This window comes from Phalacrocorax carbo, chromosome 6, assembly GCF_963921805.1.
Source record: "Phalacrocorax carbo chromosome 6, bPhaCar2.1, whole genome shotgun sequence".
NCBI classification, from domain to species: domain Eukaryota; kingdom Metazoa; phylum Chordata; class Aves; order Suliformes; family Phalacrocoracidae; genus Phalacrocorax; species Phalacrocorax carbo.
The window spans coordinates 24,368,348-24,512,526 of record NC_087518.1 but is presented as its reverse complement, the minus strand read 5'-3'; the positions used below and the strand labels follow the sequence as shown (position 1 = coordinate 24,512,526).

General features: G+C 43.0%; 1 protein-coding gene across 6 annotated transcripts; it reads right to left on the bottom strand.

Moving 5' to 3' along the window:
* Nucleotides 1-49,265: 49,265 nt before the first annotated feature.
* On the bottom strand, nt 49,266-142,359 carry PHF2 (PHD finger protein 2). Of its 6 annotated transcripts, none has more exons than XM_064454283.1 (23): nt 142,255-142,359; nt 141,671-141,863; nt 96,895-96,980; nt 91,027-91,141; nt 87,902-88,062; nt 85,486-85,627; nt 82,480-82,666; nt 81,734-81,896; nt 80,292-80,379; nt 79,581-79,687; nt 78,284-78,375; nt 76,943-77,032; nt 75,295-75,666; nt 74,251-74,370; nt 72,770-72,888; nt 71,980-72,158; nt 71,680-71,753; nt 69,806-69,963; nt 57,128-57,405; nt 55,298-55,372; nt 54,267-54,376; nt 52,791-53,052; nt 49,266-50,231 (listed from the first exon to the last, which is right to left on the bottom strand). In XM_064454283.1, exons 2-23 carry the CDS (start codon nt 141,766-141,768, stop codon nt 50,143-50,145), a joined length of 3,165 nt encoding a protein of 1,054 aa, XP_064310353.1. In that variant the 5' UTR covers nt 141,769-141,863; nt 142,255-142,359; the 3' UTR covers nt 49,266-50,142. The 6 variants fall into 6 exon arrangements, with proteins under 6 accessions (XP_064310353.1, XP_064310351.1, XP_064310352.1 ...); XM_064454281.1 differs by having other exon boundaries at nt 55,298-55,393; nt 142,255-142,358; XM_064454282.1 differs by lacking the exon at nt 142,255-142,359 and adding an exon at nt 142,003-142,233 and having other exon boundaries at nt 55,298-55,393.
* Between the last annotated feature and the right edge of the window lie 1,820 nt (nt 142,360-144,179).

Here is a 144,179-nt window from a genome sequence, read left to right as displayed (position 1 = left end):
CCAATTTAGTAAGAAAAATTAGGAGGACAGTGTTGACTTATTTTTGTGATAGCATACGAGATACTTCCACTCAAGCCTTGTTATAGCTTTGTCTTCAAATCTCTGAAGTCAGGATGATTGAACTGAACTGCCCCACTTTCTATACAGGGAATTCACATTTTCAACACACAGCTGGTTGTATTAAGAAAAGTATGTGGGTGTTTTGTACTCTCATGAAAATGATGAACGGCTTTTCACCTTCACAGGAAGGAAATGTATTGCCTTTGTGGGATCACAGTCCTACAGCAAATTGCCAATGAGCTGTGAAGGTGAATACTTGTCCCCTGAGCTTGCAGACAGTACAGAGGCTGCTCTTTACCCATTCTGGGTGCTGCAATGTTTTACATTGATATAGTCAGTGAAGCTCAGCATTTTGGGACCAAAATGAACAAAGATACATATTCACCTAATAGGCACTTCCTCTTCTTGCGCCTCACCCCTCTTTCTTGTTAGTAAAATATTTGTGTGCTACTGTTTCTTGAACCCAGAAAACTGGATATACCCACAGAAAAGAAACCACTTTTTTCTCTGCTACGTTCTAAAATACTCATTATTCAAGCCTTAAAAATAAGTTTAAAATATGCATTTATTTCTTCTAAGTAGGCACCTTTCTCATGATCTTACTGTGTACTTGGACATCTAGAGGGGAGATTCAAGCCAACACAGGGCAGCAGAAAATTTCCTGGTAAACATGAAACCTTTTTGGACAGTTTCCTTGATTTTGGTCCATCAAAGGAGGCAGGTAGCACACAGCACTATTAACAGCGGTTGTGGGGGGAAGGACACCTGGACCCCAGGCAACCCATCCCCTTCTTTGCTGGTCCCTGTGTGAGCAATGCTTGCAGTAATTATTGCACATCTCCTTTGCTGGCGGCCTTGGGAAGAGCAGCAAGGTTTTCTTGTACTTGTAGAGTGCTGTCAAAGGTCCCTTGGCAGCGTTTCACCAATGAGCCCTGGGATATGGGTGTTTCTTCAGACTGTACTGTGAGACCGCTCACAGCTAATGCAGCTAATGTATTTGCGTTTCCCAGCTATGTTTTATTAGCATGCCAGATAGACAATTGCCAGCAGAATATAAAATGCAACCATGGCCAAATGAGCCTGTAAGTAATTTTGATGACAGCTTCCATCCCTGTAATGGGTGCAGCCCTCTTTATGCAGCTGTTGACAAGCATTATGAGAAGTGTAGAAACAACATGACTTCTGTATCTTTTCATGTTCTATGAGTTAAATTCTTCATTCTCCCTCTCCCCTTCCACATGATATGTATGAAGATATCCTTCCCTGAAATAAATATTTGCATGAAGGCAAAAGATGTTAATGAATTCCTAGTTAATGAGTTTCAAGTGAAATGTTATGGGGTTTTCTCTATACAGTAGTGCCTCAACTATGTGCATGTATCCTGAGGAATACTCTCTTCTGAAAAAGTACATGTAAAAAGAAATTTGTGTTCCCCTGTGTTCCCCTAAGCCTTGTATCTCTGTGATTTATGTCAGAAGATATGAAATTCAAACCTCAAATAGAAGAGCACGACGTACTTTCTTTTGAGAATCATCTCAACTGAAATAATTATTTCAATTATTAGAGATGGAGACTAGCCCAAAAAGGGACTCTGGAGTCTGGATTCAGCTCTGGTGTATGACTGGTTTGCTCCTCTGCAGCATCCCAGATGATCCTCTTGTTCCTGCTGTTCACTGTGGTAACTGTGAAGGAGCATCTCTGCTCTCCTCCTGCCCCTCAGAGATTCAGCTGTCTGCCTGGTGATCCCATAAGCATCTCAGACAAACACCACACACCACTTACATAGAATATCAGTGTGTTTAATGCCCACCATACCTCAGCTAGGGACTTTGGGTACTACCATAATGCTGACTCCAGTGTTACTGTTGTAACTGGATCATATTCTGGTGCTGGAGTCCACATGTCAAGCTCTGTCCTATGACAGAGACGAGGGAAGGACTTTGCTTCCCTTAGCAGGGGAAGCACCAGAGTCTCCACGACTGTTTGTAGATTCCTGGTTAAGCAGTACGTAACTCTCCCTGACCCTGTGACACTGTTCTGCCTGTGGAAAATAATATGCTTTTTATGAGACTCCTCCGTGAGAGAAATTAAATAATAAAACTGGATAAATAACAATCAAACAAAAGCTCTGTCACTTAAATGAACAATATAAAATGGACCCTTTAAGGTGATGAAAATTTTTACTGGAAAATCTACATATCCAACTGACATATTGCATCTTCAAATTCGTCTGATTATTTTGACTGATACTTTGTTTTCTCTCTACATCTCCAGATCTTCTTTAGAGTGACACTTAAATACATCAAAATGATGTAAGACCTACTTCATCACCACATTATCCCTTCCCTTTGACCAGAGCTGGAGCCTTTACTGCTAATTCATTCGTCTGCTGCAGGAGAGGAAGAGTCCCCTTAAGCTTCCTTATCTTTCCTTTCAAGTTGTCCTGAGACTAATCTAGACTTCCCAAAGGCCCTTTTTGTATATATGTACTCTATCTGGCTCTGTGATGTTCATGGGTTGTGAGCTGTTGAACAATGTAATTAGCAGACTCTGTTAACAGTGACTTGAAGATGTTAATCATCTTTACAGGATTGATCACTAACATTGGGAACAGAAAGGTGGCTTCTCCTAAATCACAAAATGCCTGTTTCCTTTAACTGTAGATAAAGTCAGGCATTTTCATCTGTGTTTTGAACAGCAAGAAGTTCAATCTTTGAGAGGCTGTTAGCTATGGCATGAGGTAGACTTCGATGACCTAAACTAGATTGCTCTTCTTCCCTCTTCCTTTTCATGCCTGATTTCTTTCTGTATCAAGGTCAGAAGCCTTTGCTTTCTTTATCAAACTATATTCTGTATTGCTGGCAGGCAAGAAATTCAGTATGATGTGATCGCTTTTGACTACCCTGGAATTTGAACTGATATGTGGGAGTGTGGGAACTAGTGTGTCCTAAATCCAAGCAAGGTCTGTACCGCTTTGACTCTCAAGAACTGGGGAGCAAATACTGGTACATTTTGAACAGGGGTGGAGACCACATTGATTTTCTAGTTTTCATTAGCAAGCATGGGAAACAAAATAAATGGTAACAGGGTGTTAATCAGTACCTCCTTGAGCACAGTCCTAGTGTTCAGGCAGAGTTGTTCAACTGATGCTGCTGCCCATTTCATGTGCCATCCAAAGCAGCTTGTGTAACTGTAGCCTGGGACACCCGGGCCAGACTCATGCTTTGGTTTTGCTTTGTAGGTGTTTACTGAGGGCCAGTCGTAAGGGCAGGAGGAGTGACACTTCAGTAGCTTTGGTTAGTGCTTGTGAGCCTTTCCCCAGTGGGTTTATGTGGAAGAAAGACTGAGAAATCTGTAAAAGGATGATGCAGGGTGTAAAAGGATGAGGCATAAGTTTCTAGTGCCATTCTTGTCAGGCCTCTATATGCTGCCTAGAAGGGCACAGGGGTCCCGGTCTGTGCCTCCCTGGGGCAGCTCTGTAGCTGTATCAGGCTTCCTCTGGGTTAGTGGAAATTAAGAGCCTGTCACCTGTGGGTGACTGATGTGTGTCCTGAAGGAACATCACCTGCAAAACACCCAAGTATAACAAGCAGGGCTTCTTCTGCCACTGTGTCTATTTTTCTCCTGTTACTGTAGCCTTTGGAAAAGAAAGAGACTAGGAAATGTTATATAAAAGAACTGACTCTTGAACCAAGGTGCTACAGGCAAATCTAGCTTGACTCAGGGGATGCTGGTTTGACTGATTCATGATGTGTTCTGCCTCTGTGGACTATGTAAAGCCCAGATCAGAGAGAAGGAGGGAGAAACATTTTATTTTAATTGCCTAGTTACACCTTTCTCCCCAGCCCAAGAAAGTCCTCTTAAATCTGTACATCATGAGAAAACTGGAGGAGAAAACAGAATTTTCACCTGCCTTTCTCCAAAACCACACAATGCATCTGCAAAACTCTTCTTCCACCTATGCACCATGACAACTGTAAGCTTGGGACTCTGTGCTGCACAGCTCCAAATTTGAATAAGGGCATCGTGTCTGCATATGTGAAGTGTATTTAAAAACTATTGTTAGTAGGATCAGATTAGCAGTAATTTAATTTTAATGGGGATGTTTATGCTGAAACATCTACAAGTACAAAAAGCCACAAATCATATCTGCCTTTAGTTAATTCTCTTGATAAATCAGTTTCTCAGACTGCACCAAATTACCTTAATGAGGAAAAAGCCATGTTTATATCAACAACATTTAGCCAAATGTGGAATGTTTATAGCAATAATTCAACAATGTCCTTCAAGGAGCACAAACAACAATGATGAATGTTCAGGTTGTGCTGCTCTTTCTGTTCTCTTCCCTCCCATCAAATAAATAATATGTTTGATTTAAAAATAAATTAAGACATTTTGGGTAAGCAGTAGTATTGCTGAAGGGGAAATGGGCTAAATTATAGCACTAAATTATTTGCTTAGGTAGGTGAAGGTCCCACCTAGTTTGAAACAGGCTCTGCACAGACTCTGTATAAATCAGACTCACCCTGAAGTTTGGCTTTATGTTAGGGACAATTTGGTTAGTTTGTTACTTTAAAAACAAAGTAAACTTTGGGTAAAGCTTTATGGGTCTGAGGAATTCCCTCTCTCTTCCAGCACCACTTAAATGACCCCTTCCCCACTAGATACACCTGCTGGCACCAGGCAGCAGGCACTCCCCGTGAGTTTCCTGCACAGGCTCCTTGTAGTTATATGGGATCCACAGAAATGACTGGAAGATTTAACCTGAGTTTTAGTATGTGCAACTGCCTTCATCCTCCAGGTCCTCAGTGCTGTTGCCTTTCCTAGAAAGGCTTAAAGTGTACGTTGTATGCAGCCTGCAATGGCAGCACCCAGGCAAGTCAGTGGCTGCCAGATGAGATGGGCACAAGGAGGTGGGCACCATGTGATGAAACACAACAGCTTTGCTGCCATGCTGTTGCTGGTGAAGTGCTGGTGTTTCTGGCTTATCCAAGTGCTGAATATGCTTTCAAGAGTGCATCAGGGCTGTTGGTCAAGATGTAACAGTTCTGATGCTGAGCACAATGTTTTGCCCCCCTCCAGGCACAGATTTTCCTGAATTCAGTGACAACTCAGATTAGGGACAGAGCAGCAGGAAGATGCATATAAAGAAGATGAAGAAATCGGTGTGGAAAAGAGACTTGTTCAGCTTCTGGTTTTTGCGAGAAGAACCGAGTCCTTCCTGACAGTGTAAGGCTGGGGCCACAGGGTTAACCCTTACAGAGATTTTAACTGTTTTTTTTCATCTCTCATTTCTTCTTTTTAATTACAGCAAAGAAGCTATCCATGGATCTGTTCACGGTTAGGGCTAAGCAAGGTGTTCTCAACAGTTTTTTCTAATGAATTTTGTGGTTTTCTCTGAATTTTTGAAATTGCTTTTTCCAACATAACCGTTGGAAGCTTAATTTCTTTCAGCTTTTAATTTGTGACCATGCTTTACAAAGGGCTCAGAGTATTTTTCTTTAACTGGAAATCAGATATTTGGGGTTTATAGACAAGCTGTGGTTGGTTGTTTTTTTTTTCCCTTTGTTTGAGTTAGTGTCCTGCTGAAAAGACCTTGTAAGTATTTTCCTATATTTAAGAATTCAGTTTTTTCTTTCTGCAAATCTTTTCCCAGAATTCACTTTCAGGACAATCCTTGCCCATCATGGAGCTTACCCCAAGAGTTTCTGGAGGGTGCCAATACAAAAAGAATACAAATATATATTAGATTAATTAGGTAAAAAAAAAAAAGAATGGATGCATCAAATAAACATCTTTCATTCAGCCTTGTTGATCATATCAAATAACACTGATTGTCAGAATGAAAATGGGACTCCTTCAGCTCTCCTTTCTGTCCTTTTAGTTGTACACCACAGTAGATTTGGCTTACCTTTGCACATATTTATGTGTAGATGTGAAGAAAAGTTGTATTAATCCTAGTGAACCGTAGGTGTTTCATAGTTAAAAAGTCCATGTTTGAATCTTTTACATTCTTGTTGCAATATTATAAGATGTACAGGGAAAAATGCCCTTGTAAGAGCAGCGCTCACCACTGATGAGAATGATCTTTTTCCTTTCATTGCTATTTGCTGTCCCCTTCACTTTCCAAAGCAACTCAAATCATTCCTGGGGGAAAAAAAGGGGGCTTTTTTATCTAATAAATAAAAATTTAATATAAATAACACTTTGCAATTATGAGTCTTTAAATTCCAAATTTTTTAGGCTAATCACTTTCAGAAACAAAAAAGAGATTGAGTTTATATCGCCTGCAGTTGTTATTGGAAAGGTATGCCTAGAGATTGCTAAATGAAGTCAGTCCCAGTGCAATTATGATCACTCAAGCATGCTTTCAATGCATCGTGCCAAATTAGGTAGATTTGAGCAATTTGACTTCCTGTAACAAATCTCTAGGGCACTTTTGAGAAAGTACAGACTGTTTACAAACACTCTCAGGTTTCATGAGTAACTCAGCGCAACAGGAGTCCTAGCAGCACAAGCACACACCTGTCAAACTGTGACAGCACGGACTTCTTATGCCACATGTGCTGGAGAAAGACCTCACTCTCTAGGTTTTGTTATCCCTTATTTGCAATTTAAAAACTGAAATGCCACTAAAATTTTAATTACCTTGGACTCAGTCTTTTGAAAACCAAAATGCTACAATCTGTTAAATGTAAATATTGTCAGCTTTCTGTATTACATTTTTTCTTTGAATTATTTTTTGTTGCCAGAGTTGAACTTTTTTCCTCCCTATAGCACAAAAAAGCAGACACTGTGTATCTGGACTATATAGGATGGAGGTGTAACAGTTCTAAAAACTGCTGTTGCCCTGTTCCTGATCCAATATAGATGGTCAGTACTTCTGAAAGCACAAGTTTCAGCAGATCCTTAGCTGACAGCAGAGGTCTCAAAACCGGAGCAGCCATTTTAAGACATATATTTCCCACTGAAAACAGAGCAAACTTCCTAAAAAGATAAAACTGAATCTTGCAGAATGTACTAAAGTTGCTCTAATATCATGATTACCAGCTTTGTAGAGTACTGTTCTTCCTGAGACAGGGATCGAGTTGCTGTAATGCAGCTAGTGAACAGCACATTTTTCTCCTGTTCAGTTACAACAACATAATGATAATAACTGTAATTTTTTAACAGTAATGACAATAGTTTCTGTTTCAGGACCTTGGGCCCAATTCTGTACCTGTGCCCAAGTAGCGCTTACTCCAGCAGTAAGTGTTCATGGGCCTGAAGGCTTGAAGGAACAGGGTTACTCTCTACGTAGGCATGTGTTGAAATGCTTGGCTATGTCATGGCCAATATGCCCAGCACCTTGAAGGAGTGAGTTCTAAAGAGGTGTTAAAGTGTTTACTCTTCCCCTAAGCATTTTAATTTCAAAAAACTAAGTCTTTTTATTAATCACGTTCTTCAGCACAGCACTACTGCAGCCCCATCAGTGTAACCACACTGAGCTTCTGATACTCTCCTGTTCATAACCATGTTGCAGTAAAATCCTTTAGGTGATAGTTTTATATAAATAAAATCAAAAGGCACTGCTTTGAAAAGTGCTCCTTTTGGGAGGAGGGAAAAGAGAGTGAGCGGGTGGATTAAGAGCAACCAAAGAGAGTGAAATATTTTTAAGCCTTTCCAAACTGCTGCACACACTTTCACTCACACAGGTCCATTGTGGGAGCAGAATCCCATTAGACTTTAGAGCTTTGCAATAGTTGCTTTTCTGCAGATACCTGTAAAAAATAAACATCAGTCCTGTGTGTAATGTTACAGGCTGGAAGTGGCACCACTCTGCAGTGTGCTGACATTTTACTGCAACACCAAATCCCCAGTTAGGCTGGTAACTTCTGCACCTCTCCTGCAGTTTTCATGACATACATAGGGAAAAGGAGGGGTGAGAGACTTGCCACAGTTATCCCATCATGGGAACTCATTGTTCATCAGCTTATAATACCTCTCACTTATAAATGAGAACTAAAATCTCACTGGAATGCCCTGGCAGCTGTTTTTTGCCTCAGTTCTGTTTAACAGCTGGAACAGCTTGGGCTGGTGGAGAAAATGGGGTCTCCCCATTTCAGTACTTTTCTGTCTTGTCCTTTCTTGCATCAATCTCCTTTTCTGCAATTTGTTTGTGTCATTGGGTTCTGTGCATTCCAGTTTTCTCTCAGCTGTGTCCATCCTTCCCATGGGATATGTAGCCCCTGCTCTGGGGTCTGAGATTTTGCTGCTGTTGGGGTGTGTGCTTTGGGCCAGCTTTTCTCTTTCCACTTCAAGGAAGACAATCAGTTGTTCCGCAAGAAAATGTAAACTAAATAAAATATCTTTGGCCTCCAGTCTGGGATGCTGCACTACAGATGTGCAGCATGTCAAGGTGTCATCGTGGACTCAGGAGGTTGAATGAATGGAGCTGAAGAAATGCTGAAGAAATGCATGGACCCCCGAAAAGGATTAGTATCCCATTTTCCAGACTGATACTGTGCTTATAGTATCAGAAAGACATATTTTTCAAATGGTCTAGTTTAAAGGTTATGGTTGGTTGGGGTTCGTCATGGGTTTTTGGACTCTGAAGCTGTAACATAACCTGCCTCCCCTTCTGTAACCTACCTAAATAGTGTGCAGTATCTTTGCCCTGTGGGCACAGGCATCTGAGTTTTCATTGAGCTACCACATTACTTAAAAGTTTCTCCCACCTAACAAGTGTGTGGTCCTGAGCGAGCTGTGCTAGAGGCCTGGCACCCCTGAGTATATTGATCAATTAAAAGCTAATTATACTATCAAAGGTTTTTCGTTCTGAAAGATAGCTGAGGCTGATTTAACAGCTGACATTTTAGAGTTGCAGACCAAAACAAGCTACTTTGAGCTAACTTCGAGGTGGGGCTAGTAAAGTATTGCCAAAACAGCACATTTCCCACCAACTTCAGTGGAGAATCCGAACTTCAGAGTATTTGCCTGAACATGGGGGAGAATAGCCAGACCCAGGTTATTTGTGAGTGTAGTAGCAGCCATATCCCCCTGTTGCACATCCACTGGCTGAAATGTGTTTGTTGTATATTAGCATGGGTGCTGGTTGGTACCAGGACTGAATGGCAGTGTGGGTTCTCCTCCCACAGCTAAGAAGGGGAGCTGTGGTGCTGGTGCATGTGCAGCACAGGGACCTGTCCTGGCACTCAGGGACAGCCTCAGCCTCCATGTTTTGGCTGGCAAGAAGGGCTGTGCGCAGTCTGGCCTTTGAGACCAAACTGGATATGCCATGGGTTATAATCTGAGGTTGAACAGCAGTGGATTGTTAAAATTTTGCTCACCATAGTTTAAGCTTTGCAGTAAATCGGCAATAAAGAACAAACTTTATAGAAGTCTTAAATAAATGTGATTACAGCTCCTGCGCTATGCAAAATGGTGATGAAGAAACCTAAGAGAAAGGGACCATAAACCAAGGGGTATACCAAGGTGATTTTTCACACTTCTGGGATAATTCACTACATTGCAAACTACACCAGAGCAGGTGGGCAGGACTGTCTTGTTCTTGTTTGGAGTGCAAGAATACTTTATTGTTTATTGTTAATTTTTTATGTTTGTGAATTTAGTTATTATAAAGAAGAAAATACAACTTAGCATGTTATGAAAAGGTATTTATTGTATAGTGCATAAACTAGATACAGTAATGTATTACAAGATAATTGCTATACATTGGATTGGGGCTTTTGCATCTACTATGTCATTGATCACTTGCACTGTTTGTTCCTGTGATAAGAAACATTATGTTTTAGCAAAAATGCAGTAAGTTTTCTGCAAGAGCTGGCAATACATCATTATTTTTTCCTTTTCTTTTTTTAATATTTGAGGATTTTATAAGAGCCACCACTTGAAGAGTAGCCTGACTGTCCTTAATAATGATCACAGTGTCACTGTGATTGTCTGTCCTACTGGTAGCTTGCAGCTTTTCCCCCCACATCTTGTATCTCTCTGGGGCTCCTAAGCTTCAGCTCAAGTTTAGTATGCTGTATATGGTAAATAAGCACTAACAGATAACGCCTTGAGTTATTTCTAACTTTGAATATTTTTCTGAGAAATACAAAGGTCAAGTGGAATGAAATTGTTTTTAAAAACAAACAGGCCAACAAAGAATTAATTGCAGGTTTGAAATAACATAATGGCATCAGAAAATAGCAAACTGGATTTGTAGCTTGAAATTTTATTTCAAATGATTTATGTTCATCATATTTCTGCTTGTAAACAAAGATTAGAGAATAAAGTTAATACATCTCCCAGTAAGGGATAAAAAGGTACATGTACATTGTTAATGTTTTAAAGGTTCTAGTTAAAGCTGTAGCTGTCACTAACAAGCAGACACATTTTTTGTAATGAAAGACGAGTAGAAAATACTTTCCTGTGAATTAATGAGCTAATTTTTGGATTACACTCACAGCTGTTACTACATGGGCTGGCTTTGGTCATTATAATATGTTCTGATAGTCCCCCTAGTAACAAGCAAAGCAGTCTCACAAGCTAGGAACTGTTCAAAGCTTTTGATTACACACTGGTCCTTGAAGCTCCCAGTCACCCACTCTGTATGATGCATGCTCTCCGTCTGCTAGAGCATCCACATGACAGAAGATTGTGAGAAGGCCTGCTTGAGCAATGCTTTCAAGATGTCAGTAATCAGCTAACAGCAGACATTAAGAGCAACTATTACAGCCCTTGCCATCCAGGTTTGGGGATTTCTGTGTTCCTTCAGGAATGATCAAACTCAATCTCAGTAATATAGAGCACAGACGGTCCAAAAGAGATCCAGGCTTGTCATGTGTCACACTGTTTTCTCACACCAAAAATATTTTTTTTTCCTTCAACTTCTATGTTTTGTCTGCTGAAGCATTTGAAATATAGCATGTGCACCGAACGGCTGCGCCAGTGAGCCTAACCTTGCTGCCTTTGCGCAGGCAAGGCTTTAAATGGGAATCATCTCCAAGAAACACTGACCTGTCATTACATTAACTTCAGAAACAGTCAGAATTCATCTTTCTGTTCCAAACTTTACTTCTATGAGCCCTCAGGTCCCCCTCATGCCTTGTGCATTATACACTTTCCATTAACAGATGCCACATGTTAACAGCTTTAATAGAACTTATTAGGTTTAATGGGACCATGGTAGGGAAGTAGTAAGCAGAATGATGGATAGTTGCAATTCATTCATTAAGAAAGCTTACTTTAAAAGCCTTTGTCGGTGCTTTACCTGTGTTTAAAGCGTCTCTAAAGTGATCAATTAGCCAAAAACTTTTAAACAAAATTTAAACCTCAGAGCTGACTTGCAGCCTAACAGAAAGGATGAAAGATAAACGACTTTTGTAGCGCCCCAGCATTTAAACTAATATATATGTGGAGGGTAATTGCATCAGTTTATAGGCTTTCATTTAGATAAAAAGGATATCAGAGCTCAACATGTAATGAAGTTATGTGAGAAATAACCACAATTTGCTGTACTGCACACTAATGAAATTCTGTCTGTTTAAAATGGTTTGTTCGTGAGACGGTTGTTTTCACAAACTGATAATATAAGCAAAGGAAAATACTTTATCATCTGTTTTTTTTCTTGTTCACTCCAAATGCTGTGTATGCTGCAGTGAACTTTGTAGTAAAATACTTTGGGCTTATACATCTCATAAATAAAGTGGCTAGTAATCTGCCTTGTAACCAACTTTATTCACTGTGAAATTATAGGGAAATGGATCTTGTTACTGTATCTGAATGTAAAGCACCATACATTTTTTTTTTGAACCCTACAAAATGGTTATCAAAATGGTTATCAAATTGAACATTTTCTTTGTATTTCAGATTTTTAAAATGGTGTTTTTAAAACATTTGCCTGGGTTCCTTCTGGTGTTATTTGGAGGTGTTATCAAAGATGTGTAAATGTGCAATAATTCAGCTGCCTGTTATCTAGTCAACTTAAAAAGTCATGAGCTACTTTCATTACAGGCTGTAACCCAAGCAGCAAAGCAAAACACGTAAACATGGGGCCGTAATACTGTGCCCCATCGCCAGTAGACAGGTTCTGTAAGAAGACTGCTCACTGCAGGAGGGGTTGGACTAGATGACCTCTAAAGGTCCCTTCCAACCCAAAGCAGTCTATGACTATATGATTCTATGATTACTTCAGGGAGGGTTCATGACCCCTGATCTTTGTTCATCTTTTTTGATTTTTAGCTAAGTTGTTTTGGGCAAACATGTATCCATGTTTCCATGCACTGCATGCTTCTTTCATTCTTGCTTTAGAGAGAGGCGATGCTAGTGCAAATTTAGGCAATACATGATTTTGCATTGGATGATGGTTATATTGTATAGGCCATTTTACGGAAACAGTACCTTTCATTAGACCACCAAAACTAAAAATTACCTTAGCTTGTGTTCATTCATCCAATTCAGCCTTCTACTAAAATTTTGGGGACTTTCAGAGGAAGAGTTTTGAACTGAGTCACATTCCAGTTATGTGGTTTCAGTACACTGACAGCAAAAGCTTTGTTGCATAAGAGTTTAAGACTAATTCCTCAGATATCTTCTTGAAAATAATTTTTATCTCTTATTTATCTGAAAAGGTGCAATTGTTACTCTGGGTAAGAATGATTATGTTATTTAAATCACAGAATATGAGTAAGGGTTTATTTATATCCAGGCAGTTCCTTAAATGGGAAACAATGCACTGCTGTTTGTTCTAATGCATTATTAATTTGTCTGCTGGATTTCTGTTCTTCTAGTGTATGAACCTATTGTCAAGAAACAGCAGAATTCTGTATACATTTAAATATATACAGATTCCCAAAGTTTGAAATTATATGATTTGTGCTCTTTGCAATATATTTACCTAGAAAGGTTTGACTTCTCTGGTTCTCAGTGTGTTCCCAGTTTTAAACTCAGTTTTGGTTTTGACATAAGAAGAACAAGTGACGGAAGGTCACATATTGAGCCTCTGACTCAGCTTGAATGGAGAACAAAGATCTTTCTCTCTGCCTGCCTTTTGCTCAACATTCTGCAGAGCAGCTCAAGTGCCCGTAGAGGAGAGGGTGCTTGTGCAGGTCACCTTCATGGAGATCAGCAGAACAACTCATGCTTATAACAGGTCACCAGCAACAGCAAGCCTGAATCAGAGAATAGTGCTCCAACCCCAGGTGTCTTTTGCAGTGGAAAGTAGCAATAACTTCTCTGTTCATAGATTTTCTGTTTACAACAGCCAGTCAGTTGCAGGTGGAACATAGGCATGACATTCATTTTCCTTTGATTTTTAAGATGTGCAAAGGTGCCAGTGGCTCTCTGTGGACAGACAGTACAGGAGCATATGAAGTGAGTAATGGAGACATGATGGTCTTTGTGACCTCCCTATGTAGAAAAGGCCATATATTAATGGTTAGAAAAAGCAGTGGGAGCTTCTACGGGTTTTGTAGAGTGAATTTTAGTGTGTGTATCCTCACGAGTATGGTGCAGGGAGAAGGGAAGGCCTGTTCACAGGACTAGTCTGCTGTCTGTAGACTAGATCTGAAGAGCTGCTCATGTGGTTCTAAGAAAAACTAAGTCCTGGTGACTGAATTGAATATAGTAACTGCTTTTTTATTTGTTTTGAATGGGAGACCAGCATGCTGGGACAGCTCTTCAGCTCTGGAAGTGCAACTTCCATTCAAATGACTGCAAATGTACAGATCTGAGTAAGTTTGGGCTCTGAGTATTTATTTTTTAGCTACATTTCAGCCAGAAATGTGTAGTAAAATCATACTACTTTCTCAAAGGAAGCCATATTGTTTCTATGCCATATCTGCAAACAATTAGTAAAAAATGGTACTTATTTGACCTGTAATCGTCTTGATCTTCCTAAGCTAGAAAATTCCTAAACCTTGAGCCAATATTGTTACAGTTAGTTTATTTTTTGATAACACAGGCATTCTGTATAACAACATTGCTCTGGATGCGGAGCATCCTTTAATCAAGTGCAGGGCTGGAAACAAATCATAGATGTATCAGTCTCATAAGTGATAGGAAGTCATCAACACTGATTTGCTCCACAGAAAGCACATAGTCAATGTAAAGTGTCTCTTTTTTTCTTTTAGAAACTACCATATGGGTTTAGAAACCCATACCAGCGGTTGGAGGAGCTTGCCTTTGCCCTGCCACTTCCTTTCTCCCCTTCTTTCCCTCTCTGAACGGGAGCAGATTTCCATAGTGCCTGATTAAGGTAAAATTTACATTTGTTTCTAGAATTACTAGAAACAGAGATGGTCCTTTAGGAAATACACATATGGACAAGACAGATATGTGTTAATTTTTGGTGCAGACCATGAAGTAAATTTGACATAACTCTAAAACAAAGCACAATCAGTGGACCAGTTAGTTGCTTCTCCAGTATTTTGCCTTCCCTAAAATTTGTTCTAACCTCCCAGCCAGTGAGGAAATTTAGGTAGATGCTGTTTCTTGACTATGGTACTGATGATGTTCATTTCTCAGCTAACAGCTTTGCTTTGCCTAAAGCTGTTAAACCTTACAAGACCGATGACCTATTCTCCTGAAGAAAATGGGATCCTCACATACCTCGGATCCTAACCATCTGAGCCAAAAAATGGCTGCCATGTGAATGAGGTCCACCTTTTGCAGTCACTAACAGCGATGTAAGCTGGTTGAAATGATTTTTCCTTTTCTTCTTTTAAAACAACAGTATTTCAAATTTATGCATAGTATTGTTGATGTAAATTGTACCAAAATTGTACCAAAAGCATGTCAATACATGCAATACTGTCCTCTAATGATAACTCATGGTGTGTGATATGTTTGGCATTTACTGGGAATGGCTTCCCTGAATTCATCAACACCACATCTCCAGGCTTCGCAGCGAGGGGTGCAGGAGCTGTGATGATAACTTTCAGGGAAGAAGAGGAAACCAAGACCTGAATGAATGCAGCATTGCTTCTGCAGGACTCAGCTGTGACAATGCTACTGACAGATTCTCAGCTTCTCATAGGGAACCTGTTTCTCAGCAGCTGCTGGAGCCAGCAGAGATGTTGAGTGTGTCTGCACTTTTGCTCTGTTCTTCCTTTTCTTTTTGACATGAGTTTCTCAGCTCTTTTGGGTGGACACATCCAGCCATTTTTTTCAGGAAGGATTGGCCCTGTGGTGCCTGGGAGCTGTGCTTGATAGGACCGTGCTGAGCTGGGGCAGACATGTGGGTTTAAGGACCCCAGCTCATCACTGACCTAGCCAGGGGAAGGTAGCTTCTGGTTCAAGCTGTGTCTGAAATGGTCTTCAGCTTTGTCAGAAGTGCTGAGGCTGTGGCTGAACAGAGCTACCCACTCAGCCAGCAAAGGCTTTTTTGTGTGTGAGTTGGTGTGTGAGCTATCCTGCTGAGTTTTGGCAGAACTATCCAAGACATAAAATGAAACATTTACTGAGGAATGGTGGGGGGGGGGGGGTTGGTCAAAGGCCTTAGGGTTAAAACAATTCAGTAAACAAATGCTAAAATAAAAGAACCACAAACTGAGTGTTCATCTTCCTTTCCTGAAGCCTGTTATCAAATCTGCTATTGCAACCAATATAGCATGCTGGAAATCCTTAAATGTTGGATACAAACACTGACAGTCCAAACAACCATCATCAACCCTAACATTTGCAGCCTTTGGGATATGCACAGCATTCCTGCTCATCCTGAACTTCGTTAGCATGGAGAAGGTGGGATCCACACGTGGCTATTACAGGTGGCACAGTACTGTACTGACATGGAACTTGCTAATTTGGTTTTTACAGACCTGGAAATTCCTTCTGATGAATTAAGTCTTGGGATTACATGGTGGGTCTAGGACATACCTCCACAGATAAGTTCTCAAATAACTGACAACACACACTATTTTATATTTATACTTGTTCAGAAACTTATATTCTTTAGCTTTCACAGCAGTGTCTAAAAAAATTATTCTCTACTAAAATCCCTCATAAATTCTTATAGCACATTTATGCTCCAAATCTGTATTTAATTTAGGTTTAATAAGACATTTATAGTATAGCATATTCACTAAATACTAAAAGATTATTAAAACCTGTGGAGGATTAAGAACTTCATAACTCATCCTGGAGATACCTACATCAGCTATTAACTTGCTTATAGATATACCACCGCTGCTGAGCTGGACTGAGACCCTTAAGCCAACACCTCCCCCAAAAGAGGGGCCCTGCACGCTGCACATAATTTCCTTTCCCAACCAGAAGAGCCAATGCAACGGCCAGCTTCCACAGAAGCAATGTGAATTTTACCACTCAGTTGCAGAGAGCCAAGATTTCATCCCCCAGGTTTCCTCATTTTTCAAGGCACATTGCAAGATTGTTTTAGTTTTAAAGGAAACAGCCCAGACCAGTGCTATAATACTGATATGATTGTGATTGATAATTGTTTAAGAAACACATTCTGTGTTTTGTACCCCTGTAAGGTGTAGAGGACAGGCAGAGCAGGGCAGAAATATCAGGGATCATGTGGACCTCTGGACTGTAGAACGGTCTCTGTGGTGAGAGCTTGCTGGGAAGCTTCCACCACCTCTCAGGAGATTACATATAACATTACATATATTTATAAATTAAGATAATACTGGAAATCTGTTAAGTGATGTAGGATACACCTGTAGCTGTTTCAACCAATGACCCATTCTGCTCTTTGTTTCTCCTCATGCTTGGTGAGCAACTGTCGGACTTGCTTTGCTTCTGCTGGAGGGTGCTCAAGGGTCTGGAATGGCCCTTGGTATACTAAGACAAGCAAAATTATTACAGGTAAATTATGTGGATCTGCCATGCCAAGCATGGATACAGGGTCTTCTGTCCCTTCAGGCAAGCAGGACAACTACAAGGCAGTGCTGGAATTCCCCAGGGAGGATGGGTGATGGGGAGGAGGACCAGGAGCACCCTGCTGACATGTGGCCATGTTTCTCCTTGATAACAGGAGGATACATGTGGCCTGGCCATTCAGCAGGGGGATTTAATAATTTTTATAGTCCTTGACTGAAATATTTATGATATAGCCAGGCTGAGCTGCTTCTCCCAACTGAGGGTCAGGAGGTGTGATCAAGGCTGGAATACGCATATTTGGTGTTAAAACTTCATTTTTTTCAGGGTTTGTGTTGAAATGTAAGAATATTTTCCTAAGCTGGAGTAGGTTTCTTCAACCCACAAGTATTGCCTAATAGAAAAATGAAGCGGACAGTACATTTTTGTCTATGTATTTTGCACATTAGCTGCACTCCTCTTTTAACCAATTGGCAATACAATAGTCAAAACATGAGAAGTATTAGACAAAATAGCAGAGGGAAAACTTAAATTTCCCTGTCAAAATATCTGTTTATGCAAGCCTGACAACACCTCCTGGAGTGTGTCATGAAAATAGGGGTTATTTCTCTGGGTGCTGATGAGGGGACGCTGCATCGGTTGATCAGATCTGTCCAGACACACCAAACTCTGCCCCATAGCCTGATAACACCAGGTTATTTAATCTGCAGGATACCTGCTAACAAGTCCGCAACAGGAAGCCAATGAAGTATAGATGAGCGATAGCATCATCTCACACTGTTCATAAAATAAAAATGATTTTTTTTCTTATGTGACCTAGGCACTAAGTAGCATTTTCCTAGCCAAGCTGGAAGAGAAGTCTTTGTTTAACAACTGGGAAAAGTGCTTAAATCACTCATAAAATACCACCCAGGTTTGACAAGTTTATCTAGTAGTACCATTGATATCCTCAGCAATAGTGTTTCTGAAGTGAAAAAAAGAGCATTTCATATGAGGATGGATATATAATTCTCATGCTCTTTGTCCTGAACTCTTAACCACACCTGTGTTACTATAGCCTCTGTTTTGCCTGGGAGTGCAGGTTGTGTTGAATGGGCCAGACACATATTTACAAGGTTGTAGCTTGGCTGGGATTAACAACAGACCAGGGGGATGGGCTGTGCTCAAAAACATGCAGAGAGCAGGTCTGTGATTGTGCAGGCAGTGTGGTGGGGACAGGGATCTGGGAAGCCGGGGGTCACAGCCTTTGGGCAAAATGATCAACTCTGTGGGGTATGCAACCAGAACAAGTGTCTTTGGCCCATCTAGCCCCTCCATAAAGCTGCTCAAGTGTCTGCTACTTGTTATGATCCAGGGAAGTTGACACCATCTAACAAACACTGCATAGGTGGCAAACAATGAGGTTTGCCTCCTAGCTCAGCCATGGGCTACCCTGATGAGCTAAGCTGGGCACTTATCTGTCCTGTCCTTTCCTGATACGTCTGTAATAATGCACTTAATTTTTATGGTTTTATGAGGATATTGTGGTGTAAAGGATTGTTTTTGAAGCTATAAACAACCAGAAGCCAAAAGCCAGGCAGTGCCATATTGGAACAGGTTCAGCACATCCGTGTGCAGGAACCTCACAGCATTTGGTCCTTGCTGAACTGAACACTTAATTTTTAAAAGCTAAATAGACAATTAAAATACTAGTGTTGGCAGATATGCATCTACTGGTAACAAAGGGGGTACCAGAGAACAGAATTTGGGGTGAAAGCCTGGGAAGGAAGGTTGATGACTCAGTGCTGCTGCTGCTGGGCTGAAGCAGAGCTGCTGTCACAGGTTTTTGGTTCCCCTGCCTGCTTTGTAGAATTTTGTCTGCAGTGAATTATGATTCACAGTTGCACCCATAAAGAAATTGTAAGTCTGTTTTCATTTCAAACCATTGGAAATGCCCTGATCAGCTGTAACTAAAGCCTGAGGTCCCTTCCCAGGGTAGTGCATGTGAGTAATTCAATCGATTCATCGCAATGATCTTGGGTGAAGAGCTAATATTAAAGAAATTATTTTCATTATCAACTCTTTCTAGTCCATTAGGATTTATTCAGGCATTCAACTTTAATTACTGTCTATGGTTTCTGAAATTTCATTCTTGGATTTTCTGTCAACTGTTCTTGAACCCCTGGACAGGGGAAGAAAGGCTACGAAGAGGCATCCTTTACCCTGTCGAGTTTTTTCTTCTTTAAAGAGAGAATTACCATTGTGTAATATGCTCAAACCAGGAAGTCTGGAGGCTCGGGACAAGCCAGTTCAGCCAGTTAACAACAGATTACTTTCATTGCTTCAGCATGTCAGTGATTACTCTAACGCTGAGCTCTGGTGGGGGCTGGATGATGATCATGAGTGCCTGAAAACTGGCCCCCAATTCATTATTCTCCACAAGCACAAAGGTCAAGCACCCATGCCCCAGTGATTGGACACCTTACGCACAGTGGACGTACTGGGAGGAGCCCCTGACATCTTTGATTTTTCCCACACACAAACTGTTGCTACAAGATATGATCTGGGAAAGAAAGGGCTATGGACAGGATGATTGGGGACAGCTGCTCCCCAGAGGCCTCCAACTGCAGATCCTGAGCACTAAATGCCCTCCATTTTCCATGGCCTCAGGATAGGAGAGGTGTCAGGCTACAAAGAGGCACAGATGGAAGTGAATAGGATTAAGCAGTGCTGATTAACTATAAGTATTTTTTCAGTAAGGTAATGACACTTAAAAAAAAAGAGAGGTGGGGATAAAATAAGGAGAATATGCCCTCACCAGCTTCTCCCATCCATCACCTGAGCATGACCAAGGCTGTGCCTGAGATGGGTCACCCATGTCTGTGGGATCATCCCTGCTGAACCACCACTTAGCTTCAAAGAAAATGAATCTTGAAGCAACCCTCCCTGCCCCACCTCTGCTACTTTAATTATTAATAGAAGAAGACATGGTCCTTTGTTCAGATAGATCTCAAACCCTGTTGAGTTAGCAGTGATGACTCTAGTAGGTTGTGGATCAAGCTTATGCAGTGCAAGAGCTTCTCAGTTTTTTTTAACTAAAGTGCATGGGCATTTTTCATTTCTTCTGCAGGTAGAGGTGATTCCAGAAGGTGTTCATTGCTTCCCTGCTAGCTCTCTTCTGGTGGTAGAGGCCATGTTTGGATAAATCCTGCTGACTTTTAAGTAGGAATACTGTTCACTACACAGTGTTCTCCTAAAGTAATTTCTTTTATCAAATCTTAGATATAGTAAGGATGAATGAAGAATAAACATAGCTTTTCCTTGATTCCCTTCTGATGTAAATGTAAATAATATTAAATTATTTTTATGATTAGTTACTATATTACTACACTCATAGAATCATAGAATCATTAAGGTTGGAAAAGACCCTTAAGATCATCAAGACCAACTGCTAACCTATCACTGCCAAGTCCGCCACTAAACCATATCCTCAAGCACCACATCTACCCTTCTTTTAAATACCTCCAGGGATGGAGACCCCACCACCTCCCTGGGCAGCCTGTTCCAATGCCTGACAACCCTTTTGGTGAAGAAGTTTTTCCTAATATCCAACCTAAACTTCCCTTGGTGGAGCTCGAGGCCATTTCCTCTCGTCCTATCGCTTGTTACTAGAGAGAAGAGACCGATGCCCGCCTCGCTACAACCTCCTTTCAGGTAGTTGTAGAGAGCGATAAGGTCTCCCCTCAGCCTCCTCTTCTCCAGACTAAACAACCCCAGCTCACTCAGCCGCTCCTCATAAGACTTGTTCTCTAGACCCTTCACCAACTTTGTTGCCCTTCTTTGGACACACTCCAGCACCTCAATGTCCTTCTTGTACTGAGGGGTGCAAAACTGAACACAGTACTCAAGGTGCAGCCTCACCAGTGCTGAGTACAAGGGCACGATCTCTTCCCTACTCCTGCTGGCCACACTATTCCTGATACAAGCCAGGATGCCACTGGCCTTCTTGCCGCCTGAGTACACTGCTGGATTACATTCAGCCAGCTGTCAACCAACACCCCCAGGTCCTTTTCCTCCAGGCAGCTTTCCAGCCGCTCCTCTCCAAGCTTGTAGTGTTGCATGGGGTTGTTGTGACCCAAGTGCAGGACCCAGCACTTAGCCTTGTTAAATCTCATACCATTGGCTCTGGCCCAACGATCCAGACTGTCCAGGTCCCTCTGTAGGGCCTTCCTGCCCTCCAGCAGATCAACACTTCCACCCAGCTTGGTGTCATCTGCAAACTTACTGAGGGTACACTCAATCACCTCATCCAGATCATCAATGAAGATCTTGAACAGGACCGGCCCCAACACTAAGCCCTGGGGAACACCACTCATGACCAGCCGCCAACTGGATTTGACTCCGTTAACCACCACTCTCTGGTCTCGGCCATCCAGCCAGTTTTTAACCCAGTGCAGAGTGCACTCGTCCAAGCCGTGAGCAGCCAGCTTCTCCACGAGAATGCTGTGGGAGACGGTGTCAAAGGCCTTACTATACTCCAAGTAGACAATGTCCACAGCCTTCCCATCATCCACTAAGCAGGTCACCTTATTGTAGAAGGAGACCAGGTTAGTGAGGCAGGACCTCCCTTTCATAAACCCATGCTGGCTGAGCCCCATCCACCGGGTGTCCTGCATGTACTGCATAATGGCATTCAAGATGATCTGCTCCATGACCACCGAGGTCATGCTGACAGGCCTGTAGTTCCCTGGATCCTACTTCCAACCCTTCCTATAGAGGGGCATCACATTCGCTAGTTTCCAGTCATCTGGGACCTCCCTGGTTGACCAGGACTGCTGATAAATGATGGAGAGTGGCTTGGTGAGCTCCCGTGCCAGCTCCCTCAGTATCCTTGGGTGGATCCCATCTGGTCCTGTGGACTTGTGAACATCCAGGTGAAGGAGCAGGTCGGTGACTGCCACCTCTTCACCAACAGCTCTTAAATCTGAGCAGGCAGAAAGGTACATTTAAAAGTATGGTATGAAGAATCTATAATTTTGTGATGAGAGATCTACGGAAGCGATTCCTGACATGCAGAATAACTAGGCTGGTTTCTCATGTTTTTATTCATCTGTGTCACATAATGGACTTTGGCTCAGACTGGGTCAATTTTAATTAATATAGAATGCATGTTTTCTATTGGCACATCTATGTTTTCTCTCCTCTCAAAAGCTTTCTCTGTTCTTATGAGGTTAATCATCAATCAAACCTGATATCACAGCGGTGATGCTTTATTTTGTTAAATTTCCATTGTTTATGTCAATTCTCCCACCCCCTTAAATAACCAGTTAGATCAGAATCAGCCTACAAGTGTTTTAATTTTCCTTTCAATTTACAGAGGCACTTGTACAGGGAGGTCTTGTGCTTTCATGCCCAGAGTAACTGGGAGCAGTGAGGGGCAACTCGATCAGGGTTCCACGCTGCAGATCAGTTATACACTAACCAGTTGCTACTGCTGCTATCAAAACCTTCCTTGCACTTCACCATATACTTAAAGGTTGCCTGAAAAAGGGTGAGCTAATCCAAAAGAGGAGGACTTTCCAACGCCTTTAACTTTACTGTAAACTGAGAAAACTTTTTCCAGATTGTGTGTGGCAAATTGCTATTACTAATGGCAGGATCAGAGCTGGCAATATTGCCTCTCCTATTGCCACCAACCTCCCGCCTATTCACATGTGGGCCTCGCTTTGCAGCCCTTATTCTTTCTAATTGAATGGTCAAAAGGAGCCAGAGCGGTGCTGCTAGTGAGATATTTAAACTTCTACAAGAAATGGGTTGGCTTTAACTAGGGTTTTCTCCTATAAATGCAGCATTTCTGTGCCCAGGATAGTGGAGTTCTACTTAGCAATAGGATACTTGTCATTTGATAAAATGTAGTTTGGTTAAAAAAATAATTCCAAAACACTGCAAATACATAGATGCTGCTGTGCTAGCATGTCACTGAAATAGTGGTGAACTATTCTCTCAGCCATTTTTCCAACACTACCAACTTGTGCTGATGATTTTGGGGACAAAGTATGTATGGGAATTAGATTATGAATACATTTATCCTGCCTTCATTAGCAAATAGACATCAACCAATAATGACAGCCCATCTGTTCTCCTCTGTGCAAGAATATGGGACCCACTGAGGTGCATCTCTGAGCAACACACTGGATGCTGCCAGGGCTCAGGTGGACAGACAGCATCAGCTGCTCTTGCTCATTCTGTGGCTCCTTTATGGTCAAAGTTTGGTTTGTCTGCCTCATGGTCAGAGAAGGCAGGACATACTTAGTGCTTTCCAAATACTTTCTTTTATAATTATTAATTTTGTGTTGACAAAGAATGTACAATTTTGTAACCAGGTAATCAACCTTTTTTTTTTCTTTTTTTTTTTTTAACTTATATAGAAAGAGCTAATCAAGTAAAACTGTAGTTTTTTTAACTGAGCAAATACAAGTTCATTTGTATCCTACAATCCCACTGCCAGTGATGCAGTGCTGGCTCTGTTGGCTTTCTATGAAGTATGACAGTGGTGTGAATCTCCAGCCAACATGATATCCTAGTGTGGGAGAAATTTCATTTTTCTCATTACACAGTAATACTATGGTTTTCGTACAAAATGCTTACACAGAAAATTAGTTGCTCTCTAAGGGATGTGACTGTATGATGAGAGAAACTTTCACAAGGGGGAGAAGAGTGCTGTTTTCATGAACTCAGGTGCTGCACTTGCGAGTGTGTAATAGTGGGTGGTTTGATTCTGCATTTGCACATGAAGTTGAAAAGAGAGCAAAGCTTTCATCCTGAAATTGTTCAGCCACCACATAAGCTTGGTTTCCTCCAAGTTCTGCTTTGTTAGGCACTGGGAAGCAACAATCTGCTCCTGTAATGCTGAAATGCAAGCACAGAAAATCTCAGCTGGCATAATTATCATCAAAGCCCTGGGTATCCGGCTTTGCTACATTCCAGGTGGAGGGAAGTAAAAATGGGGATTTTTATTTAAAATATACATCATGGATATAGCATGGAGGGAATGTGCCTGAACAGAAATTGGGAGAAAACCAACTCACACATGTCTTCTGGGGAGGCTGGTCGGTGGTTTCAGACTCAATGTTAGTAACTTTGATTCCGTTCTGTAAATAAACACGACAGACTCAGCGAGGCACCAAAGACCATTGCAGATGTAGGGGCAGTTACTTTTAAAGTCATATAAATGTTGAGGCGGGACTTTTGTCACCAAGTACACTGTTGTCCAAAGCAACATAGGATTTCCAATGGTTGTGGTACCAAAGCTGCAGGAAAAATGCAAGACCTCTATAAAAATCTGGGACTGAAGTACATTGCCCACTGTGTAATGAACCAACTTCCAATTTCTGGTTAAGCCAGGATGAGTTTGCATTTTGTTTCTTTGTATGTTCATAAATTCAGTGCAGGCGGAATCCCCCAAATACCATGCAATTCCCCAAGAATTAGCAGCCACTCCACTTAGAAAAAAAAAATTATTTCAGTTGGATTAGATGATAAGATTTCCATCTGGAATTGTGATTATTTTGTCCTTATTATAAGAGGCCCAATGATAATTTTCTCCTTACTCGAGAAGAGAAAAAGACCAGCAATTTCCATAGCTCTAACTCTCAAAGTATCTTTCACTTTACCTCCTTATTGGAAATGCCATTCCCCGATCAAGCAGATGATTTTAATGTAGGCTGGATTTTGAGAGGCAACAGTCTAATCGCTGGATCCACACAGTGTCTGGGTATGAGTCAGAGCAAGTGGAGGACTAGAGCACGGTAATTTAATAGGCTTAATAACATGATTATTTTTATATCATATTACATAGTGCTTATTTATTTATAGACAATTTAAGATCATGAAGTCATGTTTAATACAAAATCTGCTCCTTCAGCTCTACAAAAATACATCTTTTATTTATATAGGTATATGTGGTGGACACATGGATGCCTTACTTCAGGGAAAGGAAACCTTCCACTATGTCTAATTTGTGATAAAGCATTCAACAGTTCATTAACATGTTTAATTTTGTAGTTTAGAAAGCAAAACGTCCCTAATCAGACAGTCAGGGACTGTTTGGAGCACAATATTGTAACAGTCACAGTTATTTCTCTTGTGGATACTGTAAGACCAGTGATTAAAGATGCTTGGAAAACATTGCTTAGCAATGGATTTGAGTGAAATACCAGTTTATCTATCTACATGGGCTCTCCAAATTTTGACTTCCCTTTGCTGAAAGGGTACTGTAGCCAGATCAATATATCATGGAAGTATAATTGCCAAGTTTTGAACAAGTCCAAGGTGTGAGCAAGTCTTCAGAAGTCTGAGGACTTTTCTATACCATCTTCAAGCTTTTTAAAGCTGAAAGGTTTTCTTGAACAAGTATTTTTATAATATATTAGCAGTCATGAAGTTTACAGTCAGCATGAAGAACCTTTCTCACAGCAATAGTTTGGCTGCATCCGTACTTTGGATGGAATTATTAGATAAAGCTGGATTTAAAAGAGCCTCAATCATCTTTTTTGATAATTACACCTGCAAAAAAACCCGTTTGAATCACATCTGCCATGGCTTTGAATATTTGCTAATTCTTTAGACTGTCATAGACTAGTAGAAAAGTGTTTCCCCTACAACATTAAGTCCTAACCTTGCTTCTTCATGTTTTGCTGTGACTTTGCACACCCCATGTACAAGATGGGTAGTGTAAAGGAAGTGGTACAATACAGGGTATTTCCATATCTTGTCCTCTTCGATTATTTCACTGAGGAACAAGGAGGTTTGATTTAGTTCCTTCAGTAGCTTTAACTTCTACCTGCAAAGGAACAGAAGGCTTGCTTGGAAGCAAGTGTTTATGAAGAGGAGCCTGGCTAACATCTATACGTTCACAGTACTGTCAGCTTGGATAACTGCAGTAAAATCTGGTCCCCAAACTGCCATGGTGAAAATGAGAACTTGGATGGCATCTCCTTGTGCCTGCTCTGCCCTTGAGGTGCAAGCAGAGCCAGCTCTGAGGGCTGGCTTTGGTTCTGCTCACAGGACCGCTCTTGCCTAAATATATAGTGGCAGGAAATGTTAAAAGTGGCAATGCTTTATCCACTGTCAAATATTAGTACAGAAAAGCTTACTCCTTTCTTCTGACAGAAAAATGTCTTTCTCCTGCCAGCAGTTCCCTCTGCTCTGCATGGATTCATCCCAGCATCACTGAAATGCCACTGGCAGTCAGTGTAGACAGACAAATTGTATGTAGATCAGGCTGTAAGCTAAGCTAGAGGTAAAAGAGAAACCTTTCAAATTCTTTATAATTCAGCACATTACATGTAGCAAACCTGGAGAAAATGGAGTAAAATGGAGTATATAATAAAAAAAAGTTTATTTCTGAAGTCATCACAACACAAGATCCCTGTGGTGTCCCACCTTTGCACATAGCAGCAATGAAACAGGAGTTGACAAAGTTTCCTAAAGGTGAATCTGAACACATCAGCCATCAGGAATCTGTCATTATGTCTCAAAAAGGGCTTTTACTTTGCAGGTGGGTCCTGCACATTTCTCCATAGGTCACAGTGGAGATTATGTTTCAGGTCAGCAGCCTAATGAGGAGTTGCCCTGCCAGGCAAAGGAATGCCATATGGCTTTTTTCCCTTACTTAACACATTATGAAAGCTAAAAGAAACAGCATTAGGAGCTGTCTTGGATTGTGGAAAGTTTGTGCGGTAAACGGAACTAAACGTGTTATGCAGTTTGTGAACAAATGCTGGTAAAATTAGTTTTGTACCAAGCAGTATTGTTTTTCTGCTATTTTAACAGATTCTGACAGTTATTGTTTAGCATAGCTTGGCAGCATATAAAAAGATTTGTTCTTTAAACAAGACCCAACTTAATTGTTTACCAGCATCCCCTTTTCCGTTTAAAATAAGTAGACACAGCTTCCATGTTTGTTCTGTCAAAGGAAGAAGGCACTGATGTAAGTCTCATGGGTGGGTTGGCCTCTCAGATATTTCCACAGAAATCAGTCACTCACATACTGGCAGTTCCTTGCCCTGTAAATATATTGTGATCAAAGGGCTACAAATCTGGCACACAGGTGCTACACATTGCAGCTGCAGGAAGAACTACCTAAAGTTTGAAAGTGAGAAGAAACTAATCTGGGAAGAATCAGGGATGGGTTTTTGAGACTGCCTTGAGTTCAGCTGGCAAATACTTGGCAAAAAAAATCAATATCCAAAAGGCTTAAAAATTTAGACATCATTATTATTTTTTTCAAATTTTGTCAAAGGTTTATGGGGCTCGCTCTGTCTGTGAGTCTGTCCATCTGTTTCCCTCATTTTATCTTTTTGAGTGGGGGGTTGAGAGGTTGGCAAAGGGATAGAATCCAGATGTTGGGGGAAAAAAAAAACCCAGAACTGTTCCCAGCAGAGAATATTCTGAATCAATGGACTCCATAGTCTAACAGCCCATGGACCCCAGCTCCATTCAACAAAGGCATTATCTGTGCCAGGAGCGATGCTGTCTTCTGACTGTATTTGTACTACAAGTTTATTCATATTCAGAGGAAGTGCCCTGGGTCGGTGTGTGTTCAGCTAGGTAACCCCAAGGTCAGGTTTAATTGCTCTAAAAGGTGGCACATGGAAATGAATGAGCTCTAATGATTTAGATAGTATCTATTTCACATCAAGAAGTTCCCATTCTGAACAGACCTAATCGAAAGTAATTAGAAAATTAGGGAAAATAAAAACCATGCCCACAATGACCTAAATACCTATTTCCTTGAATTTTATGCTCTAAATAACCTCATTCCTGGGAAGTTTAATTTTTCCCTTCTGCTAAATATACAATTGTCTGGCAGAAATGATTGTTCATAATCAAGCTTTTTAAAGCTGCAACTATTAAAATAGTATTGTTCTACCAAGAATTTTGGAGGGGAAAGCAGCCAGTATAGAGGGAGGGATTGAATATCGCCAGGCTGTCAGAGCAAGCATCCATGGGAACTCTACTCATGCAGTATTTTTATCTCTGTGTGTGTTTATATATTTATGTATTATTTACATATTTATATATTTATGTATATATTTTTAGATATATGTATATGTGTGTATATACACACATGGTGTGTATATATATGTATGCTCTGTGTGTATATTTATGTTTAGGTATGAGACATTGAGTATCCTTAGTTTCACTTTCTGGTTTCACAGATAAAAATGATTCACCTTATCAGAGAAAAGTGCGTTTCTTTCTCAGCCTCACTTAAGGAGGTAGAGTGAAAACTCTTGACGGTTGGACGTAGTGATCTTAGAAGTCTTTTCCAACTTTAATGATTCTATGAAAAACCAAAGTAGAAGGCAATGTGCACATGCAGAATGTGACAGTGTGCTGGCCTGTGGTGTGATCAGGACTGGAACAATGCCCCATCAGGAATGACATCCTTGTGTCCACCATGCTCTGAGCCGTCATTATCTCACCATACATGTCTTATGCTTGTGCTTTACACTCCCTCCCTGGCCTCTGCACTTTTGCATCTTTAGGTAAAACAAGGATTGCACAGACTCTATGGTCAGGCAAGGGCTATTGTATGGCCACAGCCAGATGGGAAATGTTTGCTGAAAAGATGCTGAAGACTTCACATATGTGTTCAGGTAACCTTGACAGGTTAGGCATCTCCAGCCCAGACATGTGCCAGCAGGGTCAGGATAGCTGCATTCTTTTTCCCAGTGCTTTGTTGCATGTCAGTTGCAAACCCATGGAAAGCAGAGGTTTTGCACTGTGTGCCCTGCACATACTCTATACATTTGGTCAGGTGTTCCCAGGTAAACATGTGACACTCTGGTGTTCAACCAAGCCATGTGGTCTGATACTTTTGGACTTTCTGTGCCCTGAGTAATTATGTGGTGCTTACATCTGTGCTGGGAAATCCCAGGCAGAAACACGTTAACCCCCTAGTCAGGCATTCAACCCTATATCCATAACCGAAGAGGTTGTTGGATTTGGTTTGCTAGCAATTAACATATTTAATTATTTGTTTGGAAAAGCTAGTGATTTCTTTATCACCTTGAGCCATCAAAGTCTAAGTACGCAATTAGTTTTAGCTGCAGCAAGGCATTTAGAGTCAAGTATGTGTTTCAGTGCTTTGATAAATCAGGGTGTAGCAGAAACAAATGCAAAAAATAAAAAATACACAGAAAGTTGAGGGGAAAACCATTTCAGCTTGCAACTGTGCCATTTTTACAGGTTACTCATGTTACGTAGCTCTTTTGCTTGATGACAGTATTGCACACTCCAGTGATGTGATTTCCTGTATGTGGATAACGCTAAATCCTCTCAGCTGTATTGCAACATTGGCAGTCCAAGTTGCATTAATCCCCTGTTGTGCTCAGCCCAGAACTATGTAATTCAGAGTAGGGGAAGCTGAAGGGGTTTGAAGAATCAGAAGCCTGATCTTATTTTGCCTTCAGGTACAGATGGAACTCCATCTAGTTTAAATTTTAATAGCAATTTCAGCAGAGAAAAATTATACCAATAAAGATGGTTATAACCGTATAACCAGTATAATCATAAAGATGGCTATAACCATAACTATTATAACCACAAATGGCCTTAGGGGTACAAATAGTACCTTAGAACTTTCCTAAGAGAATTTCCTGGCTATTCATCTACAAATTAATAGGATTTAAACTTTCAACAATTTGTCCAGAAGACCCAACTGTGGGGAAGAAGGTGGTAATGGTTCATGCGTTAAACTAAAAAGACCTTGCCAGTCTCCATGGGGACACTGAAAATCAATAAATGGAAAACGCAAAGAGCATTTTGGCTGGCTTCTGGGAGGAAGTAAAAGGGAAGTACACAGCGGTGGACCCTATGCACAGAAATGTGCTAGTGCACAATGGGAAACCAAAAAAATCCACTTATTTCAGTAGTGATTAATAATCTTCTAACAGTCTTTTGTCATGTTGCATTTTACATTAGTTATTATTTCTTTTCACCTGTGTAATGTCTTGGTGCTGTTGCTTATTTCTTTATAGCATTCCTAATGTAAAGTCTCCCAGGAAGCTCCTTCCTTCAGCTAATCCTGGGGTGATGATGGCAGTGCAGTCAATGACAGGATCCAACATGGCACAGCCATAGGCCTTGGGTGGCAGCAGCTGCTGAGGTCCAATCTGTAACAGCCTCCCACTGCTTGGAAAAAATGCAAGAAAAATGGACACACCAATGGGTGGAAGACATTGTCTTTTCTTTACAAAGAGAAAGAGGAATTTAGGGGACAATTTAGGGGACAGAGAGGTAAATGCCCTTTTCTGCCTGAAATTACACTTCTATGTCTGGATGTCTGTCCTACAGCCTGTGGACAAGTGATCCCTTGGTGTGGCATGCGTGGTGCTATCCTGGAACACAAAGGTGTGGAAAATGGGGCCATCCAACCACCCTTCTATGTTAAAATGCCTCTTTCTTCATTTCTCTGTTACCATCTAGGCATCTTGTTGCAAAACATGGACATTTTAAACTATAATTTGCCTTTGCTGAGCTATTGATCCTGATTGTGACTGAGATTCGGGAGTTTCCCAAATACAATAAGTGTGTTTACATGCAGTAGTCAGAGAGGAAATTACATGTGAAAGCACTCAATAAGGAGATGGTATTTTGTTGCAATTATACATAAGCCTTGTGTTTACATGGGGTTTTTAAGGAGAATTCAAAGCATATCTCCTTTTTGTGATACATCAATAAGCATATCAAATGATTGTTCAAAAAGCTTGTGCTTTTTGCAAAAATAGAAACCAAATGGCTGAGTAATTTCCAACAGAAAAAAGCTGCTATAGCAATTCCATGGTCTATTTAAAACTCCTTTATAAAACCTTTTAAATAGTAAAACTCTACACTCCCAATTAAAAAAAAATCTATTGGCTCTTCTGGTTTCATGTTTCTAAACATTATACATTGTAGGACCATTATATGAACTGCGTATTTTCCCCCTCCAAAGGTCACGTATTCCACTCTTTCTCTTCCGCAGTTGCTTCTCTGGCCTGACTCTTACCCTGACGTGGTTACAATCCCACAGGGCACTCCACATCTCATGTTGTTGGCACTGCTTGGAAGTGACTGAGTGTCTTTGAAGCAATTTTCTTTCATGGCACTTGGGCTTTGCTCTGTTGAGGACATTGTTACTATCACTGGCTGAGTCATCTGCCCTCAGCTGAGCTGGTGACTCTTGTGGGCAGAACCATGCAGGAGTGTTCCTTCTGAATCCAAGAAGCAATTGCTGGAAACCCTTACTCTGACCTGTTTGTACTGCCTGCTGCAGGAGATTTCACTGAACCTAATGGGACCATTCACAGAAACAACTGCAGGTGGGGAAGAAAGGGAAGGGAAGGGAAGATGTGAAGGTTGTAAACCTTCAGCTAAGCAAAAAGGTCTCCTTTGGGAAGGAGGTTGATGCCAAAGCTACTCAGGGGTCTTTTTTTTTTTGCCCTATATATTTCTTTCATGGAGAAATACAAGTTTGCACAGCTGTGGGGTCCTGCAGTACTGCTGCAATATATCCCTCAGTTGTGTCGCCTGGCCAGCTTGAAGCCGAACCTTGTCTGCACAGCCTAAGCCAGGAGTGCTGAGCATGGGACAGTTCCTGCCATGGTGCATGGAGCACATGTTTGTCTGTGAGTGATGTAATGAATTAATACCTTTTAAATAAAACCTGCTTTGTCATATTAACTGCTTTTTTGGTGACCACTACAAATTCTCTTTCAGTGTCACATTCAAACCTCAGCTAGTCACAGGCTCCTTTCAAAGGACACATCTAACCTCTGGGTTCATGTTACAGAGGCCCCTTAAAAACAATTCTCTTTTTTCCTAACAGAAAGGTCTGGTAATTTAGCCTCAAAACAAACAAACTAAACCCATGATCTTTGCACGCCCATTACAGCAGCAGGCCAGCTAACATCATGCATAAACAGGCAGATTGGCTAATTCTCTCATACTGTAAACAGGATATGTTGTGCTGTGCATCAGCATGGCACCTCTGCTTTTGCATCTGTCCAGTTCAGCAAGCCAGGACGTGGGGTGAGGGGGTGGTGGCATAGGTTGTTGAGAGTAAAGAGATGGGATAATATGCAGTTACATCACTTATGGGGGGTTAAGATGATGGCCAGGTTTGTAGCAGTGCATGCGCAAGCTGGGGTTTGCAAACAGCTGCCCCATGCAGCAGTGGATTTGCCTGTGCTCCCTCAGGAGCATTGCTACTGAGCTCAGGAAGGATGTCTGTTCCTGGCATGTCCCCCTGCCCAGGTGGCAGCTCTGAAATGGAGTGTTCTGCATGTTGCTCTGTCTCCTTTGCCTGGCCTGATGGGATGCTTACCCCTCTCATAGCCTCCTAGTAAGTGAAATGGGGAGGTGAGTCACTAAGTCTGTTCCTGCTGGAGACCTAGACGTGGCCTGTGGGTAGTCAAGCATGTTAGACTGGAGCTGTTTTGTGGCAGAAAAAGTGATGAAAGCTTCTGTAGGCAACCACCCAGCAGGACAGCCTGGGCCTGAGTTCTTGCCCCTGTTTGCAGCTGCCAGACTTCTGCCAGGCTCAGGGGATCTGAGCACCTTTGGGAATGGAAGTGCCTTTACCATACCTGTCTGACCAGGGTGGACAGCCTGGGATGCTCTTCTGGCCCTCTGAGCTCTGCAAGCATTTTTCTTCCCTTCCAAGTCCTTTTCTAAAACCAACCTGAGCCCAGACGTATGTACCAGCAATCAGCATCAGGCAGAAAACTGAGAGGAAATCCAAGGTGCGCTTACCTCTTTAGGTGCATATTTATTACAAAAGAATCAGTTTATAACTTCATTATGAAGATATAAATCAGTTTACATACTCACCAGATCTTGCATTGACAGCTGTCTCAAGCATATGAAGCATAAGAGCATATGACCTGCTCTTACAGGTCTTGTGGTTTCCCCCTGCGATGATGTCTTCTAGTGACTCAGCACTGATTTCTACTTGAGCAGTGAAGATCCACAATATTCAGTTGTCAGTCACCAAATCTGCAGCCCACGTCTCTTTTTTTGACTTCATCTCTTTGCTTGGAGGTATCAGTGCTGCATGCGAGCAAGACAAGCAAGGTACCATTCCATATACCCAGCACTGATTGTAGTAAATCAGAGGAAATGCTTGTGATTTAAATCTTCTGGCATATGTTTCGATGTTTAATGCTGTTTAATGAAAGCTGCTTTTCTTATGTGCATGTGTACACACACATTTTTAGCCATATTTTTCCAATTACTTTCGTACAGCGGATCACATTCAAAAGGGAGTTAGAGCCTGGACTGATGGTAGCTAAAAGCACATGGACTTCTTGCACGCACTTGCAATATGCTAAAATCTTTTAGTTATTAACAAAGCCATGTTGTTGATAATTTTCTTTTGCAAGGGAAGACTTAGAGGTCTGGTTGTTTAGATAAAGAGGAACTCCCATGTAGTCCCAGACCTAAAACCATAATATTTCCTTTGCTGTATATTGGGTGATTTGTCCTGGATGGAGCAGTGATCTGCCTGAAAATTAATGAATGATAATACCTCTACCCTTACTTGATTGAGGCATAGCTGACAGTGGAAGCCAAGACCTGGAGTGCACTTTCCAGAGGAGGCAGAGGAGACACAGTGCCATCTACTACCTCATTTGAAACTTGCGGTGAAGTGCAAGTTGCCCAGGTAGTCTTGGAGTGCCAGGCATTTGCTAGGATGGAGCAGTGCTCTGGTTTCTGGAGTCACTTTAGCAACCCTGAGCTCTAGAGGAAGTACCTCATGATGGTGCCTCTCCATATCTAAGTACCTGCAGAAGACAGCAAAGCAGCAACTCAGGGCGGCTGATGGAAGTAGATGTTATCTGTGGGTGAAGACATGTCCTTTTCCAGATCTATTATGTTTCCTTTCTTCCCTTCCCTCTTTCCTTTTCCCCAGCAGATCCCCAAGTTGTGGAGTCTGTCTCCAGAGAAGTATAAGTTACCAACTATGTATTTGATCCTCCATTTTTTTTAGCTGTCCCTAGATTTACTGTCATTCACTCAATGTAGAGGTACAGCAGATAGAAGACATACTGGAATGGGCTGACAAGCATGACCTCACCCATCCTACCCCACCCTGTCAGCCAAGCAATGTTTTAATGCCAAGAGCTTGCTTTTCTTTGAACCTGAAATGAACAGAAATGTGCATGTGTTCAAAATAGCTGTGCATCTCAAAGGGAGAAACATTTTTCTGATTAGTTTCAGCTTTATAACTTTCAAATTCAATCAGAGAAAGCATTTCTGCTTCTTAAAACCAGACTTTTCTGATCATCCTCTTCCTCCAGTCATGGTCATTTCCAAGCCTCCAGGAGCATGCTGGCAAGTGCTGCTGCTGCGGAAGAAGGGGCTTAGAAAGTGCTTGGCAGTGTGGTCTCAAGAAGAACCTCATGTCAATCGCTTCCTCTTTTAATTTTTGTTACCTAAAAGAGTCCCTTCCCTGGCAGTCCTTAGAAATATGTCAACTTGCCCAGGGACAGATACTAGCCCATTCTGGTGGGGCAGGGGCAAGGGGGTGGCTGCACAGTGGAAAGGAACTAAAAGCTCTCTCTCCCTGCAAAAGTTCAACTGAACTGTGGTCTGGTGCCAAGGCCATTGGCTGGGGTCCCCTGGGTTTTTGCTCAAATACCGCCCTGGGCACACACCGGCCACTCTTCTGCTATACCTCATGGAGAAAATGATTGAAGTGTGGTTTCTTGTACAGCAGACACAAGGAGAACTCTTTCCTGCTGGGGTTTTCATACTCTGTTTGCAGCTGAGACACTCTTCTCATATCCCATATTGTTGCAAAGTGCTCTTCTGAGCAGGCATGAGCAGCCGGGAAGCCAGCTCTGGGACTGTGAAATAACGCTGACCACAGCAGCACTTGCAGCCCACGGCTCTGCCAGCAGCACTCAGCTTCGCAAATTCATCTTTCCCAACCTCCAAACCCACCAAAAGTGCAGACGCAATGTGCTCCTTTCACATCCCCCAAACTCCCCAAAACAGAGTGCCATGTGCCAGGGTCAGGTTAATACCCCAGTTTTCCAGCCTGTTAGAGCTCCAGGAGCATCATTCTGACGGTCAAAGCAAGCTGCTCAGCCCATGCCATGTTTGTCTGCAAGGAAATGGGATGTTTATGTTTATTCAGATTGATACTGATGGATTACACTTTTGTTCCATGTAGCAGCTGTTTGGACCGTTTTATACCACAAAAGGAGCTTAAGATCCAAAGTACTGTAGGGCTGTGTTATGAATAACAGTCGTTTAATAGCAATAACAATGAATAAGAAATTGAAGTATGGCTTTTAGCTATTGTTATGTCTAAGGTTAGTTTGGTTTTCCTGCATACAAATACATATATATATTATATATATAAAATAGGAAAATACCTAAGGGCAAAGTGAGGTCTTTCTGGATAAAACACCCCAACTATTAGAGATTTCTCACCCTAATTACTCGTTATGGAGAATAATGTTTAAGAAGCAGCGTAACGTGTCTTGTGAACCTGTAGGTAGAGCTGAGCTCGGGAGTCCCACTGTGGAGCCATGCAGAAGGGCTACAGCCAAATCACACATGGGTCCATCAGTCACAAGCACATTGTCTCATAGCAAAAGTAAGCACATTTTTCAAAGACATATGCCTCTTAAATACTGTGTCCTGCCAGTCTGCCATTGGTACACAGAATTAGCTGCTTGTTCATGGGGTGTTGTCAAGAAAAATGCTCTAAGAAATAGCAAGCCCTTAACTAGCACTGACACTTCTCTCTATTGGAATTGCTACACAGACAACAACTTTTTTCTGTCTCTGCTCACCTCTTAGGGCTGTACCCTGTCAGAAGCCCTGTGTAGCCTGTGGGAGATGCTGCAGATGCTGCTCAGATCTGGTGCCTAAGCTGGGGTCTGCCTTGGAAAAGATACCTGGCCAAAACTTATCTCACCCAGCACAATGTGTAAAATAAGGAAAGATTTGAGGACTGGAAGCATAGAATAGTCTATTTATTTACACCTGTGCAAATCTACATTGTGCACATGTAGCAGGATTAACGTGTCTTTCTGGGACAGAGGTGGGCATATGAAGTGCCTCACCCAGCCAAGCAGTTACTGACCATTTAGGGCCAGAGTGGAGACAGTTTTCAGAAAGAAAACTCCCTTGACTTCTGCATATAAATAAATTGCTGCTGACAGGAAATAACTGTAATAGAGTCTGGTTCCTTGTCATTATTGGCTAGCACAATGAAGAAGGTAATAGTTGAAAATATGGCTTTAAATGTGAGGCACCCTTTTATTTTGTACGAATACTCTAAAATTAGACCATATAGACAAGACTAAAACATATGACTCTTACATTTTAAATGACTGGTTAAATCCAAAGGAAAAAATCCTGGGTTCTTATCCTGTCTGACAGGTGGCTTACTTCTGATTCTACCTCTTAATCTTCAAAGTCATGTTTTCTTTCAAACTCAGTTATTCTGTTTTACAAGGAGGTTGGGTTATGTAGGACAACATATTATGAAGCATAGAGTGCACTGCTGGCAAATGAAATATTTTTTTTTAAAAGACATTCAGAATCAATTTGTTGACCTGGTGACACTGCAAGACATATCCATTTCAGAGGTTTGCAATGTTGTGGTTGGATAGTTTTTATATATTTATGGATTTAACATGCATAGAATTGTGCACAATAATGAGCTACAAGATTTGTTGGTAACATCCCGAACATACCTCTTGCTACTTTCTCTGCAGCGGCATTCCTGGTAGCATGTCATACACTGTAGGGACATTGCACTGTGAGTGAATGCGACTGCAAGTGCTGCTGGAGTGGGCTGGCTTGAAGCATGTTAACAAATGAAGATGATGGTTGGGTGGGAATTTCCTGGAAAGCACCATGCTGATCATACAGAGTGGGGTCCTGGAATTTAGGCTGAAGCTCTACTCCTTACACACTCCCTTACCTGCCCATTTAGTATTGTATTTATCAAGTTCCTCCTTGCATGCATGGGGCAACTCAACCATCTGAAAGGGCTCTATATTGCCTTAGGTTAACAGGCCTTTCTCTTGTGCTGGCGGGGGCATGCCGTTCCACGGCAATGTAGGAATATGTGGCCTCCACTTGCCAGGGTTAAGTAGCAATCAACAATAAATTATTTTGATGCTGTAGCTTTTGTGGGCTTCTTCCTCCTCAGTGTGCAGTTATATTGAACCCCTCCCAGCCCCTTCCCCCCTCTATTGCTGGAAAATGCTGCTGCAAAGGAGTACATGCTATAGAGGTACAGCCAATGTACATACCCTTTCAGGGGAGGTGCAGCAGTAGGAAAGTGATGGTGGTGGTGGTGTCATGTGGCTGGCAGTCCACCTTCAGCAGCAGCTCTGATGGCAGCGATTGCATTACCACACTCTACCCTGACCAAGACAAAAAACCCTGCCAGGAACAAACAGAAGCAGATGCTCTTAGGCTCATAGTCAGTCCTCCAAAACCCAAGGATATCCATTTGCAGACACAGAAAGAGACATTTTAACATTGCCCTTGCTAACAGTTCACTAGCCTTTTTGGCTAGTGCAAGGTAAGCATGAATCAAAAGATCACTTGCTGCCCAAGTTTTACAGATTTATTTCTCCCCCTGCTCATCATTTAGCAAACCAAGATTGTTAAAACTCAGGAAAATATTTCATTAGGCTCCTGTTGGGTAATGATTGAGTTGGTGTTGCTCTTGAATAAAAATGATAGACGAGGGAGGTCAGAAGTGGCCTAGGAAGGGTACAGCTATTTTGCCATCTAGTTTTGTGAATTACAGGTTATCCAGCCTTGCCAAAGCAGGGGGGTTGGGGAAGATTAACTGTGGTCTTTGTGAAAAATCAGCTGGTTATTAATGATCCTTAATGTATTGCTGAGAGACTAGTGGAAGGCTTTGCAGTGAGCATGGTATGGATCTACAGTATCACTAGCACTACACAAACAGTGAGTTTTTTCTGACATCAAACACAAAACCTGTAGAAACAAAGAGTCTGGTCTTTTTAACTCTGGGCACCAAAATAACAAGGACTTTTTGTTTACTTGTTTGTTTGCTTTTATTATAGGTGACTTGATATTCTGCATAACAAGGAACATGCTCAGAAGAATGAGGCATATTTTCAGATATGGAGGAATTATTTGGAGAAATGTCATCCTTCCTCCCATCTCTCTGATCTCCTCCAGGCTCATAGCTCAATAGCTCTGGCCTGCCAGAAGAATTGACAAAGGCACCCAACTCTTTGTCAGACCTTGCAGAGTCCCAACACGCTCCATTCCCAGTAATTTCACTATATGTGACGAGATAATTTACCTTTAATGACCTGAAAATCTAAGCCCTTCCTCACATACCCAGTCTTGCCCCGTAACCAACCCAGCCTCTCACCTTGTGGTCCCATTCTGCAAATGACAACTACATTAATATCCTTGTGTTTCTACTCCCAGGCAATCTTTTCTTTTCTTTTTTTTTCCTCCCTCTTCTTTTTTTTTTTTTTTCTTTCTTGCAAGCTCCCTTCTGTGCATGGAGTAATGTTCCTGTGACAGTCACAGAAGTAGTTATGTCCCGCCATCTGAAAGGTCTGTTTCGACATTCTTAACATATTGGACTCTTCATAAGGAAAGACTTTTGTAGACTTTTTGTAAATTATGTATCAAAACAGGCAGCACACCATCTATTACATGTGAGATTTGTAGGTGCTTGCTTTGTATCTCTCCCCTCTCCTTATTAATTACATGGTAGAATGATATCTACCTGGGGTGATGGCACCGGACCCTTACAATGCATGTGGGTGGTCTCCAAAGAGGTCTGGGTATTGTGGGAAGGTCTGTAACTAATAAGAACTTTTCTGTTGCAAGGATGAATAAGGTCAGTATCAGTCACTATAGGTGGCATTAGCACTGCGGTACCAGCTGGATAACTCCTGAGATTCTCCTCCTTCTGTGGGGAGATGCATGGTGAACTGAGCTGACCTCTGGAGAGCAAGAAGCCGACAGCTGGCAGCTTCCTTGATCCAAAGCCCGCTGAGGTTGATGGAAAGCCTCAGCACTGTGACGCTGGCAATGTGGTGTCAGCACCCAACAATGAAAGTTTGGAGAGTACTTTGGGGAGTGCCTGCTTGGCCTGAATGTGAAGGGTGACTCTGAAGTGGAGCTTCTCCTGTAATTTGAATGGATTTAGAAAATTGTTGAGAAGGCAGCCCACACCACCATGGACACACAAGCAATCATCAGAAAGTTCACCACAACAGCATCTCCAGAAGAAGTATTTTATTACTTGTGTTCATATCATGTCCTGTGAAAAGTCAGTTTGGGGCTCTGACAATCTGCAGGTACAGTAATTGCACTTTCTCTCCTTTTCACCTAGAAAGCATTGTCAAGGGCCACTTTTATCAGGAGGGGAGCACTAAGTGCAGATCCAGGGCAGCTCTAGAACATGAGAGGCACTTAGGCTGCACCAAAAGGACACTTTTCACATGGCTTTTTCACACTGGAATTACACTTGGAAAGTACACAGAAACTGGCCAGAAGGAGAACTTATCATGCTGTGTGCACTACTAATAGTATGAAGGGTAAGTGTTCCTCCAGCATGGTGCAAACAGGACATCTGCTCCGGTCAGTAACAACACATGCAACACAGGATCCTACTGCCTGCAAGTCTGTGCCATCTAAACAGTTGAGATCTGTAGGAATCCAGCTAACCACATCGTTAGTCCTACCTGAAAAATACTCAACAGGGCTCTGGAAAGAATAAAAGTGCAAAGTGATATTTGGGAGCTTGGTGGAAATACGACTGCAATGGAGGGCAGTAAGTCACACTGTTTTGAGAAGCATCAGACATGAGGACTGACTCATTTTCATGAGATAAACCACCATACAAACAGGCCTCATCTGATGTTGTTTTCTCTTCAATATGCTACTGTACCCAGCTAAAACATACTGAAAACAAATAGAAGAGTTTCTTAATTGAAGTTAATTGCTTTGCTTGGCTGTGTTTCATTTCCTGTTCAATTTTAAGCATTGGACAAACTCTAGCACTAATTTTTTTTTTATATAGCAAATGTTCCTTTCTGTTCCTCAAAACTTATTTGTGACATTGTGCAGAAAACAGAGAATCACAATGTCCTCAATGATTTACAGGATTTTTTCCCACTGCACATAGCTCAGGAGCTTATGAAAAGCTGTGACTCTTAAGGTCGCACATTACAAAGCAGAGTTACTTTCTCTTTGGACGTTTATGGCTAGTGCAGGCCTAAGCAGCAAGAAGAACCTTCCTGAAACAGCCCTGGATCAAGCAGAAGCTTGTAGATGGAGATTTAGAAAAGCATTAATAAACATCATGGATTAAATCTGCCTGGATGTTAGAGGGTCAAAAAGTCAATTTACAGTGGTTTTCAAATGGCTCTGTGATAGACAAGCTATGATGAAAGTGTCTGGCAATGAAACAGTGTCTTGGAGAAACTAAGGTGTGTAGCTAGAGAAAAAGAAAAGTTTCCTTTGTCTCAAGAGCAGAAAAGTCACCCTATGTGATGAAGGTTTAATCCCTGCAGATGGTCTGAAGCCACAGCATCTTTATTCTCTTCTCACTAGCATCTGTCAAAAAGTTATCATCGCTGCTTATGCCAAATGCTGGACAGGGAACAATTTGTGTAAAACCTGCTCAAGATAACAAGCTTGCTAATAGCTTATATTCTCTGTAAGCAGCCAAGGTACACTTAGCTATGACAGTTTTCTTTCAGTGGGCTGGGGAGCTGTTATCAGCTGTGACAGGGCAGAACGGGTGGAATGTGGGGAACAAAAGCCCCACACAAAGGGAGCAATTTAGGTCTGGAGCATGTCTGGCTTCCTCTGGCTTCCTAGAGGCCACACAGTGATGGGGCACATGGTAAGATTCTTTCCTCTAATTAATATTTCATTCACAGAGCGAGTTTCAAGTTATCCCTTGAGAGAAGTTAAAGGTTTGCACATTTTGAGGCAAAGTAACAAGGTTGGTGAGCTTGAATTAAGAAAGTATGTTGAAAGGCTGTTACAGCCGTTAACCTTGGGCAAGGGACACGTAAACCATATGGTATTAGTGCGCTTTTTTATTGTATAACTTGTTCTATGTCCTATTTTACAGTCTTCTCCAATAAATTTATACATAAAATGCTGCTAGGAAACATTCGCCCCTTCTTCCCTTTCTACCTCCTCTGGACTGGGGCATCTGATATTCCATATTCTGTGGAGGTGTTTGTTTTCCAAACCAACCCACCAAATATATTTTATGACAGCAATAAAATAAAGTGGCTATGTGTCTGGAACTGCTGAGTTCAGCAAGGAAAGTGAAAAAAATGGCCAGTGGAGGAGAGTTTCTGCTGCCAGCAAGTGCAAGGAGTCTAGATAAAGCAACAGGCTGGTGGGTTATCCAGCCTTCCCAGTGAAAAGCTGTGTGACACATGGGTGTAGGGCTGTACAGATACGGCACATTGGGACTGCAGTAACAGAATCACATTGGTCATTACCACCAAGATTATAACCACCTACACAGCTAAAGGATGAAACTGTGTCACTCATCATGGGCCTCATCTTTAGGGCTCTCTCTCCAAGGGAATGGGAAAAGAAAGGCTACTTACTGGCAAAACAGGCAGAACAGGCAGAAAAGATTCCTCTGAACTTCTGCAGCAAGCCACTGGCCAACCTGGGAATATCATCCAGCTTTCAGCCCGCCAGCCTGGAATGAGCCCACACTGTCAGAGCTGGGCTGTGCAGCAGCTCCCAACCTTTGCCTCACGTCAGTGCTCACTGGAGCCTGCTTAAGGCTGGCTAAGGGGAGTTGCACCGGCTGTGGTGGGGAGTTCTCCCCAGAGCTCAGCAAAAGAGGGTGGCCGTACATGTCTAGGTTGGTTGGAGCCGTCGGGTGGCTACAGCACTGTGTCAAAGCTGAGCTGCTCCATCCAGCATTTTCTAATTCTCTTCACCACAGGTTATTGTTAGGCCACAGTCTCTTAATCCAGCTGTAATTCCTCAGGATACAGCTTGCTTGAGAAAGCAAAGTAATTACAGATCTCAGACTTGTAAACTGGAGGTACAGGAGGAAAAATGATGCCACTATATTTTGAGTGGTTTACCTATGAGCTTATCAGGTGCAATTTGAAGAAAGCCCTCCCTGCCTGTGCACTGAGAGGGAGAGAGTCACTTAATCCATCTAATGGCTCCCATGACATTGATATACCACCCCTTTCATTGCTGTGTTAAGGACCTCTCAAGCATTCTGCTCATGCATCACTGGATGACATTATCCCAGCATGTTACCGCCACCAGCACACCTAGGTTGAAAAAAATGCTGTTGTTTCTCAGGGGAATCCAGTTAAATTATTATTGTTCATTAATCAAGACAAAACCTGGACCCTGTAGAGACTTCTTCTGTGAGGAGCTGTGCTTGCATTATTTGCCTAGTCTACCACAGTGGTGCACCTCACTTGCATGAACTGTCTCACCTTCATGCCCTATGTAGCACTGCACCTTATGCTTTGAGCAAGGTGTTCCTATAGAGCAGCATCTTGTTTGTTCAGCTTGCCAGCAAATGAGGGGGGTATTGGTCTGCTGGGTCTGGAGGTACATCATGGTGCTACAAAAGAAAGGGCAGAGAGGAAAGGAAATTAATTTTGTGGGTCAGAGACTTCTCAGTGGGTCTATGAGTAGCACCTCATCTCGGAGAGGGATCCAGCTCTGAGAAAAGGCCATTTGTTCCACAAATGCAGGGAAAATAAATCCTCTCTGAGATAGATAGTCTCTGTAGTGTAAAGTTGACCAAGAATGAAGATGAGTGGGAGGGTATACACAAATGGCCTTGTGCTAAAAGTCCTCCAGTTACATCGAAGAAACCAACACAGAGACTTTGTGCTACCTTCCTGATTGAACCATCACCATAAAACAAACACTACACACTCACGTGGTCCTTACAGAAGTCTGTGGCACAAGTGTGGAGTCTTTGTGAAGTGACAGCAGGTTTTGTGTGACCATGAAGCAATGTCTGCAAAAGGACTGCCATCACAGCAGAGGTCTGGCCCATGGTGCCCACTTCCCTCTCCCAGCCAACAGTGAGAAATGAGTGATGAACATCATTACCATACAGGCACGAGGCTTGTGTGCAGGATGGTGTGAGGAGCTGTACCAAAGATGCCCCAGTGACCTCAGGAAGAAAGGGTTCATCATGTTTTCCTTGGGCTGCCAAAGAAAGCTTTTTTTAAACAGTAAATGAAGGAGTAGTGTAAACACAAAGCCTTTTAAGACATGTCTCCTTGTCACTTAAGTGACTGCTAATTATTAATTTGATGGAGTTGAAGGTGAGAGGAAGACTCATGGTCTGCACATGGTCTGCAAATGCTTACCACTGTGTGAAGGGGTGAACCAAGGAGTGAGCTGAGCCCTGCCTGGCAGCTATAGGCTGTTATGGGCCTTTCTCCGAGAAGTGCGCCATGGAGCTAAATGTTTAGTAAATACAGCTAGCTGGGGGAAAGAAGTATGTAAAGCTTGACAGAACAGTGACATAAAAATGGGCCTCAAAGCATGTCTTCCCAGCAAACTGGAAACAGGGAAATTATAATTATTACACTTTTAAGAGACGAGGAGAGGCAGACTTTCTCTCATGATATACAGAGAACAACTTCAAAACTGTTTACACAAATGCTGTGAATTCTGTGGGTGGGTACTACAAATCTATGTCAGATGTTAATGGAAAGAATGGCATTTGTAGTGCAAGATGGCACTGCACCACTGTTTTAAGTAACAAATATGCTCTCTGCACTGCAGTCAGTCTGCCCTGATCAGAGATGAAAGATGAATGCAAGGTCTGCGAGATCAATGTGGGGCTGTGCCAAATGTCCATTTTTGAATGATTCTTGTCAGTTTAAAGACAGAAACAGTAGAACCCCAAATGTTGTTAGCAATCATTTACCAGGAGCAGCCAACAGCCTCTCTGCCTATATGTGTACAGAAATTACCTCCTTGGCAATGGCATCCTTTGTATATTGAGCAGTAGATTTATGACTTTCCAGTTGCCTGTCACTGTAAAAGTAAAATGTAAGGTGCACTTACTGCCCCTCCTGCAGGTAACTCCACACTGGCAAAAAAAGAATGAAGAAGTGTTTCACCTGAGTCTGCAGCAGTGCCCAACACAGCTACAGCACACATTAAGCATAGTGAGACTAGCTGAAGGTGTCAGATGGCCTCAACCAGCTGAGCAGGAGTAAATGTGGAACACTCTTTAGCCTCTTCAAATACCTTTGGGGGTTGTAAAGTGTACCCTTGCTTCGTTTGGAGCCGGGCAGGTGGAAGGCAGCAGGATCTCAGCACAGCTGATCTTGGAATTGAGGTTTTACGGACACAAGTTGCTCTTGGGTAGATTCCAGTTGGACACAAGAGGAAAATTTTCCACAGTGAGGACAGTCAACCATTGGAATAATCTCCCCAGGGAAGTGGTTGACTCGGCCACATTGGACACCTTCAAGAGTCGTCTGGACGGGGTGCTGGGCTGTCTTGTCTAGACTGCGCTCTTCCTAGAAAGGTTGGACTAGATGATCCTGAGGTCCCTTCCAACCTGTGATTCTGTGATTCTGTGATTCTGTGTTTGAGGCAGCATTCGCCAAGCACAGAGGCAAGGCAGAGGGGGCTAGGACAGTCTCAGGGCTGCTGAAGGTATCCCATGTGGACTGCAATTATACAGGCTGTATTGTCATTGTGAGATATCGTACAGAAAAAAAAAGTTACTTTTTTGTCTCAGTGGCACCCAAACAGCTTCCACTTGAGCTTGCTCTGAGGCCTGCTGGAGAGCCCTGCTGAGGAGCTGGGGAGAGATCGGACCTGGGCCAGGCATCCTTTGTCTCTACTGTCAGCATGAGGCTGCTGTGTTGATGGGAAGCACCAAGCCAGCCAGAGGGTAAGTTGGGCTGCTCCCCCCACCCCCCTTTTCCTGTCTATGCTCTAGTTTTTTGTATTACATTTGTGTAGCATAAGAACTCATCAAATGCAGAGCCCTCTGGAGTTTGTCCAAGAAGTGGTGGAGGAGTTGCCTGAAAATGTTATTCACTGCATAGGGTAGGCAGCCCATCTATAGAGACAAAGACACTATTACACTTCCACCAACCATGCACAGTGAATGCGAGGACTGAGCCACAGACCTGTGCGTAAGTACATGACTGAAAGGCATGGACTATTTGTGGGCACAGAGGAAGACAAAAATCCATGCAGGCAAAGGAAATGGTAACAATTCAGGAAATAGGCAAGAGATTTGAAATGACAGGACAGAATAACGGACTGAGGAATGATTTATAACAAGCCACTACATGTTCTTCCTAGGGAGAAGACTGAAAAAGCCAAGATAAACCAGGAGAGAATGGCAAGAAGCCCTTGATAATCCAAGAGGCCAGCAAGGCAGTCCTTTCTGAAATGCCATCATGGAATTACCTGAGAAGCAGCATGAGAAGGATGTTTGCAGCACTGGCCTTAAACCTTACTACTGGCTATGGGTAAGAGATGCTTTGGAAAGTGTAAAGACACCGTTCAACCTTTGGATGGCCACGCTACATGTATTGGAAACCACATAATCCAACAGTTAAAATTGCCCATCTTGCTGCCCTATGGAGGTAGAGGTGTCTGGCACCTCGGGCCAGGAGGCTGACCAGTGTCCCGCAGCAGGAATGCACAGGGGCAATAGTGCCTGTGGACAGCCCTAGGCCTGTGGTGCTTGAAAAGCCTCTGTGCTTGTAAATGAGGCCAGCTCAAGTTATTGGTTAAGATGAAGCATTTGGGCTCTCCTGTCCGTGCTTTCTAAAGGTGCCCAAAGGGGACTTTGTGAAAGGATCCTCCTGGCTGAATCTCAGGGACATGGGCAGTCAGGTTCTGCACTGCATCGCCCCAAACCAGCCCTGGGCTGGGCAAATGGGAGCTGGAGCAGCAGCCTGTTACCTCTGGTCACTGGATGAGAGCTGCAGCTCTGTACTGATTCGTTAGTATCCTTTGGACTGTAGCAGCTATGCTCTCTCATTGCTTATTTCTGAGGGTGTTTTCTGCATGGACTGAAACAGAGCCTTGCAGTGGCCTCTTCGGGCTGCTGGTAGCTGTACACGGGAATGAGTCACAGGGCATCGTCAACTGCACTGTAATAAACCTGGTAAACAAAAGCTGTACGTGTCACCAAGCCTTAGGAGCTGCTAGGCATTGTATTAATAGGACCTATTTTATAGGCTGTGGATGTTTCTGAACTGTGAACTCCCCCAGCTGGTGAACGTCTGCTATTACCATCGGACACCTTCCCTCCAGTCCAAAATGCCTCTGTGAGGACGTATTACAAGACCAACCCCAAAAACTCACCAGCGTTCGGGAAAATCTGAGCGATGCATAGCTGCAGGATGATGCACAGCTGCAGAATGATGTTCTGAGGTAGCCTACTGAAGCATGCAGTGCAGTAGCACGACTGTTTTGTCTGTCGTCTGTGAAGAGGAACAAGGTCAGCATGTGCTTACAGATGTCCAGCGCTTGGTGGAGTTTGTCCGTCTCATGAAGTCTGAGCACTGTGGGATGCTGGACAGGAATGCCCAGCAGCTGCAGGCACAGCAGTTTATTGATCAATGCTCTATCAATATCCATGAGGGAACATCATACTCACACCACTTCAAAGTGACTTCAGAGAAGACAACCGCAAAACCTGGCCCCTGTCACACATTTCAGGTGTTTTGGGCTTTGTACATAAGATTATCTATACATAACAGAACACTGATCATCCCTGATGGAGCTTAAAGCTTTATCTCTAACAGATAAAAGCATCAGGAACACTGCTGCACAGCATGCATCAAACTGCTGTTCACAGTCCTGATTGACTCTGTGTTCATGTGGGCACCAATGTGCTCTAGCACTTGTTGGAGATGGAGGTTGCTTAGAGCCAAAACACCCTTCCAAAAGGAAAATGAAACACCTCCTTTTTGGGCTCTAGGTGAGCTTCTCACCAGCCCAGTGAGCCAATGCAAGATGCTTGCTGGGAATACACAGGCAGAAGTGGGAAGGCATGGGGATGCAGGCAGGACACATCCCTGCTGGCAGTGCTTTCCCCACTCCTGGAGGGAAACCCTGAGTAAAGGTGGGAACTAGGTGGGATTGGGAGCTCACTTGGTGGGAAGCACCATCTATCGAAACCACTACCGGTTTTTCCTGTGACTTTGTAAAGAGTGATAGTTAGAACTGTTATGACTAAAACTTGTTGCTTTGGGAGATTCAGAAAGGCTTCAAGACAAGAAGTGCCTAAACAAATTTACAACAACATTTGACCTTAGAAGAAGCAGATGTACAGAACCATAAAGCTAAGGAACTGTAGAGCAAAACACTAAACCAGAACAGACCATCCCTCAAGGACAGTAGATATGTAATCTCAGAACTCAGTTTGCGTGAAAGCAAAAGTTAGCTAGCAGACACAGTGAGAAAGAGTATATCCTTCATCCAGAGACCCCTGATGACCACCAACAGGCATGCGCAAAGGGATATTTGTGTATGATAATGAGTTACTGGAAAATAATGAATATGTATCATTTTGGGGGCAAACTAATGAATATGAATGTAGGGCTTGTATAAATTATGCAACTAACCCTGTGCAGGCACGCACACTAGGAGGAGTGATCCCCTGTGCGTCCAGCACTGCAATAAAGAATACCTGCTTAATAGTCTTTCAGGCTATTGAGTCCTGATTTCAGCTTTTCATGGCATCAGGAGCAAATGGCCAACATTTGACTAAGTTTTCTGCTGGATGGCAGTGAGAGAGGCCCCAACTGCTGCCTCTTGTGGTACATCCACCCAGGGCCCACTGCCCTGCTCCCCTTGGGAACGCTCCCTCGGCCCCATATATACTTGCCATGCTGTCCTTGGCCAAAAACTTGCCCTTGGCTTCCTTCAGATCCCTCCAATCCAAATGGGTTCTCAGAGGTGTCCCCTGGGAAACACTGTCTTCATCCACTGACCACACGCCACCACTGCCTGCCTGGTTTGAAGGCTGATGACATCTAACTGGGATCAGTTTTGCAGTGCCTTATACTTGCCCATAATATCAGGCAACCACCTCTCCTGTGCACACATGGTCTTTGTGTTTGCCTGCTGTGCATCGCTGAGACCCAGGACAGACACATGGTATAGGTATTCAGAGGCAAAGCCTCCCAAAAAGGAAGCAACCCTTCAACAGACCACCTGGCTTTCTGTTTTTCTTAAGGGATTACTTAAAATGAAGCTTCATCAAAAGGCAACCTGTTGGAAGAGACATGACCAGTGAAAAGATCCATTATTAGCCCACTGTGTCATTGTCATCAAGTAGCCAAATACAACATGATTGGGGTGTGAGACCACATCATGCTTACCTCTCCGTAGAGGGCTCTGCAACGCTAGCCTTGAGCCTCCTGGGGCTGTCGGAAGGGGTAATGGGTCACTCTGTGCAGGCCGTGGCTGGCTCACATTGCCACCAGCTGACTAGCCAAGTGCCAGGCAGCAGCCCAGGTGTGGGTAATGTGAATGGCCTTGTGTTAGGAAAGAGAACCGCAGCAGTGGTGGTTCATGGCTGTCGGTATCACGTTCAGCCTTGCTTGTGATAACCAATTACTATTTGGAAATGGCCCCAGGGACAGGAGTGTCAATCTGGAGAAATGGCTTAAAGTAAATGGTGAGATATCTGATTTTTCAGTGAGTGAAAAGAAGGGGAAAGCCTGCAGCACCTGGTGACCTCCATGATGGAGGGAGGAAGCAGAGGGAAACGAGTGTGTTGACTTGTCCAAGCGAGGTGGATGATGAGAGCAGTGCTGGGCAGACACGCCTGGGTGGACCACGGTGCATCTTACCAGGACACTCAAGGCCATGCCAAATTAGCCAGGGCTTCTTGTGGTGCTACAGCAAGCAGAGGTCTTGGTAAGGGTTTTGGGTAGCAGACAGGGCACTGGATTAGCACCCTATGGTGTGCTTGTAAAGTCCTTGTAAGCACTAAGTAAGGTGCTTGTAAAGCGTACAGGTGGAGCCCCCACCTGCCTGCTCCTGCTGCGGAGGAGGATGAACAGGGCAGAGCACCATGCCAGGCTGTCTTCCCTCCCCAACCCGCCACAGGTCCCTGCCCACTCCTCCCACCCACCAAGAGGGACCCCACAGCTGTCCCTGCGCCCCCACGCACCACCCTCACCAACCCCACAAAAAGGCCAGGCCCAGGCAGTTGTGTACAAAACCTGAAATAGTTTACTTTGCTTTCTTTTTTTTTTTTTCTCTTTTCCTTTTTTTAAACTTTGCTCTAGGTTTACTTAGATTTCGTGAACTCGATACAAGAGCATTTGATATGAATCGGTAAATAAAACACCGTCATAGATAGATAGCCACAATAAACTTTGTTAGAAATGTACATGTCGCGAAAAAATAATAATACTAATAATCATAATAAAAAAAGCCGGCGCGACGCCCAGGCCGGCGTGGCCCTGGCGGCCCTCACCCATGGCCGCGGGTGGCTCTGGTTCCCCGCAGGCGCCACGCCCCGGTAATGTGTGTATATAAACAAAGCCCATAAGAAATGTACAAATATAAAAAGCTACAAACATTAATAAATTACATCGTCACAAAACACGGAAACACTCCACAAGGTGCTAGTAAAATAACTGTCTCCCTCCTCGTACAAGAAGTTACGCAAAGAGCTGGTACCGGCGGGCGGCGCCCGGGAGAGACTTTCCCCTTATAAAAAACCGGTGGTGGTTATTCCAAAAGCTATGTACAAGCTACATTCTAGGAAAAGGATGCCTCGGGAAACGCAGCTACACAGGGCGATGGGGGGGGGGGGGAGGTGGGGGGGTGGGGGGGGTTGCCTGAGAAACGCGCCCAACGGTCCCCGCCCCGCCCCACGGCTCGGCCCCACGGCCTCTCCGCCCAACACGGACCCCTCCCGCCCCCCGTGCCCGCCCGCTCGGCGGGAAGAGGCGCGGCCCGGCGAAGCGAAGCGCCTTCCCGCGGAGCCGCTGCCCGGAGCCGGGGCCGGGGGACCGGCCCGCTCCTCCGCGGCCGAAATTAGTATTAACTTTTTGCGGCTAGTCACTCTCAGCACTCTGAGAAATGACATCTATATTAAAAAATATTTATAGCAAGATTCTGTACACTCGACCGCTGAAAGTTAAAGGGGTTATTGTGGTGGTGGCAAAGAGCCGGGCGGCGACGTCCCCAGGAACGGCGCCGCCAGGCCGCCTGTCGGCCCCGCCGCTAGAGCAGAAGCTTCCCGTTCCGGTGGATCTTCAGGATCTTGCCGAGCCGCTGCTTGGCCGTGGCCATCCCCTTCTTCGTGCGCTTTCCTGGAAGGAAAGCCGAGGAGCGGGGTGAGGGCCCGCTCCCGCCTCTCACCGCCCCACAGAAACGGCGCCTCCGGCCCCGCGCCGGCCGCCGCCGTCCTCCGGAGCCTCGCAGCCGGTCCGGTCCCCTGCCCAGCACCGCCAAGGCCACTACCACTCCCCGCAGGCGTGGGGGCGCCCCACAGCCGTGGGGCGGGGAGCGCAGCCCATGCCGAACCGGCAGCCCCGCGGCCGGGGCGCGGAGCTCACCCGCACCCGGGGCCGCATCCTCTAGAGCACGCCCCGCTCAGGGCGCAGGCCCCTCTCATCCCCGGCCTGCTGGGGCTCCTCCTGCCCCGGCAGTGCCAGCTCTGCTGCCCCGTGGCCTCACCCGGCCTGACTTGCCGCTCGTGGGTGACACATCTGCCCACGGGGCGACAGTCCGAACGCAGCCACGCCCACGCCGTGCCGCTCCTCAGTGCCCCACCAGAGCGACTGCACAGGCACAGGTACCCCACAGCTCCTCACACCCGGCGGGCTGTTACAGCGCCTGCTTTCACCATCCACCTGCACACTCCCAAGCGACCTCTGGACTCCTCTCTGCCATCCTCCAAGGGAAACTTGCAGCACAGGGGCGCTGAGCTCACATGCCACCATGAGTCCTGGGCCAAGCACTGCCCTGAGGATGCCAGGCCCTTTGCCCACCTCCCTGAGACCAACCCATGTACCATCGCAGCTCTGCATTTCTTCTTGCCCTCTCTTCCCCTAGCACTAGAGACCACCTCCACCCAGCCTTACCAGGAGGACACTGAAAAAATGGACACACAGACACGTACACACAGACATGCAGGCACACACGCTTCCTTCCTACAGATTCAGGCTAGCACCAAGGCACTACAACACACCCAAACCGGACAACATTCCCTGTCCCTATACCGGTGAGAGAACACCACCACAACGAGCCCAGGCCCTTGCTCAAGAGCTGTGTGGTTCGCTGAGGTCTGTGCTCCCTGTGTACTGGTCCTCACGGACTGCTGCAGCTACCGCAGCTTGCCAGCCACCACCTTTTGGCCAGAAACTCCCCTGGTCACCAAGGCACCTGGGACTGCCAGGCACCACACAAACTAACACAGCCTTTCCTCTTCCCATCATGCCGCCATTGGTGCACTCTTTTGTGATACCTGCAGAGACTCAGCTCCTCTCCACTTTTCCCATCTCCATTAAGTGCCCCAACCTTAAAGACCATGACAACGTGGACGACACTTTCCATGGGAAGTTGCCTCATTTCTCACCCTTTCACCTCACTCTTTAAGACTCTTTAAGCCCCCAGCTGTCCGAGACCCTGTACGGGAGGCCCTGGAAGTGCTCCACTCTCTACGAGGTCAGCCACTTGCTTTCTTGGCACATGGCTCCTTCCCTCCTTTGAGGACTGAGCTATACCATGGGCAAGGTGTGATCCATGTGCCTGGTTAGGCTCCCTTCACGGTGCCCTGAGTGGGCCACCCAGCTTACTGGCCAGGCTAGGTTCGGCTCCATTCAGCACTCCTCTTCCCATCACATCTTCCACTGGCTTGGACCTGTTTTACTAATGCCACCGTTTCACCACTAAGACACAATTCCAGGCAAATATGTTCATTGCACTCCGGTTCTGCAGACAGCCTCAGTTATTACCAGCTCCTGGCAGGACCCTAGCACCTACCACAGGCTATACACGTCCTCCTCTATGGCCCGTTCAAGCTGCTCTGACGTTTTACTCTTTGGCAGGACACCGTGCACCTTTTCTAACTTGCTCTGCTCAAAAATAGGGGAATGCAGGGAACATCTGCAGCGTTGCCTCACTGTTTACATCAGGGCATCTCCCAGTATGATCGCACACTTAATCTTCATGCTACACGGTGCCTGTCCCACATGCCTGTCTCTGACACACTTTCTGAGCAAAGTTCAAGCAGAGAACAAGAGTTCCTAGCCCAGACTTCAGGACATCCTCAGCTTTATAACACTTTCCCTATGGCAGACATGAAGAAACCTCTTTCTCTCTCTTGGTTGTGTAGCTGTGTTACTCCCAAGGTTTGATATTCCTCTGCTCCCTTGTGGCAACTCTCAGGACAGGTTTGCAGATTTGCACTGCTCTACACCTGCTCGGTAGGATGTCCTTGTGTACATGTCAGCAGACGTACTGGTATACAGACACCACCACACCACAGCAATGCCTGACCTAGCCCTGGGCAGAACAGCCTTCATGGATGCGTCTTTCCCTGGACAAGGCTTCACCTGACAGGCTGGACTGCGACGTGACCACTGCAGGTGTTCCTCAGAATCCTCAGGGCATGGTGGGGAGTACTTCCTAGCATGAGATGCCTTACACCTTGCAACAAACAGCCCAGCAGCAAAATGCATATTTGGGCCCACAGTGCCAGGACAGCCAAGGCCATGGGCCCTATCTCTGACCAGATCTAACCTGCTGAAGCACTTCTACATACCTGTGACAGACACAACATGTGAGGGCCCTGCAAAAGGTATGGATTACATGACCAATTCACCCTTCCCCATTCCTACACCATAACCCCAGGCGCTTCCTGGTACCTTTGGTGGAGGCATTGTTCTGCGAGGATGATGAGGGTCTCCTCTGTGTGAGGAAAACACCGGGTGCCATCGGCTGCGATCCCCTGTTAGGCTGGGCGACCCCAAAGGTGCTGGCCCCTGCGGTGTACTCGTGATCTGTGAGGCTGCTGGCATGTGACTCCAGCTTCGGCTCTGGCGAGCTGCCTTCCTGAGCCGGTTTGTTCGCATTGTTGGTTGACAGCTTCTTTTTGGTATTTTTTTTCTTCTTGCCTTTTTGTTCCTCCTTTAAAATGACAAACATGAAGCTCAGATTAACCCCCAGAAGACCTTTAGCTATGGCAAGGGCCAGCAGCGTTGCTTAGGGTCCTGATACAACGAAACACATGAAGTTTGCCACGTACAAACTGCTCAGGGTCTGTTCTGATACCACCTCGCTCACAGCTCGCTCTGCTGCATGTATGTGCTTGCCTTTCTTGCATCTATGTATGCGCTCTGTGCAGAGCCTCGTTTGTTAACTCTGCATACACTGCAGCGCGTGGAAGCCAGCCAGGACAAAAATGACCCTGCCTTGGGAGACCAGCGTGGTTTTGCACAAACAAACTTGTCGATGTTCCACAAAAACTGGCACCTCCTATCTTCAGGTATCTTCATACACTTTCACAATAGCATGGAGGATATTAAACATCCCACTGATTCACAGACTCTGATTCCTGCTCGGACACACACGTTACCTCTCAACCTGTAACTGCACTTATACATACATACCATGAGAACTGTCACCATGGTGTTTCCCTTGCCTACCTTCAGTCCACTTCTTGATGAAACCCTGCTACTATTCTTAGTGCTCTTCTACTCAACCGCATGCATACCAGAAGCCCAATGCCACCAAAACCTGCATCTCCAGTGACTTGCCAAGGTGTCTCGCCAACCTTGCTCCAGCAGACCTTGTCACCTTTGTGCCTCATGGTGTCACATTTGTGGGGCCTATGTGCCTTAGGTGCTTAGTATCTATCTGACCTCTTCAGAGACCAGACAGTTATCAATACCCAAAGTGCCTCAATATTTTTGCTTAAATCAACCCATAGTTACCCACAGTTTACCAAATCTTTCTAAGTCAATCCTTATACTTCTCAGCAGCCGATTTCCACAGCCAAGGCAATCACACCAGCCAGACTCTCAAACACACCTCAATATGCAGTTCATGCACACTCCTTTTGGGTAGCCTCCTTCTATCTTAGCCTGGTAGCTATGCTCACTTGCTCACACTTCTCTACACTTCTGATACATCTCCGGCTCTGTGCTGGAGCGTTGTCAGACACAGTGTGGCACTACTGGACTTTCATCCCATTTATTACCCCTGAGATGGCTGAGCCTTGTGTCACTGGCATGAACAAACACTGAGAAGGACTGACACTGCTCTGCTGTTTGGGCATGACTCTGCTGCTGGGGGAGAGGGCTTTCCTTTCCTGCCAACTACTGCTTCTCAAGCAACCTCACCTGCTGTGACAACTTCGCGGCGGCAGCAGCGAGTCCAGTTTCAATGGAGGCGACTCTCGTGCCCTCTCGCACCGGTCTGTCTTGTCGAGGCACCGAGGGGCCAACTCGTGCTACAAGGAAAGCAGATGCAGGTAAGGCACACAGAATGTGCCTGTGCAGCGTAATCACATATTGGGCAGCAAGGCTCTGCCCTCCTGAGCAGGGAGGGCCAGGGATGCCGCAGCCCCTGCCCTTCCTTCCCCAGGATGCATGTAAAGCCAGGAGGTGTTGACAGCCACCAGTCACAATGGCTTGGGGAGAAGCTGCCAATAAAAAAGTAACACAGCTGAGCAACTTCACTGGCAGCTACAGCTACCTGAAGCCAAAGCCACGGGATCTTTCTGTCTACACTACAGATATGAGCAACTCCAGCATCATTTCCAAATGGACAGTGTTCACTGCCCCATCAGCTGGGGGTGGACATGCAGTGCCACAAGCTGATGAGATATGGGCTCCTTGTCACACACACAACAAGCTGTGGAGACTCCCCTGTAAGTGGGCCACATCGAAGGGGTCTAAGGACCCTCTCAGCCTGTCACTGCCTCTGGTGAGCCAGAACAAAAACACCCTTCCAAACCACCAGCTTTGGCTGAACCTGGAAGGGACCATTCTTACACTCTCTCTCATTTCTCTTTACACAGTCAACACCTAAAAGCCATGGCTACTCATCTGTCTGGGGTTTCACTGTTATACCACTGCTACAGTGGCTGCCAATTGTTCCATCACCAAGAGTGTGAAGAAAAATAAACCAACAACCTGCCCAGGAATGACTTTTTCCTGCCAGCTGATTGATGGAGAAAGGCTAGCATTGCTGGCATGAGTCCCAGGGCATGATATCATCTCCCACTGCACTGGAAAGGATTAATCCTTCACGTGATAAAGAAATTGCTAGTTGTGGTCGTACAATTGCCACACTCCTTGAAAAATGGCTGGTTTTTTAAGGGACCTGCACACTTAGCCTGAGTCTGGCAGCAAAGACCATATGGACTTACCTGTTGGACTGTAAGGGGCATCATCTGAACTTTTCCTTTTCTTTGATCGGGATTTGAATACTGGATTATCTTCATCTGATTCGAGAGAAGGGTAAACTACAGTAGGAAACAAAGGCAATAGCTTCAGTGTAGGAGACAGGTCTACTCTGCAGAGAGGTCCACTTGCTCTGTACACATGCGGTGACTACAGGCATCACAGCTGGAATACCAAGGTCTCCCAGATGTACCACTGAGTGCTGACACAGCTGCAACATTCAGGAGCCTTTCTCCTGCTCTCATCCACACACTACATTAGGGAGCTGCTGTCATTAAATTGTGACAAGCTACTTTTAGGATACACAGTGAAATTTCTCAGACAGGAAAAATGAGTCTTGTCTGTGGAGTGGCAGCACAGCCAGAAGAGGCATAAACAGGTTTCCTTATCACAAGCAAGACTGGTACTGAAGACGCGTCAGCCAACTGCTCCATTCAGCACCACACCTTCCTGGCCTGCATGATTCCTGCACAGTTAGGCAGAGGGAAATGAGGCATGGTGTGCGTGTCCAAAAGATGAACGTGAATCATTCTACCGAAGGCCTCTGGGATAAACACCAACTTATCTGTCTGAATTTTGTCCCAGCCTTTACTATGAAGTTTTTGGATTTTGTTTTTACATGCATTTCATTTTCTTGCCAGTTGCCATTTGTTACATCATTACTGATTTTGGCATTACTGTGACATTCGGCCATTGATACTAGAAGTCTGCAGATCAGATGTGGCACGAACAGAGCCTCTGGAAACCAAGCCTGCTCACAACAAACACTCTCTGTTCACTGGCAGCACAGACACATAATGAGCAAATCCACCCTTCAGTAGAACACAGCCTTGTTCATGAGTGGCATCTGACTGTAAACCACACCCCTGTCCAACAGCTTCATGAAGGTGCTCTTTCCCAAAGCACCTTCCAGTGCTACCACTGCATCCCAGTGTGTGCAGTGCACTCTGAACGGCTGGGCAGCCTTCTACAACATGTCACAGCATCTCCATTTTTCCTTGGCGTCTCTGTTAATAATAATGTGAAAACACACACTCCATTTTTCCAATCATTAACAGATGATTTCTGATGGCTACGCTTGCCGGGGAGACTTAAACACACACATAGACTCTCCTGTTATGCAGCATAAGCCTCTACCAACTTCTTGCCCTCTTTGGGACTTCAGGCTTTCCAGCCCCTATCAGTCTTCACATGATTACTTTTCTTCATTTCCTCACTTCTTATATTCAAAAATACTTCTGCAGATTATTATGGCAGAACTGATAGAACTGGTGCAATTGGGCTTTGTGCCCATTTCTGCTTCAGATGCATGCACCCTCTACCAACATTCTAAATACCATTGGATCCCTTTTCCAAGCACAAATTCAACTTCTCATTCATCTTAGCTAGATATTTCATTGCTATTGTGCAGACGAGGACATTTCTGTCATAAATACCAGTACCTGACACACATTTCTGGGACAGTTTCCTGTTCTTGGCTGACTGCTGCAGTTTCAGCGGGTTTCCACACCTCTTATGATCTTCTGATTGTGACATGCCTCAAATAGAGTCTACCTGGATGGCCATATCACCACTAGCTCTGTAGTCAGTCTACCTATCGTACAGTGTTTGCTTAATTTTGCCATGCAGACCTCTTGTTATTTGCACTCCTCCTTACCAAAATACCCAGTAGATTTCAATGGGACAGAAAGGGAGCAAGCCTATCGTGAGAAACATGGAAGGTATTTGCAAACACACACAAATCTGTACATGCATACCAGGAACACACTCACTCAGACTGCTTCCTTTGTACTTACCATAATCTGAATCTTTAAAACAGGCATCTAAGTGGTCCTGATCTTCATCGTAATCTTCGATGTCAATACTGTTCTTTGTGCTTTTCTTTAGTAAACGCTTGCCGGCATTTTTGTTGCTGCCACCACCTGTTTTTTTAGAGTTTTGTGTGGAGATGGAGTTATTCTTTGCCTGATTGGTACCCCATGATGTCTGGAGGCAGGACTCTGATGACTGGAGGTTTGCCATCGATAGCATACCCTGGATTGCTTCTTGTGTGCTGGGTGATGCAGGTGGCTGACTGTGGGGAAACATTGAGAAATACAAGAGCTATTAGCAACTCCAGAAAAACATGAACCCTCACAGTTGACTTCTTTCACTGTACAGTGTTGCTAGAAGAGATTTCCTGATTACTGTCCTCTGAGCAGCTGGGCATGCCACAAGTGACACCAGCTATTTTTCTGCTAACAGCAATATCACAGACAGCACGTTAGATTTGGGGTTGGTGCCCCAGAAGCCAGGAAGCTGTGCACTGCGCAGCTGGGCGTGTGATGGATAGCTCCCTGGGGGCTGTTGTCGCTGGTGGGTGAGGATGGGGGTCAAGTAACTTTTCAAAGCCTGTAACAGCATTCCCAACAATCCAGTGTCTCTACTACCAACTCTGAAGACTTATGGGTCAGCACTGGAGAGGGATGTCATGCTTGGGCTTCTGCTACATACTGCCAAGTAATCAGAGGAAGAACTAGAACAACTGGAAGGAAGCTCATGATCACAGTTCACACTGGGGGCTGTCACCACTCCAGGATCTGCTGGAAGAGCAACATGGTAGGGCACAAGCAATTCAAGAGATTTCTGCATTGCACTGGGAGGGTTTTCTGATGTGGATGTGGATTATGGGAGATGCTGGAGAGAGATACGGACTAGATGGGTGGACTACTGGGTGGGTGGAAACCTTGCTTTCATTGAACTTGCTTTTTGGTATTTTATTGCCAGTTGTCAACAGGCATGGCACATCTACTATAGAAAGAAACACACTCCTACAGACTAGGCTGAGGTGAAATGATGTGTACATTCTGACTGGCATGTACATTTGAGTTGGTGAGGCACGCGGCAGCAGCAACAGTAAGTCCTGCGACTGGGCGCTAGATTGGGGTAGAAAAGGAGGTTTCCTGTGCCAGGGAACCCGACAAAGAGCCCGGTGGGGCCCTCGCACCAAAAACAACCAGCTGCTCTTGCGAGCGAGGCAGACGGGCTTGGGCGTTGCTGGGGCAAAGGTGGGAGATTTAAACAGGCCCCTAGGGAGCACGAGCAACCAGGAGTGCACAAACAGGGCGTGGTGCGTCAGAGAGGGCGCGGTGCAGCAGTTTGCACGGCAGTTTGCACAGGCAGAGCGAGCAGGCAGCTGGCGAGCTCTCCTCGTGGTCTACGCTCTCCCGGAAAAAGACTTAGCCGTGGTCTCCGCTCGGACAACGGCTATCACCAGAAGGCATGTGGTGACGCAGACAGAACTCCCACTAAAACATGCAGCCACCCAGGTGTCTGGCTGCAATGAGTGCCAGAGCCTTGCTCCAGTCATGGAGGGCTCCCGAGACAGGACCTGCGTGAGGTGCGAGCAGGTGGAGGATCTGCTCAGCACGGTGGAAGAGCTGAAAGAAGTTGCAAGACTGAGGAGTATTAGGGAATGCGAGAGGGAGATAGACTGGTGGAGCCACTCCCTACCATCCCTGAGACAAGTGCACCAGATAGAAGCATCAAGAGGACGAGTGGCCCCCCTGCCCTTGTGCTGCCAGGCAGAGGGAGGGGACCCAAGAGACGGAAGATGGATGCAGATCCCTGCTCGGCACAGTAGGCGAATCCTCTCCCGGCTGACTTTGCCCCCCAAGGTGCCCTTACACAATAGGTATGAGGCTCTGGAACCCGATATGCTGACCAGACCCATCCCATAGGGAAGTCTGCTGCCTCCCTGGGGCAAGGAGAAGAGACATTACCAGGAAGCTCTCTAGGCTAGTAAAAGCATCCAATTATCATCCACTAGTGGTTGTTCAGGTCAGCAGTGATGAGGTAGCTGAGAGAGGTGCAAAGACAATCAAAAGGGACTTTAGAGAACTGGGGTGATTACTTGAAGGATCAGGAGTGGAGGTAGTGTTTTCCTACATCCCGCCAGGAGACATACGGAAAGGAACAGAAAGTCCCATCTCATTAACATGTGGCTCAGAGGCTGGTGCCAGTGGTGGAATTTTGGGGTTTTTTGGTCATGGGGCAGTTTACATGGCACCAGGCCTGCTGGAGACAGATGGGGTTCACCTGTTGCAAAGGGGGAAAAGGATTCTGGCTCAGGAGTTAGCAGGCCTTGTTGAGAGGGCTTTAAACTAGATATGAAGGGGGAAGGAGATAAAACCAGGCTTGCTAGGAATGAGCCTGGGCTGGCATGCCTGTGTTGGAGAAGAGATCAATAGATCAACTGAAGTGCATTTATACCAATGCATGCAGCATGGGCAATAAACAGGAGGAGCTGGAAGCCATTGCGCACCAGGGAAACTATGATGTGGTCACCATCTGCATGGTGGGTCATGGTGGGATAACTCACACAACTGGAGCACTGCAATGGATAGCTACAAGCTCTTTAGAAGGGACAGGCAAGGAAGGAGAGGTGGAGGGGTAGCCTTGTATGTTAGAGAGTGTTTTGACTGTCTAGAAGTCAACAACAGTAATGATAAGGTTGAGTGCTTATGGGTAAGGATCAAGGGGAAAGCCAATAAGGGAGACATCCTGGTGGGAGTCTGTTATAGACCACACAATCAGGATGAGGAGACAGATGAAGTACTTGACAAATGGCTGGCTGAAGTCTCACAATCTCTAGCCCTTGTTCTTGTGGGAGACTTCAACTTATCAGATATCTGCTGGAAATACATCGCAGCAGAGAGAAAGCAGTCTCAGAGGTTCCTGGAGTGTGTGGGAGATAACTTCCTGACGCAGCTGGTAAGCAAGCCAACCAGGGGAGGTGCCCTGCTGGACCTGCTATTTACGAACAGAGAAAGCCTGGTGGGTGATGTGGTGGTTGGAGGCTGTCTCAGGCTCAGCAACCATGACATGATAGAGTTCTTGATTCTTGGAGAAGTAAGGAAGAGGGTCAGCAAAACCGGTACCCTGAACTTCAGAATGGCAGGCTTTGGATTGTTAACAGAGTCCCTTGGGAGGCAGTCCTGAAGGGCAAAGGAGTCCAGGAAGGCTGAATGTTATTAAAGAAGGAAGTCTCAAAGGCGCAGGAGCAGGCCATTCCCATGTGCCATAAGTCGAGCAGGCGGGGGAGAAGACTGGCTCGGCTGAATAGGGAGCTTTGGCTGGAACTCAAGAGAAAAAGGAGAGTTTACCACCTTTGGAAGAAGGGGCAGGTGACTCAGGAGGACTACAAGGATGTTGTGAGGTTATGCAGGGAAAAGATTAGGAAGGTGAAGGCCCAGCTGGAACTTAAACTGGCCACCACCGTTAAAGATAACAAAAAATGTTTTTATAAATGCATCAGTGACAAAAGGAGGGCCAGGGAGAATCTCCCTCCTTTGTTGGATGCGGAAGGTAACCTTGCCAGGAAAGATGAGGAGAAGGCTGAGGTACTTAATGCTTTCTTTACCTCAGTCTTTAATAGTCAGACTGGTCATCCTCAGGGTTGTCGGGCCCCTGTGCTGGGAAATGGAGATAGTATGCAGAATGAAGTCCCAGCTGTTGAACAGGTGGCAATCACCGACCTGCTCCTCCACCTGGATGTTCACAAGTCCACAGGACCAGATGGGATCCACCCAAGGATACTGAGGGAGCTGGCACGGGAGCTCACCAAGCCACTCTCCATCATTTATCAGCAGTCCTGGTCAACCAGGGAGGTCCCAGATGACTGGAAACTAGCGAATGTGACGCCCCTCTATAGGAAGGGTTGGAAGTAGGATCCAGGGAACTACAGGCCTGTCAGCATGACCTCGGTGGTCATGGAGCAGATCATCTTGAATGCCATTATGCAGTACATGCAGGACACCCAGTGGATGGGGCTCAGCCAGCATGGGTTTATGAAAGGGAGGTCCTGCCTCACTAACCTGGTCTCCTTCTACAATAAGGTGACCTGCTTAGTGGATGATGGGAAGGCTGTGGACATTGTCTACTTGGAGTATAGTAAGGCCTTTGACACCGTCTCCCACAGCATTCTCGTGGAGAAGCTGGCTGCTCACGGCTTGGACGAGTGCACTCTGCACTGGGTTAAAAACTGGCTGGATGGCCGAGACCAGAGAGTGGTGGTTAACGGAGTCAAATCCAGTTGGCGGCTGGTCATGAGTGGTGTTCCCCAGGGCTTAGTGTTGGGGCCGGTCCTGTTCAAGATCTTCATTGATGATCTGGATGAGGTGATTGAGTGTACCCTCAGTAAGTTTGCAGATGACACCAAGCTGGGTGGAAGTGTTGATCTGCTGGAGGGCAGGAAGGCCCTACAGAGGGACCTGGACAGTCTGGATCGTTGGGCCAGAGCCAACGGTATGAGATTTAACAAGGCTAAGTGCTGGGTCCTGCACTTGGGTCACAACAACCCCATGCAACACTACAAGCTTGGAGAGGAGCGGCTGGAAAGCTGCCTGGAGGAAAAGGACCTGGGGGTGTTGGTTGACAGCTGGCTGAATGTAATCCAGCAGTGTACTCAGGCGGCAAGAAGGCCAGTGGCATCCTGGCTTGTATCAGGAATAGTGTGGCCAGCAGGAGTAGGGAAGAGATCGTGCCCTTGTACTCAGCACTGGTGAGGCTGCACCTTGAGTACTGTGTTCAGTTTTGCACCCCTCAGTACAAGAAGGACATTGAGGTGCTGGAGTGTGTCCAAAGAAGGGCAACAAAGTTGGTGAAGGGTCTAGAGAACAAGTCTTATGAGGAGCGGCTGAGTGAGCTGGGGTTGTTTAGTCTGGAGAAGAGGAGGCTGAGGGGAGACCTTATCTCTCTCTACAACTACCTGAAAGGAGGTTGTAGCGAGGCGGGCATCGGTCTCTTCTCTCTAGTAACAAGCGATAGGACGAGAGGAAATGGCCTCGAGCTCCACCAAGGGAAGTTTAGGTTGGATATTAGGAAAAACTTCTTCACCAAAAGGGTTGTCAAGCATTGGAACAGGCTGCCCAGGGAGGTGGTGGGGTCTCCATCCCTGGAGGTATTTAAAAGAAGGGTAGATGTGGTGCTTGAGGATATGGTTTAGTGGCGGACTTGGCAGTGATAGGTTAGCAGTTGGTCTTGATGATCTTAAGGGTCTTTTCCAACCTTAATGATTCTATGATTCTATGATTTAGCGAGGTGGGAAAGCACGCTCCCTGCAATATAGAAGAACATAGAAGAACAATAATCGTGTCAGAGAATGCCAGACTAATTCTGCAACAGGCAGAACACATAATCAAATATTACCAGAACTTTGGAGTTTGGGCAAATAGTGAAATGCAAAAAACCTCACTGTGGTAATGATATTTTTTACAGTTATGCAATAGAAGCCACTAACATACAGCATTTCCCAAGTAAGTTAGCAGTACCACATTGCTTTGTCTTACTTGATCTTAATTTAATCCACTTTAAACCATTACAAGACTCCAGACAGAGTAACGTAAAAGACATAATGGCATTTTCCGGGCACTAATTGCATTTATAAATAATCCTGAAAATTAGTTAAGACTGGTGTTAGCAGCTAGCAACTCAGGGAATAGAAGAACATCGAAAAACTTATTTAGGAAAGAGATGTTTTAATCCCTTCATTATCATGCCAGGTGCCTTAGCTTTCTCCCTGTCAAAGGCATATTTTGCACTATCTATAAGCAATTAATATATTTTCTTTCAATTTTTCCCCCAACTGTTTTTGCAAACACCGGACACTTAAAACACCACAAACAGACCATCGAACACTGACCACTAAATGGGCAAATCAGAGAGGAACTCCCTTAAGCAACACAATCTTCAACAAATAAATTGTGGAATATGATCAAAACCAGTGGTTCTGAGAGTCAAACTACAACCTGAATGTGTGGGTGAAATGTCTCAAGGAGACAGAGCTACATACGGGGCAAAGTGTTTCTCATTAGGGCATGGGCTTGTGTGTTCTTCCATTAGAGTTATTTCAGCTTTCGAAGCCAAAAAAAGTTCAAGAAGAATCAGGAAGCAATTTTTAAGCTCTGGAAGGCCATATCCTCTTTCTGTAGATTCAGCAATGATTTCAAAAGAAACATCTATGAAAGTAAACTATCTGTGAGTTACAGCTATGACTTAAAAAACATTTTAAATGAACATGGGAGCAGGAGCAAAGGAGCCAGAGTGCTTCTGTCCCGGTGCTCCCTTCCCAGCAGCTGGCTGGCAAGGGCCCTTCGAACACACAGCAAGGTGGCACTTGGCGATAGCGCAGACCCTGCCACTGCTCTGCAAATCCTGGCAGCCTTGCTTTCCTTTCCTCAAACTAAAAAATGATGTTGTGGATGAACAGAGAAAAGGGCACTTTAATAAACTGACCGGTAGCAGTTTGTGCCTTTTGTAGTGGGCTCCACTTCAGCATTTTGCACAGCCTCCCTTCTCAGGATTTTATTGTTTCCTTTTACGCTTGTAAAGACAAGGACACGATTGAGAGATTAGTTTGCTGCAATAACCATTTGCTGCCTAGCAAGCATCTGGTAATTTTCAGCTGTGTACAGTGCAGGAACTGAAAGAGGTCCACACTGGAAACTGCCAGCTTCTCCTGTAACACCCAGCACCGCATGATAAACCTTGGTGCAACTGCCATACAGTCCGCAGACAAAAGAACCACTCAGATGACCAAAAAGGCATGGCCAAAGCAGCACGGTGGCCACCTGAATGACCCACAGGGCTGAAATGCAGAGGACAAGGCTGAGGTATGCCAGGCCCAGCTCCCATCCGGAGCCCACGCTGAGTTGGTACAGAGCCCGACAGGTCGGGCTTGCACCGCACCGAGCAGCCTGAGCTCACCAGCCTGCTAATGAGCCACATGCATCACCATCACCAGCAACTGCCTTTCTGCTGCTGCTCCTGCGAGTTGAAACTGGCAGCATGTTTTCACATTATTAACAGAGAGAAGAAACAGAAAGGAAAATTTGCTGTTAAAACTCATCTCAAATAAAAGCTCCCCCAGGGTTGACCAGCCTGCAGCGCTGGTTGGGACAGCATGATGAGGGGCAGGGAAGGGCAACTCAACTCAGTGGGAACCTGAGGCAGAAGACATTGGTCTGTATGACACAGATGGCTTTGCGCCCTACACACAGTGCTCTCTGCAACTATTTATTGTGTTGGGTTTAAGCCTCTGGGCCTCAGTGTCCCAGAACAGCTTGCTGTTGCTAGCAGTATCTTTGCCAGGAAGGAGAGCATAAAGCATCCCTTCAGGCTACATTTTGGGGCTTTCACATTGCCTGTGTTACCCGCCTGGACTTGACAAGAGCATCCTTTCCCTGACAGCATGTTCCAGTGCAGGTAACAATAGGCAAACAGCCATGATCATGACAAGAATACATGGAATTCAGCATAGACTAAGGTTTTACTTCCTTAGTTGAGGCTGGCCCCTGTGCTGCCTGGGCACTGGAATAATCCCAACACACTGAAGCTAGGAGAAGGTATCAGGCAGGGAGCTGGTGCCTCACTTTTCACAACCAATTCTACTACTGCCATCTCTCTCTGAGGGTTCAACATCTCTAGGCAGATCATCCCCTTCCTTTCATAAGCAATTACTGAGCCTTTCACCTGTATCCTCACATTTAGAAACTGAATTTATTAATTGCAGCAGAATATTACTCATTGAGGGGTGGCTTCTTCCACATCCTCCATGCTGCCTACACAGACAGCTGGAGGCACCAAAGAGCAAGACAGGTATGACAGACAGTAATCTCACTAATGTCTCACCTTGCCTCTGAATAACTATCACCCAGTCTCATCTAAAGATTAGGGGAAAAATAGATAAGGGCAAAGGGAAGTTACAGGAACCACTGAGCATTTTCTAAATGGCAATAAGAACTAACTTGAAACAAGAACTATCTCATGGGGTTACAGAGAAGCCAGAGCCAGACCCTTCTTGGCGGTGCACAGCAATAGGATGAAAGGCAGTGGTCACAAGCTGTAGCAGGGGAAATCCTAACCTGACCCAGGAAGAAAAGGTCCATATTGAGGGTGGCCAAGCAGCTCACACAGAGAGGCTGCAGAATCCCCATCCATTTTTATTTATCTATTTTTAGATTTGTTTTTGTTTATTTATCATTTTAAAACTCACCAGGGCAATGCCCTGAACAATCAGGTGAAACTTTGCAGCTGGATGTGCTGTGAGCAGGCAGCTGCATTAGGTGACTTCCTGAGGTCCCTTCCAACTGCTGTTACTCTGGAATACTTCAAATAAGAACCATTAAAAAACAGTTGTGCATATAAGGGGAAGGCAATAAATTGCTGTCCTCTCTCTGCAACAGTATTTCCCTGTCATTTCTGCACTCCCCCTCACTCTACCTGTGGCCAAATGCAAATGAACCACAAAAAGAAGTGGAGCCAAGACAGTAATGTCTTATCAATATTTTGAAGAAGTCATGGTTGTATAAAACTATGGAACTCAAATAATTTCAAATACAAAACCAGCATTACCTTCCCTTTTTGAATCAGACCTGGAAACAACAATTTTGCTCAGTTCAAGATCATGTGACTACCAGTCCCTCCAAGCTTTTTCCATATTCCATTTCAATTCTTTCAGACTCTTTCCACATTTGCAGCAGCCTTTATGCAGGACCTCTGTCATTATATCTCCCCATCTTGCAACCACTGACACAAGTATGGGAGATGCAGTTCTCTAGAGCAATCTAGGTAATGCCATCAGGGCATTCAGTTTGGTCAGCTGCAAATGACAATACGATATTTTACAAAATAAAGTTTCACACAATTCAGATAAGGTCATTATCACAAAAAGCCCTGACCTGCTTCCTCTGGTTCTGGTCTGACAGGGTTCCATGCTTCCCCCTTGAGAGCTGGCTCTCATCTGCACAGACCACTGTGTGGGCAAAGGAGATTCCACATAGACCTACCTACACTGCTGCTACATGGAGTATCCAGAGCATACGTACATATATATATATGTATATATACAAATACATACATATGCCAACCTTTTATCTGCCTTACAAGTAGAGAAAGATGGAAATTGTTCCTGAGAGTCAGACATGACCATGTTGGCATTATGTTGCAACACATTATGTTTGAATATCATGTTTCCTCCATCTTTTTTTAAAAACGCACGTTTTGGCCATTTAAAAAGCCTAGCATAATTATGACACGAAACATAGTAATTTCATTTATGGGGAGCTTTTTTCAATCAAGCTGCAACACACACTGCCAAAGCCTAATTGTTTATACAAGAGGCAAAATTGATATGACACATTCCCACTAAACTACCACACACAGTGTAGTAATTCATGCAGAGTTTAGTTATGTGACTGCATTTGCGACTTTGATTTCAGAAACCGCAAAGTCTACAAATACACTGGGTACAGAGCCCAGGCTGAAGGGAGGAAAAATGAAAGGCCTGAGTTCGACTCCATTACTGAGTGGCAGTTTTAACCCACTGCAGATGACAAAAGGCATGTCCCAAGCAAGGTAGAGAATCTTTGAGGACCATTTCTTTAACCTGTTTTTTCCCACTTACCCCTGCATTTCTGCACATTCGTAAGCAGGCAGCTAACCATGTTATACAGAAAATGGTTAGTAGTGTAAACATGGCCAGGCAGATTTCTTTTAATTCTTACAACGGTTGATAAATTTTCTTATTTTATACCAAACTTCAAGCATGGGAGTCATATTACACTGGCAACTTTATTCCCAGAGTTAGATACAGCTAACTACCTGCCAACATGTCTAATTACCTGCCAAAATGTAAGTGTAAATTCAACATAAACACTAATTCCATTATGCAGCATAACACAGAATGGAAAACGAATGCACAGGAACAGTCAGATAGACAACAAATGTGAATGCAATTATTTCTTTTGAAGAGCAGGTGCAGAGTCAGGGCCAAATCTCAAGAGATCAGGAAAATCTAGAATCACAGACCCACTTGAACTCAGACAACAAAAAATATTCTATTTCCTGGGAGCTGCAGACGGATTGGTACCTCTCCCCATAACCTCTGCAACCACAGGAGGTGGTTGGCTGTTTTGATCAACCACTTCTTACTAGGAAGAAGGCAGTAACAGGAAAACCAGGACTAAATTGAGATCACACCTCCTGTAGAAATAGCAGCCTTGTCAAGATAAACCTTCTACGGATATGTAGTGACTACGTTACTTGGTTTTAAAATCATTGGCATTTTTCACCCCACATTAGGAATGAAAAGAGAACTCTTACAGGAGAATCCACATGCACACCTCTGTTCCACCCAGAGATGACGATCCCTGTCACTGTGCTGCAACAAGTAATAAACTCTAAATGTTGATGCACAAAGGCAAGGCTGTCTCTCACAGAGGTGCCTGGTACGTCACAGCTAATATACCCTGCATGAAGTCAGTCTATATAATATGCTTTAATCTCTTGCAACCATCTAAATTGTGAAAGAGGCAATTGCGTAATAAATTGAGAAGGTTGAACCAGAAGATGTTTCTGGTTCAGCAACACTCTCTGCTTTAGATTTCTCGGTAGCTCTGTCACCACACCACAACCTTAAAAAATTCCATCTTCTCTCTCAACATCAAAAAACCTATCTTTTTTTTTTTTAAACTCACTGATAAAATTTGCTTCTATGGTTTCCTTTGGTAACTTATTCCATATGTTCCCTTCTGACCACGAGGCATCTCTTGGAATTCCCAGATCCGGCTTTTAACTTCCAATCTTTCCCAGGTTTAGGTAATATCTTCCTCTCTGAGGGGACCTTCTTGTTCCACTTTAACAAGTCCTTTCAAATTTGCAGCTGCACTCTTCCTGGGTCATGCACACTCAACAGCCAGCAAGGGCACAGCACAGGTGAGGACAGCACCAGTCTCCCTGTCCAGTCTGTTTTCAATTCTCAGACCATTCCTACACCTACTTCTACTTCCCCCACAGGTTCTGTGGTTTTGTATAACCATGGCAGACCTAGAGAAAGCAAGGAGGAAAAAGATGCTGTTGAGGTACCCCAGCAACCACTGAATGTGGTATCTGGCTTTACTACTAAAGCAGATTGGTTTTGCTGCTTCACATGTATAAAATAGTGCAACACACCTCTTTGCTTCCATGCAACATCTGCTATATGAATCACAAGTAGGATTATCACTGCTTCAAGCAGCCAGCCTGGAGAACCAACACGTCCTTCCTGCCTGTCTGGTTGAGGTGTTTTTCAAATGAAGGCAGAGTGGAGATGGAACTGGCTTACTAAAATGCCAAACAAGAGCGGCCTTACTGCACGTTTCACATCATTTCCCACATCACCACTGACTTGTAATTCTCACCTTTCAGAGGATAATTCCTTTATTTGCACAACAGGCATATTTAGAGGCTAGAAACTTGTGCCCACAATTTACCAACAGCCCACAGCTTCCAGAAGTACCAAGGCTGTGGTCTCTGTGGAGCAGTGGCAAGTGCTTAGGTGAATACCTCTGGTTTTCTAAAGATGGGGGACAAATCATTCCGTTAAGACTGCAGCAGCAAAGATCTACTTAATCATCAGACTACTAGGGCATAAGACATAGCAGTTCCTGCTGCAGTGTCATTCTGTGCATGGAAGCCATAAACTCAACTGATATTCCCAAACCCCCTTCCTGATATTTGTTCCTAAGGTTTGAGTCAAGCAAGACATTTCTGTATGTGAAGAGGCCCACTAGCTTCTTTTGAAACAACATGCATGCTTCTGTTACCTAATTCTGTATCAGTAGTTTAAGATCAGACTTGGCCTGTAAAGAGTGAAGGTAGTGAACCCATACATTTTATTGAGATGGGCCCAAGCAAAACCCTGTTCCAGACAGCCCTGAACTGCAGGATTTGAGTCTAGGAACCATATTTTCCAATTTTGCATTTCTTTTCACTGCTCACTGTTTGGATTGCTAAAAGATCTACTGCTGTACCTTATTAACCACATTCCAAAACATCCAGACATCCAGTGTCAACTTCAATGTTCACTGACAGCGGTCCCACATGAAACACAACCAAGCCCAGGCAAGCACTTCCAATCTAGGTACAAAAGTACCCATGAAAAAGTTTGGTTTTTTCCAAGCCATGTGTTTTGGCGGGGAGAAGAATGATGACCAGGGGTGTGAGGGAGGGTAGATGGTTTCCTATTTTCTTCTTTCAAACATTCAATGTTTGTGGAACTGTGCAGCACCTCACAATGCCTTATGGAAGGAATGCTGGCCATTTAGATTACTTTACTACTACATTAAAAAACATTATTCATGCCCTCAAGCTGCATTCACTGAACTCTCACTTCCTTCTGAATGATTCATCTACTATAGTATTATTGCTAAAATGGATGTTCAGCCTTTACAGATGTGAAATGCCTCTATTTATTCAAATTATAGCACCAAAATCTTTCCCACACACTCTCCCACCTCTCCCTTCAGATCACAGTATAAAGGCAGAATTTGCTTACTGGAGAAAAAAGCAGTTACTGACCTGCAAAATTCATTCTCTCTCTCACTCACATGCACACAACCACAAAAGAGTAATTTTTGTTTATGGATAAGAGGAAAAAAGCATCCATTGGTGCGTACCTGTTGGTGTTATACTCTAAACCCCCAACTTCCTTGCTTGCCTGCAAAAGATCAAGAATTCCTGCTGAACTTCCACTCTCTTTCTTTACTTTGGAATTGCGCCCTGGCTTTGCCTCTGTGTCAATGTGAAGCAAATCTTCATCTGACGAGTCATCACTCTGCAAAAACAAGGAAAAGGCTCAAAAAATCAGAAAGTCACCAAGTTAATCAATAAGAACAGCACAATAATTTCTGCACCCTGCTGCTCTTCCAAAGACACAGGGCTAGCATTTGAAATTTGCTTTAATTGAAGGGAAAAAACCCAACCAAACAAAACCATGTATCCAGTAAAAATCAGTTTCCTTGCAGCCTGTAGGCACAGCAGGTTTTTCTCTCCCCTTCCAACCCTGGAGAACCAGCTTTGAGATCTGATCCTGTGCATAGGATCAAACCGCTGTAACAGTGGTGCTTCCAGGCGCTGTGCTATTCTCTTGGCCCCTGCTCCTACTCTTCAGACCATGACCCACGTAGCAAAAGAAGTGAACATGTGGCCGTATCTCTGTCAGCCCAGATATGCATCAGGACAGAGGCCTGTATCCTGCAAGACTATTAACAAAGCCAGTTCAGACACAGGGACAGACCCACTTCTGCCATCCTTACTGACAGAGAACAAGAAGATCTGACAGTGGAATGGGATATACACATATAAACAGTGGCACGCGAGGCCACTGAAGGAAGCTACCTGCATCTCTCTTTCTGGGGTTGGTATCTGTATGCACTGTAGCTGAGTACAATAGAAGTACTTTTTTTCCCTATTCTTGCCCTGCTTTCAGGCCTCTGAAGTCCCAGCCCTTGTTGTTTAGACTGCCAATCATTGTCCTCTCCAGAAACTGGCCTACCTCCTTAAGCTTCTGTGCCGTGAGATACCAGTATGTTTTTCCCTGTTCTCTGTGCACCAGACATGAACTACTGACTCAGGCGAGGAGGGCTGCACTTGCTCTTGAACAAAACCAGGATGGAAAGGATTCCTTAGTTCTTAGGGCCAAACATTTCAGTCACCTACATGTCTATGTTAACAAGCTATTTTGCTTTCTTTGACTTATTCAGATATTATAATATGAATTTGTATTAACCACAGTTGGGCAAAACATTTCATTTTAATGCCATTTAATTTCCAGAACTGAGCTAACAGAAAGCAAACTTAGGCCTGTGCTATTCGGTTTCGTGAAGGTAAGCTGTAAACAGGCACATTGACACTGCCTCAAGTTAGGGACATGCTAAAGTATCACATCAAGTCAAGGGCATTCTAGATGTAAGCCCATAATCGGCAGAGGGAAAATCTGCTAAGTGATAGCAAACAAAACCTTTAATTGCTACATAATAGGTATTAAGGGCTTCTAGTAATGTGAAATGCCAAATGACATGGGTCCAGTTGTATTAGCATTACTCCAAGTTTCATCTGTCAAACGTGAGCAGGGAAATTTAATGATCAGTGTTCAAAGCACATGGAAATGGGAGAACAAACACAGGTAGGGAGCACAGCTGTGCCTGGCAGCAATGTAACATCAAGTGAGGTACAACAGAAAACTCCTTCTGACCCTTGCCGTTCCATCTTATGGCTTGCTCCTGTTCTTGTGTCATGATGCAACTGTCATGGTCTCCATGCACACTTCCCATCAGGCCTCATCATGTACAAGCAGTTCAAGCCACAGTACCCAATCATGCTTAGCCCTGGCAATGTCTGAATGCTACCTGTTCTGGGTAGACTGTGACTGCAGAATGAAGGAGATGATGTGGCAACAGCCTGTACAAAGGCTTTGCTACTATACTGCCCCACATACTGTTAGAGACAGACAATGGGTGCTTGCTTGTGCTAGGTACAATAATAACCATACCTTGTATGATACCGACTCCACCTTCGGCTTCTTAACAGGAGTGTGCTGCACAGTGTCTTTTTTATCTGATAAAACTGATTTTAAAAAAAGAAGAAAAACAAAGTCATGGTTCTTTTCCCTTCAAAAGATAGCATTCCTAAGCCATAACTTCTAAAGCAATTCAAATCCACTTATATTTCACTGACAGTTAAGAATTGGCTTGCTTTATTATAAATCACACAGATTTTAAAGACTAATTTTGGATAATCAACCCATAAGACTTTGTTGTGCAGATACAGATGAAACAGGAAAAATTCTTACAGGACAGTTCTCTTTTTGTAGTGTTTTTCTTCCTTCTGATTGGAAACTCATCAATTTTTAGCTCACCATCATCTGACACATATTCATATTCATCTCGTACAGGTTTTGCTTTATCTTCTTTAAAATTCTGCAGTGACCCAAACACACTAGTATTCAGCTGGGTTTTGACTCCCTTTGAACTGAAGGGAAAAAAAATTACAAATCAGTAACAATACTTTGATTGGAAAGCATTTTGCAAATTGACAGAGAGGAAGACAATGATTATCTCTATGTAGAAATCTCAGTCAACTTGAATACTTTCAGAGGTGCCACAGAAATTGGAATAATTTTACAAACACACTTCTATCCCTTCAATTCATATCTCAAAATATGATGCTGGCTGGAGTAGCCACAGCTGGCTTCAAATAAGGACTCTATTATTTAAAGCTGCCTCAAGGTATATCATGATACACAACATGCACACATAGCATGGCATTTTGGTACACAGCATTCATTTAACAGTTTCTTAAAAAAGTACCCTGAATAGGATCTGCACAAAACCCACTTAATATAACTCAACTAGTAAGAACATGAAGTGCCAAGACATGACAGACTGCCTGCTGTTATGGCCAGCTATGCTGGGTTCTAAGTAAAATCAAGTTCTAGAGTGAAGAACTTTTTTCATAAGTCTATTTTCTACATTGACCAGAAAGGCAGATTTTCACCTTCTTGTATAAAAAAACATAAATAATGGCAAGACTTTTTAATCCGCTTCCTTTAATTGATGTGTATTGTCATGTTTTTTACTTACCCAAGCAACTTCTTATTAGAGAAAGAGAATGTAAATTTGTTGTCCTTATTTCCTGATAAAGGCATCTTTTCTGATTTGTGTTCCTCTTCCATTTTTAGAAGTGAATCGGGTTTACTGTTCTGAAAGGCAAAAGACCCAAAACAAATCAATAAAATTAGTTGAATGAGTTGTTGACATTTCAGATTCCTAGGAATCAATTGATCTATATGCAGATATATATGTTACAATATGTTAATATGTATAATTATCATATAATATGTTCCCCCAAATGTGATAATAGAGGATTACACTCTTAGACTACATAGGGTTTAGTTCAGGGACTTGTCCACCACAAACACGATGCCAAATTTAAATATTGCTCTCTTAAATTGGTACAGACTGATGTAAAGTACTGAAAGCACATTTTGTGAATTAGAGCACTGGCTAAGCACATGGCTCATCAGCAACATGCCTGTGTGGCTAAGGACAGAATCTAGCATAGTACCTGTAACCTCACAAATACAACTGCATTTTATTCCCAGGCCCCACTTGCTTCTTTTAGCTTGAAATATGAATTTAGTAATTTAATATCAAAGTCATTCAGTGCAAAGGAAACCTTTCATTATTTTTTAAGCATTGCCTTAATACTTTCCTAAGCTGTACCGGCTGTGGTACAGCTGGTACCACACGCACAATGAGTTGGTGCATATTGATCTAATCACATCAACTGTGACTTTAACACAAAAATTTTTGATTTCTCTAATGTTAATGATTCGTGATTCTTAGTAGTTTCCTCATATGAAAAAGCATGTACTTTTGTTTTGTTTTGGGAAATTTCTTTGCACCTTTGTCTTTAGAGTTCACAAAGCAGGTAAAATTCACACAGCTATTTCTGTGAGAAAGCCTAGTGTCACCTTGTTTTAAATGGTACCTAGAGAAAAAAATGTATTATTCTATGAATGAATTTTACTCTCATAGAATCATTAAGGTTGGAAAAGAACTCTAAGATCATCAAGTCCAGCCGTCAACCCAACACCACCATGCCTCCTAAACCAGGCCCTGAAACCATGTCCTGTCACCCTACATTAGCCCCTCAGGAAGGCAAGCTTTTAATTCACATGGCATAATTCAGATTTCATTAACTCTACTTTTATGCCATCGTTAGTTATTGATTTCTCTGGAACTACTCCAGACTTAAAGTAGTACGACTATGTTAAAGTAAGAATCACAAAAGAGGTCAGCACTGAAAAATCTCACTATTAACAGTGTTCCCACTGGCTTCAGCAAGGATGAAGATGAGCAATTCAGCATATGCTTTTGAAGAATCTACCCCTCCTCCTCTGTCAGTGATTACTTGATTATTTTCTGATTAAATTTTTTTCTTTAGGAACTGAAAATTGGTGCCTTGTACTCTCTGCTTAGGCAGACCTATGAACATTTCTCCACCCTTCACTTATCACTATGTGGTAGAATCAGCAGTAGAATTTAACAGCAGACATTACCTTATATTTCCATTTGGCTTCTGTTTTGCTTTTATTTTGCTCTCGAAGTTCAAATTTCTCCACCTCACTCTGCTTACTAGCAGTTTCCTTATTGGGAACGCTTAAAACATTCTTTGCAGCCTAAGGAAAAAGTCAGCATGTATTCTTAATGAGGTGGGAGCGCTGGCATGTTACAGAAACACATTTTTTACATGGAATATAACATGCTATGTTTTTGAAAACCCCTCTTTTGATTCATTCTTTTTGAACCCAAATATGAGATTCAATCAAATATTGCTGCTTCAGAGAATGCAGAAGACTAGCTGCATTTCTTCTTGATATACCAACATACAAGATTACTGTAAAAACATACCGGTCTCCCTGCCTATTGCTCTGGACAGGTTTGATACACTGCATACAAACTACTAGGAAATTCAGAAGTGTTTTAGGAAAGCCTTATGGATACTTCTTAACAAACAGTGTACAACACGTTACTCCATCAGTGCCTCAGTGAAATCCTGGCCCCTACTGAAGTCAGCAGCAAAATGGAACTTGCCCTACATGGGCAAAAATGGAGGCAAGCTATTGCTTTATCTTCATTATCCTTATCTTCATTCACTCATTCTAGAGCAAAATCTCAAGCAAATAAAGTGCTTTAGAAATTAGTTACTTCACCTTTGACAACCAATTATGGAAATGCACAAAGTGCTAACAACACTTGAAATAAGAATATAATAGTTCAAGGGCCATTAAAAATGTCTTTTAATTTTCATCTTGCCTCAGCTTTGGCAGGGAACTGGCAGTAGTTTGCCAGACTCAGCTTGAATCAATAGATTTCTTGGAGACTCCATATCAAATGAATAACCAAGCAAACAGTCAAATCAAATCAATCAAATCAGTCAGTTAAAAAAAGGGTGAAAAGCTAGCATTTACAAAACTTTCATTTACTTCAGTGGAGACAGGGTTTTACACTGTGTTGCTCAAATTTTTATTTGCATGAGACCTAAGGAGTGATTTTATCCCTATTATGGCAAGAGAACAGGGAGAGGTTAAAATATGACCCACCTTCCCCTTCTTTGGTGTCTCGATCTTTGTCAAAGCCTCCTTTGTGTGTGCCTCCAGCAAGTCGAGATTCGGGATGGCTGGCGGTGGAGTCTCTTTTGCCTTCTTTCCTTTCTTTTTTCCTTCTCCCTTAACTTTTGGTGTTTTGGGAGGCTTAGGGGGTTTGGGTGGCTTAGGAGGTTTGGGGGGTTTGGATGGCTTGAGTTGTTTGGGGGTTTTCACAGTTTTGGGAGTCTTTTTTTTAGGGGGCTTTTCTACAGGTGGGGGCGGAGGCGTCACTTGGACAGGTGATGGTGCCTCCTCCTTCTCCACAGGACAGATCTCCTCAGCATTTGTGTTGGCACTCATGTCTGCTTTGCTGGCTTTCGAAGCACTCTGTAGTTTAGCACAAAATGGCAAGACATTCAGACCCACCTGACTCACGTTAGATATTCCCCTGCACCCTCCTTCCTCGGGAAAACAAACCCGAAGATCTTCCCCTCAAGAAAGGGGTAACTGCATTCACAGGTCAGGCTGGCCAAGGAATCAAAACCACATCACATGCCACAGAAATGCTCTGCTTACCACTAATTCCCACCCCTACATTGCTCAAGCACAAGTCTGGCCAGGAGAAACTCCAGTGGCTTTGTAACAAATATAACTCTCGTCAGGTAAGACTGTCCATACAAACAAATGTATAAAATTAATGGTCTTTTGTTTAAAATGCTAATCAGCTTGAGCACAAACCATTTCCATTTAATCCAGATGTGATAAATGTAGCAGAATCATGTTTCATGGCTTCAGGAAAAAGAAGCAGTAAAATAGCTGCCTGATTAAAATTAACACTGCCTGACTAATTAAAAAGAAATTATTTTCTGCTTAACTTGCCATTCTGACAATCAGAAAACTTACATACTACATGAAAGAGGATAAAAGGACAAGATAGATTTCAATTTTGAGGCCTTTGGATATAGTTAGAAAAGGGATGGAATGTAACACAATGTTTTCTTAAAACAACCAAACTAGTTATTGTGACAATAACTTGCACTGTCACATATCTCCACTAAGTGGAATATGATGCCAGACTCCATGCAACCTCCTTTTTTTGTTTTCTTGGGTTGAGTGTTTTTTTTACAGGGGTAGGGTACAATTATTATTGCATTAACTATAGTAATTCTGCCTAGAATCCAGCCAAGAGCATGGCTTCCAATTGGGACAATGTGCAGAATAGTCCCAAGTTCAGACAATGTCATAGACAAGACTGACGGATGTAAGAAAAAGGAGATATTACATAGGGAACATGATCACAGGGATGGCAACAATGTTGTTTGAGTTCTGTCATATTTTTGGGTAGGGAGTAGCTAAAGTGAAAGAGAAAATAAGGATGGAGAGGGGAATGTGGCCAGTCCAGGTAGGAGAAGGTGGAGGACGAAGGATGTAGGACAGGCAGACACAGCGTAAAGCTGAGGAGAAAGGAAACAGTAGCCCAGAATATGTGGCAACTCAGCCATGGGCAGGAGTCCTGAGCAGTCCCCCTACTGCGAAACCTCATATGAATTCTTTTAATGAAGAGAGTGGGAAAAAAAGATTAATTTATTTCAAGTCATCCATTTTATAGCCCAGATTATTACAAGACCCACAATATAGCTAATATTACAAAAAGAGCACAAACCTCACTTAATCTTATTTCTTTGGCAAGGTCCTTGATAAGTTGTGCTGGTTTGAAGTTTTCTGGTAGTTCATCTTCATGCTCTGCTAAAGCCTAAAATGGAACAAAGCCAGACTGCTGTTTCTGTGCATGTTTTTTGCAAAAATATATAAAAAAAAAACCTCATTAACTGACACATCAGTATTTTTCCTAGGTACTGAAATCAATACTGACTGCATCAGTACTGCAAATAAGGAAAATATACTTTTTCCCCCTTTTGTATGTTCTTGTAAATAGTCTTTGTCAGATATTATTGTATTTTCACAACTGCAGCACCACTTCGCTCACCCCCTTATATGAGATTCTGTGAGAAATTCCTTTTCTACATCTACAAGGAGAGACTGTCTTAGGCTGCTGTCTTCAGTGAGTATAACAGGCATATACTTTATCAGCAGAGTGGTTTGGGAGCTCCCTGACAAGACTAACAACATTTCCTTTCACATGTCATGTTATAATATTCAAAGTTCAACTTCACCTAAATACCAACACAGTCTCACTTCCTTTGACTCATCTCTGTGGCAAGTGGAATAGTAAACAGGGTGACAGGGAGAAGAGAGCTTCCACACCAGTCATTCCTTCTGCAGGAAACCAGGGAGCAATTCTGAATGCAGGCTCAAGCACTGGCTTTTTGCAGTAGGGAGCAGCCAAGTCCCTGACTACGTTTAAATATGGGACAGCCACCTAACTGACCTAACTGTGTACGTAACATTGTGTACTCAGCTACTCATCCCTTCTTAAAATATCTGAAAATCCTAAAGCTGCTAGTTCCCCTGTTCACATTTTATGATTGAATGGCCTGTCTCCTGCAGCTAGTTCCCCAAAACTTTAGGAGCAATACACACAAGAATAGCACTTCTGAAATGACTGCAGCAGGAAATTCAAGCTCCAAATCCCTTTAAGCCTTCTCTCCAACCAATATGTATTTCCTGGCTCAACTAATGTGCTGATTTGCAGGAACTGGGCACCTTGTCCACACAAAAATGCAGGCGTTGTTCTAGGCCTTGCTCGCATACACAACCTTTGCTTAATTGATTTGGCACATGAAAATGCTCAGACTCAGGGAGAACTTTCATTCAGTACCTTTTGGCTGTGTCCAGGTAGTACGTTTTTTTCTGTCGACTCCTCATGTGGCATTATGAAATCCCAGCTTTTGCCCTTTTCCCTGTTCTCCCAGTCCCTTCTGTCTAGAGTTTTAGTATTAGCTGTTTTGCTATGGAGATATTATTTGTTCTAGCATTTGGTCTCTGTTCCAGTGACTGACAAACCTGAGGAACACATAATATTAAAACAGGCTGCTTCTCCTACCTGTTTTTTAGTCCATGACCTGAATGCACCATTGAGAATTTTTGCTCCTTGGAGTAAATGAGCAGGAGGCTGTTGCCCAGCTTTATGCAAACCTAAACAGAGAAAAAAAGACAATGACTTTCTAACACTGCTAGCTAAAGATGTTTTACATAAAGTCTTTAATTTGAAAAAGTTTAACTGTGAAAGTTAACTGTTTGAAAGTTGGTCACCACAAATGAATCCCTATTATAACTTGATGGTAATAAGTAGTATATTTACTGTGTCATAAATCCAACTCAGCCTTCCTACAATGTGCTCCTGTAAGTTATGTCTACACTGGCAATCCTTCTGGTTCCTTTCTTGGTCCCATACTCAAGCTAGCTTCCATGTTCATACATCCTAGGCCGTGGGAATAAAAAAGTACCATCAGCAGTTCTTTTATTCTGACTGAAAAAGCAAGTACCAGTATGAGGAAACAAAGCTTATATTGGGCACAGCATTTCACTCCTGCATGAGTACAAGCTTGCCTAAATTTTTCCCCTCATTCCAGTTTTTGTTCAGTTGGTCACAAGGGGCCCCCCTTCCAGGCGACACTCAGAGGGACCCCTCACCTTGATTATAAATGAGACCCTTTTTTTTGTTATAAAAGGATCTCGTGGGTGTCTCTAGACACATTCTGTAATAAGAGAAATAGAGGCAAAGAGCAAAGTGAGACCAAATCTGTAAAGAACAAACACATGGTTGTTTGGATCATCTCTGAAGGAATCTGATTGGGAAGATTTTGGATTTCACAGAAAGCTTTGCTTTCATTCTCAGTGCTCCTGCTGGCCACATCTCTGATGCTCCTGTGGCCCCGTGTATATGCGACCTGCCCAAGTACTTCAACCGGTATCAGCAGAATGATGGGAGAAGGAAGTGCTACTCTATGCCTCGGGCTGACAGAGCATGTAGTTCATTAGCTTAAAACAGGAAATTAATCGAGACTTGGCAGGCAGCTAAAAGTTTTTTAAAAATATGTTACAACATTATTTGCCTCTGAGGCAACTTAAATACATTTTGTAAAGAAGATGGAACCTTCCCTTACGCATAGGTAAGAGGGACAGTTAAGGTCCTTCCAAAAGCAAGACGGCAGGATATTAAGGGGAGAGCTGGACCAGACCAGCATGTTCTGGTATGTTGAAAGCAGTTTTCAAATACAAACAAGACTGATTTTGGCCACCTGTCAACCTTCTATGTGACACATCAGCAGAAATTAAGACTAAGTATTTTAGGCCCCTAAAGCTAAGCAATTAAGGCAGGCAAAGAAATGCAGTTTTACCTTTGAATGTCTCTAGTAGATGCTTTCCCATATACCAACATGCAGTTTCAAAGTTTGGAAACTGGGTCAGACTAACAATTTTCAATCGCCTTTCTACTTCATATGCCCTGCAATACAAAGCAACATGAACTTAAAGCATAGCAGATCACAAGTATGTCACACAGTGACAAGCACTGCTCATAAATCCTGAGGTTCATTTCACAGTGCTTCATTTCTTCCTACTACTACCATATATTCTGGCATCAGACCAAATGAAAACATAAAAATAACACTAGTAAGAAACTGTGTGATACACATGTATGATAGTTATATTGCATTATTTGTCCAGCATCAGTAAAGAACTACTTGCATTATCTTACACTGGGCAAAGAACCCAGATGAGCAGGTGGGGGCTTATCCAGAAGGCGAATGGCGCGTTTTAGGGTAAAACTCCTGACAGCTTTTAACAGTTCTTCCTTCAGGACTTGGCCACATCAATCCAAGCACCTCACATACCCTTCCACATGCTATGCAATAGATGTAAAGACAGCTTGGAATAACTCAGAACAGGAGAACACAGTCAAAGGGGACAAACGTGGGTACACTTTCCAAAATTCCTCAAAAGAGCTACATCAAAGTTACTGCAAATGTAGGCTAATTAATAGGAGAGAGGATGGCCAATTTATTAAAAACTGAGCCTCTACCTAACTTTAGATTCTAGAGACAGATTACCTCATCTGCATTTCAACACTTAGACTATGTAGAAAATGTCCTGCAAAGGCCAGGCAGTCTACAGGTGTTAGAGTTGCATAAATCCAACCTAAAAGAGAAAGAGAAGGGTCCTGAGGAGAAAATCTGGAATCACAGTAACAAAGACTTTATTCACAACATATTGTTTATACTTCACTTAGCAGCCTACTTTCAAGGTACGAATAGAGCTCTTCAGTCCAAGTCAGCATCAGAACTGCATAAACTTTGAAAAAAGTTGCATCTGGTCCGTTGTCTGTTTTGCACGATAAAGGCCCAACCCAGGAAGGTCTATGCACCTTTGACTCCCAGTCCCAGGGCTACCTTCAAAGGTGGCAGGCAGGGAAAGGGGGCATACTGCTCACACTGACATTACCTTCTTGTTACTGTGAAAAGCAGCAGCAGCTACATAATGGTAGCTGCTTTCACATCACCATAAAAATCTGTGACAGCTCCTGATGCTGACTTTATTGTAGTGCCAGGAACAGGTGTTTTCCAAACACTTATTTTTGCACAAAAATCTACTTAAGTTAGTGAATCTCTATAAATTGCTCGATATTTATTCCACCATCTGCTCCACACATGGTCATGAGAGAAACACCTACTTTCCATGTTTTACAGTCAAAGTAAAAATCAAGTGTGTAAACATTATGTGCAAGAATATACTCACACACAGAAAAATGGCACTACTGGATGCTGCATCCAAAACTCAAGTACCAGTGCTGTTACTTACTAACGCCGCCTAGAAGCCTCAACTCAGATTATGGATCGAGTGGGCGATGCATTGTTTAAAGGCACGTAGAGGGAGAGAAAATCCCTGTCCCAAAGAGATTACAGTTTCAACAGATAACAGGGAGTGCTGGAAACAGCAATGAAAATGAGGAAGTAGTTTTTTATGGTGAGAGAAAGGTGAGGGGCAGGGGCAGAAGTAGAACTGCATTCACTTAAAACTCTGCACTATCTGCTGATCAACTCCCTATCCTTATGAAGATCCTCCCAGGAACTGAGAAAAACAAAATCCACCATTCCTACCCTGCAATGAAAGCCTGAGTCTATGAAGTAACCCATAAAATTCTGTGACATCCAAGTCTTCAGCCTCATGTGAAACCATAAGTGCACACTCACGCTTGTGCAGGCACCTATAGTTCCTTAGTGTCACAGGGAATCAATGACTGTGAAAAGGATTTTGTGGGAAGTCATGGTCAGCAAGTAATTAAATGTGAATTCTCTCTTAGATGGCAAAAAGCACCTGTGTCATGGTTGGATTTTTGCCTTTTGCAAGCATATGAAATTATACTTCTACTGAGAATTAGAGTTCATACTTCATCAGAGAAAGTGGTCAAAATCACATCCCTGTAGTATTTTGGACATGCTATTTCAGCAGCTCTAAAACATGCAGGAAACCTCACCCGCAACAACCTGCTCACCTGAAGGGATGAACAGTGTCTGTCCTTGTTTCACTGTGCATTTGTAACATTTATCTACTTGGTCTGCAAAAAACATCTCACTGTGGTTTGCTGCTGATCGCCAGCGTTCATAAAGAGAAATATTTGCAGAGGCTGGTTTGATGAGATAAAATATCTTTTCTCCCTGAATTAGAAAACAGAAAATTAGCAACAAGCAGCCAAACCAAGCACTGCTGCACTGGCACAGACTCATGCACAAACATGCGTGCACGCACACATATTCATCTAAAGAAATACACAGCATTATGTATGTTAAGACTATTGAAATAAAATTTACTTGTCAGCTTTGCACAGAACAACTGAAATAATTACATCACCAGCTGCCCACATTTGCTCAGATTTGTGGGATTGATGTTGAAAAAAGTTTACGGTGCCAGATTCCATTATCCTGCAAAAGCAGGATGTAATATCTTTCAGGTCTTAGGCGATGTATATGCAGAAGGCACTAAACAAATATAAAAATCCAAATACAGTGAAGACACGCGGACAACTTCCACACTCCAAGTGGCTTCCTCACTCAGCAGACCCTGGCACTGCTGAGGGCGTACCCACTCACTGCTGTTAAGGCTCTGTGTATTTCTTATGGATAGAACAGGACCATGGGGAAAGAAAAACTGAGACCTGAATTTCTGAGATAATTTTAGGATGGTCTTTGCATGTGAAATTTCGTTTGTTACTAGATGTACCACAAAAACATGACTCCTCACCTTCAGCACATGGTACCATGCAGAAGCTCCTCCCGAATCTATGTGGAAATCCGTGTAGCTGTCCTTCACACAGATCAGGCAGTACTTGGTAACTTTTGGTTTAGCCAGAAGAGCATCATCAGGCCAATAGTTTTCCACCCAGGACAACTTCTTAACTATATCTGGAGGCTCTACAAAACTGGACATCCTTTACAGAGAGGATTGAAAACAAACACGCACCTTTTTAAAAACAAGCACAAGGACCCTGATACAACAAAAAGCGGAGTGTGACTCTAATACTTGTATGGCAATCTGAAGCAGCTCCTTACATGTCAGTGGAACTGCTCTTCATTCAGAAAAAATGTGAAAACTGTTTACAGGCAGAAATTTAAGGCTTTTTAAGTACGACGACATAGCAACAATCCTTTGACTTCTTTCAGTAGCAGTATTTACAACCAAGTATATGCTGTTTGTAATTTTCTAGTCCATGCCTCTTGCGCTCTAGGCTCAGTTATCAATAGCGCTGTTATCACAGCCACTTTTCCAGCCCCTTCAGAAGAGAAAGTAGAATGTGTGCTCTCTTACATAAATGGTCTGGCAAATCTTAATAATTTGCAAGTTAAGCTTAGTATTAAAAATCCTAATAACAAAACATTAGTACTTAAGGACTGTATAAGTCTTGATCTGATGTTGAATCACAGTGATCTTTTTATTTAGACTGACTAAATCACATTAAAAGCTGAGGAGGAGGAAAAAGTCTAATTTGGGTTTATAATGTGAATATATTTAAAATATATAATATGTATATAATTTATATAAAGGAATATATTTCTTTACATCAAGCATATATTAATATTGTATATATTTGTTTATATAAATTTATATTATGTTTATATTAAATATATATTATAAACTATAAATCATAGCTTGGATGATGTAGTGGCATGATAAACAGGTATTAAAAGTGTTTTAACCCAGAATGTGCTAAATTTTGTATCTAAATAGTCCAAAATTTGTACTAATATTTGCAGAGGGTGGAGGTTCACCATTGGACGCTCTTAAATATCATGTCAGTAAGAGTATCTGCACTTCAAACTAAAATTAAACGCTCCAATGTGTCATTTATGCTCACTGTCAAACACTGATAACAATAGCTCCATTTAAAATGGCAGGAAAAGATGGAGCAGTGCATTCAATTAAAGTGTCACTGTCTACGTTAAGAAATAAAATATTTGCTCGTTAATGTCTAAATTAGCGACATATGAGTGACAGCTCCAGCAGCCCTTCAGAACAAAAGACCTCCCATTATTCTGGGATAATGGCGAAAGCTAAAAAAATCTCAACTGAAGATACTAGTAATCTTTAAAGCCTATAATTACCGGAGACGCCTTCTGCAGAAATGGGTGTGTACTACTAAAACACTAACTACAGGGCTAAAGGTAATTTTTTAAAAAATGAGCTTGTAATGATTCATCAGCCTTCTCTTTTTAAGGCTACTTTAAGCCTTCTTGCTAAAATGGAATGCTCCCCAAAACAATAAATCTTTATTTTTATGTTGACACTCATCATCATCTGTGTAGCATTTGTATACAAAGGAATCTTTTCCTTCTGTGACACTTCCCTTCTAGAAGTATTAGCTAACCCGGAGGACTACAAGAACTGTAAAAATTATCTGCACAGTTGCATGAAGTTCAATACATTATAGATGCATCTGCCTACCTCTGGAATAAAAGCACAGCTCAGGTGATGAATACAGCTATATAAAGCACAAAGCAATAACTTGAACTCTTAGGCATTTACATCAGCTAATTATCCTATATATAAAACATATAATATAAAATATGAGGAGAATAGTAGGCTTCCTGTCACTGAGGATTGGTGGTACTCACCTAGCCACCACCATTACCCCTGGCTCACTGCATCACTAAAGCACCTCAACCTCAAATTCAGAGCTAATCTGTATCATCACACCCTCCGGCATTCCATCAGGAAGTCAGCATCACTCTGGGTCTGAACTGCTGTCATACAGACTACAAGTTAACTCACAAAAGCACTGAAACTAAAAATATAATGCATGGTATAGGATTACAAAATTATAATAATTTTAAGCTTACTCTCATTCAAGGACATCCAGGAACATACCTAGAGCCACACTTCATCTATTTACTTACTCTGCTGCTTTAAATGGAAGATCTCAATAAGCAATACATGATGCACTCAAACCAGTGCTATACAATTAGGATGCTCACTGCTGTACAACACATTTTAAAAAATAATGCTCCAAGGAGATCACCATGTTTCAAGATGACCTTATGCTGGAAGAAGGGCTGTCATTGCCTTATATCCATCAGGATTCCCATCTCACCAGAAAAATAATCAAAATATTAAAATAACCAAAACATTAAAAAATAAGCCCCCTTATGTCCATGTTCTCCCATGAACCCGCATACAGTTTTATCATACCTCTGTGGTCATCTCTGTCCTCCTTTCTTTGGTTTTACCAGTATTTGTCAGGCTGTATCTAAGTACCTAAGACCATACTAGGAACATACTATGTTATCATTCACTCTACCAGGACAGCACAGAGAATTTACTCCCAGAGCATCAAGTTATGTTCTAGTTATAAATCACTAGTATCTAGTTGCAATGGATTAACTATACCTATACTACTAGAGTTAAAATAAAACTGAAAGGTGCCAAAATGTTCTGTTCTGATATGTGAATGCTGATGGCACACGACTGCTGATGATACAGAGGTGTGAATCACTATACCTAATGCTGGCCCTTTAGTCCACTATGTACTGTTCTCATATAGAAACAGCACTTTCATTTCCATGCATTGCCTGAACCGGCTGCATACAGATGACGCAGCAGAGAGTCAGAGCAAGAAGCAGCTGCTACCCCATGGTTAAAGCAGTACCTCCTAAAGAGGGAACCAGGGGGAAGGCAGAGGCTGTTCAGACTGCCCCAGCCAAACCCCACCACGTATCCCAGACACTGCACGGTGCAGCAGGCTGGACTCTTTACCTTGTGTCTGAGAACTCCAGGTTGGTCACATTGAGGACCCTTTTCCTGTTTGTACTGTAGTAGTAATCCACAAATTCCTTGAGCTTCATCTTGCAGTCTTTCTGTTTGGTGACATCAGTGACATCAACACTCCTCTCTGGTCCTGCAAATTAATTCAATGAAAAAGCGAGATTGGACAGAAGCCTGACTTGCCCCATTTTGTATGCTTGGGGGTGAGTTAACATCTCAAGAAACATCTAAATCTTTTGATTTTCTGATCATCTTAGCCTTTGTATTTTCCTTGTTGCTTATGCACGTATACACATGCATGTATAAAAGACGTTTATAAACATACAATGTATATGCATAAAATGGTGCTTTTGTATTCATGCCCCCGACATAATTATTTCTGTAGTTTTTATCTTTAAAGGATTAATGTTAATTTGAATCTATTAATTTCATTATGGATTTTATTTGCACAGTGCAAATTATATGCAGATACCTGTATATCCAAGGGTAAGCCCTACCCATCACGCTATAAAAGTCTCATGATAGTAGACAGAGTGTAATACTGTACATGTTATCTTGTCAAACCAATTTTCCAAAATTTTAAGTTCTCTTACGCTCTAGTTTAAATTTTTCCTTAGAAAATCTATAATCAAAGTTTTGCAGGAGAATTCCCATTTTTTCACATGCTATTTCAGGTGTGCCACAAAAAAAATTGACTTTTTGTTATTTTACCCAAAATTACACTTATCAAAAATCCATCCCCTATGTATTACAGTAGAGAATAAGCTGCTAGTACTTATACATTTCCTCTGACAGACCTTGTTGGATACAAATCTCCATGTTAATACTAACAGTATTAGTCAATTAGTGGAATTTAACAGTAGGTGTACCAGAGAACACATGGAGAAAGTCAGAGCTTTAAAAACCATGCCCATTTCTAAGCACACTCTCTTATCCTTTCTGCAAGAAAAGCATCTCTCCAGTCTTTCTTCCCTTCAATTTTAATTGGCCTTATTTCCTCTTCCAGCATTTCATTCATAGCTTTTTTCACATTAGGAAAGGGAAAAAAATCAATTTGTTTTTTTCATGAAATGCCAGAACAGTAATGATGTATTTGGCAGCCTTGGTTGTGGTGTTTTGTCCTCCGCTATTTACTTTAGATTGTTTCTAAAAGCCATTCTAGGTCCAATGTAATGAGATAAATCCCTGCCTGGGAAATCCCGTTCAAGCAAACTAACCCCATGGAGGTTAGACCAGTGCATATTTTTTCCATGCACTTTCAAATCTGGTGCCAGCTCCAGATCAAACCCATGCTCTTCCCTCCAGCTTTTCACTAACTGTTTTGTTGGTAGGGTGGATTATTTCAGCTTGAGGCTGAAAGAAAGCCAGCAGATGCATAAGGAACACCTAGGTCATACAAAAAAATCTGCTAAGTGTAGCAGATGGGCAAGGAAAATATGTCTTCTGTAGAAGCAACAGGATAGAGAGAACAATAAAATCAGGGGTCTTGAATTCTTCTTTATTCATAGTTATCTCACCGCACACAATCACTGCAAAACCAATAGATACAGTCAAGAACACCAGTGGCTGGTGATAGCACCCTCCAGTTTGGGGAACAGGTCTATGGCCTGGTGAAGAGAGTGCAGGAGGGGGTGGCTAGCAGATTATATAAGGAGATAAAGGGACCAGGAAATGCAGACAGATACACTGGAGCTGGAGTGATGGCTTCAAAAGGACGATGCCTTGCCAGAAGACTGGAAGAAGAGAGAATAGGACAGAAAGTGACACAGAGGAGTGACGAAGCAAGAGGGGACAAGAGACAAGATCACACATGCTAAAGGAAAAAGGATGCAGAGACAAGACAAGCGACTTCAGAGCACTTCCATGGCTCCTGGCCAAGGTACGTCTGCCAAGCTGGGATGACGTGGTGACTTGTGAGAAGATGCAGTACAATACCCTGCTCAGGTTAGAGACAGGAGGATGCCAAAATAAATCCAAATGACCAGCAGCAATGAAAATAGCTCTCACTGACAGCAGTGTTAAAAAATGTACTGCCTTTGCAGAGTGGAAGTCTGAATCTAGTAATTCCTTCAATACAAAGAAAGATGTCAGTAATCAATTAAGACCTGGCCTGAAGAAACAATTTTTTTATATTCCTATGACTGTTTCTTTTAATGCAGTGCTATGGAGTACACTGCAGTCTGGCTGAGGCTCACTGCAGGATACACAAGTTGGTACAAGAAACAAAAGTGAATTAATTGCTAATTACAAGCTACCACTACATAACAAATATTGAAGTTAGCATAGCTCAAGACATAGACAATATTTTACAATATATTTTACATTTTTCTATGCAAATAATATATTTTCTATTACAAAGCAGCTGAGCTCCAAACAGTACAATGTCATCTGCTTGCCAGATACCCACCAACGTAGTTTTCAACATCGCTGACATAGAAGGTGGGTGCGGGTACGGACAAACCCAGGCCGTCCTTCTTTGGGACGAGGATAGGCTCTGCAAAGCCATTTTCTTCCAAATACTCTGTTGTTAGTTGGCTGCCTGGCACTTTCACAACTACATCTTCAGCACTGAAAAAGTAAACACAGATTCAGTGATGAGGTGCTTCCACGCAAAGTTTGGTATTTTCTGCATTTCACTACTGAAAGGAAAAGTTATAAATAAGCAATTATATGCACATTAGGTGCATAAGACAAAAGCCAAACCCCCATTTCGTGCACAGCATGCAGGGCACAATAAAATAATCCAGAATTGGTTTGCTCAAGCCTCATGCACCAACTGCTAGAAACTCCTAAAATAACAGCTTACAGAGAAAGACAGTTTTCCTCAACTATAGGGATCTGTCAAGTTACCAGTGATCAATGTTAAAGAAATTAGTGTTAAATGTTCCACCCTAAACAAGGCAAGATTAAAAGTGTTACATAATCTCAAATAAATTGTCCAGGAAATACTCTGCAAATCATTTTTAAGTAGTCAAATAAATAGCTTGGGAAATATTCTGCAAATCATTTTCAAGTCACTGGGAGGGCATCAAAGGGACTAAGGAAAGGGCAGCTTCATCAGGTGATGAGCTATTTGTGCCAACAACTCTCAAGGGGAATTCAAGTCAGATTTCTAGATCTTTTCAAGAGTAAAACACTTTATATTTGGAGTGAAAAGTGACTGTATATGAATGACCGTCAATCCCAAAAGCACCCTGCCGCCGTGTGTGGTTTCTCAGCTGGGCTCCAAAAACCATCCAGCAGGCCAGGGCCATGGCTGCCTGTGGTGGGGACAGCAAAACTTTGCGTGTTCACCCCAAAAAGCACTACCTCTCTAGACTGGTAAGGCTAATACATGACTGCCATCTCCTGCAGCAGCTCTGAACTACAGCTCACATCTTCATACAGCACCAAAAACCAGCGGGAAAGGGCACGAGGCTGTGAGCACCGCTATGGTGGCTGGCACATGTGGGCCTCTCCGCCTTTGCAGCCCCATGAAGCCCAACCTGTGGCAGAGCCCCTGACACCCTTTAACTGTGGGGGCTCCCCCACACCCTTTGCTGTGGGGGTTCCTCCTTTGATGCCACCACGCAAAGGGAACCCCTTGCCCTGGGCCTTCTCAGGCTGCGTGGGCAGGGATACACCTGGCAGACTTAAACCCCAGGGAGAACAAGGTGGCCGGACACAAAGAGGGATAAGCTGTAGAAACCCAGCTTATTTATGGGTCACCCCAGCCACAGTGCATCAGCAATGGCTGACCAGGAGGTAAATTTAATTAATAGTTAATTAAAAGGAGTGTTCCTCATTCATGTGAGCACTGGTACTGTACGCCAGCAACATGCAAAGAATGAAGCTGGAGATTTTAAGGAGCAAGAAGCAAAACATGATGTACCGCTAAACCTCTGCACTTCCTTTACAGTCCCCATATATATCTCATGTAATTGTTCAAGTCTGATTCGCTTCTATATGTGCCAAAGAAACTTACACACAGTTGTAAAGCAAGATCAGTACCAGAGCATCTAGTAAGAATCATGCCAAAATGGAGAGTCTGGCACCTACACTGAAGTACCTGAACCGTCAATTTAATTATCATTACTACTACCTACTATTACTACTCTAATGCTATTTTGGTATTAAACATTCAGGAGAAGAATGATATTAATTATATTTTTTGCCTTTTTGCTCCCTTCACTGTTCTTTTTGATCCGAGCCTCACCAAGGGACTAACCGTGGGTTATAATTTACCGTTGTGTGCTGTGAATTAGCAATGATGTTTCTGTCTCTGAACTGAGACCCCCTTTTTCTGTTCATCACATTCTGACTGACGAGTGTTGGGTTTTGTTCTGTGAACATCTGGAGAATTTATTCATTTTCTTCAGAAGAGAAAATTTCTCAACAAGACTTTGTTTTACTAATGGCACAAGCATTTTTTCAGAGGACTGAATCTTGCAAGCACTCCTTTTGGCTATAGACCCTTCTTTCCGAGAAACTTGAATTTGGCAGCAGGATTTTCTTATGTGCACACTTATGTGTGCACAAACAAAAAAAATGGGGATCCATATTTTTTTGCAATTTGGGAGTGACTTAGAGGTATTGCATATGTGAGTGCAATCTCAGAGGCCATGAAAGGTTACTGAAATCCTTCTGCCTAGGCCTTAAACCTTTTTGAAGAAACTAGCTTTGCAACCTGTTAAATTGCTCTGTTTAAAAACCAAAAATAAAAACCCCAACCCAAAAGAGGCTAAGACAAAAATCTAGCAGGTCCCAATAGAAATAGCCAAGCAACTAAAACTACTGGGTCCTGAGTTCCGTGAAACACATCTGTAGGTGCTGCAATCACTTTGCAGAGGTATTTTCAGCCTTTTACTTAACCAGTCTAAGGCCAGTATCTGAAATTAAATGTGAAATTAAATTGTCTGTAAAAAGGAAGAAGTTTTGTGTTTACCAAGTACACTTTACCAGTCTCCAAGGATACTTCTAAAATAATTAGTTATTATTAATTAAGGATTTATTTGGCTAAGGCCTGCATTAGAGAACCAGAAGAAAATCATCACTCTTACAAATGGCTGTGAAGCAGCCTAATAAAGTGTGGAACATGTCACCTAACAATTAGCACTATTCATTACTCCAAATAAGTGAGCCTTTGTCACTGTAGCAACTGAGGATGTCATTGTTCTTTTCAAGATGGAGACAGACTTCAGCAAAACCATGAATATTTTTGAGAACTGGATAATTCTATGCAATTAATTGGTTAGTTTCTTATGCAAGGGCATGTTGTAGGGGCCAAGCACATTCTTGCTCTTGTCTTCACATATACTAGCTTCTATGGAAATCCCCAGGAACTGGGCTCAATCAAGAGTAGATTTTAATATGGCTGCACAACTACAAAAAAGGGAAGAGCCTGGGACATCTGCAGTGAAGCAGCACTCATTTAAACTTCATCGCTCTGTACCATATAATGTTTTCAGCAGGGATCATCATCAGTTTCATAGGAAACTGGCTACATATGCTTTACCTCAACAGCCTGCCCATGCATGCAGCTGAACAACGTACCTTGGAAAAGTACGACTTCTAAGTTCCTTTATAAAGACTTGGCTTCCGTTCTGTACAGGTTTGACCTCTGTCGTCTGGCCATTATCGTGTTTATGCCAATTTCTTTTCTTTTTCACTGAAAAAGAATGAATTGGACAGTACCATATGTTAAATAGAAGATAATTATTAAGACATTTGAAGGAAGGACAAATCTTCATTTGATTTCTTATGCAAGCAGAAAAGAGGGAACCCCTGCTATGTTGCACTGCAAATTTTAATATTGCTCTCAATTCACCATTAGACAATTATACTGTAGCCTGAAGATCTATTACATACTGAACAGTGTTCGTTTTGTAACATAAGGGCAACCAGACGGATAATTACTGAGCTGCACAGCTACCGCAGGCTTTATGCAAACATAGGCTCTGGACGTTTTGTACTTGCCAGACTACACGCTTAATCCTTATCATAAAACTCTTAGAAAGGCACTTTTCTGCCTTCTCAATTTGCAGTATAGATCTTTACAAATATATTTGTCATGAATTACTTTAATCTAAAGGTCTGTCCAGAAGTGGCAGATTTGACATCAATTTTGATGGGCTTTGAATTATGCCCTGCACACACCATGCATATAAAAGGAAAAATAAAATAAATAAAAAAGATGTAAGGGCACCACAAACGCCATTTTTAGAACTCCTCTTAATCCTAGGTTTTGAAAGGCAAGCCAGGCTTAGGCCTTCAGTTGACGAGAGCAGACTGAAGGTCCCTTGACTGTGCTCCCAGTGGGTGAGACATATAGGCAAGTTCATCATGGAAAAAGGGTCAGAAGGAATAAACACAAGTAAGTCAGTCAAATGTCAGTGTAGTTCTGCCTTGCCTCTTTGACAGCCAGATAATGCAGAGCAAGAAAAACTGGTCCATTTTTTTCTTAGTCAGCACTCTCTCTCTCAGCTGTTCTTACTTCCACAGTCTGTTCAAACATGCTTATTTCAGTAGTAAATTAGTCCTGTCCCAAGTGAAGATTCATACCATTTCAAGCCTCCATTAGTAGAATTTTCATATGTCACAACTTACTTTTATTTCTCACCCTTGTTTTAAGTCATGAAACTCAGTATTGTACCCCAAAATCAATATCTCAGGCTTTTCTTACTGTTCAAAACAGCTAGGGAAGGAAGGGAAGGAATGGATACTCCTCAGTATCCATGGACAGACAGCACCCTTTCCTCGCTCTTAGACACACAGACACACACAGACACACAGACACACACAGACACACACACAGACACACACACAGACACACACACAGACACAGACACACAGACACAGACACACAGACACACAGACACACACACAGACACAGACACACAGACACAGACACACAGACACAGACACACAGACACACAGACACACAGACACAGACACACAGACACACAGACACAGACACAGACACACACAGACACACACAGACACAGACACAGACACACACACACACAGACACACAGACACACAGACACACACAGACACAGACACAGACACACACACAGACACACACACACAGACACACAGACACAGACACACAGACACAGACACACAGACACACAGACACACAGACACACAGACACACAGACACACAGACACACAGACACACACACACACAGACACACACAGACACACACACAGACACACACAGACACACACACACAGACACACACACACACAGACACACACACACACACAGACACACACAGACACAGACACACACACACACAGACACACACAGACACAGACACACACAGACACAGACACACACAGACACAGACACACACAGACACACACACAGACACACACACCCACAGACACACACACCCCCACACACCCACACACACACACACCCCCACACACCCACACCCACACCCACACCCCACACCCCACACCCCCCCCCATACTTTTTAATTAAGAAAGGAATCTGGAAGCCACGGCTGTAAGATGTGAGGTTTGGGAAAAACTAACTTTGTTTTCCTGCCCACAACCCTGGAATAACTCAAGTAAAGACATCTCCCAACGAATCCATCCCAGGTTTTGCACAAAGCATGTTGGTTTTATTAGCTCCATGCAGCTCTCCAGCCTAGCTGGATATATTCATTAAAGCTGCTAGTTCTTTATCTTAATGATTCTCAGGCTTAGAGTATTAATTCACTTCTCCTGGTAACAAAGGAAACAAGCCCTACATTAATGCCAAACCTTTCTCCTCTCCTTCCTTTTCCAACAACTGCCTCCTCCCCCTCTCAGCAGATCCAAACCAACACTGGGACTCTTCGCACAAGTCCCAGTGAAACAGGTGTCACTTGCCACAGTGAAAATTAAAGAGCTTATCATATTAGTGTGTTCTTTTATTATACTTCAGATAGCATGCAGCATCAAGAAATAAAAGTGGCAAATCGTGCTGAATTAAGAAACTCACTGCAACTCTTCAAAAAGCACTAGGGAGCTATTTCACTCAGCGGTGCCAGCGAGCGTCCACCTCTCACATCCACCTCTCATGCAGAGGCAACAAAGATGCCTTCGCTCCCAGAACTCTCCCCAGGAGGTGCTGTTTCCTGGCCAGCAGCAAGCCGGCTGCTGGAGGCCATTATATTATATTAAACAATCAACATTTGGCCCATTTTCAGCCATTCTCTTTATGTTTCACCTTCACCATGAACACCACAGTAAAGATTAGGGGCCCATTAACAGTGCAACAAATAATAGCTTTGGCCAGAAAAGCCACTTTTCTTATATGATTACAGATTTCTTTTTCTGCAGAACTTTCTGATCCAAATTTGACCATTGGAAAGTATAACCCACTCCTTCTCCAGAAAACCCTCTAGAGCAAAAAGGGAATGTATTTTACTGAAAACTGTATTTCAAAATGAGTAATTCCAGACTTCAAAGGTATACTTACATTATTTCAAATATATTTATGAAGAAGGGCTACCTAGAAGCACCCTCCTAGTTCTCTATTGATTTATATTAAAGGTTGTAACTACTTAAAAACAGTATCAGCCTGACTTTGGTTTGCATGCATTAATGTAACTTCACCAACTCCAAAGAATTTCTGATTTTCACGGCTGCAAATGAGAGAGCAATCAAACCGAACATATCAGATCATGTTACGAAAATGAGTCAAGTCTGCCTAAACAAAGCACTTATATTTTATATAAATGATGTCAGAAAATTTTGTGTGAATGTGTATGATTTTTCCCAAAGAGGAGTCCCTACAAATTTTATTAAACTGAAATGGTTTAAAATGTCATATGACAGGAAACAATCTTCTGAAATAGTAGCCACTAAGCCACATTAGTAAAGTGGAAAAATGTAAGAAGAGGAAAATTATTTTTAAATTTGACATCTGGAAAACATATACTGCGGAATGCACGCTCCAGAAATACACATATATTTTTAAATCCAGACAAGTTGCATAACAGACAATTGGTGTCTGTGTTCCCATTTGCTAATCTTGCAATAATTAAATCCTACTGGCTCTGGAACAACACTTACTCAGTTATTTCAAAACCAAATCTGCTAGATAACCAGTTTAAACTTATACTGAGCAGTTAATAAACAAATGAAAGTGATCATCTCAGTGAAGTCCCAGCAGAGCCCAAGTGCCGTGGTGCAGGATGCCCTGCACACAAATGCCTGACAGAATGGATGCATTAAGCCAAGCTGTTCCTGCCTTCATTTAATCAGTCTTTTAATTTCCTGGCCTATTGCACTCCACAAGGAGGGGCTACAGGACAACAGCCTCATTTTTCAACAGGATCCACAATTCTACGAGTTAATGGTGACAATGGCTATGCAGCTTGAGAACCCATGATCTTGCAGTTCACCAAAACTCAAGGTAAGGTTATCAATAACTAATGTTTAAATGTTCCCAAAATTCTTACACTAACTACTTTGATGATTGGTCTTGTATGTCATTAAACTTTCTGCAATGCATTTGAAGGGAGAAAACAAAGTTGTATTGCTCTACTGCAGAACTATACAATGTTCTGTATTCCTACCACCCTGATAACCTCATACATTGATAAGACTAGAGCTAGCAACAGCACTCCAGAAGTACTTTATGCTGTGATGCACGATGCACACGGAGGGACGTACTACCAAGTTGGATTTTTATTTGGATAAAAAGAATAGGTTAGCCAAAAACCTTCTTAAAGCATCAAAAGATGATTGTCAATTCAACTTTCCTTGTCTTAACTGGTACATTAAACTTGTAATCTTTTTATCAAAACTGCTATTTCTTGAATTCTAAGATTACGCACCACAGTTTTTATAGAATTGATATTTAATTCCTGATTATAGACTTTTGCTGCTTCTGTCTGATTTTCTTCCCTTGCACTGAAAAGTAGATGCCTTTCATCATTCATAATTCAAAGCAAAGTGAAAGAAATCAAAACATCAGACACACCTCTATGTTCTACAAAACTCACAGAGGCTGGAAATCCTGTGCTGCTGCTTCTAAACTGCGTCAGTAACAGCCTAGGAGTATCTGCAGTCATATCCCCCTTTTCAACACAACCCATTCTAATATCAAATTGTTCACCTGAGATGGTTTGAGGTTATTTGACCAATTTCCAGTTAATTTGCCAGAAATCTGCCACTAAAACATTAGAAAGGTTGACTCTTTTAAATCAAAAACATTTTGTGGGGACATACTGATTTTGTTAAGTCTTTCAGAACAAGCATCCCAAGGGATTTTTTGCCAGCTAGCCCAATTTGTGGGTGCCCTGCTTGGGCCAAAGTTGTTAGCAGACCATCTGGGAGACAGGAAGAGCTGCAGGTCATTCAGGTTTCCAGTTCACACTTGGTACTGAAAAAGTCAAAGTGGAAAAATTATTCCCCTTTTTGCCCCCAAAACAAACATTTCAGGCTCCTCCGCCTTCCCCCTAGGAATTTTTTAAACTTAAGCTTTTAAGGCAGTGCAGAAATAATTGCTGGTTTTAAAAATTACTGAATTTTAACACAACAGAAGTCAGTTTCCAGCCATCCCTTATTTCGCCCTAAAGAAGGAACATTATGATTTGTTCAGCTCCTGGGAGATGAGCAGAGAGCTCTTCCTCTGTGTGTTGCTGCAAGGTTGCAAAGCAGTGAGAACCTCCACATCACTGTTGCTTATTTACAATAAATGGCTTTCGAGTAAAGCATTTAATCTTTTCCAGGGATTGGTTTCCTTTCTTTTTTCTCATTGTATAACAGAAAGAATTTGTGAATTAATCTGACCAAAGCAAACACATCCTACAGTTCTTTCCCAGACAAAACTCTCACTGAGATCAACTGTCACTTTTACTCAGAATAACTTTTTCCTGTGAAAGAACTGCAAGAATTGGCACCCTCAGTGCATCCTACAATCTTGACTGCCACTGAAATTGCTACAGTTTTATATCCAGGCCAAGTATAACATACTGTTTCTTACTCTTCTCATCCAACGGAAAAAAAAATGCCATGTAGTTTTCAAAAACTCACCTTATTAGAGCTAGCTGTCTCTCTAGACTTTTTCTAGCCCACAGTACTAAGTGCCTTCACATTTCTTAACTCCATGCAAGGAAGGAGGATTCATTTTTGTTGCCGGGACTGGGGACTGAAGGTGTCCAGGTAAGCCACCTTGCATTAGTTCATAGGTACTACCTGAGGCCAGGTAGGGATCTGCATCCAAAGCTCCACAATCCAACCCATGGTTTCCTCCCCCTACCACCTTTTTTCACCTCATGGTTTGAATTCTAATATTTTTGACATGTGATATTTAGGTGTGTCTTTTTGTAATGAAAAAAAAAACCAAAAAACCCTTCTTTTGTTTAAACATGCAGAATCTGTTATGTATCTGAGGACCAGCTGTGCAAGTGTACTTACAAGTAGACTTTCCATGGGTTTTCTCACAATTTGGACAATGATAGATGTCGATATCTGGTGCCTCTTCTTCTTCAACACCCACACAGCTGGAATATATGAAGGCAAATATTACATTAGCTTGAGTCTATCTCCAAACATGCAAGCATGCCATTAATAATGAAAAAAACCAAACCCCAATAAGCTGTGCATTTACTATGCAGCTATGCTGAGTGCTAACAGCTATATTGAAGCCAAGCTTAGGTGCTTTTTACACTAGTCCTGTCAGACTGCATTTTTTGCAGCCTGCATTCCTGATGTGGTGCTAAAAAAGGCAGCAGTCAGAAGCCCACCAACACACAGAGTGTGGACCTCTGTGAAAATGTGGCAGAGAGGGTCAAAGAATTTTTTTTTTTCCCAGGGAGAATATTTTGTATCTATATAGAGTTCCCCAAGCACCATCCCACATACACCCAATTAACAAAACACATCTTCTTTACCAAGCATGTATGGACAGCTGCTAGGTACCAGAGTAACCTTGGCAAGGTGTACCATATGCAAGACTTCTATAGGTTCCATCTCTATTACAATATACAAAGATGAGGAGGAAAGGAAGATACATAGCTCACAGCACTTCTGGCTGCCAAGAAGATGGATTGTGTCGTGGCAGCTGCTTAGAACACCCACCGAGATTATTTTGGATGGCACAACATATGCAACAATACAGCACAGCCTGCGGGCGCGCCACATGAACGCAATCCAATGGCAGAGCACAGCGCTGGGGAAAAACAAAACTAAACTGCAAAGGATTGAAGTACCCAAGATAAGAAGTCGTTGCGCAGTCAAAGCACCAAGCAGCCAGCCAAATAATCAAACTCCAGAATGGCACTGTTCCTTCTCACAGAAAGCAAACAGGATTCTGCTCCTGCTTGCTCAGTCTGAAGTGGCCCAGGCTGTAAGGCACATTTGCAACACAGAAAAAAGAGTTTCAGCTGGGTGCTGTGAGATACAGCCCTTGTGTCATGGCTCCATGAGAGCTCCACTAGGCAAGAGGATCCACAAGAGGCAACAAAGGTAGCTTCAACTTATCCACCTGCACAAACAAGCCTAGATCACATTGCGATAAGAGCACTCCTGGAGATCCTCTACTTCACAGCCTGAAACACCTTCTCACTGCTCTTCGCTTAGCAGAACACACCAATATCTCTCTTCTGCCAAAGAAAGGGTCTGGGCACGTGTCATGGCAATGCCATCTCCATGCATGTGGCCTCCTTGTATCCCACTGGTAGTGCAAAGTAGTGATTAGTGCAGGAAGATTAATTCAGATTTTTTAGCTAATGGTTCTGACCCGCAGGAAGCAGAGGAGAGGATGCTTGCTCCTCTCCCAGTGGCAAGGCAACAGGGTGGGTCTGTTCTGTCAAGTGACTTACAGAATCCCTCAAACCATTCTTACGGTGTTCAAGCTCTTCAGGACAATACCACAGTGTCCAAAATTACAAACAAGTTAAATAATTGGAGAAAGTCATGTAGGTTGGATACACCAGTAATTACTAAACATGATGGTCTAGATGCAGAAGGCCCTAAATTCCTGGTTGCTGGCAGACAGGAACGTGTGTGGATAAAGGAAGGGGCAAGGTATGATCATGCATTCCCATCATGTATGATCATCCATGCTCTCTTATGCTTTTTTAAGCCTTGCAAGTCACCGCTGTTGTGAACCAGCTACCTGGCTCCATGGAGCTCAGAGCTCTTTTGATGACTTTGGTGGGGGGTGAGCACGTGTGCACACACGGTGTACATGAGCACACATGCAAACACATGCACGCTTGGAGCAGAAGCAGTGTTAAAATACACTATGACCCTCTCTGTTTACAAAGGTGGGTTTGAAGCCACTTTTGAATCCGAGGCGCTCAGTGATGTGTAACTGTATACATCATGATTACAAACTACAGATCCACTTGCTTTTAGAAAAGAGGATCAATAAAACCTACCCTGAGTCTGCAACCAAGCTGGAGAAAGCCAAACTAGCTAAGATATGGAAACAAATCTTTTTTATAACCATTGTAAATATTTTGTCAAAATAAGATTTTGCCAAAAACCTTAGTGGATATTTTCATCCTCTTGCAGCTACCAGTGCGTGTATGGGACCCAGCTCCCTCCAAACCAAAGTGTACAGGGGGAGAGAAGCTTTGCAACCAAAGCCAGAGAAACTCTCCTTTTTGTGAGCTCAGCCTGCGAACAGGCCAGTAAGCAGGACATTAGTCTTGAATCGTGTAAAAGCAACTGCAGATTTGGCCAATATTTTTTTTTATTTAACAGTTACTTGAAAAAATACAAAATTATTGAGTCTCCCTGGGCAGACAGCATGGAAAACTGAGGGGTAAGTTTGCAGACAGGAAAAATCATCACAACAATCCAGTCCTCAGAGTCAACTATATACAGGCAATAAAATACCAGATTAAGCAGTAGAAAATTTAAACAAACCCTGGCAGATTAGACCAAGCATAAGAGAATGTAGCGGGTTCCTCTACCCATAAAGCTGCATCAGCTGCTTCTGCCACTGGATTCAGCTTGTTAACCTTAGTAAAGGTATGGATTAGGCTCTATAAAAGGGCTTGAAAAGTCTATATTTAGCTAAACTAAAGAGATGAGACCCTTGGGCGCTACATAGATTGCTACAAGAGGAGGTATGAAAAGCTACTGCACTGGCTTCAGTGTGGTGGGAGCTATTGTTCTGAGAGCAAGTAAAAATATTTAACTAGAACAAAACAGAAAAGTAAAAATAACTGACCTCAAATGCAAACCGTCTTCTAAAAGATGCAGTCATCTTTTCCAATGACAACATGGCTTTTGAATAAGGTTTGGCCATTTACAGCTACTCATAGGGAGAAGCTGCTATCCTCACTGTATGTGAAACTGCAAGTACAAACTTTCCAAGTGATCACCCTACTGAAATGTCTCAGGTGATCTTTAACCAAAATATGAACCAGGTCGAGTTTATGCCCCTTTTCTCAATGAAAAGAGCCAGGTACTACCGCCAGCAGAACTGTTTGTGGGTTTCCATGTCAATATGCACATAAAAAATTTAATTTCCACAGTTAAAGATAGACTGACAGAGACAACCCCTCACAAATGTTCTTGCCACAAGAACAAGGATTTCTTGCTGGGTGTATTGGTTTTATGTGGCAAGGTTTTGGTAGCAGGGGGTCCTTCAGCTCTTCAGCAGTGACCTACCCTTGAGTTAGTCTCCAGAGCGTTGAGAACCAGGGGATTGCCAGCCTTGGCAGAAGTCAGCGCAGAGTCCTGAATCAGCCTCCCACCTAATTTACAAATGTATTTTTCCTCAGAGTGGTTACTTAACAATATAATAGAATCAAATAATTTCTCCAGCTGAAGAAAACCAAGTCATCTATAGCAGCTGAACAGTGCTGTCCTTCACCTCAACCCTCCAAATTTGAGCACAAATGGTGCTTTGTGTTTTACATTTACTTTTTTTTCATGAGAACACTCTACGTTGGTCCCTCCAGTTTCTTTTTTCAGCTCCATTTGCCTGAGAGAAATACAAGCATAAAAAAGACTCGAGCCAAGCATTTGACCCCCTACAATGATCAAACGGGTTCAGAGTCAGCCAGTGCAGGATCACAGGCGGCATGCTTGGGAGTAGCCTCCAGCAACAGGCCCTGCTGCAGCCAGTCCCACATTAATCTGTCAATATGAGCCCTGGGTGCGTTACCATTGGCAGAGAAGAACTGGAAAAAGCTCTCAGTGGCACTTTTGTGTGATTATTCAGGCCTGCTGATGAGATAAAAATGGGCATAAGAGGTTCAGCAAAGGAACTGCGAAGCATTTGGGAAGGCAGAGCTAGCAGAAGGATGGGCAGGGAGCAGAGGGCCAAATGGTAAGATGCAGGGCTAGAAGTAGCCTTTTGAATAACAACAGGAGCAGATTTGTTTCATTTGTATCAGCAGTCCAAGAATCCATTTCACAAAGCCCAGAGACACCCCAAAATAGCGTGCTAACATCCCAGCAACACCCCACTCTGCTGCATGAATGCACAAATCAAGCAGCACAGCATTTACATGTGAGAAAGAGGTCGCTAAACACATCCTGTTCACACAGCAAGGGTACCTCACAGACGCTGGTGATTTTGTACTTGGAGGTGTGCGCAGGTACGAAGTGTGCCTTCCAATGAAGCATTTAGGCATGTCCCTGACTGTGAATTATCTCCAGCTGCTGCTTTTTAACTGTGTGACAATTAAGGCATACACGTTCTTGGGGAAAGCATCAGGTTCCCAAAGCAAATTAGAAGGAGAACACTTTTACTTGATGAAGGATAAGGAAGGAAGGAAAGAATACTCTCCCAGACATTCTGCAAAGCCTCATACTTGCTGTCCCATCAGTATGAACACTGGAGAGGCTGCAACCATAATGAGCCAGCTGGGAACCAGGGATGCAGCCGGTGCACAGGGTAAGGATGCAGGACGCAGGAGCACTAGCCCTGCAGCAGCAGCCAGCACATACCAGTCTACCGTCGTCCTCCACCTATAGAAAACTTGTTCCACTTTTTTGCCCAAATGAAGTAAAGATGGCATAAGAGATTAATTATTGTGCATCCATGAATATCTTGTTAGAACGATTTAAAACAACTTAATGGTTGATTTTTAAATGGTATTTAAGTCATTTAACTCAGGTTAAGGCAGTGAATAAAACTAATTTGATAATGACATAAAAGTGAAACATTATTACTGGTGCATTTCAATTTTACCAAAACTGTTACGAGAAAAAAAAATAATGAAAAGCAAAGCCTTTGATGTTGCAGCTGTTTAAGCTGATACATCACACATTTTACAGTGACTTAAATGAGAATTAGCACAAACAGAAGCATTTGCAGTCAGAGGCTACAAATCATATTTTTATTAGAAACTCTGCACTTTGCCACTTGAAAATGAAATTCTTTCTGTGTTCTCAGTGAATACATGTTCAGATTTCAGTGTTCTGACAAAGTTAACAATAATTTTTTATGCAGGCAACAATAATAAAAGGTACATAAATCAGAATTGTTTTTATAGCACAAATGTTTACAAGGACCTTGATTTGTCATCTTCAATGAGATGACATTTTAAGTAATTTTAGGAGAAAAATTAACCCACATAATAATATCCATTCTACCAAAACCATGTAATCTCCATTATCAACCAGAAGACAAGTAGAGAGAAATAGAAAAATAAAACAACCAAAAAAAGGGTATTTGGTGGGAAAGACAATAAAATCTAGTAATACCTAAGAGAGCAGAAGGAAAATTAAAATCTTACCTTCTGAAAAAAAATAAAGCCATATATTTTGTTGACAGTTGGACTTGACGATCCTAGAGGTCTTTTCTAACCTTAATGATTCTATGATTTTATCTGTTCCCAAGAAGCACTCTTCAAACATAGTACAAACATGAAATAACAGGTCTTCAGACAGAGAATTGGGTTTGTAAGAAAGGTTTCAAGCCAGCACAGATGGGAATCATGGCGTCTCCCCATGATGCTCGGCACCTGCACACTCCTGGGGGGTGATGCTGCATCCTTTGCTCTTTGCTAAACCGCCATGGACCACACTGACTTCAGATGGGAAGGGGCACCCTCACTCCCACCTCACACCCCTAATTACAGCTCCCAATTTCTGAGTGGGGAAAAGCCCACTTTTCCCCACATTTTACACTTTCTTGACCAAGAAGGTCAATACAATTGTACCTTTTTGCAGATGAGGAATTTGTCACTGGTGAGATTGGAGAGGTTTGCCCAGGTTACAAGCAGGCCAGCAGCACAGCCCAGTACCGTGCTGCCTGCCTCATCCATGGTCAAATATATTGTTCAGAATTTGTAACTAGCAAATAAATCACTGGACTAGTTGTTATATTCTCTGTATTTAACTTAAAATCTGTTTTCAACCTTTACCACTTCACCAGAAACACGGTAAAGGCTTAGGGAATTTTAACACTGGTAAAAACCGACACTTTAACTCTTATTTCACACAACCACTTATCTGCTTCTCCTTCTCTCCCTGAATCAGTCCAAATCCAAGTAACTTTTATTTCCAGCCACAAAAGTGGGATACCACTCTTACATTAAGTTTTGGAAAGTGGTGATCGATTTTGCGCTCCTCTCCCTTCTCTTAGAAGCTGGAGGCAGCGTTGATGGTCTATAAGCCAGGAGAGTGGAGGGTTGTGCTGATGGGCCCGTCTTCCAGCATGCCCAGGGTCTGGCAAGGTTACAGGCAGCACACGTGCTCAGCTGCTGGCTCTCAAGCATCAAGCGCCTGTTCAAGCCCAGCATATGAGGATAGAGCATCAAAGCCCTGTGTGGGGCAGCTATCACAGTGCATTCAGGCATTTTTATGGGTATCAAGAGGCATTCACAGCATTTTTATAGGTAATAAAGGTCAGAATTAGCAATTAACCTGAGCTTATTCCTATACCTTAACAACTGGTATAATTTCTTCATGTGTTGCACAATAATGCTTTTCCATAAGAACAAGGTGTCTTTTGTAAGGAAGATACCCACCCAATTTCAGAAGCCTCCACCATCTGAAAAAAACTGTAGGTACTGTGGGAAAATGAGGACTTCCCAGCAGCAGAGACACTCACGATTCACATTTTGCTGCCAGGCCAGTCAAGTGACAGCAGTTTCTTGTGTACACATCACAGCATCCAGAAACGCAACAGCCAACACTGTCGTTGCAAGAGATGTTAAGGACAAGAAAAGTGAAAGAAAGAAGCTGTTCCAAGAGTGGTGAAACGAGCTGTTTCCTGGATTTGAGTCTCATGTGCTGTTTTTCTGGTGGCTGTTACAGGGTGAACTCTGACAGGGCTCTTCCATGTACACTCTCTGGTGTCTAAGGAGCAAACAGACAAGCCTTTTCCTAAGCAGAAGGATTTGTCTCATCTAATCAGCCATGTATTTTCACAAAACAGGAATTTTTGAGACCTCAAGCCTGCTGTCAGATATGGTTAAAGCTGAACAACAAGTTCAAACATCATTTGGGAGAACAGAAAGACAGACACGTCCGTGCCACTGCCTGGGGAGACCAAAGAGCAAGCAGTGGTAGGAGAAACCCCATGTGTGCTGGCTTGGGCACATGTGCAAGTGTCCATACATGGGACTTGTTGAATTAGGGCCCTAAATGAGAGAGAACCCTAGCTATACTAGCTAGTATTTCATGTCACCTTATATACACCCACCCTCAGTGCACTAGAAACAAATTTAGAGGGAAAGACGTTTTGAAACACAACTTCATCTGTACAGTTCCCTTCAGGACCACAGCAGCTTCAGCAATGTGCAAACATAAAGGCAAGGAAAATGCACACTATTCATCAGATTGTTAGGACTGTCCTTAATCTCAACTAAATTACATAACTTCTTTGACTCAATTTCTCCACCTGTAATGCAGTAATATTAATACCTGCCTGATAGCTTCGAAGGCTGCTCTAGTATAAATAATAAATATTTGCTCAGTGCTTTGAAGATGACAATCTCTGTGCAAGGTCTAGGTTGTGCTACCTACACAAAGAGCTTTTGCCTTAGAGGTTTGTCTCAACTGCCTGTAAATTCTCCTGTGGGAATTTACAAATACATGTTTTCCTTGTGACACAATCCTTTCCTCGGCTTCACAACTCCATGTATTTTCATGATTACTTTTTTAAACTAAAATTTATATTCAGGTTTCCACAACTCTGGGCCTAACGTTGGTGCTTGTTTAAAGCAAACACACTGTGTCTTTGAAACAGGAAGAATTAGCCTTCTCCAGCTCATAAAAATCTTGAAGGGGCTTCTTTTCTATTCTACACAATTTTGACCACATTCTTTCAATCTTAAGTGGTTGGGGGGAAAAAAACAGGAGAAGGTACAGGCACTTCAGCCAGCAGAGACTGACCCTTGGTGATTTCATACTGTCTAAGGGACGCTAGCTATGGACACACAACCTTAGATTGGGCCTTAGTGGGGAAATGTCCACACAACTTTTGCTACAAACAGGTACATACAGCATATATCAGGAATACTGTGCTAACACAGGATACATATTCAAGTAACTGAAGCATCAACCGTATTCTGAATAGTTGTCATACCCTTAAAAGCCACAAAATCATTCAAGATTCATGTGTCTCTCCTGCTCAGTACTTGGGGGCTGGAGACATGACATTAAAAAAGTTTTATTCCAGCAAAGTGTCACAAAAGTATTGGTGCTGCAACTTCCTCCTGGCTGTGTTGTTAAAAGCAGGTGCAGGGGGTGTAAAGGGCAGTTCAATACACTACAGCCCCCCAGACCAGGAGGGGACACTGGGGCATCAACCTTAGCCAGCTCCAGCTGCCCAGGTAGGATGCAAGATCAGTGCCAGCACCCCAGAGCAGTCCCGAACCAGCCTTTCCGAAGACACAGGTTCAAGTTCTGATGAGGAAAAGGGCATGAATGGGACTGCTGCTGAAATCAGGAAGGACTACAAGTGATGCTCTCCTTACTCAAGATACACTTCTCCTTTGCTGCGAAAAGCCTGGTTCAGCACCCAGAGAGAGAGACGTGCTGTCTTAGGGGCACAGGGTGGGATATATCTCCATTTCTACCTTATTTGTTATTTGGGAATTCTTTGGGGCATGGGGGCATTGCCCAGTCTTTTTGATGTTTGCAGTTGTACTAGTAATTAATAGCTTGCTTATAAAGTAGGTGCCTTTTCCTTTTAAAAAGAGGAACAGAGTAAATCTTTGTTAAGGTTGAGAAACGCAAACAGGATTAAATCACAGCAAGGAGCTGCTCTCTCTTGCTTCTTCATCCCTGCACTTCAGACAGTTGTACGAATTTTGCTGTCTTGGATAAACTTTGCTCTTTAGTTGACTGAACCACGTTTCGTGATTTTTTTTAAACTTGTTTGCAGTTGTGGTATGCAGCAGAGAATTAGCCCTTTGGGAGAAAGCATGAATTACTTGACCTCTATAAAACTTTTGTAAAAGTGAGTAGAATCGGGACCTCCCTGAAAAACAAATGTTAGGACCAACTAAGCCAGCTGTAGAATATTTTTTTAATTGCAAATGGCTGAGGGACTTTGGATGTTACTGGCCAGCAGAGGCGCTTGGCACCTCCTTCAATTAAGAGATAAAAATCTGCCCTGTTTCTGGTGTGAAGACCCTATCTCTGCAGTATATAGTCATTCAGGTGTACATTCTACCTACATGTTTATCACAGCCATATCTGCAAAGGTCTCAACATAAATCTCTGAAACCCCAAAGACATTAAATGATCGGCTGCTTAGAATAGGGGCTTGCTGCTCTTGCTGAAAGTAGCAAATCACACAGAGACATCCGGAGAGCAAAAAGTCACAGGCAGAGTTTTAAAAACACAGATTGAACATTTTTCAGAAGGTGCACCCGAAATTGCAAGTAAACCTGAAATAAATATAAGCATAGAAACAAAATGCAGACATTGAGAACTTAAATTACATTCAGAGAATTACAGATTTTATGTAATCAACAATATCCAGACTATTCAAGCCTGAGTCATAAAACAAGTTTAAAAAACACCAGAAACAAATCATATTTAGCAACTGAGGCTATTATTATAGGATATGTTTCCCTAAATTATAACAGTTTTGTCTCTATTACACTGAACACTATTAATAATAATCTGTCCTCGGTTGCTATTTTTGCGAGCAGGTTAGTTGTGGAAAAAGACATCCTGTTTTTTGAGTGCATTATATCTGATCCACTTGCTGAAGTCCCCAGTGATTTCTGTAATCTCAAGACATTACAAAGTAAACAAAAGTTTAGATCACTCTTCAGAGAGTTAGTATTTTTACATTGTTTCATTGCTACTATTCAAAGGCATAAAATGCTGAACTACTCCAGTGGCTTAGGTGCATAAAACCCATTTTCAGCCTCTACCTACATTCAGAATGCCTTAAGGGAGATTCTTTTGAGTTGATGGTAAGAAAGTGAGTCCTTAACACACATTGCACGCTACATCACTATTTCACCTTAAGGAGGAATGTGTAAGAAAAAGAATTGTAATTTTTCACCCCAAAAGAAGCAGTGAAGACTGATACGGATAAAAAAAGAAAGGGGAAAAGGGTTCTTTGCCTTGAAGTGAGCAGCTGAGTGAAGCTGAAGAAAGAGGTGTGATTTTTAAAAGCATCGCCAAAGCCACTTGGAAGCCCAGGTCTGATTTTCATGAGTGGTATTCACACTCAGGAGCCTCTGAGCTATGTTAGCTACTACATATTCTTGTTCGTGAATGAATTGCTTGAAGCGTTTCATGCTTACTAAATCACTAGTCCCAGTTATGCAGAGAGACAGTGAGCTCCACCATCCAGCCACCCGACCACAAGTCTCCATCCCTTAGTCTCACTCCTGACCTCTTCTAGGGTCTGCAGAGCCAAGTTTCTTGTAAAGCAGCACAGGTTTGGCTGTGTTTTTCTTTCCTTCAATTGTGCCATTTTATTTCAACTATGAGTCAGATTCTGGATGCTGTTCTAGTCTTTCTAGGCTCCTCCTAGGGCACAAATGACCAAAAAACTGCCCTAATTACTCAGCTGGGAATTACTCCAGCACAGGGGAATGCCTGGGTGTCACAGAACCAGCCTGCATTGCCTAATTTCATATCAGGTAACCAAAGTCCTCAATAACATACCAAATACAAGACTAATTTAATTTTCCTTTCTTAAAAGACATACAGTTCTCCCAGTTAGAGTAATGGAGAGAACCACAATCTTCACATATTTAACATACAGAAAGAGGACTGAAGCCCTGGTGAGTTGTTACAAAAACATCTCTTTATCTCTTTTACTATCATGTTTAGCCAATGTAATTACTTAAAAGTGGTTACCCAACCTTTGCTGGTCTGTGGAGTCCTATATATTTTCCTAACATCCTCCACGGAGCAAATTTAAGCGTACTGACATCAGGCTTATTTCTTTAGAAGTCTATTGAAAATGGACAATGATTTCAAGGGGTCCCTGCAACAAGGTGAATTAGAAGACTCTTTCTTCTAACACCTGGAGAAACTCAAAGAGAGATGAAACAGTCTGGATTTTAGCCAGCCAATGTTATAAGAAAGCAGAAGCAACCTAAAAGCTGTTTTATTTTAGAAAAGTCATCAGTGACCATACCAGCACATTCGTTAAGGCACAAACACAGTTACACAGAGGCGGTGGTGCCTGAACCCAACAGTGTCAATTTTCCCTCAACTACTCAATCTGGATCCACAGTGGTGCTAATGTGACCCCTTCGTAGAATAAAATCATAGAATCACAGAATCATAGAATCATTACGTTTGGGAAAGACCTCTAGGATCATCAAGTCCAACCATCAACCCAACACTACCACGTCTCCTAAACCATGCCCTGAAGTGCCGTGTCTATGCGTCTTTTAAATACCTCCAGGGATGGCAGCTCTACCACCTCTCTGGGCAGCCTGATCCAATGCTTGATCACTCTTTCAGTAAATAAATTTTTCCTAATATCCAATCTAAACTACTTCTGATGCAGCTTGAAGACATTTCCTCTCATTCTATCACTAGTGACCTGGGAGAAGAGACCAACACCCACCTCACTACAACCTCCTTTCAGGTAGTTGTAGAGAGCGATAAGGTCTCTCCTCAGCCTCCTCTTCTCCAGACTAAACAACCCCAGCTCACTCAGCGGCTCCTCATAAGACCTGCTCTCCAGACCCTTCACCAGCTTTGTTGCCCTTCTCTGGACATGCTCCATCACCTCAATATCCTTCTTGTACTGAGGGGCCCAAAATAGAACACGATATTCAAGGTGCAGCCTCACCAGTGCTGAGTACAAGGGCACGATCTCTTCCCTACTCCTGCTGACCAGACTATTCCTGATACAAGCCAGGATGCCACTGGCCTTCTTGTCGCCTGAGCACATTGCTGGCTCATGTTCAGGCAGCTGTCAACCAATACCCCCAGGTCCTTTTCTTCCAGGCAGCTCTCCAGCCACTCCTCCCCAAGCTCGTAGTGTTGCATGGGGTTTTTGTGACCAAAGTGCAGAAACCTGCACTTGGCCTTGTTAAACCTCATACAATTGGCCTCGGCCCATCGATCCAGCCTATCCAGGTCCAAGTGAATACTTACTGATTATCAACAATCTGTCCCATTTACTTGACAACAACTTGATGGTTGTCAACAGCTTGATGGTATTGCAACTTGACACTGTAATACCATTTTCTCCCTTAACAAACTATCCCGATTTGAAGTTAGTAACTTCACTGTATTAGTTTTATTTGCAAAGTGTTTTCCTGGTGCATCCAAGACTGTTTCTTTATTGCAGCAGCTGTCTGGGATTTGAACACAAGTCAACATGCAGTCCACACCTTCCTCCTAGCCTTGCTATTTCTCCTTTGCATGCCAAATTCCTCTTTGTTGCAAGAGCTAGCCAACATCGCTGTTCTCACCCAGTTATCAAGAAAGCCTCCAGGAAGAGCTGAAAAAGTATTTTACACACATCAGCTTGCATAAGAATTCATTTTTCTTGGTTCTGTATTTAACCCCCCACCAAGCTTAGGAGCCACAAATCTTTATATGAGGTGTTTAGTGTCATGGAAACTCATGGAAAAAGTATATTCTAGATTTATGTTTGAGACTATCCCTAGAAAAGGCATTTTTAACTTGTAGACTAGAGGTTTTGTACAACCTGAATGTAAGCCATTCGCCTACACCTAGGAGTTATACTTGTGCAATTATGATACATACACACATGTTTAGAGACTTTATAACCTGCACAGTGTCGTCTTGCTGTAGTTACCAGGTGAAGTTATCTGTAGGTCTTCCTGACCTCCTCAGTGGACACTGGATTTCAAGAAAAGAGCTTCAACTATTGCTTCTCTGCAGAGGTGGGAATCAAATTACTCTCTTGGGTCTGTTTACAGAGCACCATGCAGCTTGTTCAAGTGCTAGAACACCACAGCTCCATTAGCAAATGCTCTGCCCAGGCTCATATAACCTCCTCCACCAGACCCATCACACTGGGGAGTGAGGCATACAGGGACAAACTCTACCATAATGTTCACGTTCCTGGGGAGGCGGAGCAGCAGATCATTGTCACTGCACCATGAAGCAAGGGTAGAAGAAGGAGGAAACCACAGCCTGCTTATCTCTTCAGTAAACTGCACCTGGCACTTCTGCAGCTGCACCACTTGCAGTACCCAAGCTAGCACAAGAGCCTGGCACTGTGCTCAGCCCCGGGACTTTGGCAGCACTGCCTGTGAGCCATGATTAGCTCAGCTAGCTTCATGCATGCTGGGACCTGCAATTCTGTTCCCTCCAGGAGCAATGACAAACTGTAAGCAGTGGCCAAATAAAATCCTGGAAGCAAGTACTGGCAATTTAAAATAAACCTCCCTCCAAACTGACTGTACGCCTTTCTCCTAACTGTTCCTACCCTAGAGTAGTCTCCAAGAAGCCTTCTCCCTGTGTAACTTGAAAGCCACCGCTGTTCTACTCTTAAGAAGGTGTTTCAATGGGCTTAAAGTTCTTTTGATCCGTAAGTCCTCGGCTGGCAAACCATGGCCTGAGAGAAGGATCCTTTGAGCAAACAGCTTGCCTCTTATTTTTCAAGGGTGCATTGGGGTGTGCCAGGGTGTCCCAGATTACTTTTCCACAGTCTTGTCTGAAGCTGAATTAGCACGGCTATTGAAAAATTCTGATAACCAAATAACTTCTCACTTATTCATACAATTATTAAAAGTAATTATTAATAAATCAATGCAGATCCACTTCTCATCTGTCAACATTCTGGGCAAACCAACCAGGATATGTTTAACTTTGAGTATTGAACATGTTCGACATAATTGTTCAAAACCCACCAGCCTCTGAAGTTACTTTCCAGTAAGGTGCTCAAAGAATCGCTAGGTATTCACTGAAAAGGCTAAGCTCAGCTTTTGAAGCCCTGACAATCACGGAGGATATGACTCCATCGCAACTGGGTGCCACACCAACCTAGGACTCTGTGCATCTACACAGGGCTCTAGGCTGTGGTGAAGCCTGTGATGCTTGCTACTCACACTGGTACTCACCCTGACCAACCTAAAACTTTGGCTGGTGAGCTTACGTACAGTTCAGCCTGGCTGTAGTGCAGATGAACTGAAGCCAGTCCTGAGGGTCCATGCTCAGAAAAGCTTGTACTCTTGAAGACACAGGGAATTTTCTAGACTTCCAAAGGCTAAACCCATCTCCTTCCCCATAGTACCCAAGAACCCCAGTATTTTATCAGGAAAATAACAGTTTTTTAAAGATGGATGTTCACTAAATTGCAGGCAGCAATATAAACACTGCGGATGCCCTTCCAGAGAAACAACAACCTTTATCATGAGCAGCATGCAAAGCCATCTACTGAATATAAAGCTCAATGTCCTGCCACAGATGTCTCCGTGCTCATTTCAACATGCTACAGGTCACTAATTCCTGCTTTAATTTTCCAAATATTCCATTAAAAATGGCAAGGAATTCACCAAGTAAATGGTGGTGGTCTTTCCTTAGGTGTGCATGGCAATGAATCATCTTGCTACACAGCCTGTGCTGACTCTGAAACCCTGACTCAGTTTGGATTCAGGTAACTTCTTCAATGCAGCTGGCTTTGATATTAGGAATGGGTGGCAAGGAACTGAGTCACAATCTTGGCTGTCATCCCTTGCCACTGAATACCTGAGCAGTTCCTTAGTTTTGCACTCCATGAGAAGCTGAGAGGCAGAGACACAATTCTGCTTTTCTGAAGCAACAATAAATAGGTCATGCACCAAGCAGAGATGTAATCTCACTCTCACTCTTGCTTTAAGCAGAACATGTACATTTACAAAATGAAAACAGTACCAGAAAGACAGGACGCCCATGAAGAAGACAAAATATTAACATAAATAAACTGTGAAACATCTTTACTGAACATTTCTGGTCCAGTAACGTAAATGGCGATTCGGACGAAGAATCTGAGATGTGCACTTCCTGTTGTGCTCTGTCTTTTAGAGGCTGACACCAGTGTCATAGTACCATAGAAACAATAAATTTCCAATTACCAAAAAGGCGTTAAGTTAAAATGCCTTGCAAAATGTAAAGTCACACAAAAATTTTAGTCATCTGAGCCAATTTCTGCTCTTAGAGTCCATCCTCTTTTATGGATATGGGACTGAATTTGGATCTGCTTATGTCTTATTAATAGAAAGAAACCTAAATATGAATAATGAAATAAAAAAGGGGAAAACACATGTATTGAGACAAGTTAAAAGCATGCCAGTAATCCTAAGGCTGTTTTTCAAATATACACAGATTTACCCCAGGTCTTCTCATGACTGGATGTTTTATTCTGTGTCAGATATCTTTTTCTTGGGTTTCAGAGGAAGTCCCTTTTGCCATATTAATATTCAAAACAACTTTTCCCTTCAGTTTAGCTTGTGATTAAGCCATATCTTTTTTTCTTTTTTCTTTTTTTTTTTTTTAATTCACTACAAGGCATTTGAGTTCCCAGGATAAATTCCTATAAACTTGGGTCCTCTGACAACAATAGTGAAACTTGTTGAATTTATCACCTATCTTCTCAGAATTAAAAAACCAAACAAACAAACAAACAGCAAACCAAAAAACCCCACTTCTATACTTATGCACCACTGGAGAGACAGATACATCCATACATGTATAAATCTACACAGACAGACAAAAAGAACATTTTCATGTAACCACAATCTTGACTCTAAATAGACTCCAAGAAGTCCACCAGAGAATTACTACTGATTTTATCTGGGAGATGCTCAGAAGCTACCGTATTTGAAAGAAACCTAAAAGTCTAAGATGACTTATGTAGATGACTGACATTAAACTGTTTGCTATGACCCATCTAGGGACAGGACTACACACATTCACCCCAACACCTATTGAGCTGCACCACTGACAAGACTTGGAGGCAGAAGATACAAGGTCAATATATAGCCTATCATTTTTAGTCAGTAAAATTGCAAATATTAGCAACATACAGTGCTCACAGCTTAACATTAATGCTAGCAGCAGTCTGGGGGTAGCAACTGACACAGCAGAAGTGGCAGATGGAGGAGATCCAAGAATAAAGCATCAGATACATCAGTTATTGATAAACTAAGTCCCTGAGTCACACAGTCCTTCAACTGATTTCAAACAGGAGTTGAAATGCAGTTCTGTAAGAAAATTTTGCACAATCTGGGCCTTCAATGACTGCATTTTGTCTACAGAGTAGCACTTGTACAAGGCATAACTCTAAGCGGCAATGCTTATGTCTTTGTTTAAAGCTCAGCTGTGCTCCCCTACCTCTTAAATAACTATACAGTAGGATTTGGATAAGGATGATGAAAATTCTCCTCACTGCGCTCAGTAAGGGGCTAAATATTGCAGATCACCATCATATTTAGGGAGAAAAATGAGTCTGCAGTACAGTAATTCAACCAAGCTGGACTAGATGGAAAGCTTAGCCACTGTGGTGTGAAATGCACCCCATTAAAGCCGAAACAATGAGCTGGCTGTGATGACTACCACACCCTAAGCCTCCCGTAAGAGAATGATTTGTGAGGGTCACAGGGGTCCATATAAACGTACACTACCCCTTTTTTAACCTAATGTACCCTTAGGTCTCTTTGGCTCATTAATAACTGTCATTGGCATCACTTGAATTCCGATAACTTCACTGAAACACAGTTCAGGATGACAAAGGTTTTTAAGGAGTGAGCAGCCATCCACCTTCAGTGTGTGTTGAAATCAATGCCTATGGAGAAAATCTGACAGCTAGTGTTTCTTAAAATCAAGCAGTTTTGATATCAGCATGCAATTAAATGATAAAAGCAGAGATGGGTATCTTCAACACTCTTCCAGATTCACCAAGAAAACAATGACGTCTTCCTTCAGTCATTATTATTGGGCCTTGAAGAACCACTGTGGTAATTTCTGGACCTGATTAGAGAAGGGCTGGTCTTGATCCAGACAACTGAGACAACAAAGCCAAGGGTCCACCTGCAAGACTGGAACCTTAGACTGAAGGTTTCTCAAAGCAAGCGGTGCTTCAGCAAGGGCTATGCCTGTGGGTGGTCCCTGCCAGCCACCGGCTGCTTGCAGCATGGCACCAGTCCTTTGCAAATGGTGTGTGCTAAGGGCCCCTGAGCCAATTACAAAAATGTACGGCTGGTGATTTTGTGCTTTGCCTTGTTATAAAGAGTAAGATTACATTTTCTTCATAGATCTTTTGATTTCTTCCTTTGGGAGACTGACAGGCTTTAATGGCATTAATTCCTATTTGCCAACCTTGTCTGTATAAATGAGGATGTTCATTAAATTAATGTTAAGTGATGAGCGTTATAATTAGGACACATTTAAAATGCAGAGCATCTAAATCAAAGACTATCCAAGATGCTCTTTTTTATTAAGATATAATTCGAAGTAGGCTTACTGTCTAGTTTAAAATTAATAGTATTTCCCAACAACCTCTTCTCAGTAAGACAACATACAGACCAAGAAAATACAGATTGGCTCTTTCCAGTTGACATTTTTTCATACACTCGGGGATATGACGTCTTTCAGTAACTATTATATTGAGCTTACTGCATAACTTTTTGCCACTTTTTTTAGCAGCATTTTGGCAGCAATATCACATTTTGATAGCAGTAAAGAAAGAAAGGAAAACAAACAAAATATTGGGCTGCATACAACTACTACAGCTGTGGCTTTGGGAAGCAAAATTTAACGTCACAATTTTGATGAGAAGTTGCCCAGATTACAGCACTTGTAGTTTATTTTATTTCACAAGGAAGAGAGGCTCATGGAGGACACGTTAGTCAGACACACCACCCTTGAGCTATCAGCTAATGTAGACATAAGTACACTGGAGCTGTTACAACTTCAAGCCAATGGCCAATTCATTCCTAGAGCATCTTTTGAGTTGTCCTGTGGAGACACCTCAGCAGTGCACCAAGCCATCTGTTTGCCATTTTAGGCCAGACCATATAGAGTTGCAGACTAGTTGAGTTTTAGTCTTTGAATACAAAAGTCACTCAGTGGGGCTCACGGAGTCATGCAGGAAGTCCATGCAGATGTAAGAAGCAAGTCCAGCTCTCCCAATTCCTACTGCTGAAAGACAACACTCTCATAAGAATAGATCAACCACAAATAAATTTAGGCTGAAAAGAAGGTTTCTAAATAGGGGGCAGGGGTAAAAAGCACCAGATGAGACTCTTGATATAAAATAACAAGGGAGACATCTAAATTCTATTTCATCTCACTGTCATATAATTTAAAATAATTAAAGGCTTAGAGATTGACCCTGATGTTTAGTCACACAATTCCAGCTGACTGCAATGTCTGTCATCTGGGTGTCATCAAAGGCAAAAAACACCTTGAAGAATGGCTTCTGAAATTTTTTGCACAGCAACATATTCCCATCTATATCCAAAATTCACCATCTTCCCATAACAACTGGATAATCAGAGCCTGATTCTGTTCTCAGCCACATCAGGCTGCCATATAGGACCATGCCAATGGGAATCGAGAGACTCATCCAAATACATCTGGATTAGAATTTAGGTCTTAGTATTTCACAGTTTCTTTCCCAAATTCATGCCCTAGTTACAAAGTTTGTCCTCAAGTTTCTTTGCTTGACTGTTGCCCTCTCACCTTGTTTTCTGAGTCAGCCTGGGTTAAACCCTCCACCCTTTGTCAGATGCAGTACTTGCACTTGGCACAGAACACCTGCGGAGATAATCTGTTACCATGCCAAGGATTCACCGCTGAAAACCGGGCTTTGCCAAACACAGCCTGTTTGGCAGAGAAGCTGCTTGGCCCCGTGTGATTACAACTGTTCTGATTCTTGTTCTGCCCCTTCTCCTTACTGGATTTCCCAGAAGTAGATGGGAAATAAGCCAAGAGGGAAGGAATCAGAGAAAGAGGCAGTAGTAAAAAGCAGGAACAAAACAAAACTTGAGGAAAAAACTGCAAAGCTAGAGCAAATTAAAAGCATAAAGGGCAAGAAGTACATCAAACAACACAGAGATAACCTCCTCTGAAAAGCATTCTCTTTATTTTTCAATTTATTCCTTGTGTAACTTGACTGAAAGAAGTAGCACCAGTCCACAAAAGAATCTAGCCACACACAGTAATTAAATTTGCATGTCCTTCTAGGCTGCGTGGACATAAGGAAATTGCAGGGAGCCTAGAAGAGCTCATCACGACCTGGTAGCTGGGGAAGGTTACAAAGCCCAGTGTGCTGGCTGGCAGACCACATCATTACACAAGCGTTCAAAAGCACTGCGTTGTATCTGAGATATGCAACAGAAGATGTTGGTGAGGGCAACGAAGCTCCCTGCTTTAAGGTGTAAGCTGATAGCCTGCAGGTGTGAAAAAAGAATTGGTATACACACATTTTTTCTGTTGTTTGCTTTCTCTTTACCGCTCCTTTGACCAGTTACATTCTGTTCTTTACATACAGTTTCCCATTTCATGTTCAACTGATGTGCCAGGTGTTAGCTAATGACTACAAAACAGACACCAGCCAAGACAGCGGTCTGACTCAGTGTGACAGCATCTAGGTTCCTCTGTTACAAAATATGAAGGAGATATAATATTCAAAATATATACCCGAATTGACCATTTTTGGCACCCTGCAGAAGAATTCAAAAGTAAATCGAAACGAGTGGGCTGCACACCCCACACCTCCCTTTGTACACACACTCCAGTGACAACCTGGTGCAGTGCATGGTCTCTTCCACAAAATTCATCTATCCGTCCTGGTGGCACTCAGCTCTGTGACCAAAACGACACTCCCTCCATGTAGGGAGGCACGTAGATCTCTTGACCCAGTAGTCAAGAGACCGATGCAATATCCTGAGTAACAGCAATGTGACAGGAACGGGTAAGGAAAATCTGAACTACATTTTAAATAGGCAAAAATGGCCTGATCCAAAGTAGAAATTTTTCACTACAAAAAACACGTTAGTGTTACCTGAAGTTTTAGATAATAGTCCCACAGATCATCAACAGAATGAACGGCTAACGTGATCACTCTTCATAAAGGTTCTCAGATTCAACTTTTCACATCTTTTTAAATTTACGTTAAGCAATACAGAGGAATACGGCATGAAAACCTCATGCATACTTCTATCTCTAATAGTGAAAAAAGGCTGAAAGCTCTGCAAATATATGTTATCTTGGTGAGCTTCTCTGCATGTTAAAGACTGAAATAGTTGTGAAATATAACCTTTATTAATAAAACTTGCATTCACAATCACTAAGTCAGCTTCCAAAGCCATAACACAAGGATGGGCCTTCTCTACTTAAATTTGTCCCTTCCAGTCCTGATCATGATCTTAGAGAAGTCACCAAGCACTGCAAGACCTAGGATTAAAGCAGTAAGAAACTTATTTCCCATGTGTGTCTCTGCAACCTTTTTCAGTTTGTTCAGGTAAAAGAGCTTAGTGCTTGCCCATGAGCATCCCATGGGGTGAAAATGTTCTCCCGGTCTGCAATCTCTGAAAGCACCCAAGTGTTTCTGTTTATTTCTGCAGGCACCAAACTGTCTCTCCTGTGACAACACAAATTTCTTTCTCAATAGGCCCAGCCTACTTGTTTACAGACATGATAGCACACACTGTTTGAATGTAGGTTTTGTCATCTCTACATATATAAAATCAAAACATTTTGCCTTTGTCTCCTACACATTGATCAAGTGTTTCTTGTTGGCAGCAGTGATGCATATACTCTTCCAGGTAACACAGAAAGAAGAAATGAACACTGTGGAAGAGAAAAACCTCTCATCCACAGCAAAATGGCCCGGTAGTCTGGAGATCTGCATTAATTGCATTAATCATTGTCATAAAATGACGTTAACATCTTCTATTTTGGTTCTATCTTACAGATGATAGGTAGGCACTGTTGAGGAGAGACTTGAGGAGAGTTTCAGACACCACTTAGCACAACAAACCTCAACCTCAGTTGAAGACTAGATGCAAGACTGTAAAAAAGTAAGCAATACACATATTTGTAGCATCTCATAAAGCTCTTCTCACATTTCAGTAGGTACCTCATTTGTGACCTACAATCACAATGCAGTGCAAGACTTTAAACTACACCCTGCTATGGACGTTGAGTCTGAGCAGAAACAACTCAGCTCCCATGAATGACAGAGCAGAAAAGAACACAGGAATTCAGTCAAGAAAATACTTTTGAGAGTAAATATGCTTGAAGTAGAGCATTTTGCCCTGGAATTTGAAGAGTGTTTCTGTTGTGTACAGAGAAGGAGAGACTGGGCCTCTTTCAAGGACAGATCATTTCACGCAATTGCAGCCATTTTCAAATGACAGTTAACCCTTCTGCTTTGTCCTAAGGAAAGCAGCAGCTTCACACTCTTTAATGAAGTACATAGCTTTGGTGGTTGTTACCAGTTTACCACACGGACTAGCCTGATGTTCACCTCACAGGCACAATGCCTTCAAACCTGTCGTTCTCACAGGATACTTGTAATACGAGCCTCTTGTCAGCAGAATAACTCCTCACACTAAGTTTCTTGATGGATGAGATCTAAAAAACAAATGGGGTAAATACTCAAGTTTTCCTACTGAAGTCACTGAGAGCTTTACATAAGTAAAGAGCACATGCAAGCTGAGTACTGGTCCTGGGGCTCAGTCTGGATTTAAACTCTGTTGTTTTAGTGGCAATAAATCAAAAAGTGGATTTACGCATAGAATATTCTTTTACCCTTCCTCCCTCAGGCTCCCAGCTCACAACCAGGCTACGCAGGCAACTGTCCAGATAGCTACAAATCCCCTATCTCCATACACGCTTCAAAACTTCTATGTGAAACTAGGTGCTGGGTTGATCAAAACAAGTCATTATTTATCAGGTGCAAATAATCAAGTGAAGTGTGTTCTCTAACAGACTGAGAGTCAAGTACAATAGTAAACAAAAAATAATAGCAACGTACTCATTTTCATGCACATGTTGGAAAATATGGACTAAACTTTGCCCAGTGCAGAAGGAGGTAAGAAAGGGAATTGTCTTGGGGAAAAATGCATCCTTGCTTTACTGTATGATCAACAAAATTCCATTATATTAGTGACTCAGCACTTCTTCCTCACTCCATGTGCCACCCCTGCTATTTACCACTGCTCCACAAAAACCTCCAGGATGCAGCCCCTATAAAAGTTATTGTCAAAATAGTCTTGTAATACAACCACATTACAAAACCAGCACAAACTGTTCTCCACAAAGAAGCACTTCTATTTAGCCTTCATTTGTTTTCACTAATAAGACACTTTCTGTGTGAGTACAAGTCAAAACTGATTTAGAGAAGTGTCTATTATTAGCAAGTGCTTTCTGTTTCTCAGCAAAAACAAACTGGTATTGTTGTATAAATGAAATATTACATATCATGGAAAAAAGGAAATCAGTCAAACAGCAATAAATAAAGTTTCTAGATCACAGCAGTCTAAAGGTACTACACAATCAAAATCTCTGCCAGCATCATACTGCTAAGTGGCCTACCTAGAGCTGGTATTGCCAGCGACAAATGTATTTTCCAAAGCTGAAAGTGAGAAACCCAAATCAGCAATACCACACTGCTTGGTTTCTTAAGACCCCACAGACAGGTCACAGTCTCAAGGTTTAATATAACACATCACACATCCATGACAGATGAGGAGGATGGGCACTTCCAGCTATCTAGCCCTGATGTATGCAAGACCCCACAGACTGCCACGGCTGACTCCAGTGGAAGACTGGTCTGAGTGAGACCTAGAAGACACCAGCCCACCACAGCAGCAGACAGCACTGGGGACGATGCCTGATTTCACCTTCAGGCTTTCTTCGCCATCCCAAGGTTTCAAAGATGAAAAGCATCTCTACCAGGGATGCCACCTCACAAGTTGCTGAGTAGGCAGGCCACCTTCCTGGGAGAACCCTGAGGTTGCCCTCAAGGACATGAGGCAGAATGGACACCAACAGCTGGGCTGAAAGCAAGAACCAAGGAGTGGGAGCTGGGTTTAGCTGAGCCAGCTGAACCAATTAATTTCGCCTGCAATGCAGCACTCAACATAAAACAACATAAGTGCTACCTTGTAAAACATATTCCTTGTTTCTTGCCCCCTCTGACTCTAGGAATTGACTTTTAAAAATAATCATATATCTATATTGGGAAATAAACCATTATGTAAAAACTTTATAAACTGACCACAGTTCTGCTATGACCCTGTCACTTCATTTCTCCTTACAACAGGAACGTTACTGCAAACACTACTGCAACAGTGCCCTGCCCCTACAGCAAAAATAGCCATGTGATATCCACAACTTACTAAAATATCTGTAACTCTGGCCTATTATAAAGTCACATCTGCAATCCAGTAGATCTCTCATTACTTTTTCATTTTGTAATTTGTCCTCCAAAATCCATGGTACAACCATGAGCAACACTGTTCCCTCGCACTGCAACTGTACCAGTGCTAAACCTGATCCTGACACAGCTCAGCTGGATAAGAACAGGGATATGGCACACACTGTCATTGGAGATGTCTGTTCCGCTGCTCGTGGGGTTAGCATTTACTCCTGCTTTCGGCTGACGCACTGCTAGCATCTTAAGATTGGCATTAGATCTTAGTGGGCTGTGGGCAATCAGGCTGGCTGGAAGGTTTCCATTAGTACTCTGTGATACGTCTCAAAGTAACTTCCTAGCTTTGGTAGACAGCAGGAAAATTTCCAGTTGATCTGCTCTGCCTAGTGATTAAGAGATCGGCATGAATTTAAAGACAAATTCCAGATAGCTGAAAACAAAATTAGAAAAAATTTACTTGAACACTTAAATACTGAACTGTAATGCAGTGCTATTTATTTATAAAAACAATGTACCGAATGCAAACCAAGCATGTTAGAATTATCAGCAAGATCATTACCATGTGCAAAAGCTATTTTACATTCCTGTCTTCTGAGCAGTAGGCAAGAGACCCATGCTTAAATGGCTCAGTCCCCTCCCTCATGCACCTCTGCACTGTCAGCCCTCTGATATGACCAGCTGAGTGCAAGTAATTTTGCAGCCTGAAGACCAAGAGAACTTAACAGAAGGTTTAGACAAAAACATCCAACTGTTCACAGGGAACACTTGCATTCTCTCCTCTAAACACTTGTTTCCTTTGAAAGACACATGTTATCACACCTTCAGCTAATGTACATTGGCCCAGCTGCACTGAAGGCACCTGTAGCAATCTGCCTCCATAAAAAGCCAAGTCTGTATCTTTTGCCATCCCACATGCTTCAATTCTTATCCCCAACCCCTGCTGTATGCACACAAATCCTTCCAGCACCCTTCCCTTGGTTGCAAAGGGGCCAGCAGCCGCTCCTGCAGCCAGCAGAGAGGTTGCACCTGGGCTGGGCAAGGAGACGCGCTCTCTGCACCACAAACCACTCTCTCACGCAGACAGTCCACTTGGAGTGCTACAGTAGAAACTCCATCTGCCTACAGAAAGCATCACTACCGAATTTTAAATACATCTTACTCTTTCTGGATTGCAAGCTGTGGGTATGCAAGAGAAGGAAGAGGGAAAGAGAAGGACCTGCCCAGGTGCTATGAGCACAGGTGTGTACATACTTGCTCCCTGGGCACAGCTAAAAAATGTCCAACGGACCTTGTTGTATGAAAAACTGCTGTGCTTGTCTATGATTTCAACACCCGCACTTGCAGTAGCGTAAAGCTCTGCCTCCGGCTGATCCTTCTCACTCTTGTTTTATTTTTGGGGAATAAGTTTTGGAGTCTGTGGATAGTTTAAAAAAAAAACTCCGTGCTGTTTGAATCAAGTATCAGGGAAGAAACAAGGCTTTCTCCCACAGCTAAGAGTTTCGATAATTTTCCTGTGCACAGACAACATAACAGGTTTGAATTTCAGCCTGGATGGACATATCTGCACTTAATATTGGCAAAGATGGGTTTGCAAATAATCAAGCTCTGAAGAGGGGAAATATGTTTGAATCAGCTGCTTTTAAATTTAGGAAAAGTAAATTATGTCTTTGCCTTCCTGTACACCAGACTGAGGGCTCATTTATACACAGCAATATATGAGTAATTTTAATGCTGAAGTTACACTGGCATACGGTCTTTTGGATTAAACATCTACATGGGAGGTCCATCAAGTCTTAGTACTTCAATCACTGAGGGTCCATAAATACTTTAAAATAAAACAACTGATGACTTTCATAGCTGCTCTGCCCACTGAAGAAACCATTGAAAAGGCTCAGAAAACACTTCTTCCTCGACAAGACCACAGCACTATTTTCACACACATTTGTGCACAAATATGATCCCAGAAAAGGGACCACTTGACTTTGCCAACCCCACCACCAAGCCAGCTGCTCTTGAAATGACCAAACAAATGCTCACTTCTCCACCAGCCACTGCGCACCGTGATATGTGGACAAAACTACTACTTTAGGAAGGCAGAGTTTGATGGTGATTAGAAGGAATACAACCCACTGTGTCAACGACCTGGTCATTCTGCATGTCACATTCAAAGTCGCATGTACTGCAAGAGCATGCTGGAGATGTGCAATATACATACACGACTAAACTACAGATGAATGCAAATAAACACATCACAAAAACTAAACAGCAACAAAGTCCCAGGCAACATCATTAACTTTGTACAACAATAACCACGTGTGCCAAAATATGCATAAATACAATTTTGAGTACTACACGTATTTGGTTTGCTTTAATTGTGACATCCATTTATATAACTTATTTTTAAATCTGAGGTAACTTATAACTGTAATTTGTGTAGGCATTGCTATGCTAAGGTCTCACTAAAATACACATCAATATTTCATTGCTTTCTCATTTTCATTCACAGTACCACTTTTATGTATTCTTTTGGTTTATATATATATACATACACATATATATATCTTTATAAACACACAGCAGTCCTGATAGCACATTGACATCACCTTTTCATGCTCTATTTTGCATGGCAAACAATCAGAGCCAACTGTAATGCTCACGGCAATGAACTCCAGCAATGAACCAATGGTATACCAAGGACAGAAGAAGGAAAAGGAATTATTTTCACTGTCATATTTTTGAAGAACTTACTACACTAAAACCATCAACAACACAATTTAAGAATGATAAATTATTAACAGAACCCCCCCAAACCATTCTTGACTATTTGCTGAGCAGTGTAACCTGCTCTTCTATCTTCAGTTCATTAGTTTTCAGCACTTCAAATACATTTTTCAAAAGATTAACACCAAATTTGAAATTATCTAATTACAGCTTTATAACATTTCATTCCTATTTCAAGATGTTAAGTCGGCTTTATACACATACGTGTACACCCATGCTGCTCTCTGAATGTCTTTCCCATGCAGTTCTCTGCAACTCTGGCCGACTCACCCCAACAATAATTAACCAGTGTGACAATATGGGATCCTTCTGCCCACACAATGCTCTGCACTGTCTCATTGCTGATCACAGCCATCATGGAGACGGTACATCTTCTCCTTTGATACAGCAGATAGGATACGTGTCTCTGTATGATAGACACCATACATGACAGAAAGGGAAAAAGCACATTTAGAAAGAAACACACGGTAGTAATATTCATATTATCCAGAGGCGTAAGCCACATAGGTTTACTAGGATCAGGCATACAGACTAATCATTGGGCTGGTATAAACTGAAGTACTGTCCTTTATGTCTGTGGTGTGATAATGATTTACTCTACCTGGTAATTCAACCCTGAATCACTGGCTAACTGGTACTACTGGTCTCCCTCCTGGCCTGCAAAGGGATCAATTTCACTTTTACAAGCTGTATGACATGACAGGTTGATGACAGCAGATCAGTCAACGGGGCTTGATCCTGGGGCCCCTTTTCTCCCTTTTGACTTCAGCGGAACCTCTGTTAACTGAAAGAGGTCCCAAGGCACTGCTGCTGAGAGGATTCCTTCTGTGTACAGCATTGTTTGGGGTTTATCACTGTTCATCAGCATTTTTAGATTGCGTACCTACACACCATATCAATATGCGTTGCAGTAAGTTGTTTGTTACAGCTTTCATGACAGCATCTCATCTAAAGACATCATGCCTTGCAGAAACCAGTAGCCCATTAACTACTGCAAGCTCTCAGGGATTTGATAAGCAATTCCTATAAAAAGCATTTGCTATAAATTAATGCTACATTTTACAGAACTGTTCTTTTAAGCTCTATTTTGGGATGAAGTCTTAGAGCCTGACTCAGCAAACACACAAGTGCTACTCTCATGTGACACAGAGGTGAACTGGAGCTTACTCATGGGAGAAACATGCATGGCTCGACTGCAGATGTGACAGCAGCAATTGGGATTTTCATCTCCCAAGGAGAGAACAGAGGTTCTCACTTACTGTAACCTAGGAAGACACATGGTGGGATTTACAAAACTGTTCAGCATGTGATGGTCTACAAAACTTTTAGGATGTGAGGGTCTAACCAAAAGCCAAAAGGTATTGCTGGTCTCATGGCTGCTTGTAGAGAAGCTGGGCAATACCAAACACTTGTGAAAGTCATGCATAACGTGTAAAGCTGAAGCTCAAACAGACTTCCAGAATAACACACAAATACTCTATATAAGGTAAGTTTGCCTAAATTGAATGTAAGCTAAACCAAAGAAACAGCAGGGAGCAGATGGGGGTTTTCAACATTCTGGGCAAGACACTTGGCAGACCCAAACCTCCTCTGAATACATGGAAGAAAGAATTCAGAAACTCAGTAAGTATCAGGATTTCATTTAACCACGCATTTTAAATGAAACCACGTTCCCAGCTCCTTTTCTGGGAAACACATGGCATCCTGCCCAGGATGGCAAAGATGGCCCCAGGCAGCAGCAGACCTGCCTAGCAGCCAAGATCACTACTCCCAGCGCACTTCCCCAGTTACACCTTTAACACTTCCCTATTAAAAAAAAAAAACACACAAATCACCGACTTGAATTCAGCTGAAATGGGCAAACAAAATAGTACCTCCAAGTATCTCTAAACGACTCTTAAAACAGAAACTTCCTACTCCTCATTCCCCGGGGGCCAATTTACTTCTACGTCCTTTTTTTTTTTTTTTATTCTCCTTGTTAGATACTTTTTTGACATTGCTGCAAAAGCCTGCTGTGGCCAGCCAGAACAGACACAATCTTGTAATAATTTCTGCAGACTGAGTGGAAAGCAAAAGAGAAGCTTCAAAAGTGGCTATTAGATTGCATCCATGGGCCATAATGGTCTTACTCGGGCAGCCAAACCAGACGCATTTAAGATGATGCTTTTCTTCTCAAATCTTTTATGTGGGTTTGTGTCATTTAAGAGCACAAAATGTTTAAAAGTTTAAAAAGTAAATTTGAAATCAAATATAAGCAGTAACATTCAAAGTAACCTGTCTAAAACAGATTTCCTTTAAGTTTCATATGATTCTATCACTAGTGAATAATAATGGAGACATTAATTTGTTTCCAACAGGAAACACACATCGCTGTCTCCTGTAATTTTTAGTCTGTTCTCAGATTACTCCAAATGTATTAGGAACTGCTAACTTCACATTTTTGCAACTAATTTGTTCCAAACTGACATGGGAACCCCTAAATATTTCTTAATAACACATTATTCTGAACTGCAGAGGAGCAGTAACAGAACCTAAAATACACCGCAACATTCAGTGTCATTAGTAACTAAATGTGCTCTCGAGATTGCCCATTGTTATGGGTGTAACGTTATACTGTTGTAAATTGCTATTTCCTTCAGCTGATTCAGATGTCTGCAAATTGACAAACACTTAGTGCACACAATTTATGAAGCAGATTTCCATTTACCAAAGAACTGTAGAAAAATGTAATCATGTTATGCTTTGAGACATGGATTAAATGTCTCCATAAACACAGTGACTGGCTTTGATTGTTCATACACCTGGAGCCTCTGGGTCTTTCAGACTGCAATACTTAGCAGCTGGTACTGAGATTTGGCTATGCTTCTGCAGTCTTAGATGAAGTATTGTTTTCATTCTGATATATATTCCTAAGCACAATTAACATTATATCTATGTTTAAGATTATTATTAAAATTATAATTTAACAATTATATTGCACATATCAAGACAGTACATTTACTGGAACTCACATATAAAAAGAGTAAGAAGATGCAAACTGTTACCAATGGAACTTATTTTCCAAGGTACTTAAGTTATTATATGGGAAGTAATAAACTTTCTCTTTTTCTCCAGACAGTTTTTACGCCTTTTTACAAATGCGACATGATGTGTTAATATTGTTTCCCTGCCTGTGGCTTATCAACACAAAATTAGAGTTCAGTCTTGCTCTCCTTGAAGGGAAAACCTTACCTAAAGAGCGAATGATTCCAGTATACACAGGCTGGCTTCCCTTTAAGATACTCCATTGTTCTTAAATGACCGTGAAATTTTCTGTGAAATTTCTGTCCCCTTGAAGACCTGTGGCATGAGCAAGACCTGGGATGGAGCCTGCCGCTTTTGCAGGCATTCTGACACAGACTTTGGTGGGAAGGCAGCAGGCCAGTGCAGCTGAACCTCCCCTACAGCAAGCCCTGCCAGCCATGGTTTGCATTTAAAGCAAACAGTTCTGCTTCGAGCAGAATTTCGGAGCTTCAAGAATGCAAAGGAACACAAAATTCAGAAAGAACAAAGAAAAAGCAGCAGCAGCCAGCATGTTTAGACTGTGACTGTCAGCACTCAGATGGGCTCTGAAAACATAATACATTCCCGCTCACTGCTAAATTCAGTTCAAGTGCTGTTCAGAAACACCTCCTTGAAGCCTACTTTTCTTCCTAACACCATTCGCCAACTCTCTCCCCATAAAAATACATAAAAAATTATTTTGAATAGCATTTGTAGCAAGTACTTAGTATCTGTGAATAACTTCCTTTTACCAAAGCAAAAAATGACAACTCTGCTTGTTCTGCCTCCAAAAAAATAACCCCAAGCAAACAAAAAAAATCAACCAAACAAAAAAATTGTCAGCCCCTCCCTGAGGAAAGTCTCCCAGGAAAAAGCATAGGCTTGATGAATTAAAAACTTCAAGGCTTGGCTTGTCATTTCTTTAACATAGTGGGTAAAAACATCCCTGAGTAGAACTGATATGTTGAATTGATCAATTCCTACTGTCCCTTATTTTGGAAAAGTAAGGGAACAACTCCAGGTACTACTTACCCCAGCCCTTTGAGTATTTTTCAAATTTTCTTACCTACTCCCCACATGATATAGCTTGCAAACATCAAAAGTGAATCTGAAACACAAACATCTACTTTATAGTAATACCCATGGTATCCAACAAGGACAATGGACCACATGCAGCTTGAAAAATCAAAGGAGTAAAATCACAACACCTGAGAACCAGCTCGTGTATTTTTTCTCAGTTACAGTGAGCAGTGAACACACAGGAGGAAAACACAGCTGATCAAAACAAAACCTTTGGGTTACTTACGTTAGAAGTAAAATCAGGTAACTTTTGCTGAGAAAAAATGAAACCCAAAACAAAATCCAAAAAACCTCCAGAAGAGTGAGCAAATTATATTATCCGCCTTTCTGATAGCAGCGTTCCAGAAACAGCTACTTGTACACAGATTTATTGATTCAAATAACATGTATAACAAAAGCTAAATATTCTGACACACACTTAGAAAAACTCACAGTGGATTGTCACTTATCTGCTACACTGTATCACTGCCAAGCTGTAAAGGAGCGCAGTATGTTCAAGACAGACATTCTGCCATAAAGAAATAATTTTTAAGATTTCAAATAAGTGAGGAAGACTCCACGCAATTACAGGTTTGCTGGGCTTCTATCAAACAGAAATACTGCAAAGGTCGTTGATGCATACTTGCTGTATAGTGTAAGTCCATGCCAGGCAGAAAGGGAGCTAAGGGGATGCCTATGATGGCAAATTCAGTTGCAGAGGCAACTCAAGTGGTCAGCCAACTGTCAGGATGGGAAATCCAGCAAACCCAGACCACAGCATATCTACCAGACCTTCCTGGTCCTCTCGTGACTCTGGCTTCCAAAACAACTTTTACTCCCCTTCCTTTTCCAGACATAAACTATTTTCTTCGTTATGTTATGCATTGCATTTAAAATATTGATGTATTAATGTGCATGCATGAGAGAGAGTTAAACCAAACCACAGAGAGGTTAACTGATTTGACAAAAGCTCAGAAGGAGGAGCAAAGCCAGTAATGAAACCCTGCAGTACCATCTCTCTGTCTGCTGCATTAATCTCTGTTTATAAGCAGTACATCTGAAAATATGAATGTCAAGTGTTTAACACAGAGTTCTGACCATAATACTTTACACAGCAACTTTACACCCAGAGTATCTTTACACTCGTGATTCTACGAAACACATAGCAACAACTGCAGCAAATCAGTGTAGGTCTGCATCATACTCTGCATTTCAACCAGAACAGCAGGTGCGCTGCAACAACAGATGAAAATGCTGAAAACCAAGGAAAGCAGAAAGAAATGCATAACTTTTCCCAAAAATAAATGTTTAGGCTATTGCATTGAACAGAACTTAGTATTACAAAATCCGGCCTGGGCAAATCACCACGAAGCACTAATGACTGCATGTGGCCACATCACCTGCCTCCTGCTCAGCATGGAGGATACCTGCTCAACACCACGGCTCTTCTAGCATGATGCTGGGTAATTGGTTCAATACCCACTGCAAGTCAGTATGTTATTTACTGAATCCTCATTACTAGTTTTGTCAACACTATGGGCCTCTCATCTGAGTACTGCTCAGCTTTCATTACTTCGTCCCCAAGATCTTTGAAGACAATAGCTATAGGTGCTGTGGAAGAAATGGGCACGTTTCAATGAATACAGCGATGTAATTAGTAATCTAGGATTGCTCGAAGATGTGGGAGTAAAACTGCAGGGGACGATGAATGATACCGCAGGGTGAAATGCAGCTGTGGATGAAAAAAAGTCACTATTTCTGATACTATTCATAAAGCGTAAACTGGAAGACAAAGTTGGTACAGAAGGCACGGTATGTTAGGACACACACTGTTCTGAATGAATAACGAAGGCAATAAAGAAGTTACATACATTATTTCTCTTAATTCTTTGGAAGCCTAAACAATTGCTTACACAGGACTCTTACAAAATAAGCAAGTATTTCAGAGACATTTCACTTCCACTGTTCCAGCGTGCCTTTTGCAGGGCTTGGGAAGGATTATTCTCCTCTAGGACTGTTCAATGCCCTGCTCTATTTTGGAGCTCGATCATGAAGTTTTACCCTCTCTCAAACATCATACCAGACTGAGTAGAGAACATGAACCCTTGTAGCAGTAACATTAAATAATTTTCCCCAACTACCACAATATCTTACACCTGCAGAGAGTTGGTATGGCTTTTGACCCATGATACCTCCTCAAGACAGCCTGAGAAATACCAAGCTCTCCTGCAGAACTGATGATGAACTGTTCCCACAGCCACCAACTGATGAGAGCTATTGGTTTGTAGCACTGCTACAAGGACACTATGGTTGTAACTAAATCCAACAGGAGCCCACACTGTCAAGTGATTTCACTTTTCTTGAATATTCATAATTTGACCTATCAGTGCTAGTTCACCAGATAGGGGAGGGTTTTTCTTTCTGTGAACTCAGAGCACAGTCTTCCACTATAATTCATGAGCTAATTCAAAAGGTAGAAAATTAACTTCAGAACTGAGTTGCTTAAAAAATAACTAGTAAACCCTTATTTGGCTTCTTTACAAGTTTAATGCAGATAACAAACATTTGCTGGGTATGCCTGATAAGTTACTGCAAATATAGACAAAGCAAAAGGGAAACGTTATTGTTGAGTGGAAGATATGTGATAAAACATTCACTGAAATATGGTCAAAGATTAAAAGCTGTCTGCACAGAACAAGAAAATTAAGCACATTTCTTGGACTGTAGAAGAAACATTCAACTACTTTCTCAGCAGAACTCAAATGAACAATTATATCATCTCACAGTTAAAGAAGATAACTCCCTTAGCAGAAGGGCATCAAAAAGTTGGTGGGAAAATCGGACTGAGAAAGAGGGCTTTTCAACTCAACTAACAAAATAATAAGATATAACACCTGGAAACTGAAAATAAGCAAACTTAGACTGGAAATACATGTGATTTTTCCAGTCGTGAATAACAACCCATTGGGACAACTCACTAGTGGATTTGTTGACTTTTCATCAAGAGTACATGTGCCTTCACTTGGCTGATATGTTTGTTCTGATGAAAAAAAAAGTTAGTTGATGATCTCTGTAAGAGTTCAGACTACTGTCAAGCACCATTTTGGCATTAAAATCTGTAAATTCATAGGACCTTCTCAGAACAAGCCTGAGTGTTTCAAGATCTCCTCAACCATCTAAGCAAGAGTAAGCTCACCCATTTTAGAACAGAAGCCTCGTATACAGCTGTAAGGAAATGGCATCCTCATCTTTCTCAGATGCTCTCTTAACATGCTCTACCATCTTTAAGCCTTTCAATAGTAAAGCTTAACTGAGAGGCCTTGTCCTTAGACCAGAAATTAGTCAAGTCTTTAGAATGATTAATCCCTAGTCAGCAACTAAATGTGGAGTACAAGCTTTCGTGTCTCATACACAACATGCAGGGATGAGCAAGCCAAGACTGCCAAGAGGTTGCCTATGGACTTCTTTTCTAGCTAGACTACACATAGTAGGAAAGCAGCCTTAAGTTGTTTTGTCATCCTGTGGGTCTTGCTGCTTTTCATGGTACTTCTGAGACTTTGATTTCTGAAGTGACCGTGGAAAAAATACTTAATAGCCCTACAAGTTTACCATTCTTTGCTCAATTAGTATTAATTCGGGTATCCAGCAGGACTCCTCACCACTACAACATTCTTTAATTCCATAATAAATATTTCTGGGATAGGAGTTCATATGCTATACCTATAGTAGTCTGTAAGGAGCTAGATGTTCAAGTGGTCCTGCTCCCAATTAATTCCAGCCAATAAACTGCATGTTTTAAATATGAAAAAATAAAAGTACACTAGATACACTCTGATTTTACATTCCTTAGCAACCGCTGCAATTGTATTTAAGGGTATTTAGTGATCACGAAGGGAGAGAAAGAAAATCACAAACAGATAGCACAGTGATCCAGGAAATACTCTCCTCGTTCAGACACAGGCCAAACAGCAACAGAAGTCTAAGCCCTTCTGCATCCCCCTCCTGCCCCAATCCAGAGACTTTGGTGAGATGTTCAATAGAAGGGATTAAATATTGCTTATGTTCTGCCCATGGGGATTGTATTCCTGAATAATGATCACTGGCTGTTTCGTGTGCTCCCATGTTATTCTGCGTTCATCCAAAAGCATAATGAAAACCATTTGCAGTCTTTGTTGTATCTGGCATCAAAAGGCAGAGGGGCGCGCAGTGCCCAGTGCTAGGCATGTACAATGAGATACTGTTCCGCACCGGAGCAGTAACAATACAAATCCAAGCTGAAAGGGTAAATCACAACCACATGGCTCATATTTAATGAGTGTATTTTTATACACACGAACAATCACAAATGCATACTGTAATCATTCGTATTCCATGTACAAATCCCACAAAAATGAAAGATATCATCTAGTCATCCAGATTGCTCTGTTGTCCCCACATAGTGCAGACACAGGGTCATTGTGCCGAAGCAGCACAGGAAGATTACTTTTTAAAATAATGGGTATGTATTAACTAGGGTTTTTTTAATCATTATAATTTGGCCATATCAAATTCAGCTTTTCCAAACCAGTGACATAGGAACAGTGTTCCTGCCAATTTTGACATTTCCATTGCCTTCCATTGAGATGTTTGTTAACAGCAAAAAAGGAGGTTTAACAAAAAATCACGACTAATGACTCCTAGCAGAAATACCTCACTTCTCTTTTTTTCCACTTGTTACATCCTTTCAGTCTGCCAGATGAAAACTTCAAGGAAAAATGCTCTCCCTGAGAGTTAATGTACTGTATTTTTTGCTAATAGAGGAAAACACAATGAAATCCATAAGCAATTCAATGAAAACATAAAGGCAACCATAACTCCAACTGCTCTCACATAGTTCTAGCTTATCAGATTAACAACTGCAAATACAAAATGTAAATACATTTTTGGTTTTACAATTCTGATTTTTTTTTCCTGTCAAAACATACTATCGCTTAACTTTCTACTTGTCTCAACTACTTGCTAATACTAATGGATAAAATACTAAAAATTGCTGAATATCCCATTAGAGGCCTTCATCAGTTAGCTGTTCGACTTTAAGCACACAAATGCCACAGTGAAACTCAGTGTCCTCACATCTGCTCAGGTCTGTAAGCACATTATTAGAATCATAGAATCATTAAGGTTGGAAAAGATCTCTAGGATCGTCAAGTCCAACCGTCAACCCACCACTATAACATCAGCCAGCTCTTTAAGACCCTTAGATGAATCTCATCAGGCTCCACTGACTTAAAAGGATCCAGCTGGAACAGCAAGGCCCACACAAGTTCAGTGTTGATAGGGAGTTTATAATTCCCAGTCTTGTTCTCCCAGAGCCCATCATCAATGTTGAAGACCGAGGAGAAGAAAGCATTAAACGTCTCTGCTTTGTCTATGTCCCTGTTTGTGAGGTGACCATGCTCATCAAGTAATGGGCCAATGTTATTTAAGCCATGGCCTCATCCAGGGAAGCAGCACCCATTGTTTTTGGGGATGTGCCTGGGAGGAACCCTGCAGACTGCTGGCTGGGTATCCTTCACACATTGTCAGCCTCTTCCACCAGCTCCACCCAAGGGCCAGGAGAACTCAACAAGGAAGGGTTCGTGCTTTCCAAGACCAGAAAAACTATCCCCTGGCGCCCTGGTTGTACCCTGGGCTGGGATTCCAGCTCTGGAGAGCACCAAGCACCAGATCAAAGCAGAAGATGTTGCAGGATGACCACACCATGCTCCCAGCGAGCATGGTCATGAGAACACCACTGCCCCTTGGAGACTGCTCTTCAAAAGGGGTTGAGCAACTCAGTCCTTACGTGGAGTGGTGGACAAACCCCTCAGCAATGAGTCCACATGAGAGACTTTGTGATATTTGCTAAAAACCTTGTTATTGCCAATATATTTTCTCTGGAAGTTACCTGGATGTACAAAACAGCTAGGTAACATCGTAAAACAGATTGTGCATAATGCCCTAAAATAGACTGTGCACAGTCTTACTGTTTTCAAATAAAAATCTAGAAAGGCATTACTATTCATATCACTCAGCAAGTCTAAGGTTTTCTAATACACACCCATATTACAGTGTTCCAAGCCACAGATAAGATGCATAAAATGGTTACCATGAAAAATCCAGTTGATTTCAAGGAGATAGCTCACCTATATCACAAACAAGCCTTGAGTGCTGCTGCAGTGCAACTTTATATGATACTTTTAATGCCACAAATGACGTTTAATAAAATGTTTTGAGGAACTGTAAAATATTTTTAATATACAAATTTCTGATTAAGAGGACAATAAGTCATTACAACTAGAAAGTTACTACCATTTAGCTGATGGAGTCTGGTTCAACGGAATAATACTGTAATAAGAGTGTAACACTAGAGGTAGGATTTTATATATGCTGTCACCCAGCATTCCAATATATTTTTAAGAAAATTTTGCTAATAAAGCTGTGAGCAAAAAAGATCATTTGCTTTCAAGAGTGAAAGGATGTTCTGTTCATGCTGGACAAAAGGCTGGCGGCCTCAGCAGACCGCTCACGCACAGTGCATGGCTTGTTGCAGCCTCTGCACATGCCCACAGTGCAATCCAAAAGCGTAACCCAAATTCATGACGGCAGACCAAAGCTGACTTTAAACTCAGGGTGGTTGCACAGCTCCAGGCACCAAGTATTTACTGACAGTCCTTGTACAACTGCACAAACCGTCCCTTTGGCTGAAGCCCACGCTTGCATTATTTCAGGCTGCCATATAGGAGACAGCTCTCCAGGCTAGAAAAATACCCTTAGATATACTACACTACTACTATAAAACCTATATTCATCAGAAAGAAGAAAATATATTCAGGTAATATTAAAGATTATGGGTTTTAGAAAGCCTTATAGTGATTCTAGAACACTTTTTCTCTTTACCAGTTCTTCCCCATATGTACTTACACTGCTTTGATCATTTTCTTCAAGATGTTTTTAACCATTTCCTTTATTGTACAGCTATTTAGCAATATGGAAAAAGCAGTGGGTAACCAAGCCCCACTTTGCTTGCAGAACAGATTTTTTGTTACCTGAAAAATTACATTGCTTTAACTTTTCTGATTAAAACCCAGCACTTGCTAAGGGTGCAGTCCCACTACTATGGAACTGGGCGTTTGCAGGACTGCTTACTAAACACAGTCAAGCTAAAGGTTCAGGATGCTGAAAAGCACTCATTAATTCATGCTCTTTTTCAAATGTTTCTTTTTAAATTAAACATTAATTGTGCTTAATATCCATAACATTTTATCCTTTCAGAGGTAAAGTCTGAATCATTTCAGAGGTAAAACCCTCTGAAATTAAGCAAATCTTGATATATAACACCCTTCTGTGATCTATACTTACTCTCAGGTACCAGCGTACCAGACAATGTTCTTGTAGGGCAGCTCTTTCCTCATTACTGTGCACACTTAGTAGTACTTAAGACTTGGATTTTCTAAAGCATACTTTAATTTGGAGAATAATTCCATTATTTCTGAGCTGAGACATCAAAGCCTGGACATTCGGACCAGCTAAACAGTCATGATACCTAAATTCTAATTTGCTTAAACTGGAGCAATCAGTTCTTTTCACAATTAGACTTAATGTCTCAGTTAAACCCTTTCTAAAATTGAAACCTCACAGTTTTCTAACAAGCAAGTTTAAATACAAGGCACCGAGGCACTGTAAACCTAGAGGTGTCTAATAACGATGGTCAGTCCTACAGCAAAGAACCGATCAAGAGAGAAATGTCCTCTCTGCTTCAAAGTCAACTTTGTAGACCTAGGTGCTGCATGGACATCCACAGAAAACATGTCCACTACTTATGCAGCAGTCCGGAAGAAAGCAGAGGACTCAGAAATGGGGAAGCTGATGCACCTTTTGCATGCATATTTAAATATGAGCCTCTCCTACCATTTAGCAACAGAGTGCTGTGCCAAATGCTTTTCCTGGGGACGCCAGCATTACAATACCACCGTGGAAAATTTCAGGGTGAACCTCAATTTCCATGCAAACTTCTTGAGTAAGACATTCAACCCTTTCAATTTACACCAAATGCAAGCTTTGAACCCTAAAGCGTATGTTCTCTGCAAGATAAAACTGCAGATAAAACTTCGTATTTGGAAATCTACTACACAAACTGAGACTGTACTTTCAATAAATAGTTGCAAAGTATTCTTGCAGCTGTGATTAATACTGCAACGGCTCAAGAGACTCTCTGAGGTCAACTGACAGTTTTAATGGCATACTAAAACTCTGACATATTTTCATTCTGAATCTTAGGCGCTTTCTCAGAGCACAAATGGATGCAAAATTGTAAGACGAGAAGTTTATTTAGCCATGCCAAAGGACCAAGAACAGGACACTGACTGGCAACATGCAAAACCAACTTGCTTTATCATCTGACCAGACTCCTGATGTTGTGAAAGTTGGTGTTAATCATCACTGTGGGACCACCCAATAGTACAAGGCAATGAGTCCAGCATCGGTCCTGGGACAAGCGTGCCACATGTTTCTGTCCCCATGAAGCCCTGGACATTTAAAAATAATTTTTAAAAAAAGATATTAAATGGGTCTGAAATGAAAAAAACTTAAGTCCTCTGAACAGCTTTCAACTTACAGAATAAATAATACTATGTTACTGAAAGGACGATTAAAATGACAGTGATTTCAACCTGAAAACAAGGATTTTAACAGTTTTAAGTTCAAATCATCTTCACATTCTGCACTGACAACTCTTTTTAAAAAAAAATAATAAAAAAGTAGGTGTTTTCATTTGTTTGGGTTGTCTTCCTTCTAAGGCAAACAATATCCACTGAAGTGTCCATGTGGACACTTTGTCCAGAATAATTAGTGTGTTTTGTGGGCCTTATAAAATAATTTCTAAATGACCTAGTTTTCTTTTTTTTTTTTGCTGGAATAGAGCATCAACAAGGGAAAGCATATAGGTATTAGCAGGGCTGACTCACAGTAGCTGCTCTGGTCAATCTCCCAGTATAACTGAGGCTGCAATGTTGACTAACTCTTCAGGAAAACTTGAAATAATCTTAAATATGTGGTTATTGGAAAAGCTTACATACCTCATTCCTATCTGAACTCCACACACTAAAGGAAATCATTCTGTGCACAGCAGAATTAACCTTAGTAATTCCCTCTGCTGTGATAATACTAAGGCAAACCACACTGTATTTTTAAGACTCTCTTAATCTTAACATTTTACCCAAATTTCCAAATTTGGCCACCACTAGTGATACGCCTATATAAAAAGAGAGGAGCTAGACGCTGCCATGCAAAACTAGACTTATTTTGAAAAGGGACAATGTTGAACACTCCAGTGGGAGAATAAAATCTCCCCATACACAGGATTTTTAGCTTTGCAATGTAACAGACAAATGCATTTCTTAATCCAGCTCGAGTTCATTCTCTCTATGGAGGCACCTTGATTAGCACCAATCATAATTTTCTGCTGCCAGGGTAACTGCATGAACTACTTTTAGGTAACTAAACCTCTTGTGATTTTAGTAAGTTATTTACTTCAGCTATGCCTGGGGCAATAAGTTTCAAAATTTAAATATACATGGTGTAGAAAAATAAATGCAAAAATACTTGTTATTTTATTTAGCGAGTGACTGTATGATCCCATCCTACAACACCAGGTGCATGTTATAAGAACTGGTAACAAAATACCCGCTGCAGAGAAAATAAATAATTTACCTTCCTTCACCCACAGCTGTAATAAATAACCCAGTGGAGATTTCTAGTTGAACAAACTTGTACAAAAGGACTTGCCTTGCCTTGAATATCAGGTTCTGTAATGCTCCCGTAATAGATGAGATACTTAGAAACCTGTTGTTAAATATGACTTTTTCCAACCCTCAGCAGTTTACATTCACAATCTGTGAGCAAACCTACTGTAGCTGCTTTCAACCACAGCAAAGGCACAGAGGGTGTCCCTGAGGCAGGCAGTTCTTAAACCACACATAACTTCATAGATCGTGACCAACATCATCACTTAGAAGAAGAGGAGAAGGCAGCACAGAAGTAGCATGCTTTGGCCAAACCGCTCCACCAAGCCAGTAAGCCATCTTGTCCCAAATCATCTAAAGCAAGCCTGCACAGTATGTGGCACAGAAAACATCTCCTTCAGCCTGCAGCACTGCTGGCACAAAGCCATTTGTCTGGCCAGGCCTACAGAGGAGGTAGCAGAGTGACTACCCGGGCACCTGCTGATTCTCCCCTTCTTCAACCATCAGCACACGATGCAAGTCCCTCCTCCTCCTCTCCTTGCCCTACCCAAGTCCAAAGAGCCATCACCCATGCCAACAGGCTTTACAGCTGCGGGGTATCTACAACCCCAGCTATTGCTACTGCCTGCAGTCCTGCTGCAGCGTAACACACAGAACAATGCCAGGAACTCCTCATCAGGTGGGACACAGCACAGGACATAACGTAGACATACTATGACAGAGCAATGGAAGAGCCAGGAAAGCATGCAGCACCGAGGCTGGGTTTCTGCAGGAAAGCAAAGAACTAGAAGCAGTCAAGGTGTGTGCGACTTCATTAGACCAAACATCCACATCAGATGACAAAGAATGTATGGTCTTCACAAACAGAGCAGTCAAACAACCCCACTGCCTGATTTACTGTTATTTTCCTTTTGCCTACAAAACCATCTCCATCCTCTCCAGACAGAGCTTGAAGCTGCTTGTCTCAAGCTGCTCAGGCAAACAGAAAGCACAGAAATGATTGAAACTTAGTCTAACAAGAAGTCACCAAGAGCATTCTGTGAACATACTGGTGGCTCCATAGCTCAACACACTTCATAAACAGTGTCCAAGGGTCTCCGATGATGGCTAAGATATGGACTCATGGCAGAGGGGCTCCAAAAGCTTTCAGAAAGAAAGGAACAGAGCTAACAATGACAAGTTCCTTACTCTTGTTTCCTAAAGACCAGAAACACCACACGGGCAAGATTACCAAAGGCTACCGACCTACAAAATCAAGGCAAATGCCTAATCTTCATCTAGCAAAACAAACCTGTCAGGCGTATGTATCAATTCAGCCGTACAGTCTAATGCAACAACTCCACCATGTGAGGGTCTAAGACCATGATGATGACAGGCACCCAAGCAAGAGCAGTGAGCACTCTGAGGTTCTGCCTTCCCCGCCACGCGGAAACTCAGGTCCAGCAGTGAGGGAGCACCTGGACGCTCCTCAGGATTAAGTAATGATTTCTATGGAAAGATCTAACACCACTTCACAAGAGAAATCCTCCCTGAAAAAGATAATAAAAACAGTCAGTGAAATCTAAAAGCCCCAGAGAACCCCAAATCCAGCCCTCTGGCACTTGTACCAGGAAGCGATATGGTGCAGTGATTTCAAAACTGGAGCCAAACTGCTGAGTACTGGGCGGTGGTCTGGAGAGCATTCGTCTGACATGTGCCAAAGGCTCCATCTCCCCGTTTCCAACTTCTAAACTGTGTGAAATAAGTTTAACACACATTTGATATTTTTATAGTATAAATTTACCATCGGAACTGCTGAAGTTGACTCAGATGTTACCCAACCTCAGATGTGAGGAAGACCTTGACTGCTAGGTGAATAAAACCATGAAGAACATTTCTTTAAATATTTGGAAACTATCATCAGAAAGGAAGCATGAAAACACCTGATCTGCTTCTACAAAACCAAAACAGAAACGACACTTTTTATTCTGAAATGCACGTTGTAGGTCATATTAAAAAGAGGCATGATTAAACGATTAAAAAACTAGGGAAGCATCTGTAACAGTATGCAGCTTTGCACACTTGCTTATTTTTGGTTGCAGTACAGCTAAGACTACGAGTGCTTTGAGTGTCTAGGAGAGAGACAGGACAATTCTATACAACTAAATCCTGATTTTTATTTTTCTTTGTTGAATATTTATTTGTTCAGATAACACCAAGAAAAGCAAATAGGGACAGATATAAGCTGTTTTCTACTAAATCACTCAACGTACTGCTCCAATACAATTATCTTACACTCTGACTTGGTGAGAAGCCTCCTCCTTCTCAGTTTTCTTTACTTTAAAATCCACCTCTGGATGTTACCATGAGTGACGCAAGAAGGGCCCAACACCCCCATGACAGAGCTACAATTTGTTTCTGTCCCTTTATACCACAAAACGAAATACCTCTCCTTGTGCATGCACAAGATACTGCCCGAGCTGTTCACGAAATGATAATTTTCTTATCAGTTACAACTAATCACCTTTCATCAGTTTTAATTAAAATTCACAACCACATACAGGCAGCTTAACTCCTTTCGGTGTTCAGCTTTTTACCAGCCCATTCTATCCCCGCTTTGCACAAAAATCTTAGTTTTTTCACATTCTTAAGTTTTCCAGCAACACTTGCAGTTTGTCTTCAGCCTCTAAATCAGCCTCCCCTTGCCATCAGTGCCTAAGTCTTAACCAACACAGGTGAGTGTGCATCCTTTAAGCCTCATATCCAGAACCACATGTGTGGAGTACCCTAACATCACCACTGGCACTCAAGCTATTTATTTCAGTATTTTGCTTCATGCTTCTACATAACTTTTTAAATCAATGGTGGAACATCACCCCTAATGCCACAGCAAAGTTTCTTTAACAGCTTTTTGTGCACACAGGTAGTCCTGGGGAAGCCTGCAGCTGACCCAGGGCCTACTCGGGCATCGGTGAACCACCACAGCAGCAGGCAGTACCTCTTGCCTTCACCTCCTCCACCAACTAATTTGAGGCAATTATTGGAGCTGGTTAAAATGAAAGAGTTACAGTTTAACCTTACTGAATACCTGTCATAAAAAGCACTCATCCAGGTGATTTACCGGATTTTGATTTCACTTTTTACACTTGTATCGCTCATGGAGAACTGCTGCACTGCTGGTAACGCTCCATCATCCTCCTCCGTAACACCCAACGCAAGGAAAACATGCCGGCAGGACTGCCCTCCTCTTCCACCTTCCCCTACATCACAGGGGCCTTCCAGTACCACTGTGTGGAGTGGCCCGGCCAGGCGAGGGTCTCGCAGGTGCGGTAGTCTTTGAGCCTCCTCTGGCCGACAGCCCCCCAAAGACGCCCTGCTTCTCCAGCATCTCCCACCGCGCTCGGGACATGGCACCTTCCCCTTCGCCCCCGGAGCTGATCTCCGGGCCCCGCAGTGGGCCCGCTGGACGGTGCCGGGCCGACCTCCCGCGTAATTCGGTGAATTTTGGTGTTCTCGCCTTTCCAGTCACCAACTTCCCTATTTCTCACAGAGGAGGAAAATAATAATACACGCTCCTGAACTTGCGCCTTAACTCCAACGCGGCCACCCTCCCATTGTCTGCCGCACCGCCGCTCCGAGAGGACAGTTTGGGGAGAAACGAGCCGAAAAGAGGAGTCCTCCGCTCCGGCCCGCCCCGTTCTCAGGCTCTCCCCTCCCCCGCCGCTTCCCCCCGCCCGGCGGCCGCCGCCGCTACGGCAGGCCCCGGCCCCGGGCGGTCCGGCGGCGGCATCAGGGCCGGCCCCGGGGCGGCGGTGGCGGCCAGGGGCAGCCACCCCCCTGCCCGGGCCGCCGGCGAGGCGCCCACTCTGAGGCGCAGCGGAGGTCCCCGGCAGTCGCTCCCCGCCGGGCGGCGATGCCCTGCCCGGGCTCGGGGCGGGCTCTGGGCCAGCAGGGTCTCCCCCGCCCGGCCTTCCCCGCCCCGGAGCACGGCGCTCTCCCGCCCCGCCCGGCGCCGAGGGGCTTCCCCCAGTCCGCCGACCCTCCGCAAGGGCGGGCACGGCGCTGGGCCCCGCTGTGCTCCCCTCAGCCCGCCACCCGCCCCGCCAAGGGTTAAGCCACAAGGCTTAGCGCGGCGATGGTCGCCCTGTCATGCGGGAAACACCCCGGCCGCCCCCCGCCCCGCTCCTCCCCGCTCCCGCCGCCCCAGGGAGCCGCGGCGGGCTGGGGAGGGGGGGTGCCCGGGGTAGCCGCTTCGTACCCCGGCCGGGAGGCCGGCCTGGCCCGCCGCGTCCGGTGCTGGAGCCCGCTGACAGGGCGGCGGAACCCCGTCTTCCGCTGCCGCGGCCCCCCGCCGCCCCTGCCCGCCTCGGGCCCCCCGTCGCCCGGCTCCCTGAGGGAAGCGGCGGGGAGCCTAGGGGAGGGCAGCGTGGGACACACACACGACATCCCGGCCGTGAAAGCCCGCTGCCGCGCTGCCATCGCCCAGCCGGCCGGCGGGAACGATCCCCTCCCGAGGAAAGCACAATGGCCCCCCCCACGCCGGTGACACCGGAGCCCCGGGGATGGGGGGGAGCTTTGTGCGAGGAATGTAGCAAAATTTACAAAACAAAACACACACAAAACAAATACAACAGGGAGAGAGCGAGCGGGAGACGGGGGCAAGTGGCTCCTCCTCCTCCTCCTCTCCAAAAAGGCCTGTTGGAAAACTGCACACGGCGGCGGCGGCTCCGGCAGCGCCGCTCCCCGCGCTGCCCGGCGGAGAAAAAGCGGCGGGACCGCGGCGAAAGGGGGGGGGGGGGGGGAAGGCCCGATCTCTTTGTGTTACCTGCCATGAAACCAGTCCTTGCAGGCATCGCACTCGATCATGAAGCGGGTTACGTCGTAGGGCAGCCTACAGATGCAATAGACGGGCACCGTCGCCATGTTAGCTCCCTTCAAAACAAGGCTGGACGCCCGGAGGAGCGGAGCGAGTGGGGCTGGCGGCGGCTCCTGCCGCGGGGTCGCGCCGGCGGCTGCTCCTGCCGAAACGAGACGAAACGCCGGCGAATTCGCGATGTCGAGGAGACGGGGTGGGGGAGAGGGGAGAAGGGGAGGGGGGGGAAGAGGGGAGAAGGGGGGGGAAGGGGGGGAGAAAAAAAAATCAGATAATGCAATTACGGCTCCTCAAGGGCGGGCGAGCAATGTCAGAAAAATAATAAAGGGCTTCCCAAAGTTTGGCTGCATGGTTCCTCCGGCTTTGCGAGCGCCGACCGGACTGGGGCTTTTTTTGTTGTTGTTGTTGTTGTTAAATTATTATTATTCAAAATGTTTGGCGAAATGCATTCTATTGCGTGCCCCCTGGTGACAGTACAGTACCGAGGCTTTTCATAAACACTCTGAAATGTAGCCCTTTCCTTCTAATGTCCTTACGTCAGCTCGCAACATCGCAATATTTCCTCTGCCGGGGCCGGGGCGGGCGGCGGTGAGGCTCGGCGGAGCGGCCGGCGGGAGGGTGAGCGCTGCCGCCGGGGGCTCGGGGGTGTTTAAAGGGGTGTTACCTCCTGGCTACCGGGAGGGAGTTTTTTTTAAGAAACGGGCTCTACCCACCCTCCCCGCTGCGGGGCGAGGGGGGGGGGGGGGGGCGAGGGTGTCCGGCAGCGGGAGCGACGGGGACTGACGGACGGACTGACAGACGGTGGCGGGGGTACCGCTGCTCGCACACACACACACACCCGCCCTCCCCCGGCGTAAACACAGCGCGGGGTGATGCTAAATGTGTGTCTGCAAAAGCGAAACACAAAAGCCCTCTTTTCATTACAAGCCATCAGGGAGCAGGCATGCTTAAAAGTAAGGATCGTGCTGCCCTGCCAGCAGAAATAACGCCCTGATGGTCTGGTGTTCGGGCGGCTGTGGTGTTTAAGGGCCTCTCAACATGCACGGGTGTTCATTTACCTTAAGAAATTTTTTTAAATTACCTTCTTTTTAGTTGGTAGAACTATATCACTGCTTTTAAAGTTACCTACCTCAGACCGAGGCAGCTTTTTCACTGTCGTGAGTAGGGCTGCTACGCCAAAGAGGTGAAAATAAACTGGTGTCCATGAAGCACCAAGTCAAAGCGGGAGGGTGCTGGATACATGCCACAAAGGACCACTTCAACACATAATGTCCGTGTAGCCCAAGTCTGCACATACCCACGGACACCGGCTTCCTCTCAGACAGAGATGGGGAGGCAGTGGCGAGGCCAAAAGAGGAACCCTCAAGTTTGAACTGAGATTGAGGATGCAGAACCTCTCTCCCCCACAGCTCTGAAGAGCTGTTAGGGTGGGTAAAACAATCATACCATGGGGCATTTTGGTGGGATCCATGTCCCCAGAGCGTTCAGAAGCCACTGGCACACTTCCCTGAGAAGTGCAAGAGCTTCCTGTGATGTGCTTACAAAGGAAGCCCCAACAGAGACGTTATTTTAATTCCAGTTATGATGGATTCAGCGTCCTGAATCCATCTCTTATGCGGGGGGGAATCTTCTATTTCTGTTACAGCAGAAAGAGAAAATGGACATTCTTCTGCCTTTTTTTGATCAGTCTGCAAAGATCCTCAGAAATTGCCTGTGGAGGACTAGGGAAATTCAAGGGACCAAATAACTTCAATTCTAGATTTTTCTACAGAGGTATATACATTGTCAGTATAGGCAGAACCTGCCTAGCACAACCGGAGAGGGACTGTCAAAATTATTTAACTGGCCCATTGGATTTACGTACCACAGAATTGACTTTCAGCCAGTGCTCGTGCAGAGCTACCTTTGAACAAGTCAGAAATGGCATGCCTTGGTCCACGGTGGACATTTATGAGAGTGAAATTAAATTTTTGACATAGCTCAAGGTGTGGTAATGCGGGGGGAAGATTATAGACCTGCATTTTAAATTGTGAGTCAGTTGTTTTGAATGACGTGTTTTGAATGTCTTGAGACACACAAACGGGCCTGTTTTCTTCATCGTGCTGAACAGCATAAGTATCTGCCCTCTAAAAATCAGACCTCTTTTAAGTTTAAATTGATCTATCATGATTTTAATTGCTCAGAACTTCAACCAGGAAGTAGAAGAACAAGTCTAGGGAGTAAAGCAGGATGAGGAGGAAAGGCTTGGGAACCATCACAAGAGTTACACACACCTTTACAGCATCTGTTCTCTGCTCGTCAAAGCCAAGTGCATCTATTGGCATCTCTTTGCTCTGCAGGATGGCTTTGAGCAGAGTATGAAGCGATTTTGATGCCCTTTGGTATGTGACAGTCACGCGGAAATTGGGCTTCTTGCCTCTGCACTCCTGAAATGCATGCCAGAGTGCCTTCTGCCTTTTGT

Coding starts and splice junctions, on each gene's coding strand:
- PHF2 (XM_064454281.1), bottom strand. CDS start 141,768: ATGGCGACGGTGCCCGTCTATTGCATCTGTAGGCTGCCCTACGACGTA. Junction 75,667..76,942: donor AAGAAATAAGATTAAGTGAG/GTTTGTGCTCTT, acceptor GCTAAACTACAG/AGTGCTTCGAAAGCCAGCAA. Junction 71,754..71,979: donor TACAAAAAGAGAACTGTCCT/GTAAGAATTTTT, acceptor TTTTAAAATCAG/TTTTATCAGATAAAAAAGAC.